Genomic DNA, 144179 nt, shown 5'->3' on the forward strand with positions numbered 1-144179 from the left:
CTCAAAATGGATTAAAAACTTGAACCTGAAACCGTAAACCTAGAACCTGAAACCATAAAGTTCCTAGAAGAAAACATAGGTGGTAAGCTCCTTGACACAGGTCTCGGTGACGATTGTTTTACTCCTACACTAAGGAAAAGCAAGAAAAGCAAAAATAAACAGTGGGACTACATCAAACTGAAAAGCTTTTGCACGTAGAGGAAACCATCAACAAAATGAAAAAGCAACCTTCTATAAGGGAGAAAATATTTACAAATCATATGTCTGATAAGGGGCTAACATCCATAATATGTAAAGAACTCACACAACTCGACAGCAAAAAAACCCAAACAATCTGATTAAAAAATGCAGAGAAGATCTGAATAGACGTTTTTCCAAACCAGACATACAGATGGCCAAAGGGTATATAAAAAGATCCTCAACATAGTTAATCATCAGGGGAATACAAATCAAAATCACAATGAGATATCACCTCACACCTCTTAGAATGGCTATTATCAAAAAGATAAGAAATAAGTTTTAGTAAGGATGTGGAGAAAAAGGAACCCTTTTACCCTGTTGGGAATGTAAATCGGTGCAGCCACTATGGAAAATAATACAAGGGTTCCTCAGAAAATTAAAAATAGAACTACCATGTGATGCAGCAATTCTACTTCTGAGTATTTATCTGAAGAAAATGAAAGCACTAACTTGTAAAGATATATGCACTCCCATGTTCATTGCAGCATTATTTACAATAGCCAAGACTTAGAAACATGCTAAGTGTCCACTGATGGATGAATGGATAAGGAAATTGTCATTTATATATATACAATGAAGTATTATTCAGTCATAAAGAAAAAGATCTTGCCATTTGACACATTGATGGACCTTGAAAACATTATGCTAAGTGAAATAAGTCAGACAGAGAAAAACAAATACTGCATAATCTCTTATATGTGGAATCTAAAAAAACATAAGCTCATAGATCCCAAGAACAGATTGGTAGTTGCCAGAGGCAGTGAGTGGGGAGTGGGAGAAATGGGTGAAGGGTGTCAACAGGTACAATAAATAAATAAAGTGAATACATGTTGCAAGATGTATACATATATAAAAAAAAAGTGAAACAATGACTTCTTTTGCCAGAACAATTTTCAGAGACAGTATGCTTGTCAAATGGTTTCTCTGTCTTCATAAAAATAATTCATTTTCACTGTACTCTTCAAGATAACTATCAAAGCCAGCAATAGTATTCAATGAAGTTAATAATTATGCTACGGAAATAAACACTGGGTAGTTTATTTTTCTTGTGAAAAAGTTTTTGTTTTTCCCAAAGAGACAGAGGTAGTGATGGAGGAGGAGATTTATACAAGAGTGAAATCGGGGAGCTCAGAGAGTTTCCAGCAGGACGGCCCTGTGGTGTTACTCACAAAGACCATGGGCTGAACAATGGAAGCTGAGGACCCAGTACTTTTAGTGATGAGTGGGGTTAAGTCCATTTTTTAATCCTCACCAAGAGATAGCTATATAGGCATAAAAGAAATAAACAAAAACGTTTCCAGGAAAACAAAAAAGACAATGATATGCTTTCTTCCTGATCTTCCTTAGAAGTTCGGGCATTGAATTCAGAGAGATACACACGTGTCATTATAGGCCTGTATAATAAGCTTTTGTTTTTTCCTTCGCTTCTGTGTAGCTTGCTCTGTACTTCCAGAGTCATTTGGCCAATACAGAAGACTCAGCTCTGCTCTGTAGTCCAGTCATGACTTTAATCAGAAAATATTTAAAACTCTATTCCCCAAATATTGGAGTAACTTATATCACTTAGTTTGAGACATATTCAGGCTTTATAACCCAATTATGTAACTTAAGCACTGCCACCTTTTAAAAAATCTGATCTCACTAGCAGTTATAAATTCCAAAGCGTTTCATTGTCAGATACAATACTCTTTTTCTGGGTTCAGAGTAAACAGAGATAACTCCAAATATTTTTGTAATATTTGGTGGTGCCCATAAGTGAAGGGAACGTCTAATAACTTAGTGAAGTTGAGTCCCTTCTAGAAAGAAAAATCTAGGAAAAAAGGAACTCAGCCTTTAAGGTATTGGCCTGCGTGACTCTCAATGAGTTTAAGGCAACTGGAAGATATGCCTACACAGAGGCTGGATGAAAAGTTTTCCTTGAGTGAGTGAAAATTGACTAAGATAGGCACTATGATTTTAAAAATAATTTTAGATATTTATCTTGAATATTTTGTACATCAGGAAAACGATACATGTTTTCTCCTTTATATAAGTAACAATAAAATAGAGTAATACCTCAGTCCTTTTGGAAAGATGAACTACAGGAAGAAAGTCTCCAAAGTTTTGAATTTCTTGACTTAGTAATCAGAAATAGAAAAATTACATTTGGAATAGATTCCATTTGTCCCAAAAAACTGAGATCAATGGGGATAACCATGGGAAAAATATTGACTTGCAAAGTCTGGTTTCTCTTAATCTCTCTGAGATAAGCCCTCTTCTCTTTGGGAAAGATCTTGTCCTTATTACTTTTTGACACTCCTCCAACTCCCTCCTTCTTCAAGACAGAAAAGATTCTGATAGCAGTCATTCAGAGCAGGAGTTTAATTGATTCAATGGTAGTTAGAATGATTTTCAGTCTGTATGCTGATTCATTAACACTTCATTTTAGACTAATAGTTGCCACTTTTGTTTCTGTATTAGAGGGTATCAGACACTGTAGGCAGGATGATAGAGGAATATGACAAAGGAAACTGAACAAGAATATAAGGCATTTGACAAATACTTAAAGATCATTGCTTAAAAGCTTAAAGAAAATGCTTAAAGACACTTTTTCTCATTTCTATTTGTTTCTTTATCACTCCAAACTTTGTTGATATATAGAGAATCAAAGAACGCAGTACTGGTTTGGCCCGGCATGGTCCAAGTTGAAAGACAGAAAGTCTCAAGCTATGGATCTCACAATTCTGGACCTACTGAATCAGAATTTTCACAGATATGTGTGTGGTGTGTACACACACCATAAGACCTTCAACTGCTATTCTCGCTGCAGAGTCACATCCAACACTGTTCAGCTCATGTTCAATTCATGGATGTGATCCTAGAAGTTGATCTGATTTTAGACGTTGAAACTGAGCACAGGTTCTAACAGAGGCCATGGTGTCAAGACATGTTGTAAACAACAAAAACCTTAGTCTGACCAAGAGAAGTGACTTGGTAGTTGGTGGGTGGTGGTGTAACTTTTTAAAGCATACCTACTCTTTATTACATTTTAATCTATAAAAGAAGAAAATTTTATTACAGAGTGAAAACTTATTACATAACCCGTTTTTTCCTACTCATTTATAATGCCTTATCTATTTTCTAAAACTTCTGCAAAGACCAGATTATGTGTATCTCTGAGAGAATTTTTATTGACCGTCAAAAAGTATGTTCTCACATCCAACTCATGTTCAGAACAAGGAATCTTAAAATAATACCAAAATATGAGCCAAAATTTTGTTCTTATTTCAAATACCACTCAAGTTGATGGATGACAGCCATAATAAAGCTCCTTACTGTTAACTGAATATCTCATATCTGATTCTGAGTTTCACAGAAATATTCCAAAATCTTTCAGAAATATTTATTTAATCCCTTATATTTAGAACAAATAATGCTGGGGGTCTTTCACATAATTTGTACAAAATTTAAAACTAAAATTTGTATTTAAAGGCATACATGTATTTAAGGAGTGAAGAGTTGCCTTTTTCCCCAAAATTAAAATAAGAATTGATGTTCCCCTACTGAGACAATAATATTCCCCTAATGAAGGTGTAGTCTCTATTTAGCACCTATATTTTACTTTAATTTGAATTTCAATGACTTAATGGAAATCAGTACAAAAACATTTTTGAAATTCATATAATATGTTAGAGTTACTATATTTCAAAAATGTTTACTTTTAGTCTTTGTTAAGAAGAGAGAAATTTGAAGCCTAAAAATAGAACTACTTCCTAACCTGTTTTATTTGCTCTGTACATATTCTGATTGATTTCATCTAGGATTTTTTCCGATTCTCTGGTCAGCCATGTTTACAATAATATTTCATCTTCATATGATAAGTAATAAAAGTTGAAAGAGGCTTGATTAGCTTGAACTCTGAATAGACAGAATTCACAGTATTATATAACTGGCTTAGTAATCATGTCTACAGAGTAAAAACAATTCTGGTACCATTCTAACATTTCAGACAACCAAGTTAGGTAACCTCAGCAAAATTATATTACCTTTGTGAGTTGACAGTGAATGTTGGCATAGATGACAAAATTTGTGGGAAGTTAATCAAAATCTTATTATAAATAAAGTTGGAAGTTAGAATTTTAATAAATGATAACAAAATACACTAAGCTTCTATGTAAGAGAAAATATATTTTGCAATTTGAGTCTTACATTGTTTTATTCATTTATTTTCAAAATGTTCTAAACATACTAAGTATCCACTATGTTCTAAGCATTCTTCTAGGTTCTAGAATTGTAATAGTGCATTAAGAGGAATGGCTCTGCTTTGAAGTTTGAGTTACGTAAGTGAGACAGGGAGTAAACAAGTGAGACAGGGAGTAAACAAATAAACAGAAATATAATATAATTGAAAATTGTGCTAAGTACTATGAAATAAGTTAAAGTTAACGCTCTGGGCACCAGCCAGGTGGTGCAGTGGTTAAGTGAGCACATTCCGCTTCAGCGGCCGGGGTTCACTGGTTCGGATCCCGGGTGCGGAGATAGCACTGCTTGGCAAGCTATGCTGTGGTAGGCGTCCCACATATAAAGTAGGGGAAGATGGGCACAGGTGTGAGCTCAGGGCCAGTCTTCCTCAGCAAGAAGAGGAGGATTGGCAGCAGATGTTAGCTCAGGGCTAATCTTCCTCAAAAAAAAAAGTTAATGCTCTGTTACTGAAATTTAACTTAGATCTGAGGGAAAAGGAGCAGTTATACAAGGAAATAAAAAAGTTATGAGCATTTCAGGCAGTGGGAATACACAAGGGTAAAATAAAAGAGTTTGGTGATATCAAAAGACAAATAATCTGGCATCACTGGCTGTGGAGAAAGAGGGCATGAGGTGAAATTAAGGTAGAGAGATACTCAGATGTCAGACAATATTAGAGTTCTGTAGGTCACTGTAATAATTTGCAATCTTGCCCTAAGTGCAATAGGTGGTTATTAAAGGTTTTCCTTTATTTATTTCTTTTTAAGAAGACAAATTACATGACTTGACTTCTATACTTCAAAGATCACTGTGACATTTGAAGGATTGAAGGGCTGATAGCTGGACCAGAAGAGGGAAAGCCAAGTAAGAAGCAGGATATTGCTATCGAGTATGGAAGACAGAGGGATGGTTGCATAGACTAGTGTGGTGAAATGAAGAGAGATAGTAGTAGACAGATTGTAATGTATTTTTCAGGTAAAACTGATGAAATTTTGTAATGCATTGCATTAGGGTAGAAAAATAGACGTTCAAAAGAATCTCTGAGACATATGAGTTGAGCAACTGGGTCCATGTCATCTACTAAAATATGAAAAATGGTGGTGGGGTGGTTATGAAGTAGTGGTTGGCCAGGTCATGTTAATTTTGTGATGCATATGAGAAATTCATGTAAGGATATGTATGAAATACTAGCCTGGAACTCAAGGGAGACATTGAGATTCCTCAATATAGAAATATTAATTAAAGCTATGTCACAGGAAAAAGGTAATCTAGATAAAGATTGTAGAGTGAGAAGAGAAAGGACCTTAGGGCTAAGCCTTAAAAAACTGTGATATGTGGAGGTCCCCATTGAGGAGAGAACCCGGTAATGTAGTCTGCAAGTAAGCACCAAGAGTGTTACAGGGAAACCAGGGAAGCATGAGAGTGAAAGCCAAGGAATATAATATTTTACAGAAGGACTTTTAGAAAATATGTTCAGTGCTACAAAGGGATCTAGGCACATAAGGCAGAAAGGTTTCCATTGTATTCAGACAATATGGAAGTCCCTGGGGTTCTTCACAAGATATTTCCTGAAAGGCAGTGTGATTGGAAGCTAGAAAGTTGTGAACAGTAAAATGCACCGAAGTTAAGAAGTGGATGCAGAGGAAATTTATCTTTGACAAGAACTTGAGTTAGGGAAAGAGCTGGAAGACAATTTGGTGTCAAGGAAGATTTTAGTCTTGTCTTGAAGATGATTTTAGATCCTGTTGAATACTTGCGGAAATGATCTCAGAGAGAGGAAAGTAAATATTTAAAAGAGTTTGATGAAAAGTATAGCAAAGACTTATCAAAAATACTGAAGGGCTGGGGCCGGCCCAGTGGCGCAATGGTTAAGTTCGTGTGCTCCGCTTTGGCAGCCCGGGGTTTGCCGATACGGATCCCAGGCACAGACGTATGTACTGCTTATCAAACCATGCTGTGGCAGGTGTTCCACATATAAAATAGAGGAAAATGGGCATGTATGTTAGCTCAGGGCCAATCTTCCTCAGCCAAAAAAAAAAAGAGGAAGATTGGCAGCTGATGCTACCTCAGAGCTAATTTTCCTAAAAAAAAAAAAATAGTGGTGAAGGACTGAGATTTTTATCTTATTTAAACCTAGTTAACATGGCAGCTTGCCATGGTTTATGGATGTTGGAGAAAACACAAGACTACCAGATCAGAAAGAAAATGATTTTATTACTAATTGAACAACAATCTTTAGCTTCAGACTTGTACCAATTCCTCTTGCCTCCCTAGTCCTGTGAGAGGGAGGAAAGCTGGCCCATCAGATGCTGAGTGCAATGGTCTGCTTCACACCTGAGGAGCCCCTGGCTTAGGGAACATGGACGTTTTAGCAGAGGGTGAGTAAACCTTCCCAATCTCTTCCCCAGTGGGAAACACTCTCTTTATTACACAGGACAGCAAATACTTCTACCCTCTGCCCCAGAGAGAAATGCTATTTTATTCCAAGGACGTTCACTACACACGTAACCTTGAAAAGATAGTAGAGAACAAATGCTGTCAGTCTCTCTATTTGCAGTGTGCTGAAACATGAGAAACCTGTGGAGAATTCTCTTCTAACAGGACTCTAAGATGGCAAGAAGACATATGAGGGATTAAGTTCTTCAAGGAGAAGGGACATTTCTTCCATTTCAAAAGGAAGGGAGAAAGAGAAGGTCTGTGTAGATGGAGGTAAGTTTAGGGATTGATTGTTGAATATGTGTCCTGTTTTCTCAATGCAGTATAGGTAAGTTTCAAGATTGAAGTGGAAGGCTTAAAGGGAATGGAAACATGAATTTACCATTTTAAAAGTAAATTTAGTAGAGAAAAGACATCCTGGAAGAGTTATTCCTTGGAGGATATGGATCATGAATTCATAGTGATACAAATCTACCTGGTCATATGATTTTCTTTAGAAATCAGTTGTACCCCAAAGAGGCTGATGTTTCTTAGGTTAGAGCAACAGAAGTAAAAGGGTCAGAGAAATTTAAAGTATGTATTAAAATAATTACATTGATAAATTATGGCATCTAACCTGGATAGGGAGAGAGGTGTTGAGAGGAGGGGACAAATTGATTAAAAAGAATGTGAAAAGGTCAATGGATGGAGACTTACTAATTTTTAAGAACACCTTTACTAGAATACTGAAGCAAACAAACTTTAGAGAGCTTTCAGCAGAGGGTGGAATGCTTGAATTAATAATTGTAGATGTCGTGGAGCTTCTGGTAATGATAAAGTGTGGTTGAGGAAGTAGGTGAATGAGAAGGAGTGAAGTAAGCCATCGTTGGAATAAGGAAGTCAAGTAACAGAGAGGAAAAGATGACAGATGGATTTTGTGATAGTTATTGGAATTACCTAGAAAGATGGCAGGAGTAGGTTCAGACAGGGAGAATGACCAATGAGTCAAAGCTTTCACTGCTCTAAGTGGGATGAACAAGAAGCTGGCAGATGAGATTCATGAGGAGAGGAGAAGACGATGTAGCATCATGGTGTGATTCAATGGAGCAAAGAGCTTTAAAAAAGGAACACAATGAGTTCTTTATTCCTTTTTGACTACCAGTTAGTAATATAATTTATTATAATTACAAGATCATAGATTAATATTTAAAACTATTTAATATATTTAAATATAATCTATACCTAATATCATTTTTATAGTAAAATATGTATAAGGGATCCTCATTTCTATTCATAATATTTTAATTACTTTTTAAGTGTTTTTACTTTAAATAGGGCTTTGTTTGTTCTGGGAATCTAGACAATGGAAACAAGTCAAAGTTACAGTAAAAACATCTTCAATGTACTTATTTCAAAGTGCAAAATGATGATAGTCATTCTATCAGTATTTAACTTGGCAATAAGACCACATCCTGACTACTGTGTTTAATTCTTATTGCTGTGTTTATAGGAAGGACACCACTAAGATTGAAAAGGTCAAGCAAAATGACAGTAAGTAATGCAGAAATGAGATGTCAAGAATTGAAATTATAAAGCAGGGATTAACCTATAAGCAATTCAAGTACATTTATATAGAGAGACACACACACACATAGGCAGACACAAAAGCTAGTTAAAACAGTATTTGAGAATAAATTGACAAGGTCAACAAAAGCAGCAAATTATGTGAGCTGAAGAGTTAACTTCTGTAAAAAAGGGAAAGTGGAAGTAAACTGTAAGACTAGAAAGTGCCTGTATATTTTAGAAATAAAACATTTATACTATATGCACTGCCACTTATTCATAGGAGAAATACATATACTTATATCATTGATACAAATTAAGAAACAGTCATACAGTTAATTTGTTAGTTTACTATTCTGTTCATAATTATTGTTTTGAATGCTAGACTATGTTGCAGTTTGGGCTCAAAAAAAGGATCTTTTCAAATTGAAAAGGCTTTTGTTAGAATATTGACAAATTTATTCCAATATCATTTGAATCTATGATTTAAGAAAGAGCTGAAAATAAAATAAAAGTAATATATTTTCAAGTGATTCATAAAATAATAATTTACTGAAATTATTATTTTCAATATGCCAAGCCTTGTGCTAGCAATTTAATTATCTTCTTTAATGCTTATCCTATCAGGTGAGAGCTATTATTATCCCCCTTCGATACATGAAAAGCCTGAGGTGTGCATAAATTAACTTTAAAGTTACATGTTACTAAATGTTGGATCTGATATTCTAACTCTTTCACTAAGTTTCATGCCATAAGTTGAATTTTCATGAGGCACTGAGAATGAATATAATTGAGCCTCCTACCTGAAACATGAGCCCACTAGGCTAGAAAGAGCTTCTAATAAAATATATTCAACTATTGTGCTCTTTCCTAACTATGACAAACATCACCAATCAAAACAACACAAATTTAAGTATTGGTAAAATTACTAGACTCAAATGTAGAATGCACCTCAACACAGAGCTTAGAAACCATCATCAACAGATGAAACATATTCATTTAACTGTGAGCTCCACAAGAATGACTCCAAGCTTTCTATCTCCAGAGTCAAACATAATTCTTAGTACACTTTTATTATTCATTGGTGTATCTAATGTTATTAAAATGTGTGGCCATTTGGTGACATGTAACTAATATTCATAGGAAATCAACCATGAATATTTATTTAAAGCATCAATGTGATAATACTTCTGTAGTAAGTAAGGCATTGCAAACACAAACTCAGGTGTGCAAGAATTATTGCATTTGTTTTTTCTTCAAATTAACCTAAATCTGGTTCTGAACAAGAATTTGGTTGTGTTGCAGGGAAATTTATTTAATCTTAAACATAATCAGCCACTAAGATCAGGAACAAGGCAAGCACGTCCCTATTCACCACTCCTTTTCAACATTGTACTGGAAGTCTTAGTCAATGCAGTAGGACAAGGAAATAAAAGTACACAGATTGGAAAGGAAGAAATAAAACTGTCTTTATTCACAGATGACATCATCATCTATAGAGAAAATCTGGAAGAACCAACAAAAAAATTCCTGGAACTAATAAGCGATTATAGCATGGTTGTAGGATACAAAAATCAATCACTCTCCTAAATACCAGCAATGAACAAGCGGATCTTGAAATTAAAAACACAACACCATTTACGTTAGCACCACAAAAATAAAATACCTAGGTATAAATGTAGCAAAATATTTATAAGATCTGTATGAGGAAAACTATAAAACTCTGATGAACTAAATCAAAAAAGAACTATAATAAATGGATAGATATTCCATGTCTATGGATAGGAGGACTCAATATTGTCAAGATGTCAGTTATTCCAAAATTGATCTATAGATTCAAGGCAATTCCATTCAAAATCTCAAGTTATTTTGTGGATTTTGACAAAGTGAATCTAAAGTTTATATGGTGAGGCAAAAGACTAAGTGTAGCCACCACAATACTGAAGGAGAAGAACAAAGTTGGAGGACTAATGCTACTCAATTTCATGCCTTACTATAAAGCTACAGTGATCAAGAGGGTGACAAAAACGTAGACAAACAGATCAATGGAACAGAATAGAGAGCCCAGAAATAGACCCTCATAAGTACAATCAAATGATCCTTGACGAAGGAGCAAAGGCAATACAATGGAGCAAAGACAGTCTTTTCAAGAAGTGATGCTGGACATATGGACATCCACATGCAAAAAACAAAAGGAATCTAGACACAGACCTTATACTCTTCATGAAAGTTAACACAAAATGGATCACAGTCCTAAATTTAAAATGCAAAATTATAAAGCACTTATAAAATAACAGGAGAAAATCTGGCAGACCTTGGGTTTGGTGGTGGCTTTTTAGATACAACTTCAAAGACATGATCCATGGATGAAAGAACTGATAAACTGGACTTCATTAATTAAAAACTTCTGCTCTGTAAGAGATACTATCAAGAGAATAAAGATACAAGCCACAGACTGGGGGAATATATATGCAAAAGACACCTCTCACAAAGGACTGTTAGCCACAGTACACGAAGAACTCTTAAAACTTAACAATAAGAAAACAAAACAACCCAATTAAAAAATGGGCTACTATATGAAAAATCTCTGTAGCTTCTGCTCAATATTACTGTGAACGTAAAACTTCTCTAAAACATGCAGTCTATTTTTTAAAATGATCAAAGGATTTTCCAAAGAAGATATACAACAAGCACATGAAAAGATGCTCAACATCTTTTCATCATTAATCAGCAGGGCAATGCAAACCAAAATCACAATGAGTTGCCACTTCACATCCACTAGGATATCTATAATCAAGAAGATAATAACAAGTCTTGATGAGTTGTAGAGAAATAGAACCATCATATATTGCTGGAGATAATGTAAAATAGTGCAGTCAATTCAGAAAACTTTTCGGCAGTTCCTCAAAAGGTTAAACCTAGAGTTACTGTATAATGCAAAAATTTCACTCCTAGGTAAATACCCAAGAGTAATGAAAACATATCTATGCAAAAACACATATGTGAATACTCACCATATCCCTATTCATAAAAGCCAAAGAAGGGAACAGCCCAAATGTCCATCAAATGATGAGTGAATAAATAAATGTGGTATACACATACACTGGAATATTATTTGGCAATAAAAAGGAATGAAGGACTGATACATGCTACCACATGGATGGAACTTGAAAACATTCTGCTAATTGAAAGAAACCAGTCACAGTGGACTAATATTGTATGATTCTACATATATGAAATGTCCAAAATAGGTAAACCAGAGTTGGGAATTGGGAATGACTACTAACAGGTGTAAGGTTTATTTTTGGAAATACTCTGAAATTAGATTGTGGTAACTTGTACAACTCTGAACATACTAAAAACTGCTTAACTTTAAATGGGTGATTTTATGGGATGTGAATTATATCTGAATAAGTTGTTAATTCTAAAAAAAATGGTCCAAAGACCTTAACAGACACCTCACCAAAGAAGATATACAGTTGACAAATAAGCATATAAAAAGATGCTCCACATCATATGTCATCAAGGAAATGCAAATTAAAACAATAATGAGATACCACTACACACCTATTAGAATAGCTAAAATCTAGCACACTGACAACACCAAATGCTGGTGAGGATGTGGAGCAACAGGACCTCCCATTTAATGTGGCTAGGAGTTCAAAATGATACAGCCACTTTGGAAGGCAGTTTGGCAATCTCTTATAAAACTAAACATTCTCTTACCATATGATGTAGCAATTACACTCCTTGGTATTTACTTAAAGGAACTGAAAACTGTGTCTACAAAAAAAACTACAAATTCATGCTTATGGCAGCTTTATTAATAATTTCCAAAACTTGGAAGTAACCAAGATGTTCTTCAGTAGGTGGATGGATAAATAAACTTCTGGTACATCCAGACAATAGAATATTATTCAGCACCGAAAGGAAATGAGCTATCAAGCCAGAAAAAGACATGGAGGAAGCTTAAATGCATAGTACTAAGTAAAAGAAGCCAGTCTGAAAAGACTCCATACTGTATGATTCCAACTATATGACATTCGGCGAAAGCAAAACTAAGGAGAGAGTAAAAAAATGACTGGTTGCCAGCGGCTGGGGGAGAGGGAGGGAATAACAGCTGGAACACAGATGGTTTTTAGGGCAGTGGAACTACTCCATATGATACCATAATGATGGATACATGTCATTATACATATGTCCAAATCCATAGGATGTACACCAACAGTGAACTACTTGGGTGATAATGCTGAACTTTGGGTGATAATGCTGTGTCAATGTAGGTGTCTCAATTGTAATAAAAGTGCACGCTGGTGGGGGATGTTGATAACCGGCATTGTGGGGCTATGCATTTGTAGAGGCAGAGAGTACATGGAAAAATTCTGTACCTTATGCTCAATTTTACTGTGAATCTAAAACTGCTCAAAAAAATAAAGTCTATTAAAACATTTAAAAAAATCAGAGCAACCTACGCAGTGTTGTGCACATGTCCCAACGTCTTGCCCAACGACAAGAATGAAGAGATCTCTCTAGCCTTGGGTTATAGGGATTACTGAGGAAATGTCTGGTAGCTGCGTGCTCCTGGTTCTCTGGCTCAGAACTTGTGGGCTATTGCTTGGGTCCTGAGAATCCTGGGTGAGACTGAGATACGCTGGTCTTAAAGTCCAGCTTCTCTAGGTCTGTTGTCTCCTTTCAGGTCTTTCCACTTCCCTGGGATTCCCTGACTGGACCTTTAACCTTGATCTTTTTCATTCCTTTTCTTGCACTCCCAGCACATTGCTGTTGCCCCTCCCAGGCTAGGTTGTCCAGCATGAAGTCTTTAGTTGGCTCAGATATTTCTAAAAGAGAACAAGTGCATTTGATTTCAAACAGCCTTTTCTTATTTCCTCTTCTAAATGTCCTAAGGAAAGAAGTGAAAAATGACAGCTTATCTGATTAATCTCTTTTTTCATGCGGTCTTTAATAAAATGACCACAGCAACATCAACACTGCTTGAAAGCTAGAGCTCAAGATACAGAATGAAGAGGTCATTTGGCTTGACAATTACTGAAAGCAGTGAAGAACGCTGAACTGCTTGAACTATTAGATTCAACTATCACTCTTAATTAAACTTAACTAAATTAAACCATATAATTTTCAAAGTCCCTTTGGGATAATCTCATATTAATTCTAAAAAAACCGTGGGTTGTAGTAAAGAGAGTGGTCATATTTTGCAGCTGGAAGGGATTGAAGAGATTCAGTTCCCTAAATTTGAATCTGAGTCTTGTACCTCCTCATAAAGTAGTTCTTTATACTAACTCTTACTGCCCTTGAATTACAAATAAAGCCCACACTTTAGAGAGAAAATCAAAATGTCATTCAAATGTTTCTTTGTTCTTCATCTAAAGTGTTTGTTAAGCAACCCAATCCCTCTTTTAGCATATCAAGACTTCAGGCTTAGAGCAGCTGATTCTAAATTCTCCTCAATCAGTCAATAAGCTTGCATTAGGAGTAGCCTTTCCTCTCATTTAGAATTTCAGATTCTGGGTGGCAAATATTTCCATTGTGATCTCTATTTTACAGCTATGAGAGAATCTCAGTTCCCACACCATCTTGTGTGGAAGATAACTGTACACTCCTTGTATTTTAAGCAACATCTGGAAATCATTGTGCAACTATTATTAGCGAGTCACTTGAAGATCTGTGGTGGGACGGAGGGAGAACGCTTTCCATTACCAAACTAAGCATACTGTCCAAACCTATGGGAGCAATGGAAGAAATTCTTAATAATGAGAAACAGGTTGTATTATTACTAAAGGGTTAAGTAAGTATTCAGTTTAACATACTTATAAATAAGGAAGCAGATCCTCTTTCTTGCACTTTTTTTCTCTCTGCTTTGCTTCTTTTTCAATGTCAACTTATTAGAAGTGAATGTAAATATTACTAGTAATTAAAGGTGCACAAAATTTGCATGCTACAATGTTTTTCAATACAATGTTACAGTATTTTTTTAATACAATGCTCAGCAAATATTGTTGTATTGGTGTTAAGATTGAATTCGTTTATCAGAATAGCAAGACTTAGAAATTCAATTGGTAATGGTAAACATAACGACAATAAGATATGTTTGATAGTTTTCAACTATGAGTTAGAGAGGAGAACTGCATGTGTTTATCCACACACTTTATTTTTTCTATTAAATCTCTTGATTTTATTCATGTTTACGGTTAATGAAACATTGCCAGAAATACATAATTGTTGAGGTTTTGTAGTTTTGCCAATGATTCAGAAATCATAACCATCAATCTTTTAATAATGAGTGCCTTCATTTTTTTCACATTGAATGTTGTGTTAAATTTTAAAACTTAATATTGGAGTTGCAACTACGTGGTCTAAGTAGGTCGAAGAAAAAGCAACAATCACAATACTTCCTGTGATGGTTTGTTTCACAAGGACAAGTATGTGAGCCATTCTATAAGTGAGGATTCCTAGATTCATTAGAATTCTTTCTACGTACATTTTAAGGAACACAAGTAAAGTAAGTAAATGTGGTAAGTGGGAAAATGACTTTGGCTTATTTATAAGTGGTTTATTTAGTAAAACAATGAACTCCTTTACTCCTAAGTCTTCTGACACTGTGAACATTTTGAACCATTGGCATCAGAACTGAAATCTACTTGATTTTACACATTTTAAACTAGAAATATTTCATCATCGTAGTTTATATCTGGGGAACAGTTTTTTTTTTTTCTTTTTACATGCTGAAAGTGGTGATACACATTTCTAATAATCCTAGAACTTATATGACCACTAGAAAATAGCAAATAAATCAAATTTAAAAATCAACCAAGTACTTATTAAACTATACTATAAATAATAGTGTTTATGATCTTCAAAAATTGTTTTAGGGCTAAATAAGTAGAATAAAAGTTAATTTAACATAATTATTATTTACTTTATGTTGCCAGAAATGCATTTAGTGTGAGGTGAATCAGAGTAATTGCCTTGAGAGACGTGTGTTTTTGCATGCATGTATGATTTAGGGACACAACTGAGGGAGAAGGGAATTCCTCTGCTTGCTGTTTTTATAACTGACTGAAGGCACGGATGCATGCAATACATACATCCACTCGTACATGTGTGTACATGAGCCTGTGTGTACACACACGTATACGCACAAACACATAACTCTCACTTTCACCTCTGCAGATCAACATGAAAAGTATTTGTCTTCCCCCATTGAATCATCAGGCTTTATGTTTTGTGATGCTCTGTACCCTTTAAATTTGTATTTGACATAATTTTGCCTTCTTCAAATATTGTCAGGATAAGTGAACAAATTTTAATACTCCCCAGGTTTTCTACCCTCTTAAGCACTGTCCTGAATGTAATAATCTCCTAGATGCGGGGGTGCTTTGCCTGGGCCAAAGTTTCTCCTTGCTCTCCAAATATGTTAAGGATAATTAAAATGGTAGAACTCTCCACTCTGTAAGTGTGCAGTTCCGTCATTATATAATTAGCTCACTGTCAGCCTGCCTCTGACATTTCTCTGAAAGCCAGTGATATGATCAGACCCAAGCATGGCTTCAACTGGCCATATGACCAAGTTGCTTCCAAATTTTTATCTCCAGATTCTCAATCTTGAGCTCCTGTCCTTTATTTCTAATAACCTTTAGAATTTGTTCAATTGGACGTTACAGGTGTCACTGACTAACCGCTCTGAGGAACTCAAGGGAGTTTCAGAAGCATTTAACTGTTTCTCCAAATTGTTTTTTAGTTATATTAAGAGATGCAATCGCAACCACCTCAGCCAGTCCAAACCCCATGGCAAGAGCACTGACGGCACAGACCAGCCAAAAGTGCCCACAAGATGACCTTCGCTGCATTTTAATGTTAGGGTCTCTACCCCAGGAGGAACTTAGGCCTTATTACCATAGTATGCAATGTATGTAGAAGCATGTGTTCCAAATGAGCCTGCGCAAGCAAATATCCACCTCTCCCTTTTGAATATCCATTCCCCATCAGAAATAAAAGGCCCCTGCTTTCCCTTCTTTGGGAAGCCATGGCTTTGGAAATAATTCCCCATGGGTTCCTTATTTGCTGCAAATAAATCTTACTTTGTGTAACAGTTACTTCTGGCGAAGGCTGTGATTTCAACGCACCAGGAAACAGCTTTGGTTTGGTAGTACATGCATCTGAAACTCAGATCTTCACAATCTACCTCTATTTAGGTTGCTGAAACCAATTCCAAAGCGTGTGGGTGGGATTTCCCCTAAAGCACCAAGCAGTTCTTGGACACCAGCTCAGTGTCTCAGCATTTAACTCAGTTTTCACACTCTCTACTTGGAGATAGCATCAGATTCCACAGGTTAAGGGTTCAGTCCTACGAGATTGCCTCCCCCACCCCCCAACTCCTTCACATGCCCGTCATGAGCCTAGGGTGTTGCCTGTACTTTTGACTGACTGGCTATGAATTAGAGGTTCCCTGATTTCTCCTCAGGTTTGATTAATTTACTAGAGCAGCTTATAGACCTCAGAGAAACATTTTACTTACCAGATCACCAGTTTATTATAAAAAGATATAACTCAGGAACAGCCAGATAAAAGAGATGCATAGGACAAGGGATAGGGAAAAGGCACGAGCTTCCACGCCCTCTCCTAGAATGTGACTTTTACTACATCTCCACGTGTTCGCTGATGCAAGCTCAGTGAGTCAAGGAATCAAAAGAAAGATTTCTTGGACTCTCAAGGTCGGGCAGTAGTGCTCTTTTATTCAAATACTAGCATGGGGACAGGACCCATGGGCAGTGAAGGGCTGCAGCCATGGAGACAGGACCCATGGGCAGTGAAGAGGTGCAGCACAGGGAGAGGACCCGTGGGCAGTAAGAGCTGCAATGTGTTGAGGGTTAGAGCTGAGTTTATAAGGCATAGCTATGTGAGCTATTTCTTTACAAGACAAAGGAAAAGATCATGAAAAAAGTCGTTAAAATGGTTTCAGTGCAGGTAGGGTCTGGTTATTGGGTGGACCTATAACTTTGGATAGGAATCAGATAGAATCAGGCCAGCATGTCCTATGCTTCCTGGAGGATGATATAGATCGGTATGTAGGGCAGGACACCTGGGCTTTTCTCCCTGGGGCAGCCTTGATTGTCATCATTCACCAACCCAGAAGCTCTCAGAACACTGTCTTTTGGGTTTTTAAAAAATTTTTTTAATTTGTTTTATTAATTTTTATTGAGTTAATGATAGGTTACAAACTTGTGAAATTTCAGTTGTACATTACTGTTTTTCAGTCCCGTTGCAGGTGCACCACTTCACCCTTTGTGCCCACCCCCCACCCCACCTTTCCCCTGGTAGCCACTAATCTGTTCTCTTTGTCTACATTTTTAAATTCCTCATATGAGTGGAGTCATACAGAGATCATCCTTCTCTATCAGGCTTATTTCACTTAACATAATTCCCTCAGGGTCCATCGATGTTGTTGCAAATGGGACAATTTTGTTCTTTTTTACAGCTGAGTAGTATTCCATTGTATATATATATATACCACATCTTCTTTATCCAATCATCTGTTGATGGGCACTTAGGTTGCTTCCATGTCTTGGCTATTGTAAATAATGCTGCAATGAACATTGGGGTGCATGGGACTTTTGGAATTGCTGACTTCAAGCTCTGTGGATAAATACCCCGTAGTGGGATAGCTGGGTCATATAGTACTTCTATTTTTAAGTTTTTTGAGGAATCTACATACTGTTTTCCACAGTGGCTGCACCAGTTTGCATTCCCACCAGCAGTGTATGAGGGTTCCTTTTTCTCCACAACCTCTCCAACATTTGTTACTATTAGTTTTAGTTATTTTTGTCATTCTAATGGGTGTAAGGTGATATCTTAGTGTAGTTTTGATTGGCATTTCCCTGATGATCAGCGATGATGAACATCTTTTCATGTGCCTATTGGCCATTCGTATGTCTTCTTTGGAGAAATGTCTGTTCATGTCTTCTGTCCATTTTTTGATCGGATTGTTTGATTTTTTGTTGTTGAGTTGTGTGAGTTCTTTATATATTATAGATATTAAGCCTTTGTCAGATGTACGACTTGCAAATATTTTTTCCCAGTTAGTGGGTTGTTTTTTAATTTCAATCCTGTTTTCATTTGCCTTGAAGAAGCTCTGTAGTCTGATGAAGTCCCATTTGTTTATTCTTTCTATTGTTTCCCTTGTCTGAGAAGACATGGTGTCTGAAAAGATCCTTTTAATACTGATGTCAAAGGGTGTACTACCTACATTTTCTTCTAGAAGCCTTATGGTTTCAGGTCTCACCTTTAGGTCTTTGATCCATTTTGAGTTTATTTTTGGTGAGTGGTAAGAAAGAATGGTCAATTTTCATTCTTTTACATCTGGCTTTCCAGTTTTCCCAGTACCATTTGTTGAAAAGACTTTCTTTTCTCCATTGTATGCCCTCAGCTCCTTTGTTGAAGATTAGCTCTCCATAGATGTGTGGTTTTATTTCTGGGTTTTCACTTCTGTTGCATTGATCTGTGCACCTGTTTTTGTACCAGTACCATGCTGTTGTGATTACTGTAGCTTTGTAATATGTTTTGAAGTCAGGGATTGTGATGCCTCCAGCTTTGTTCTTTTTTCTCAGGATTGCTTTAGCAATTCAGGGTCTTTTGTTGTCCCACATGAATTTTAGGATTCTTTGTTCTATTTCTGTAAAGAATGTCATTGGGATTCTGATTGGGATAGCGTTGAATCTGTAGATTGCTTTAGGTAGAATGGACATTTTAACTATGTTTATTCTTCCAATCCATGTACATGGAATGTCTTTCCATCTCCTTATGTCGTCATCCAATTCTCTCAGAAAGGCCTTGTAATTTTCATTGTAAAGGTCTTTCACTTCCTTAGTTAAATTCACCCCGAGGCATTTTATTCTTTTTGTTGAGATTGTGAATGGTATTGTGTTCTTGAGTTCTTTTTCTGTTAGTTAGTTATTAGAGTACAGATATGCTACTGATTTGTGTAAATTGATTTTATACCCTGCAACTTTGCTGTAGTTGCTGATTACCTCTAAAAGTTTTCCAATGGATTCTTTGGGGTTGTCTATATATAAGATCATGTCGTCTGCAAACAGTGACAGTTTCACTTCTTCCCTCCCTATTTGGATTCCTTTTATTCCTTTTTCTTGCCTAATTGCTCTGGCCAAAACCTCCAGTACTATGTTAAATAAGAGTGGTGATAGAGGGCATCCTTGTCTTGTTCCTGTTTTCAGGGGAATGGCACTGAGTTTTTGCCCATTGAGTATGATGTTGGCTGTGGGTTTGCCATATATGGCCTTTATTATGTTCAGGTGGTTCCCTTCTATCCCCATTTTGTTCAGAGTGTTTATCATAAATGGCTATTGTATCTTGTCTAATGCTTTCTCTTCATCTATTGAGATGATCATGTGGTTTTTATTCCTCAGTTTGTTGATGTGGTGTATCACGTTGATTGATTTGCGGATGTTGAACCATCCCTATGCCCATTTTATGAATCCCACTTGATCATGAAGTATGATCCTTTTGATGAATTGCTGAATTCAGGTTGCCAAAATTTTGTTGAGAATTTTTGCATCTATGTCCATCAATGATATTGGCCTGTAGTTCTCCTTTTTTTTGCAGTCCTTGTCAGGCTTTGGTATGAGCATGATGTTGGCCTCGTAGAATGTGTTAGGAAGTGTTCCATCCTGCCTAATTTTTTGGAATAGCTTGAAAAGGATAGGTATCAAAATCCTCTCTGATAGTTTGGTAGAATTCCCCAGGAAAGCCACCTGGTCCTGGGGTTTTATTCTTTGGGATGTTTTTGATTGCTGTTTCAATCTCTTTCCTTGTGATTGGTTGTTCAAATTGTCTGCTTGTTCTTGACTAAGTTTTGGGAAATTGTAGGAGTCCAAGAATTTATCCATTTCCTTTAGGTTATCCATTTTGTTGGCATATAGTTTTTTGTAGTATTCTCTTATTATCCGTTGTATTTCTTCAGAGTCTGTTGTTATTTCTCCTCTTTCATTTCTGATTTTGTTTATTTGAGCTTTCTCTCTTTTTTTCTTTGTAAGTCTGGCTAGGGGTTTGTCAATTTTATTTATCTTCTCAAAGAACCAACTCTTTGTTTCATTGATCCTTTCTACTGCCTTTTTCTTTCACTAGCATTTATTTCTGCTCTGATTTTTATTGTTTCTATCCTTCTGCTGACTTTGGGCTTTGTTTGTTCTTTTTTCTCTAGTTCAGTTAGGTGTAGTTTGAGACTGCTTATTTGGGAATTTTCTTGTTTGTTAAGATATGCCTATATTGTGATGAATTTTCCTCTTAATACAGCTTTTGCTGCATCCCATATGAGCGGGTAATGGCATGATATAGTTTTCATTTGTCTCCAGGGATTTTTTTTATTTCCTCTTTAATTTCTTCAATGATCCATTGCTTGTTCAATAGCATATTGTTTAGTCTCCACATCCTTGTGCGTTTCTCACCTATTTTCTGGTAATCAGTTTCTAGCTTTATAGCATTATGATCAGAGAACATGCTTGTTATTATTTCAATTTTTTTAAATTTGTAGAGGCTTGCCTTGTTTCCCAACATATGGTCTATCCTTGAGAATGTTCCATGCACACTTGAGCAGAATGTGTATTCTGCTCTTTTTGGATGGAGTGTTCTATATATGTCTATTAAGTCCAGGTGTTTTAGCTTTTCATTTAATTCCACTATTTCCTTGTTGATTTTCTGTCTGGATGATCTGTCCATTGATGTGAGGGGGTGTTGAGGTCCCATACTATTATTGTGTGATTTTTGATATCTTCTTTTAGGTTTGTTAATAGTTGCTTTATGAACTTTGGTGCTTCTGTGTTGGGTGCATAGATATTTATAAGCGTTATTTGTTCTCGATGAAGTGTCCCTTTGATCATTATATATTGGCCCTCTATGTCTCTCTTTACTTGCCTTATTTTGAAATCTGTTTTGTCTGATATAAGTATTGTAACACCTCCTTTCTTTTATTTGCTAATAGCTTGGAGTATTGTCTTCTACCCCTTCACTCTGAGCCTGTGTTTGTCCTTGAGGCTGAGGTGTGTTTCCTGGAGGCAACAAATTGTTGGATCTTGTTCTTTAATCCATTTTGCCACTCTGTGTCTTTTTATTGGAGAGTTCAATCCAGTTACATTGAGGGTGATTATTGATGCATGAGAGCTTAATGCTGTCATTGTGTCACTCTTTATCTGGTTTTCCTGCATTACCTTTGTTTCTCGTCCTGTGTATTTTAGCCTACCCATTGACTTCTGCAATTTCTTATGCTGGGTTTCTTAGATTTTTCCTTATTTATGTTTTGTGTCTCTGTTCTGTTTTTTAGTTCAGTGGCTACCCTGAAGTTTGTATTCAGAATGTCATGTATAACATAGTCCATTTTCTGGTGGTCTCTTACTTCCTTAGCCTAGACTGATTTCTTCCCCTCCTAAATTATTATTTTCTTCTCTTATTCCAAGTCATGTTATGAGTTTGTGGTTAGAGTGATAAGATTGTCTTTGCTTTGGTGGTTTCCTTCCCTTTATCCTAGTGGTATAGTTGAATATTTGCTATCCTATTCTGATTCTATTTGTCTCCCTACTCTGTGTTTTGTGACCCCTTTCTCCCTTTTTTTCTTTTTTCAGGTATGAGAGCCTTCTTGAGGATTTCTTGTAGTGGAGGTCTTTTGGCTACAAAGTCCCTTATATTTGTTTGTCTGGAAAAGATCTAATTTCTCCCTCATGTCTGAAAGATATTTTTGCTGGATAGAGTATTCTGGGCTGAAGATTTTTATCCTTTAAAGTTTTGAATATGTCATTCCATTCTCTCCTAGCTTGTAAGGTTTCTGTAGAGAAATCCACTGAAAGTCTGATAGGGGTTCCTTTGTAGGTTATTTTCTTCTGCCTTGCTGCCCTGAGTATTCTTTCTTTGTCTTTCATTTTTGCCACTTTTACTACTATAAGCCTTGCAGTAGGTCTTTTTACATTGACAAATCTAGGATATCTGAAAGCTTCCTGCACACATATTTCTCCCTCAATCCCTAGATTTAGGAAATTCTCTTCTATATTTTCGTTAAGCACACTTTCTGCTCCATTTTCCTCTTCCACACCCTCAGGGATTCCGATAATTCTTAAGTTGGATTTTCTCATTGAGTCTGCTATTTCTCAGATATTTTTTTCAGTTTTTTTGATTCTTAGTTCTCTTTCTTCCTCTGTCTGGAGCCATTCAGCCTGTCTATCTTCGATTATGTTAATTTGCTCCTCTATGGTGTCTACACAGGCATTCAGAGAGTCCGTATTCTGTTTTATCTATCCATTGTATTTTTCATATCTAGTATTTCCAATTGATTCTTCTTTATAATTTCAATCTCTGTTGTGAAGTAACTCCAGAACTCATTGACTTGTTTCTCTATATTTCCCTTTACCTCATTGAGTTTTTTGATGATAGCTACTCTGAATTCATTGTCACTTAGGTTACCTATTTCCAAGTCCTCAGGACATAATTCTTTGTTTTTATTGTTTTCCTTTTGGTCTGGAGCTTTTATAAATTGCTGGATGGTAAAGCAAGGGTTTTTGCGCAAAACGCTATTACTCGGTTGCAGTTACAGACTGTGGCCACTAGATGGGGGTTGAGAGCCACACTTTCTGAGCCCTCTGCCTTCAGCCACAATGGTGGCGTGCAGGTGGTTTGGGGGAGGAGGGACACTTTCTCTTGTGTGCAGACTTGGATTCTGATCATCTCTCCCTCTCTGGTTTCCTGGGGCTCTGGCTTGATGGCATCCCCCCACATGAAAGCCTTCCCCCATTAGAGGGTTTCCACTGCACGGGTGGTGGGAGTCCTGGATGATCCCGTGGATGTGTGGCCCCTCCCCCACTCCTTCCCTCGCCTGTGGCAGCAATCCCAGTCTCTAGGAGAGGGAGCGAAGATCTCCCTTACCCCATTCCGGCTCCTCCGAGGGCAGATCCAGCCTCTCCGCCCTCTGTCATTTGGCTGCTGTGGGTCTCTGTCGATCTCTTCATTACTAGGATTTTTGGGTTGGAATTCGGTTGTTCCTTTGGTTGTAGTTTGGAGGGGAGAGAGTCCTGGGTGAGCTCACTCTGCCATGTAGCTGATGTCACTCTGGCATTTGGGTTTTTATGTAGACTGCATTATACAGGCATGGCTGATTAAATCACTGGCCATTGGTGACTGAACTCCATCTCCAACCCCTCTCCCCTCCCTGGAGGTGGAGGTGGAGTTGGATCTGAAAGTTCTAACCCTCTAATCACAGGGTAGACTCTCCAGCAACCAGCCCCCACCCTTAGGTTACCTAAAGGCTTTCCAAAAGGCACTCATTAGCATAACAAAGACATCTTTGTTGCTTTCATCACTTAGGAAATTCCAAGAGTTTTGGGAGCTCCGTGCCAGAAATGAGGGCAAAGACTAAATATACCAAATACATATTTCTTATTATGCATCACAATATCACACTGCCCATGTCCTTTCTCTTCCAGATGTGTTCTTCCTTTTATTGTGTCTAAATCAGTAAACAGAATCACTTACTACCCCGTTGCCCAAGTAGGAAGGCTAAGTTTTATCATTTACTTCTTTCTATCCTTTGTTATTCATCAGGCATCAATTTTTCTATGTCTTTTAATTCTATATCAGAAAAGTGTTTTTAAAAAACCATCCATTCTTCTCCATTCCTATTATCACTGTCATCAGATGAATCATAGAAATAATCTTATATTTATCTCCTTGACAATGGTTTCTCTTTCTACATTGTGATCAGAATGATATTTTTAAAATATAAATCTGATTTTTAACCTTCCTAAAAATATTTCTTTCCTTTTCTTTGTATTCAGAATACATTCCAGATTTCTTAACATATGAAGTGGTTCTAAGTGTTCAGAATTTTGAAATAGATATTCAAATATGTGATTTATAAAATTCCTTAAAATAATTTTGTCTCTTACTATGAGCACTACTACTCCCTAACTTAGTTTACTGACTACTTACACCCAGGTAAATACAGCCACTTTAAAATTTAAACTTAGTCAACCAAATACTTAAACTCTGTGAATTTTGGGTATGCACTTCAGAAAATAATTTTTGCAACAAGAACAAAGTTACCTATGATATAAACTGGCTTTTCATTTGCAACAGAGGTACAAAGAAAATTTCTTTGAGCTCTTTAAATTCAGATTATGGCTTATATTTTTTTCTATGAGAAAGTTGAAAACTCTTCTGATAGATAGAATTATTATTTATGTATGGAGATGAGTACAGATATAGAATGTTTGTGAATCTACTTTTATGAAGTAAATTTGTAGCCAGTATATAAAGTACCCATCTTGTTCTTGAGAACAAATATTTGCTTTAATATTCACATAATAAGTATTTATCTGTGTCTGTTTTAATGGTAAACAAGTAGATTTCACATTTTATCAAGCTAAAGGAAGTTTGTATTTAGAGAAAGATGGGTTCCACTTGAGGGGATCAGTGAAAATTTCACTGAAAATGCAGTGTTTGAGCTGGTCTTTGGAATCCAAGTGGGAATTAGAAAAATTGGATGAGGAAAAGGCATTTTATATTTTTATGAACATGGAAAAAAGACAAACAAGCCATTAAAAGACCACAACGAGGGCCAGAGAGCTTGGGAAAGAATTAAAAGTAGCTGGTAGGAGAAAAGAAAGCTTTGATAAGTATATACTCTTTAACTTGCCGCTGAGAAAACTTGAAAACATGGCTGCCTCTTGTCTTCCACTCTTCTAGAAATTGCATGAACATACAAGAAACTTATTGCCTCTTAACCTTTGTCAATTTCATTTCTTTCACTGAAATGCTTCCTCTCTTCTTTGACCTTCGATACCAACTACACTACAAGCCATATATTCCTTCATCATTAAGTAAGCACTGATTTTTGAAACAGTTGCTGTGCTGAGCAAAGGCTTAATAAGTTAGGAAGAGTTAAATGCTGTGCCAGCTTCTTGGACTCTATTATGTGCTCAAAAACATATTATATGGATGATGATGAGAAAGTTCTGTTCTCTAGTAACTTGTCTGATATGGAAAGATATAAGCTAATGCATTAAATTTCTATGTAAGCTGACATGATTATTATCTCAAACCCTGCATCTTCTGTGACATCTTCTTGATGCCCACAAGCAGATGTGATGCTGTAGCATCCAGATCCTTTTATACCATAGATTCTGCCCGCTGTAGAATTGGTGAAGCCCTTGCCTTATGCCTCTCTGTCAGGTACGAGTGTGTTTATTTATATTTCTATTCCTTGTGAATTTAAGCAAAGGTTGTACAGATAAGAGATGTTCAGTAATACTTTGGTTAAAAAAAAAACAAAAACCGGAGGGATATGCTCAGCAGTGTCAAATAGTGTTGAAAGGTGATGGAGACTGACAATGTAGGCAAGACCATTAGAATTAGTGAGAATGGCCAGGGGTGACCTTAAAGATACCAGTTTCAATAAAATGGCGGCACTTAGATCAGATCAAAAAGAGATTAAGACGAAGTACAACCCACTCTGTCATAATCCAGCACGTGCATTCCTGAAAAATCACTGCATGGTACAAAACAGAGCAGTAAATCCTACAACACTTACAGAGAAAATGGAATTAGCATCCTAACACCCCAAAATTCTGTCAATTACATATTAAAACAAAAAAATTAAGTAGAAAACTTTAGGAAACAAATAAACACAGTAGCACAGTTGTAAACCTATTAAGTAGGCCAGAAATGTATAAAATATAACATAAAAATATATCACTAAATGTATATAAATAGTTAAGAAATATATAATATATAGCATAAACTACCATAAATGTGGCACTTAACCCTTAAAAAGATCTGAAATTTGTTTGTGGGCGTGGGCCTGGGAAGGGTTGTGGCAGCTTGAGAATTATTGTGAAGTGATGGAGGAAGGTTATCTGGAATCAGACGAAAGTCATAAGAGCACTGAGGCTGGGTGTGCTCGTAAGGCACACGATGTATCTGTGTGCTGAGGTGTGTGCATGTTGTGTATCACTCTGTGGCTTGTTTCAGCTGGTTCAGTTTTCTGCATTCACCTAGTGTTTCTTGTGGACAAAATCATGCATAAGCAAACACAAAATCTGTGTTTTGCTCAAAATGTTCTTTACTATATCAATCTTATTGGAAAACATTTCCATTTTCAAAATAAGTATTTTAGCAGAACTGAGTGTAGGTGGTGAGAAAGTATGATGACTTCGGCAGTGAAAGGAAGGAATGAGAAGGAGTGTTGCAAAAGTGTCAAGAGAATGACAAAGTTGGTGTTAAAACCAGAGACTAAATTAAGAAGTTTGTAATTGGTGAAGTCTTAAAATAACCTATCAAGGAGAATTTGAGTTCTTTCAAAAAATCAAAATTAAACTGTACAAAGAAAGTTCTAGTGATTTCTCCTAAAAGAGAGGAAAGAATGTGCCCAGAGACAATCTCAGGATTCTTCCAGGGGCCCAGCAATCCTGTTCTAACTTGGCACCCTGTGGCTCAGGCAAGTAAAATCATTCCTAGAATAGAAGATGCTTACATTAATACTTTTTTGAAAACTTTCTTTTAATTCTCTTTATGAGAATGTTTCTGTTTTTTCCTTTCTCATCCTGTGTCAAAGGTGCTAAATATTGACACATTTAAAGTATCTTATTTGGCAGGAAAAGCTATATTCGGTTTTTTCTGACTGCTTCCAGATCCACTTGGGCAGAAAAATAATGTGTTATCCTTCCCACATCTAGGGCTCTGCTGATTTGTATTTTAGCAAAGATAAAACATTTAATCAAAGTAGGTGAAATATAGATGGAATTCCAGACATGGGATTTGGGAAGAATTGAGAATCGTTGAGTCTTCTGGAATAGTTTCCTTCTTATCAAGGCCAACACAGGAACATTCATTTTTAGCTCCCATAGGACTTATTTATCTAGAAGTAAATGGCATAGAAAAGAGAAGCAGAGTGAGATTGACAAAGCTTATTTGACAAAGGTAACTGAGTCATTTCTCAAGAACGTGTTTTGAGTTAAAAAGAAGATAAAGGAAGATCAGATGTCTATATTAAGCTAATGCGGTCGTTTGTTTCCTTTGCTAAAATATCTCCTTTAACAAAAATTACTTAGATATAACTACAATACAGTATTCTGAGAGCAAAGCAATATTTTTATGTAGGAAAATTATGAAAGTGGAAGATTTAGTTAAAGTAAATGAAGAAAGACATACGGTCCTTCATTGATTCATTCATTTATTCATTCTTAGGGCCTTCTTCCTTTCATAGGAATGATCAGGCGTTTGTTCTCTGCTCTAATTTCTTTTTCACTTTAGTATTTTAAGTGGCAGAATTGGTTTAGAAATACATATATGTATATATGTATATACGTCAGAAGATATAGTGGCATATATCTGTATATTATGTATATTATATATAAAACATACATAAAAATTTTATAAACCCTATCCTTATAAAATATGAAAATGAGATCACAGAGCACAGTGACTATCATGCTTAGTCAGACAAAGGCAAACTTCTGCTCCTATAAAATCAAGCGAAGCTTTAGACAGGAACATTTATATATCTAAATCCCTTGGCAATACAATTCAATCACCACTATAGTTATTGGAAATGAACTAGGGCACATGCTTATCAGAATATGTTAAATTCTTTTATACTGACAGTCTGTTTCAGCAAAAGCTTAATTTCGGATTACTGTAAATTGCACATGGAATGTATTTGGTGGTGTGTTACAGTAATGACAGAATAAGAGAAATATGCAAAGAAACATTTCTCACAAGCTGTAAGATACCGTGGGCCATAGGTACTTTTCAATTGAAATGTATTTTTAGTAAGACCTTAAGTTTGTTTTCATTGTTTTGTTAAAACCTCATGCTATTTTATAAAGAAAAAAGTCAAATTTGCACTGCTGGAGAACTGCAGTAATTCAAATAATGACAAGATCATTTTCAAACAATTTTTTTTAATATAAAGCTGGGATTCGGGTTTATTATATACTAGGTGACAGAAAGGAACTCATCCTAGATATTAGAGCTATATCACAAAAAGGCTGTAAAAATTTTACCTATTTCAAATCTGAGAAATGGTGCATAACACCCCACTCTGAGTTCCATGTAATGAACGTCAGCAAATAAGATTATGAAAATGCCTGCTGATATACCCTCAAGATGGTTGCTTATTGTCTGTCAAATAGCTAAGCTGTACTCTTCACATAATAACCCTCGTTTAGAAATCTCATCTCTAATACTCCTATAGGAATAGGAAACATTAGGTCAGGTTATGTCATTATCTATATTATATTTATACTGGATTTCTGATGAATCCAGCTTTATTCTGTAGTATACTAAGCATTTTTATGAATTCCCAAGTAAGAATAAAAACAATTGGAGTTATTCGAGGCTGGAGAAATGTTTGAGTTGAGTGGAAGCTGAAACGTAATCTTCAAACCACGGTTCCTCTTCATTTTATGTCTCTTTCAAGGGAAATTTAGTTCAGATGTTCCTGATTAGTGTACACAGCTCATCAAACTTGCTGTGCACAAGTTACTTGATTTCCAGGAAGCCTTTTTCTTTGTGACATATTTCCCCCATACAAGGAAGTCCAGTGTTGCCTGCATTAGATGGTATGCAAAACTGGAAACATTTTTGGTGCTTTTTATGGTAAATGTATCTGAGTTCATACTTTCATTTGAGAAGAACTTTTAAAGCAACCACATCCCTTGTCTTCTTATAAAAGCAGTAAAAGAAAATACTGACGTACTAGAAGTGACTTAATCAAACTCTCCAAATTAGAAAAATAATTTGTGAATTTATAGTACACTGAGCCATACAATCTTTGACTGCAAAATGGCTAACATATGTTAGAAGCAGTAATGGAAAGAAATTGAACCAAAAGTCAAAGGATCTGGTTTCTAACCTCAGTTCTGCCACACGCCTTCTAGATGATTTTAGAAGAATCACATTATTTTTCTTTATCTTTATCAGCAAAATGAGGAGGTTGGATAAAATGATTTCCCCAGAAACACTTCTTAAATATTTGGCTAATTTCTGAATTCAGTATTCATTTTATCAACAGCAGAAAATATATACAAAATATAGCTGTGTCTCTAAATATTACCAAAAAAATAAGTTTACCTCAAGTAATGATCTCAAGTCACTCAATTAAATCTGAAGCAAAATACATCTTGGTCAAAATTCAACTAATTAAGTCTCACAAAAATGTTTTATTTGATTTTTTTCTACTATCTACTTTTATGAAAAAGAAGCAAGAGATATGAAACGGACAGAAGTATCAGTTATTAACATTTTTTCCAGATTAGATTATGATGTTTACATATAACCCTCTACAACTATTACACCAGTGATATTACATCTTTACATAAGACATACTATAACAATGCCAATCCTAAAACACTGCAAACTTTCAGATTACTTTGTCAATTGTGATCGTTTGTGTTCTGCTGTAGTAACTAAGAGCCCCATGTCTCAGTGGTTTAGAACAACTGCAGGTTATTTCTCGCTCACATTATGTGCTCTTGGTGGGTTGTCTAGGGACTGCATCCCATGTAATCACCCAGGGATCCAAGCTGATGGGTACTTCAACTCAAGGTTTATTTCACAATCCTGACATCAGTAGGAGGGACATGACAAATCACTAACTGATTCTCAAACTTTTACACAAGGTGACACATAACTTCTGCTCACACATCAATAACCAAAGCAAGTTATCTAGCTACACAGGAACTTAAAACGATGAGGAAGCACACGTTTAGCACGTGGCCAGGAAGCAAATGAGAAATGAATGGGAGACAGTATTATGACTTCCACACTCACACGCACACACAAATGTTAAGTGATGCTTGGTGTGGCAGGCTAATTAAGAAAAGACAGTTGACTGACTAATCTTATATTTTTGAAATCAACAAGTGAAAGATTTTTTCCAACTGAAATAATTTAAAAATCATGTAATTAGGTATGCCTAACCTTTACTTATTTGAAATGCTAATTTTAATTAGTACACTGAAGAATATAAAATTTTATTATACTTAATGCTAAAAATTACTTTTTTCATATTTTTATAAAATCCTTTTTTTCACTTAATAGTGACATCTACGAGTTTAGAAAAATTTACCCCAATTTTAAATAATAGTTAACATATCTATTTTATACATATCAAATGTACAATATATATGAAAATACATTACAATATATATAATAAACAAATCACTTTTATTTATACATATTATAGTACTCTGTGTCAACACTTAATAAAAATTATTCCTAATCTTTGTCCCCAAAAGGAACAGTAACATAATTTGTTTATATTGTCTTTATTCACACATCTTTAGCATAGTGATTTATTACCATTCTAGATGCATCAGTTTAAGACACTTGAGACGTGGCTGGAGAGAGTCTTCCTGTGGTAGACAGAGGACAGCCAACTGCAGTCATGCTCCACTCTCCCTCAGCCTTCCCATCATGGCTAGACCTCAATTTTCAGTCCCCTCTTCATAACTTTCTTTCTGTCTTTGTTGAGGTCCGATCGACAATAAAAATTGTACGTATTTAAATTGTACAGGGTGATGATTTGATATACATATAGATTGTGAAATGATTTCCACAATCAAGCTGGTTAACATATCCATCAACACAGAGTACTTTTTTTTTTTATAATGAGAGCACTTAAGATCTACTCTCTTAGCAATTTTCAAGTCTACAGTACAGTATTATTAACTATTATTAATTAGTCATTATTCTGTGCATTAGATCACCGGAACTTATTCATCTTACAACAGAAAATTTGTACACTTTAACCAACATCTCCCCATTTCCCCATCCCCTAGCCCTTGGCAACCACCTTTCTCCTCTTTGCTTCCGTGATTTGACTTTTTTTAGATTCTACATATAAGTGAGATCATGTCGTATTTGTCTTCTATGTCTGGTTTATTTCACTTAGCATAATGTCCTCCAGGTTCATCCATGTTGTTGCAAATGGCAGAATTTCCTTCCTTTTTATGGCTGAATAATATTTCATCGTGTATATATACCACATCTTTATCCATTCATCTTCATCCATCCATCCATGCTTAATGCCATATGGACGAAAGTATAAGAAAGAAATATTTGTTCAAAGGTATTCCTTGTGCATATAGTATTGCTTCCTCTTCTGTGCTACCATAGTGCATGTGTATTTATACATCATGTGTTGAGTTGAAATTAGAGCTTCTGTACTAGATTTCAAACTCCTTGAAGTCAGAGGGTATGTCTTATACATCTCAATAACTCAGGAATTTAACCCCAAATTGGGTAAAATTTAATCTTTATGGAGCATGAAGCATGTGCCAAGCCTTTCATAGAGTACTTTCATCTCGCTTTACCTCCTCAAATGCTCAGGAAAGATGACACTACCCTCATTTTACATGTAAGAATCTTAAAAGTCAGATGATGGAACTGAAAATACCTGGTGCTGCAAGAGGGACAGAGACAGGATTTAGACCTGGTGATTCTGACACCCAGTCTGATCATCTTTCCCCTATATCCTACTGTTTCACATATGAGGAATCTGGTACAGACTAAGTAGGCAACAAATATGTGTCAAATGCACTACCATAGTGATCCTATATTGTGGAATTTTTAGATGTGAAGAGTACAACAGGTAACAGGTATTTTAGGAAGTTACTGGGCAGGATCCATGGCACCAAAAACACAGAGCTCGGTTAATTCTTCTAGTCAACCACAGTAGGTTCTGGAATAAGGGATAGCTATCAGAAATGAGAATTGTAAAAAGGTCAAAGCAGTTGCATACTTTTGGACAACTTATTATGAAATAGAAGTCAAATTAAGGTAACAGAGGAATGACTCTGATAACCCCAAATTATTTAATGATAACTGACTCCTGTTAATGGTATTTTGCTCTGCTATTCTTTCCTTTTGTACAGCTACTTATCAAAATGATGATGTAATTCCTATCACCTTTCTATCCTAGCCATGAAAATAGGTATATATATTTTCAGTTAAAGATAGAGTGTGTCTCATAGAAATGAGAGATCACATCCATAAAAGAAATTTAATGCATCTTAATGAGAATTTCCTTTATGCTATTTCTAGTTTGTTTTACATGGAAGTCGGCTTTTTGGAGACAAACAATGGTTTCAGGCTAATGTTTACATTCCTTTAATTTAGTAAACTAAGAATTTAGCATAGAGATAAAAAGAAGCTAGTGAGGCACATAGAAAGATGGATGCAGCTCTAATCTATTTTGATCCTAACTATTTTAATCTATCCAATTTTACAGCTCTGAAGTATTTGGTCTTTATTTTCTTCTGGTTGAAATATTTTGATATTTCCTATAGTAGGCATAATTACAGTATCTCATTCCCCCATATATGTCTGTCTAATCCTCATCTCATCAAGTTCTAAAAAAGTCTGTTTTGTTTTTCTGTATAGCTAACATTTTCATACGTTTTGTTATGTTTTTCTATATAGCTCTTTGATGTATTCAACTCCCTAATTTTTCTTATGTATATTCTCCTATATTTAAAATATGTTTCTGCTCGCTTCAAGCTCCTTTTGAATTCTGGACTCATTTCCCAGGGGGAAAATAAGCACCTCCTCTCTGAAACATACTCTCTGTCTTCTGTCAACAGCAAACTTAATGAGCTTGCTTCTAAGAGATCACTTAGGACACTGATGGAAATGCTAAATAGCTTGTGCTGTTGATGCTGGAAGCATTATAGAATCAATTATGCAAGGTTATATTTCTGTCATCTTTGAGCTCAGCATTGTGAGTCTCAGATAATAATTGACCTTATTAGGTGCAGACAGGTACATCTGTCTATTACGTAACACACGTGTGATCTTGCCTTAGATCACTGTAACTTTTTCCAGAATGATGTCAAAGATACTAATATTCCTCAAGCCATTCATTTTAAGATTTCCAAAATATAACTAATAAAAGGCAAAATGATTACTTACACAAGTTTAATATTTTTCAATTGAACTTAAAATGTTTCACAGCCTTTAAAGGAATCAAAGAAACTTAGCTGATCCAAATCATAAGTAAGCTAAAGAGAGTCTATCTTCATATATTCAAAATAACTGTTCAGATTTCTCCAGTTGCTGTTATGGACCAAATGTTTGTGCCCCCCTAAAATGCATGTGTTGAAACCCTGCCCCCTGTCATGACGGTATGAGGAGATGGACAGTTTGGAATGTAATGAGTTTTAGATGACACCGTGAGAGTGGAGTCCCGTGATGCAGTTAGTGCCCTTAGAAGGAGAGGCACCTGAACTTCCTCTCTTCGCCACATGAAGATGCAGCAATCAGGTGTGGTCTGCAAGTCGGGACAAGAGCCCTCCCTGGAGAACTGAATTGGCCGGCACTTTGATCATGTACTTCTCAGCCTCCAGAACTGTGAGAAATACGTTCCTGTTGTTTAAGCCCCACAGTCTGTGATATGTTGTTATGACAGCCCAAGCAGACTAATGTGGCTGGAATAGTACTTTATGACTCAGTCAGAGGCTGAAAGAAATACTAAGAGAAATGAAGGCCTTAACGGATGAAACTGTTGCAAATACCTCCAACTTGAATGAAAACTCGAGTACTATGGTATTGGGAAAAGAGCCATGATCAGGGAGGGTCAGGGAGGTAGTGGACTTGATTCCTGATGTTTTTCTCTGTCACTAAGAAGTCAGGTGATCCAGCACCAAACACTTTACTTATCCATACCTCAATTTCCTTGTTTCTAAAATAAAGTAGAGCAGTTGACTGTGTGCCTCCACGTACACACACACACAGATGTACACACATCTACATACATTCAAACGTATGTGTTTGATAGGCGTGCAGTATAATGCGTGTCGTGCTTTCCCCTCTTTAAATAAAGGTATAAAAATCAACAGCAAGAGAAGATAGATATTTTATGTAACAAGGATATGAGATGCATTTCTTAATGGAGCAAAGAATCAAGAATTTATGTGATAAGCAAATGGCGTAAATCTAAGTAAAGAAATTAGACAAATCTTGATACAGACCAGAATGGACGTATTGAGGGTGGTAGGTTTTTGAAGAGATGGGCATGAAAAGGAGGGCACTGTACCACCATATCAAATTTTTCAAAATCGACTGCTTTTTATAATCACACTTTAGATTGAAGATCCTTTATTTTTCACCTGACTTAAAGATCTATTCTTATAAGATCTCACAGCTACCTTTTCCTTACGAAAATATATACATATGTTTCATAAGTTTGTGAACTGACGGATAACTTTTAATAAATATGTATCTGTTCCTCCCAGCTTTAGGTTGTGGCTGCAGCATTTGGAGGCACATTGCTTGCTAAAATGGCACACACATCACACAGCTGCTTCTCTCCTTTGACATCAATTGACGGCATGGCTAAAAGTGAATTTTCCTCACTCGTGTCAGTCTGCAGGGTAATCACTAGTTATTTTTTTTTATTGAGTTCATAATAGTTCACATCAATGTGTGATTTCAGTTGTACGTTATTTCTTGACTGTCACCACATAAGTGCCCATCCCTCACGTGCCTTCCCCTGCTAAACACTGAACTGTTTTCTTCGTCCATGTGTTTGATTATATTCCACATATGAGTGAAATCATTTGATGTTTGTCTTTCTCAGTCTGGCTTATTTAACTTAGCATAATTCCCTCCAAGTCCTTCCATGTTGTTGCAAATGGGATGAATTTGTCTTTTTTTCTGGCTGAGTGGTATTCCATTGTATATATATATATATATATACCAAATCTTCTTTATCCAATCATCAGTCAATGGACTCTTGGATTGTTTCCACATCCTGGCTATTGTGCATAGAGCTGCAATGAACGTAGGGGTACATATGTTACTTTGGGTTGTCGATTTCAAGATTTTTGGGTTGATGGGCACTTAGGTTGCTTCCATGTCTTGGCTATTGTAAATAATGCTGCAATAAACATTGGGGTGCTTGGGACTTTTGGAATTGCTGACTTCAAGCTCTTTGGATAGATACCCAGTAGTGAGATAGCTGGATCATATGGTAGTTCTATTTTTAATTTTTTGAGGAATCTCCATACTGTTTTCCATAGTGGCTGCACCAGTTTGCATTCCCACCAGCAGTGCGTGAGGGTTCCTTCTCTCCACACCCTTTCCAACATTTGTTAATTTTAGTCTTAAGTGATTACAGCTATTTTAACAGGCATAAGGTGATATCTTAGTGTAGTTTTGATTTGCATTTCCCTGATGATTAGTGATTTTGAACATCTTTTCATGTGTTTATTGGCCATCTGTATATCTTCTTCGGAAAAACGGCTGTTCATATCTTCTGCCCGTTTTTTGATCAGGCTGTTTGTTTTTTTGTTGTTCAGTTTCAATAGCATTTATTTTTGCTCCGATTTTTGTTTTTCCTCTCCTTCTGCTGACTTTGGGCTTTGTTTGTTCTACTTTTTCCAATTCAGTTAGGTATAATTCTACAGTTATTTTTTAATATATATTATTTACATTTTTAGCACTCTAGCCTCTTCATTCTCCCAAAATGTAAACTCATATCTTTGAATGGCAGAAAAAAATAGTTTTTAAAATTTTTTTAAATTTTCTTAAATCCACTTGACAGTTTTGAGATAGAGAAAGAGAAGAAAGAAAGAGAGGAAGGAAGAAAGGAAGAAACAAACTCAGGTACTATAATTAGACTAATGAATGAAGAAGAAGGATGAGTATGAGTGACAGGGATAGACTGGGACAAGATCGTTTTCAAATCATAGACACCATGATACCAATTTACTCAGCAAATTGGTTATAATTTTCAGTTTAGTGAAGAAAAATTATCTGAAAAATCATGCCATGTAAATATGGTTTTTATTTCAACTTTGGTCTATAACCATGCTTTTGTGTGTGAAATGTATTTCCCCACTGAGTGATTTTCCACATTTGCCACACATATCCCCTCACGCCCTGCCTTGGAGCCTGTGTGTATTTTTCTTTTATAAAACTTGACAGAAAAATTGGGGACTTTTTACCAATTAGATAATAAAAATAACTTCCCCTACTTCTCTCTATTACTCATGGAAATCTCAGTTGTGCTGTTTTCTTACTTCCTCAAGTTATAAATGATCCTAATATATGCTCATTAATTCAGACATACTGAACATTTATTTTATTTACAATTTTTGCTCCTTGGTATTCTCAGGAGATGCACATCTCAATTTTACGAGTGACTTGGGGATAAGTCGTTATGCAGTCATGCTCCAGCCTGCTTCGCTGTCACACATTCATACTGTTGAACACTCAATCTACAACCCACAGCAACCCATTACCGTCACAATTCCAATCACACAATGTCCTATTGCACTATTTCATGTCATACCTTTGAGACAGGCAATTCCTGATTAGCCCCTGGATTTCCCCTGCTTTTAATGTCTGGACCCATTTGGTCATTGACCTAGTATAAACGGGAATGGCGAGTATGTCTTTGGTCTCCTGTAGCTGCAGAGGGCTCAGAGCAGACATAAAACAGGCCTACAGTCCTACAACATCTGAACAGTGTTTCCTGTCTGTAGTTCTCATTTTTACACTTGGCATGAGCTGCAGTGACCTTTGCCCTGTTCTTTAAAGGAATGCCTTTTATGGAGGTTAAGAATGACTTGGCCCCCAAGCTAACAAAGTCTTAGTCTCCCACTGAACTCCAACTGTGCCATATGTGCATGGTGTTGTGAATGCTGATTTAGTGGTATGGGCAACCGTCCACCAGAACCGAGCACACTGAGATCACCACAGTCATGTGACTTGTACCCCACTGATCATTACCAGAGTTATGAAAGTTAGGCATGGGCTGTACTTATCTGCCGACTCAGCAGTGTTTTGACCGCATGAACTAATGATAGCACATTAAGTACCTTCTACAGCTACTTGTAACTATCCTTATTAAAGTCAAACATGAGACTTGCCCTGAAAATTGTGTCTCGACCACTCGCCTCTGGATAGAGCCAGACACATTTGCTGTATCCTGCTTTACACATAGTTTTGACTCCACGTGGATCATTTGACCTAAAAATTAATAAGTTAAATGTATGTTTCTGCACTTTATTCCTTAGAAAATCCATCCTTAAAAGATGGTGAGAAAAACAAACTTTTTCCTTTGCTTATGGTGATTCCCTTGGCATTGGTGATATAGTTTGGGTGTTCCTGAAAACTTTTATAGCCCAAATCCCTGGGAAACAGGTGTAATGTTTCTTAAGTGAAGAATTCTCACTTTTGCAAACTTGCAGTATGATGTTTTACTATACAAAATCTTTATTGAGGTTGTAAGGGTATTTTTTTATTAAAAGCTTTGATTCTCCTTCTGGTATAAGTCAATGGAATACATATAAAACTATTTATTCACCTTACAAATTTATCTTGAGTTTTGGTTATTTTGAAGATGCTATTTTAATCACATCATCTCATAAAAGAATAGAGACCTCATCACGTACATGATAACTGTAACTCTATTTTAGATCATTTAGAAAGATATTATTTTTGCCTACCTTATTCTTCTCCCATCTTTCAAACAAAGTCCTTGAAATGATAATAGAAGTAACTCTTGAACTGATTAGTCCACTAGGGGCACATGCGTCTACCTGTAGTAAATGAGTGAGCACAGCACAACACTATGTCTCTTCTGTTTATCCTTCACACTGACACGTTTTTGGCTCATTTAATTAGTGACTGAATCCAATCAAGAAGACCAGAAGCAATAGAGTTGAGGATGAAGCTTCATTGTTGCCTGATATACTATCTCAAAAACAAAATCTCAACACCCAAATATCATTGAGGCCATGAAATAAAGAAGTGGCCAGTAGTTTTTATTCCTGAATTTAGATATCTGTAATTTACTTAAGCAAACATTTGAGATAACAAATAAGTACAAAATCCAGAGATTGCTCTCCTTGATATTTACCCAAAGGATTTGAAATACTATGTCCACACAAAAACCTGCACACTCACATCTCTAGCAGTTTTATCCATAATTGCCAAAACTTGGAAGCAACCAAGATGTCCGTCAGCAGGCAAATAAACTGAATTTATAACAGATCAATTTATAATAAATGGATAAATAAACTGTGGTACATCTAGACAATGGAATATTATTTAGTGCTAAAAAGAAATGTTAGCAAGCCATAAAAAGCCATGAAGGAAACTTAAATGCATGTTACTAAATGAAAGGAGGCCACACTCCGTGAGATTCCAACTCTATGACGTTCTGGAAAAGGCAAAACTATGGAGACAGTAAAAAGGTGAGTGGCTCCCAGGGGTTGAGGCGGGTGAGGAGTTGAGAGATCTATAGGTGGAGCACAGAAGACTTTAAGGCAGTGAAAATACTCTGTATGATGCTATAATGATGGATACACGGCATCATACATTTGTCCAGATCCGTAAGATGTGCAACACCAAGAGAGAACCCTAATCTAAGCTATGGACTTTGAGTGATAATGATGTGTCAATGTAGGTTCATCAGTTGTAACAAATGTACCATTCTGCGGGGGATGCTGACAATGGGGGAGACTGTGCGTGTATGGGGGCAAGGAGGTATATGGGCAATCTCTGTACCTGCCTCTCAATTTTGCTATGAATCTAAAAATGCTCTTAAAAATTAAGTATTTAATAAATAAACAAACTACAAAAGGGTAAAATTAGTAACTTGATGTCAAGAGCTATTCCCACAGTATTCAATTTGTCTTCACCCTAGACTGTGAGCAAGTAGAGCGAAGGCCTGTGTTTCATTTGTTCCTCTATTTCCGGTACCCACCTAATAAAGTATCTGAGACAAAAAAGTTATTCAATACATATTTCCTGAATTGAATAGAATAAGAATATTAGTTGCTGTTAACTCCTTAAAATGAAGATCAAAACAAACTGTGTATTCTTTCTGGGTAAGCCTTGTCTTGAAAATCTTTCTCAAATAATTTTTTTCTTTCCTTTTCCATTTACACTTTCCTCTTACAGTTTTTCTTCCCTTAGAGATTTACTTCATATAAATTGGTCCCTATATTCTTCTTTACAGTACTTGCCCAGAACAGATTATCAATAGCAAAAGTTAAATGAAATTTCTAAGTCCATGTATATTTTCAGGAAGAAAATCAAAACCTGATTTTTATTTTAAGATCTGATTTAATATATCATTCTTGCTCTTTCTTAAACAATATATATTCTCTACATAGAAAAGGTAACAACATGCGTATGTGTTACCTATGAAGTATAATGACCTAAAAAGAGGATTTAGTTAGCACCTTATCACATTTTGTTGGTAAAATGAAATATTTTATAGTATAATACAAAAGGATAAAAAATATTCTCCCTACCTTTGATTTGCTTGAAATCAAATGGTGGACAAATCCAAATTGAAAATGGCTAAGAATGCATATGCAGCAATATTTTTAAAGGCTTATACTAATTGCATAAATACAGAAAAGCATCAAGCAGACTCTGGCAATGTAAACCCAAAATTGAATTTCTTTGCATTATTGGAAAAAACCAACTCTCCCTTCAACTCTCAACTTCAGCATTTGAAGTTTCAATGTATAGATTCTGTAGCCCCTTTGCTACCCGCCGAAAACCCAGAGAAGAAGATGGAAAACAGTTCAGTCAATATGCTCAATAACTAACCGAGGGGAAGGCAAAAATAACTTAGAGCATTTCATCTCATCGACAGCAGGTCTTGGCTACACAGCCTGCCTGCCGCCTTTAAGGAGAGCACCTTCTCCTGTCTCCCCTGGATGCTCTTTTCAGAGGCCGTATAAATAAATAGGCTTCAATCCTGATCCTTAACCCCGACTGAGCTGTGAGAATAAATGGGAAAACGTGCTTTGCTTTCTGAAGTCTTTTAGAGAACAGTGATGTACAAATTCACGGTTTTGTAATTAGAAGTCCGAAGCATTGCTTCTGGTCTATGGCATAGCTCTTTCACGTTGTATCATGTTACACATTCTAGATGAGCGCGTCTCCTTAGAAAGGCAGGAGCAAGGAAAGGGCTTCCTGTGACACCTGTTCCACTGAGATTATGACTGTTTGATGAGCAGATTTTTAAAAAATATCTTTCATAGCTTATTATAGGAAAAAATGTTGTGTGTTGTTGAATCTCTTTGGATCAGGTGCTGCCCTCTCAGTTATTCACTGTCATGAGACATGAAAAGGGTACTCATCCTATTTTTTTTCACAGATATAAAATAATGAGATGTAGACAGCCTTACTTATAAACCATTAATAACTCTGCAGTAAATCCCCAATGCTTGCTTCATTCTGACTTCATTTGACCATTAGAAAGCTACCTCCAGTGTATTTAATATTTCTGTATTTATATTTATATTCTGTATTTATATTCTGCAACCCCACCTGAATTAACACTAATTCATGTCATTGTCCTCAAAACTAAAAAGTAGTGCAATTCCTAGAATGTGTCCCAAAGTGGTTCAGTGGGGAAGTCTGGGCAACAAGGCTTGTTTGTCTTCTCTCTTATTCCTCAATGCTCGCGTGGCCTTTAGCAAATAAGCCATCCCTGGGCAATGAAATCTCGCCGAACAGTTAGAGAATGTTATTTGAAGGCTGCTTTACACTTTTACCTTCCATTTTCCCTTGTTACTCCACGTTTAACAAACAAATCAGCCTCTTCAATTAGTAACAGAAAAACATTTCAGGACTGTCCACTAAATACAACCAAGGTTCAAGGGCTGCTTTGCTTCTATAAAATCTTAGTCCAGGCTTCATCTGAGTTTGTCTTTGATAATAATCATGCAGCTCAACCAAGCCCATGGATTTGAAGGTGGTGAGAGACAGGGGACCCTGTGCTGTTGTGACACTGTGATGCTGGCAGATGGGAAGGGGCTTCATACTTGGACCCCACAATGCCAATACCTGGAGGCATTCTTCTTATAGTCTTTTTGACATTTGGTTTCAGTTGTACCTCAAGTAATATTCACCAGAATTGCAAAGCATAAGTGGTCACTGTTTTCTCCTTCGCCACCAAATCTGCTGAAACAGTCTTACCTTCTCTTATGAATCAAAAGATATTTTATAACTGACATGTCTGGGGTCTGAGAAAGGGGACAATAGTAATATAGTCATACCAGCAACAGAAAACTGTACATTAAAGAGTGAAGTTAACTTAGATGTTCCTCAGGTAATTACTTAGGCATTGTCTTAACTGTTTTCTGGGTTCCAGCTGGTCTGCCAGCAAAGAGTTCTGGAAATGTGACTTAATTCCACCACATCAAGGGTTTTGGTTTTTCTCTTGTGATAAGAAGTGGTAGCTCCTCCATGAAAAGAGCACCCACGAGGCGTGTTTGCAGGGCAGATGGCAGCTCGTGCACAAGATCACTTTTGTCGTCCTTAGGAAGCCACAAGCACCACCTTGACTAAGGGCCTGCACACAGACAACGTGGCAAATAACTCCATTGATCATTGACATGGGACAGCCATACTTGACATCTTTCATTTACAAATATTAAGAAGTATTGCTGCTTATTTAATAAAGTATTGAATAAAGAGTTCTGCATATATGAACTTCTTGCTTCTTTGGATTGTACACAATCAAGAATCATCTGATTCATGTAAACAGACAATTAACAAAACAAGAAAGACAATGGCAATGCACACATTGCAAATTCTTATAAATAATTAATAAATGCCAATGCAAGCAAAGATATAATTGCATATCTCTATAATTGATATAGATTATTTCTTAAAGGAGAATACTTGGTATTTGCAAAGTATATGGAAAAGATTACTTGTGTACTGTGTTAATAAATTCATATACTTTTTGTTCTTTTTTTTTTTTTTGAGGAAGATTAGCCCTGAGCTAACATCCACTGCCAATCCTCCTCTTTTTGCTGAGGAAGACTGGCCCTGAGCTAACATTTGTGCCCATCTTCCTGTACTTTATATGTGGGACTCCTACCACAGCATGGCTTGACAAGCCATGCATAGATCCGCACCCGGGATCCAAACCAGCGAACCTCCAGGCCGCCAAAGCAGAACGTGCAAACTTAAGTGCCGTGCCACCAGGAGGGACCCAGTCAATTCATATAGATATTGTTGACAGCAATTTGGACTAGTTATAAGAATCTGAAACATAATCTCACCATTAACTCAGGATTCACCTTTAGAAATTTATTCAGAGGAAATGAATTTGATTTGCTATAAAAGCAATCTATATAGCAAAAGCATAGAAACAAATCAAACAACTAACAATAGAATGGTTGATTGAATTTTGTAACATTCATATGATGCAGTATTATTCAGCACTAAAAATTCATGTTTACAAAAGTGTGAAGATGAGACAATGTTCCTACTTAATTAAGTTAAAATATTAGAATACAAAACTACTTTCGAAGTCTGTCTCACAGTCTATAAAATGTTATCTATATAAATATCATCCAGATAACAGCGGAGGTGACCCTGTTACTTAATATATAAATTAAATTGTTTGAGTCCCTTAAACACAGTGTCCAATTCCCTCCAAGCTTTTCTGGCTTCCCAGAGATTTAAGTCTTAATATTTTTCTAGCTTTTTCGCCTCTTAAGGTACGGTCATAAAGACATTAATAATATTCCTCTATTTCTCTTTAATGTAACTATATTTATTTTTATTTCTGATATTAGTCCTTTGTATTTTCTCTTTTTTTTTCCTGATTATATCTGTTTGGAATTTATCAAGCCTATAAATCTTTTCAATGAACCAATATTTGTCCATTTTCTATTGAATTGATCTATGCTCCTATTTTATTATTTTCCTTCTATTTACTCTTTTTTGTTTTTTTCTCTTCTTTTTAAAAGTTTCCTACTTATGAATTTAAATTAATGATGTTAAGCCTTTCTTCTTTTTGAATATAAACAATAAGTATACATTTCTCACTATGTACTGCTTTAGCTGCATCCACAAATTTGCTCTTTTTTCATTACCGTTCAATTTGGTGTATTTTCTAACTTCCATTGCATGTCTTTCTTCGACCCATTGATGATTTAGAAGTGTTTTATTTAATTTCCAAATACTTGATATTTTATGGATGTATTTTTGTTCTTAATTTACAATGTAATTTAATTATAGTCATAGAACATATTTTGTAATGTTTTAGTCTTTTGAAATTTATTGAGACATTTTATTATTCACTATATAGTCTATCTTGTAATTGTTGAAATGATTGGGTATAAATCTATGATTCTGCTACTTGTTTTATAGTTTTTATGGGCGATTGAAAAGAAAATGCTTTTCTGCTAGTGATAGGTTGTCATTCTGTAATTATGATGTCAAGTGTGTTGGTGGTGTTTGTAGCAGACATGGAAATGGGCTGTCCAGGACCCCTTTCAAGGAAGAACGTGCCGGGAGTGAAATCAACAGAGAATGCTTAGATGTCAGCTCCTTCAGGTCCTGCCTCGACTGTAATCGTCATCTCATCGGAGGTCACGTTTTTCCTGGGGAAGCTCATGTGCTGTAAGTAAGGAGATGTGGAGAGAGAGGCACTGCTGCTGCAGGCTGACGTGAGCAACTCTGACAGGAAGCGCAGTCATGCTCCACGTAACCACATTTCGGTAAACAATGCATTGCATAGAAGACAGCAGTCCCGGAAGACAGTACTGTCTAGCCTAGGTGTGTAGTGGCTATACCATTTGGCTTTGTGTAACTGCACTCTATGATGTTGACTCAAAGACGAAATCCCCTGAGAATGAATCCCTCTCCTTAAGCGATGCTCGAGAGTATTTTCTCCAGAGCTCCTGGTGGGGTAAGGCTGAGGATTTGTCAGACCTAGTCACAGTTGGACTTCTATTCTTACCCAGTTCTGTTCACTCTTCTTTCCCTTCACAGGTGTTGATCCCTGATGTTATCTGGCACCCCACAGTCCTGCTCACGGTTTGCTTTGGGAGATCCAACCTGACATCTTCTCTTGTTTACCTTCTTGTTGATTTTTTGCCATTTTTTATCGGCTTTTGAGAGGGGACTGTTAAAAATCTTCAGCTATGGTTGTAGATTTCTCCATTTCTCACTTTTATTCTGTTGGCATTTCTTTGGGAATTTTGAAATTCTGTTATAAAGTCATACATATTTAAGATTATTGTGTCTTCCTGATGAGTTACCCCTTTAATCATTATTAAATGCCCCTCTTTCTCTCCTGTCACATTCTTTGGCTGGAGACTAACTTATCTGACATTAATATGGACCCAGCTTCTTTCTTGTGGGCACTGTTTGTATTATAGATCTGTTTCCATACCTTTAATTTCAACTTCTTTTGTTTACGTTTAATATCTGTTTCTTTTAGAAACAATAGAGTTAGGTCTTACTTTTTTTTACCCACTCAATATATTCTTTTCCTTTGAATGGAGTGCTGTGTTCCTCGACATTTAGTGTAATTATTGATATGGTTAGGCTTAAATCTATCATTCTGCTCTTTATTTTATATTTTTCCTCCTATTTGACTTTCTTCTTGCTCTTTTTTTGAACTCTCTTTGGACAATGAGATATTTTTTTTAGCATTCCATTTAATTAACCCTATTATATTCTTACTTATAATCTAAAAATTATTTTCTTAATGGTTGCTTTAGGATTTACAATATGCATTCATGACTTTTCACTGAAAATAAAAATCAGCTCAGAAGTTGAGGGGTCTCAGGAAGGAATACAGAGGGAGACAAAATGATCTATCTGTGCTATAAATGTATGACATAGCTCCAGTGGGAAGGTTTGGGAGATGGGGGGAAATACTGACCTAAGTACTGTTGGAAGTGAGTGGAAATTCTAAGACTATACACAAAAGAAACTGTACACAAGCACTACACTCTGTTAAAATTGTTTCTCACTGGGATATAGGTTAACAATTCTGAACCCCCTCTACATTGCACTAGGTTGGAGAAAGTAAGTGAATGGATGGCCAACGGTAGGAGCCAGGTTTCTCATCATTGGAGAGGAAGGTAACAGAGAAGCAAAGGGGAGAAGCTGGAGTAAACTATGCAGTACTGTAGGAGAGTCAGAGACATCAAGGGGATCCTGTGTTTAGTTTAATACAGATGCAGGTGGGTAGACAGAGAAAGAATTATAGATAAATGTGTATATATGTGTTAGTATATATACATATATTTCCCAGCTGTCTAACGAAAGGATCTAGAACAATCATACCACAGTAGCAATGAGGGCGCCCAGAGCCCAGATATCAGTTTCTAAATCCAGTTCCCAGTAAAAGGAATCAGGGCTCCTTGGAGAAATAACTGATACTAGGAATAAGGCAGGAAATATACAAGGTAAGCCTGGAACATCTTGTAGTGCCAGAAAGTAAGAAAGTTCTAAATAAAAAAATAAATGAGGATATGTCAAGGGATCATAGGAGCCAGGTGAAACAGCTCCAAAAGAGTAACAAAATAATGTAGTATTGTGTTATAACCTCAAATATGAAATGAATATGCATGAGTCCATACTGACATAAATAAATTATTAAATAAATAAATAAAGTGAAGAAACACATCACCCATAGAGAAGATATTCACCCCTCAAAAAGGTAGAAGTGAATTCACCAGCATCTTTAAGTTTGAGAGCACAGAGTGAATTCCTTCCGAAGAGTACAGGATGAAAAGTAGGGGGTAAACAACTTTACAGTAGAGAAACTCGGCCAACGTGGCTTCAGCCGGGTGAGGGTTAGAATCATCAGTGATAGTCATGTTAACAGCATGTCCCTGTAATGTGATGTGATGAAAATGGCACCTCCCCTTTTCATTCTTCCTCCTCAAACTCTATAACATCAGTCTAATCATGAGAAAAACATCAAATAAATACCAATTGAGGAATATTCTAAAGAATCCCTTATCAGTACTTCTCAAAACTATCAAGGTCATCTCAAACAAGCAAAGTCTAAGAAATTATCACAGTCCAGAGGAAGCTAAGGAGACATAATGAATAAATATACACCTAATGTGGTATCTTGGATAAGATCCTGGAACAGAGAAAAGAAATTGGTGAAGAAAAAAAACCCTAAAAAGTCCAATAAAGCAAAAGCATTTAGTTCATAAAAATCTACTAATGCTGGAGCATTATTTGTGACAAATGTATCATAAGAATGTAAAATGTTAATAATAGGGGAAACTTAACATGGGTTATGCAGGATCTCTCTGTGCTATCTTTACTCTAAAATAAAAAGGTTACCACTTTGTGGTTAACACATCGCCACTGACACTTCACATGACCCATGACCCACTCTTAATAAGCGCATGTATAATATCGCGTATGTAATATTGCATATTATAATATACTCATAGCAGTATAATTCCATTTCTCAATCCCATCACATATGCCAGCATAGTTTGTATTGTTTGTTATATGTGTTATGAACCCCATTTTCTAATATTAATTTGCGTTTAAACACAGAGCTGTCTGTTAAGGTAATTACAGATAAAAAATTATAATATTTTATGTTACCATCCCAGTGCTCTTCAATGCTTCCTTTATATTTGAGGTATATCTTATGCCATTTCCTTTCAGTCTAAAGACCAATTTTTAACATTTCTTATACTACACGTCAGCTGGTAACAAATTTTCACAGTTTTTGTTTATCTGAAAACATATTTCTTTCATCCCCCTTCTTTTGAAGGATATTTTCATGTATAGAAAATCCTGAGTGGTTAGATCTCTTTTATTTTTTCCATAATTTAAAAATGGCATTCCATTTTCTTCTGCCCTCATCGATTCTAAGGGAAGTCAGTCATAACTTACGTTAATCCTCCATACATAAAACGTCGGCTTTTTAGTGCTCTTTTTGTGCTTGGATTTCACCAGGTGGCTAAGAGGGGTCTAAGCGTGGTTTTCTTTATGCTTATCATGCTTGGAATTTGCTGGGATTCTTTGATCTAAGAGGTGGTGTTTTTCATTATATTTTGTAAATTGTCAGATAATATTTTGTCTGACATTTCTTTCTAGCCCAGTTTTTTATTCCAAGTCTCCAATTACATGCACGTTAAACAATTAACATTACCCCTTAGGTTTGTTCTTTTTTTTCCTATTGTTTTTTCTGTTCCTCGAACTGGATAATTCCTAATAATCTTTCTTTAATTCCTCAGACTTCTTCTGCCATCTCTAATATGCTATTAAACATATCTATTGAGTTTTTAATCTCAATTACTTTCAACTTTGGAACTTTCATTTGATTCTTTTTTGTAGTTTCTAATTTTCTGCTGAGATCCTGACCTGTTCGCTTGTTAAGACAAAAAATTGCATTAATTTGTTGACTATATTTTCTGTAATTTTTGGAGCATATTTATATTATCGTCTCTAAACTTTTTGTCTTCTAAATCCAACATCTAAACCATCCCAGGGTTAGTTTCTCTTGAATATTACTTTTCCTGAACATGGGTCACATTTCTCATTGTGGACTAGCTATTGTGGGTGATATAAAGACTCCAGATTCTGTTATTTTCTCTATGAAGAATGCTGATTTTTCCAATAACACAATTACTGGATGATCATCTTGAAATTGTGTAGGCTTTTCTCATGCTTTGCGAAGGTCAGTCCATAGAAATCTCTGTGTTCCTCAAACTCTTCAAATTTGGTAGATCTCAAACTCCAAAGTGGAATCTTCAGAACTTTTTTTTCCATTGGTTTATAACATTATATGAATTTCAGGTGTGCATCACTATATTTCGATTTCTGTGTAGACTACATCATGTTCACCACCCAAAGACTAATTACCATCCATTCCCATAAATACGTACCCCTTTGCTCCTTTCACCCTCCTCCTTTCCTCCTTCTCCTTTTCCTCTGGTAACCACCAATTTAATCTGTGTCTGTATGTATCTGTTTGTTGTTTTCTTCTTCCGCTTATGAGTGAAATCATATGGTATTTGACTTTCTCCGTCTGGCTTGTTTTGCTTAACATAAAACCATCATGGTCCATCCATGTTGTTGCAATGGCAAGATTTAGTATTTTTTATGGCTAAGTAGTATTCCATTGTGTATATATATCACATATTCTTTATCCATTTATCCACTGATGGGCACTTAGGTTGTGTCCAAGTCTTGGCTATTGTGAATAATGCTGAGATGAACAGAGGGGTGCAAATATCTTTTCACATTCATATTTTCATGCTCTTTGGATGAATATTCAGCCATGGAATAGTTGGATCATATGGTAGCTCTATTCCTAATTTTTGAGAAATCTCCATACTGTTTTCCATAGTGGCTGCACCAGTTTGCATTCCTACCAACAGTATATGAGGGTTCCCTTTTCTCCACATCCTTTCCAAGATTTGTTATTTTTTGTCTTTTTAATTAGACCATTTTGACAGGTGTGAGGTGATTTTAGACTTTTCTTAAGGTAGACTTAGAGAAGGCTTTACTCTATGATGTGGTCCATATTTATAAGGTGGTATCTTTTGGGGTCTCTGTTCAGTGCCTGAGGTCTAATTGAAGTGTTAATGATGTTTCTCCACTTGGTTGGGCCAGATCCCCAACATCTGCCAGTTGTTTTTAAACTCTTGGAGCTTAATTCCATTCTCAATCCTGAAAAAAATTGTTTCTTGTTAAGTCAACCCTACATATGTGCAGCTCAACTCTCAGCCAAGGATGCATGAAGGACTCTCATCCTGCCTCCTACACAGTGTTCTTCTCCAGCCACGTCAGATGACCCAAACTCCAATCTCTTCTCAGCTGGACTTACCTGCCCTTCTTGGAGTCCAGGTTCATGTGCTGCACATAGGAAATCAGCCAGGGGACATATGGGGCTTTCTTTTGAGCTCCATTCTGTCCAAGATCAGAGATTTGTGCCACTGTTGTCAGCATTTGCACAGTGACTAGCACAAAGTGCTCAAAAATTTACTTTGAGTAAATAAAGCAAGCATTTGTCTCATATGTTTTGTCTTGTTCTATGATTTTTTGCTGTAAGATAGTTGGTCCAGTACCAATAACTCCATAATGTCCAGGATTTGCAATCCTCTCGATAAACTCTTCAACTTAAATGTCTCTCATGCCCCATGACCGTTCTCTTTTCTCTCCTCTGCACTCTGTAAATGAAACTTAGACACTTTTACTTGGGTTCTCCAAAGATAAGACAAGATATTTGCATTTGTTATAGAATTTACTGAATTTGGGGGGAGGGGAATTTACACTATGCTAATGCAAATTATTTTAAGTTGCTTATTACGCATTCCTGTGATTTAGCACATTTTTGGTCATTCTGCCACTGCAAAATTCTGCCTGTTCATCTTTCTGTCTAGCCTTCAGTCTCCTCACTCATGGCCTACCTCTCTCTCCAGCCCATGCCCTCTCCTTTCTCCACTCTCTCACTTCCAAATGTCTCATCTTCATTTTTTGATGCATAGAAGTTTATCTATTAGTTTTATTTTGCTATTTATTTTCACAGTCCTGCCTCAGGGTCTCATTTTCCACATCAAAAGAGATTAATTTCCTAAAGAACTTTCCCTCCTAAGAAGAACTTTGGTGCCAGTTGATAAAATAATTATATCTCTAAATGCATATTTGCGGAGATTAAAAAATATGAATATTCAAGTATATTATGCAAGTAACAACATAAGTCATTCATTCATTTAACAGGCATTTACTGAAGGCTTTCTACATTTCATGTGCTGCGGCTAAAAAGACTAAAAATGTATAGTCCATCCTCTCCGTGAACTTCCCACTCAAATCTGGAAGTTAAATAAACAGAAAACAATTTATCAAGTTCTATGACTGATGTATACAACATTGTTTGCCATGGGAACATGGAAAGGATAGTAACTCAGACAGTAAAAAGAATGTGATCGACTTTGTGGAGTGCAAAATGACCTGAGCTCAAATGTCTCTCTCTTTGAAGCTCCCTGAAGCTGTCCTTGATCCTCAGACTATAAAACTATGGTATTTCCTTTCCGTTTTTTTCCTTATAATTTTCATCACATTAATGCCCATGCCTCTACACTAGATAATAAGCTCTGGGATGTTGGACCTGTGTTCTCAGCACTGGCATAGTAACTGATCAAAAACTATGCTTTGAGTGATTAAATCAAGGAGTGGAAAGGCTTGCGATGTGTGTGTCTTTTGATGCTAAAATGTAGATTTATTGGGCTGTTTATTTTTGGTAAATGATTAATATCATCAAAATTCAGTCTTCCATTAATTTTTTATGTGCTCATGATTGATTCTTCCAAGAATCAAACATATTTTCTTTGCTGTTCTTAACATTTGTACGGATAAAGTTATAGTCTTAATTTTTAAGTATTCTTTTGTAAAGAGATACGCATGCTTTTGTTTTCAATTTTTTATGTGTATGATTTTAATAAAATGTTTTATTCTTTGTGCTGTTGTTTATTCTTCTTCATACAGGCAGTGTTGTTAGATCTTTGAGGATACTGTTCATTGATATATTCAGAAGACAGACTTAATTGATTGACTTAATGCCTGTGATTGCAGCAGTAGGAGAAAAAAAGTATTTTTAGGTGTGTTAGAAAGAAGTGTCAAAGCACCTCAGGCTGAGCAGACAGGCCAAGCTAACACTCCTGCCTGATGTTAAAGACAATCTGTTCTGCCTTCTCCCCACTCTGGTTAGAGCGCGACTTGGAAACTTGAACACTGAGGGATCCATATTTGGATAAGTAAATAAGGTGATGGGAATACTTTTAATTTTGAAAGTTGTGTTAGTGAGGGTGCACTGTCTGCTTCTGTAACAAAGTAACGTTTAATTGTTCAAAATCTGTTTAGGGAATTGGATATCTGGAAAGATTTATAATGATATAGAATTGTCAGCAGGAAGAAACACCATGACTCATTAGTTAGTTCCTCAACTTCTAGGCAAGACTGGATCCAAGCCTACCCCAACATATGGATAGCCTCAGGAAAGAAGACTTCTCAGATCCTCCCATACCTAGACTAGTGCCTTGAAATGTTGTATTGTCAAAGCATGCCCTGTAGGAAGTCACAAGATCTGACTTCTATTTTTGATAGAGTTATTTGCTTCATGACATTATACTTAGAAGATCTACCTGTATTTGTTTTTGATCTAAGATAACTGTGGTGGGATACAAGTGTGTCAAAAACTCCCTTGAAAAGGAAGTGAGTTTGGAAGAATGGTATTACTTTAAATCTTTGTGGAAAATAACTCTGGAAATTATAAAAAGCAAATAACAGATCCTTTTAATGCTAGAATATAACGCTAATTCACTGATTTAATTTTCATAATCCTCAGTGTTGGTATTCAAAGGTTTTCTTAATTTTGTAAAATTATGACTTCTAAGATTGAAAAGTAATTCTAAAGTGTAAATAATATTCTCATTCCTTCTATGAGGGGATTCATTATACATCTGGTTATCTAGAAGGAGGAGAAATGCCTTGAAACTTTTGGAAGAAAGAAAATAAGCAAATACAAATTATTATTGGTATCTAACCCGGGAATAGATGGAAAGATTTTTTCAAGGAAAGAAAATTCACCCTTTTAATTATTAAGGTAATACTTAGTACACCGGAACCTTCAGTGCTGACCTTGGGTTTTGAGAATTCAGGACGGCCACTCTATACCCTTGCTCTGTGGAGCTGTGTTTCTCGTTCATAGAATAGTGTGGGGTGCTTGCTTCAGATCATATTACTCACTACCATCCCGGTCTTTCTGAGTTAAAAACTTCTGAAAGATTTGGGAAGCTGAATTCGTCACAAACATCTCAGGTAGTAGATTGCAGTTGATCCAGGGACCATGTTTGGAAAATACTATATGTGTCTGCATAGTATGAATAAGAAAGAGATGGTCCTTTGCAGCTATAGTAGAAAGCATACAAAGTACAATGAATGCATTCAAGGAAGCCAGTCACCCTGTGATCCCTTACACTTCTTTGCCCTTTTATGATACCTCATTTCTGCATTTCTATTCACTGTTTCTTGACATTTATATTTCAGTTATATGTATCAAGATACCACTTCTGCTCATTTTTCTCCTCTTGAAAACATGGAGGCTTAGAAAAGGAGGCACCTTCAGAAGAACATAAGTCTTTAGGAATTATCTTAGTAGTATTATGCAAAAAAGACCACAAATTTTCCCCTCTCCTGCCTCCATGCCCATTGTATGGCCCTTTCATTCCAAGTCCGGACTGGGCTATGGGACTTCCTTCAGCCAATGGAACAGTAGCAACTGTAACACAAGCAGAGACTTGAAAAGTGCTTATGTCCTTGCTGCTGTTGGAATTCTATGACTACCCTGTGGAATGCCTGAGACAGTCAACTACAGAAAGCAAGACAAGTGACCTGTGACCCCTGTTACTCCTTACCGATAGCTTCCAAATACTATACATGTGAATGAGGTCATGTTAGGTCACTCAGCTGCTAGGAGATCCTTGAGCAAAGTTGCTTTGTATATTTAGGGTGAAATTGCAATACTGTGGCAGTAGAGTCATTCATTCATTCATTCATTTAAATAATTAAGATGTTAAAATAATGAAAATTGCATGAGACAAGTCATTATGGTATTTTCAAAAAAGAGAAATGTTGCTTTCTTTTGGTTTCTGATTGTGGAGCATTTTGACACCCTGCTGTGATTGTATTTATAATTGAATAATTTATATATTTAAATTAAATAATTGATCATCCTAAATCTCCAACTAGGGAATACAAATGCCTGTGAAACAAATGATATGCATGACAATGACGCCTACTTGTGCATTTTTCCTTAAATACCTACATAATAAGTTTATGCGTATTCTATATGAGATGAATGCTTTGGAAAATAAGAACAAATATGGTTAATAAGTCTTCTTAAATATGTTAAAGGATATAATTACTAGAACAATTCAAGATAAGATATCTTCTCTACCATTGGAATGTTATTATATATATAAAATATATCAAAACTCTTAAAATTGACTTTACAGTAAATACCACATCATTGCCAACATCTATATTTAATATTAAAAATAATATAACCCCACTGAGTGCACTTCTCAATGCCTAATTTACTGTGCAGTTGTAAATAAGACACTTGGGCATTTAGTTTGCTGAAACAGGTGTCAATGCAGGTACCTAAGATGCCTGATGTTCAAACAGAGAATTCTTAGGTGCTTGGGGAAATCAGCTAATTAGGAGAAAATGTCCTTTTGCATAAATGTTTGTGCTTGTGTGCATTAATATATGAGATATTATGCATAATAAATGGTTTGGAATATTTATCTCATTTACTTATTATGCAGGAGCAGGAGAAAAATAGTACTTTTAGGTATGTTAGAAAGAAGTGGCAAAGCGCTCCTGGCTAAGAATAGCTGAGTTTGCGCATCTAGTTCAGTGTACGGATCTTGTACGTAGAACCACGAATATGTGATATGGCCTCTCTTTAGTACTTACTAAAAAACTTACCATCTAGAAACATTTCTTACATTGACCAGAATTTGTCTAGCTCCCAAGACACATGTCAAATCCATATCCTTTTATGTAACACTACTATACTAAACCCTGTGAAAATAGTAGCCTAGTATGGATAATAATATATATATGGGACAAATGATAGAACAACTATTACTTCTATATAACAAAGAAAAGTATTATAATAACCTCTCTCTTTTAAATAAATCAACTCTTTCTCTGGCTTCATAGAATTTTAATTCACACTGGGACATGTGGACACCTGTTTATTTACAGAGCCTTCCGTCATGGAGACAAAGATTTAGAGAGTTGAGACAAGAAGAAAATAAACTGGATGGCCTCCTTTAAAACCCAACTGTGACTTTCATCTTTGTCACAAAATAAGCACAACATTTGGCAAGATTGGAAGCTTCACCTCCAGGCAGGTCCAAGTTGGCATCAAATCACCTTCACAGGCTTCCAAATCAGCGAGAACTCAGCTCAGAAAAGCTCCTTTGGCTAAATTTAACTTTGCCTGTGTAAAACGAATGAGGTGCTCCTGAGGAGAAGAAATAGCTTTGAGCTCGAGGAGATGGGGTGTCAGGCTCCGTCAGCTCAGCCAGGTGTGTAAGACACTGACACCGAGCTAGGGAAAACCAGCCCACACAAGAGAAAGACAGAGTGTACACAGATTGGGCTGTGATCGCAAATTTGGAAAGATAAACGGATTATTCTGCTTTGTTTTTCCTGTAGAGCTGCTTCATTTCCATTTTCTTTGGAGGCAGTTGGGTCCAACAGTATGAGTAGGAGAGATGGCTGATTATGTCGTGTGGCAGTGATAGCACGTCTGGGTCTGACGGCTGTTTTCAATGTTAGGTTTGAGGATTGGAAAGGACTCCAACTTTCTTCTCCTTAAATTAAACATCTTCCTAAAACAGAACCCAAAGAAATACATGTACTAAAAAAGTTGCAGTGTTGGCAAGCTGTGACAGTACCGGGCTGATTCATGCACCACAGCATGAACTTTGAAGTCAAAGAATGTTTTTGCCTGTATTTCAGTTCAGGATTTGCACAGAGGGCTGAATTCTTTCCCATGCTGCACAAAACGTGTTGGCAAAACCTTGATGAGATTCTATAGCACGAGTGGGCTTATTTTAGGAATCGTTTGGGCTCATGTCACCGTGGAGTCAACCAGCTGTCAAGCAGCATAAGAAAGTTACTTAAACTAAAGAGTGTCTTAGTAAATTAGATATTGATGAAAAAGAGTCCTTAATTTCCCTCTGCCTCTGGATAGGAATTTACTTACTTTCAGCTTTATTTACTTAATTCTTCAGTCGCCTTTTCTTTATTAAACAGTAGAAACAGGGAAGTTTATTATCCTGCCAGAGACAGAATTCTGTGCTGCATGATGTAACCTCTTCCCTTTTTCTGGACAGGTATGGTTCATTATATGCTCATAGCCTTAATATCTTTAATCAGTCCTTATGGATGGAACTTTTCCCAGGCTTCATTCCTGGAGCAACGCCGCATAGAGCGCTGTTTCCCTGAGTTGAAAATGCTGTGGCGTTCTACAGCCAAAGTTCTACGTGCTTTACTAGCTGGCGTTTTCCTCTTGTTCCTTTCACTTTTCAGAAAGCAATCATCAGAGAACCTTCGGAAGCATCTGTTCTAAGCTGTTCATTTTGCAAGTGAAGGAATTAAACCTCCAAAGTTCAGAGAAATTTAGTCATACTCACATAGCTAATTAGAAAATCAAATCAGAAATCAGGGCTACTGGCTCCTGGGGCTTTTCTCTCTGACAAACATGCTCCCCAGAAGCCCCCAGGGCTTTTTTGATTCTCTTTCTATTCCTCACATCACAAAATGGAAGCTTGTCCTATTCATCATCCCCTCATACATGAAACTCTGCTAAAAAGATTAAGTGTTAAAGAATGATAAATACCCAACGTTGCTAGCTCTAAGTCTATAGCCTTTCAGAAGGTGATTTAGACTACTGAATGTTTAGATTTCTACGTTTCTTTGAATTTTTATATTTTTCATTTGAGAAGCCCACTCCAAAAGAAGAAAAATAGAGAAAAAAGGAAGCATGCAAGTTCGATGTTTTTAAAAAAACTTTTATATTTATTTTAAAAATTTAAATTATTTTGCAAAAATTATTTTGCAAAAATTATTTTTGAAAAAGTCAATTAATTTTAAAATCGAGGGGGGAAAAAAACCAAAATCTGTTAAAATATATAATATAAAATATATTCCATCAGAAGTTTCCATTCTGTGAAGGCACAGCTCTCTCAAAGGATTGGACGTTCCCTTGAGACTACAAAAATAGTCTAACAATCATGTCTGCTATCTCTAGGTTTGTTTTCCTATGGAGAAGAAAGTCTAAAATCCAATTTTTTTCCTGCGCTATTAAATTATTAACTTTGTTAGTCTCTGTGTCATAAAATCAATAGATAGTAAAAGCCTGTGTATTTTGAATTTTGCAGCCCCCAAATATTTGAAAGCACAATGAGGTACGGGGTCCTGGGAGCATCATTTCCACCTTACACATGCTAATCAGTACAGATCTTGAAAGGAACCTGGACGTTTGTCAAGGATGGGCATGGGTGGTACTTACACCATGGGCCAGACAGAATTAAGCAAACTGTAGGATCCGGTCCAGAACTTTGATATTTCATGGATTTTAAATCACATAAATAATTTGTAAGTAGAGTATTGCAAGGTATGGAGAAATTTCCTTTGTACCTCAAAAACCACATTATATGTATTGTAGAAATCATAGACTTGAGAAGCAATAAGCTTGACTTTCAACTCTTAATTTTGATATTTATTAAGAGTGAGGTTTTGCGAAGGTTATCTCACCAAGTTTGAACTTCCTTCTCTGCCGAAAAAGGCATAATAATAAGTTAGTTTCCAAAGTGGTGTGAGCAGTGAGGCAGCACATGCAAGCTGCTTGTCCTGACACCTGTTTCCTAAAGTGCAGTTGAAGAAATCAGGTGGCTGTTACTCTGCTTCTGAGAAGAGCCGCTCTCTGGATCTGGGCTGCGTGCTGACCACAGTTCTTTTGGCTCAACTACATGGATTTCAACTTCCAGGCCCTGATCCCTCCTCATGTGTGTATGTTTTGGGCATCTACTGCTTATATGCCTTCTTCCACCTTTTCCTCCATGTGCTTCTGTCTTCATAACTGATCCTTAGTTCGCCTGGAAGACACCTTGTGCTTCAGTCTTGCCCTTATATCAGGCAGTTGCTTGGACTGTAATCAGGAATTTTCAAAAGGCTTGGCCATCATGCTTGCTCTTAAGATCAACTTCGCAACATTTTCCCTGGACCAACTCAATAGACAAGGCTAGATGTCCCTCTCTGACCTACAAACAGTGTACCCAGTGGTGAGGAGCGAGCTATGCTAGAGGAGAAAGCACCAATGCGTGTCACAGAGAGGATCAGGTCTGCTGGAGGGGTCATACCTGCCTTCTAGGCCAGCGCTGTCTGGTGAGTAGCTGAGGGAAACTTTCTTCCGTGCTGTCAATATGAGAGCTTTGACTGTTAAGCTCTTGGCTGTAACACGTGACTATTATGCACTGCAAATGTAGCTAGTGCAACTAAAAACTAAATTCTAAATTTTATTTCATTTTAAATTGCTAATGGTTAAATTTAGATAGCCATGTGTGGCTAGTATCTACTGTATTGGACATTATAACTATAGACTTTCTATTTTTACAATAGCAACATTGTTTTTTAAAGCTTTAAAAAACTTGTTATTTAAGGTGTTATGCTCCACATTCCAAAGATAAGAATGAAAACAGAATTCCATATAAGATCTAAAGGTAAAATTATAAATATAATGTTTTTATAATTTTTGTGTCTTTTCCTTTCTTTCTTTCTCTGAACTATTTTTTCTTCTGAAAATAAAATTGTCTATTCTTTCTTGCTTTTTTTCTTCTCCTCTGCTTCCTGTCCAGGATGCTACTTTCTATAATAGAGAAGGAAGTGAGAGAGTCTAATTCAGGCATTTTGAGTAGCATCTATAAGAATAAAAGTACATAATAACTGGGGCCACATGAATTACGTACTCCATAAGCCAAATTAAGCTGGGAAAATTGTCAAAGTGTGTAGGGTCAGAGCTAATAAACGGAACATAATCTCCTGTATTCTATCCCTAAAGAAAATTAAATTTTAATGACCCAGAGAGCTCACTGATCAGGAATGTCACTCCAACTAATCATGTAAATGACAGCTAAACTCCGGAATTGAGTTAAAAGTTAAACATCCTCTGCAATGGCTGCTTAAGCCTGGAGTGTGCTAGCTGCTCCAGGCGAGCTCTTAGGGATATCAGAATATTGACAGGTTACACCAAGACGCCAAAGGAAGCCTTGAGTTGTTCAAAGTTAGTCACTGCTGAATGCCTTACTGACTCATATTTGTGCAGAAATACACTAAAAAGTATATTAGATACTTTCAGAATTTATATTGTCAGTCTCTAGTTGTATAAGTTTCAGGCGACATTCTTCTCACTGCAGAAACTGTATCAAAGACTTAGGACCTTGGCTCAGAGAGACTTACGAGCTCTCATCTTCTCTGTGGATATCTGAGAGTATCTGAGCCAGAGAGAGAGAGAGGAAGAGAGAGAGAGGCCTCGTCAGATTCTCTCGGGGACGGAGCCCCCAGAGCTCCCCAGCTGGCCCCGGCTGGACACTGCTGTGCGGCCTGTTCTTTCTACACCACAGCACATTAGAGAGCTCAGGTCGAGGTGGAGGGTGAGAGAAAGGGAATAAAACCATGTTCCAGGGATTGATTATGGCTGTTTTTCAACAAATCCTTTGACTAACTTGGATAGTGTTTTTTTACTGCTGTGGGTTTATGTGTTTAAGCAAAGGAGAACAGACCTGAGATGGTATACTGTCACTGAGCTTTATAAGGAGAGTTAATCGAAAAGAAGGAAAGTAATTAGTGAGTGATTGGTGAGTAATTGAAGAAAAGAACGTTGTTTATGATGGCAGAATACATAAAAGAGAGAGACTGACATGGCAACAAATCCAATAAAATTGTTTCATAAATGATGAAAATTACATGAATTCAGGTTCATATACCTATCTAAATGTAAAGTTTCTTAAGGTTATAAATCAAAATAAATAAGGAAGACAAAGGAGAGAAAGCAGTTGAAAGTGTGATTAATGAGACAGACACTCCGCTCTGCCTTGGAGTCGGTGACTGTCTCAGAATTGAGGCTAACAAGGAAAAACGTTTTTGAAATATAAAAATATGAGCACTACCCACATGCATTGACGTGTGATTAGCAGACGACTCGAGGCACGGGGCATGGAAGAAGGGAAACTCTGTGGGGCGGGAGGAGGGAAGGCTCGTTGGAGGGCTCAGTGACAATGTCGCGGCGGCAGCAGCATGCAGCCTTGATCAGCACACGGTCCTTGCATTTCCTGTCCTTCCAGGTTGCCTGTTATCAAACAAAAATCTTGAGGAAAAAAAAACTAAACGGGAAAGTAACAAATAGGAGTGTTTCAAATAATTAGGACATCTTTGAAAAATTGTGAAATGACTATAAGAATGAAATAGATGAAATAGTAGCATCATGGGCTCTTCAACTAAATGCATATGTCATTTGACTGAGACTATAGTTCCACAGCAAAACTCACATCTGGCGAAAAAGAATTGTTAAAGAGTTAACTACAGTTATCTGGGAGAAGCTTTTTGTATTTCTAAGGCAGTCATTTTTTTTCCGAATTTTACCTTTCCTTTCAATTGAATTTATAGGAGCCATTTTGCCCTCTGCGTCAAGAACTCTATAATTTTTAATCAAAATGTATTTTATAGAAATTATTTTACATATTCATTCAGACGAAGTGAAAGGAAATTTTCTGTTTCTTAGCTTCAAATTGAGAAAAGCCACTAGACAGAGGAGATTCTCCGTATAATTTTATGTGAATCTTTTTTATAAGTAAGAACATAGCTATATTCTTTCCAGTAATTTCTACATGGGTTTGGCGGTTAGGATAGGAACAGGCAAATAATATTGGCATTTTGATTTAAGCGAACAAAAGTTCCCTTTCAAAGCATAATGCTTTGAAACCTGAGCTCCGTGTTGGGTTCCACACAAACTGTGTTGTGTTCGAACTCTGGTTCTTTCTGGTGGTCTCCAGGGTATTGTAATCAAGCAGGCTGTTTAACCTTTCTGTGACACAGATATCTCACATTCAGTTGGGGATCACCATAGCACCTAACTCCTAAAACTGCAACGAGCACTACAGGAGTTAATAGCTCTAAGGCCCTTAGCTCAGGTCCTGGCACACAGTGTCTACTATGTAATTATTTATTTTTTTAACCTACTTTATTCTTTTTTCTTCTATTCTATTCTTTCTTTTCGTTTCTAACCAGATATTTACCTAGCTAAAATATCTGGCAAGGAAAACACACATGAACTTCATTTTTATAGCACATAGTTCCCCAAACGTACCCCAAAAAGTCACCCCAGAACAATAATCTAAATTGATGAACCAAAGTGGACAATTAGGTGCTCTACGCACTTGCAAGCCTGGTGTCTCCTTCAAGGCTGAGCCCATTGACGCAGGTTGTCCCGTACCTGACTGTTTAGAACACTTAGCTGTTTCCTTTTTCTCTGTAAAGCCACTGATGTTGGTATCATTGAGAATCACTACTGATCAACAGCCTAAACGTGGTAAATGCCTATAACAATACTTCCTGCTAATAATGTACCTCTTTATCCAGGTCCCAAGTTTTCCCACTGTTTTATTCTAGTAGCTTCCTGAAATAGGTAGATATCAATTGGATTGAAAAAATAATTGGAACTGGAATATTTTATCCAGAGTCAGAATTTGATTTAATATAATGCTTTTCCAAACATCACTAAGCAGTGTTTATGATTGCAATTTGCTTCTTCACCTTGATTTCTTGCAATGAGGCCGTGTTTTCACTTTGTAGTTTTTCAAATCCATAGTAAAGGAAATATTATATTTGCTCATGTAGTTTTCTTCTTCTGAACACTCATAAGCAATTATAATAACTAAGATCTAAAGTCATTTAACTGACAAAGCGTGGCACACAGTGGAGGCACAGTTCAAAGTATCATTCTTCTTTCTGAGATTCGCTATCTTTAGAGCAACTTTTTTTTCTTTTCTATAGTAGTACTTAGATATCCAAATCATTTAAGAGTTTTGTTTCAGACTGAAGAAGCAGCGTTGTCTACCACATGAACGGGGAAGCTTTGCGGTTACGGCCAAATCAATGCCTCGTCTAAGTTCCTCCAGTTTGCAGGAAGTTTATTGCCCAGCCATAGTCCCTCTTGTTAAGAGTAACAGATCTCACAATGCTTGTCTGTGAAAGACAGTCTTTAGTTTTACAACCTTGCCCAAGCCGTTAATCATTGTAATCTATCAGTATCTCTTTTTCAAAAGATTTCAGAAAACGAATTTTCTGATCTCCCTCTTCTTCAGCTTGGTTTTCTCCGGGATCTTCCGCTTGTGCAATGTAGTGTGCGAACACGTGAAAATGAAAGAGATAAATCCTTGAGAAAGAGTGGATAACGTGAAAGAATGGTGTACTAATTTGATGACAGAAAAACTTACTGAAAAGAAACCACAACCAAAAGAGTAGATGGCAGATTTTTAATTGATAGCATGAAAAAGGCCAGGAGGTAATAGTTTATGAATGGCGGATCCAGGGGCGCAGACACTGTGCCCGGCACTCACTTTTCATCTCCCAGCTGTATATTTCTCTGTGATACTTTGCTTCCTAGGCAAGCTGAATGACCTGTTGCGCCAGATGATCCTTCCAGCCTTGATACAGTCATCCCTCCCTTGGTCATGGCAGCTGAGGCCCTTTCTAGGAGTTGTGCTCAGCTGAGGAGATCCGTCTTCCCAAGGACATTACTTCTCCCTGGGGGCAGCCTGCACCCAATGACGGCCCAAAGGGGAGTAAAAAGCCCTTTCTTCTTGCCTCAAATGGCCATTTAGGACAGGCCACCAAGCTCTAGAGCTCTGGAGGATCAGCACAGGCCTTGGTGACTCCTCCCTGCTCAATCCTCTGTCTGCCTGGTTTTACCCTTTGTGGCCTCCTCTGCTCTCAGTGTTTATGTCCTCCTCATCCTCATGTGTTGAAATCCTTACTCCCAATGTGATGGCACTAGAAGGCGGGGCTTTGGGAGGAGGTTAGGTCATGAGAGTGGAGACCTCAGGAATGGCATTCGTGTCCTTATGAAAGAGGCCAGAGGAAGCTCTCCTGCCCCCTTTCACCACATGAGAACATAGCAAAAAGGAACCATCTATGAAGAAGGAAGTGGATTCTCACCAGACAATGAGGCTGCCTGTACCTCGAGTTTGGACTTCTCAGCCTCCAGAACTGTGAGAAATAAATTTCTGTTGTTTGTAAGCAACCCAGTTTATGACCATTTTGTTATAGCAGCCTGAACAGACTAAGACACTCCCTTTCCTTTATTAATCCTGAGAGTACTCCCCAATAAACTTCCTGAACACGTACTTCTGCTCAAAGTCTGTGTCCCAGGGAATGCAAGCTGAGACAAAGTTCTTGACTTTTTTCTTCCTGGCTTCAACTTCAGCAAGAAGAAGCCTTCCTTTTCAAAGACTTCAAATAAAGACTGGGAAGTGATGCTTATTATCCTGGCTTGGGCCGCATGCCCATTATGAAGCTAATCATTTTGGACAACAGGATAATGGTTTAGACCAAGCAAACCATGTATTCTCCTCTAGAGAAGTGAGGGATGGGGGACAACTAGACAACTCCATCCAGGAGCGTGAGCTGAGAGTGAGGGAAGATGGTTCCCCATGGGAATACTGAGGTCGGTTACTGGAAGAAGATGAATGGATGGTGCAGAAGAAAAATAGCACATATACACCGCTAAAGAGGGGTATGTATATTTTTAATAATTCTAATTTAAATACCTTTTCTTATTTTAATCCTACATTGAAATGATGAGGTAAAAGTAAATATAATAATTGCTATCATGGGGCCAGCCCAGTGGCATAGGGTTAAGTCTGGCACGCTCCACTTTGGCGTGCTGGGTTTGTGGGTTTGGATCCCAGGTGTGGACATACACCACTGTCAAGCCACAGCGTCTATGGCAGCAACCCACATATAAAGTAGGGGAAGATTAGCCCTGATGTTAGCTCAGGGCTAATCTTCCTCAAGCAAAAAAAGAGGAAGATTGGCAACAGATGTTAGCTCAGAGCGAATCTTCCTCACCCCCCCCAAAAATTGCTATCATTTATTGAGTCTTATCTAAGGTCTAGCTACTGTACTATATGCTTTAATTTTATTAACACACTTTATTTTAACAATAATTTTATGAGCCAGAGACTAAAATTCCCATATTATAGACAAATAAACTGAGGCTAAGTGAGGTTAAATAAATTGCCAGGATTACGTAATTAGTATTTAATATTCCTTCACTACTCATTCATTGTCTCCATCAGAGTCCCACAACTAAATTAAATTTCTTCATAAACACACATAGTCTCTGTAGTGGATCGTATTACCTTGTCCTGAATATTCAAGTCCCCTTGTCTGATACACTTCTTGTAGAAGCTTTATATATTTGCTTCCCATCAAACTCAGGAGTGTACATGTACTTTAGCCAAGGAGATCTGAGTGTCACTTCTAGGAAGGAGCTTTGAGATGTAGCACATGGCTTACTAAGTAATTTTTACCTATTTGCCACAATCTGCCAATGTCCCAGAAGGAGACTGTTCCGTCAGTCTGTGTTCCAGAATGAAGACGACATGTAGCAGAGCCAGAAATGGACCTTTGGTATTACGAGACACAAGCATTTATTCACAGGGTGCGGAGTGAGAGACACAGCAGGAAACACAGTGCGTGTTCTGGAGAGACTCCACTGTGCAACCTCCTTGCGAACTTCTGGCAACAAACAGTAATTGGCCAGATATTGGGATATATGACCCAAAACAGGCAAATGTCACAATTCTTCAAAAGGTAAATTCACATAACTGTATGATAATAAATTTGACGTTGATAAAAATGTTTCGTTAACACTTAGCAAAGTAAGATATGAGTATTATGGATCAGAATAGACTCTTTGAGAACACGAGATTCTGAAATAAATTTATTTCCTTTCTGTTCATATTACTGGACTGATTGATCAAGGTAATACAATGTACATAATGTATTTGAATTTTGTATCAACATTCTACAAATACATGGACTTCCTTTCTATTAGTGCAAATAATTCTAATACCTATTTTCATCCTATAAAACAGATATTATTGCTTGCTGTTACAGATGAGTAAATTGAAGTTCAGAGGTATCAGATAAATTTCCCACTTCACAAAGTGGATGAATTTGGTTTAAAACCAAGATAGATAAGATGAAAAACTAAATGCTTGCTTAATGTAGTATAGTTGCACAAATTCATACATGACAGAAAACTTCACCTCCAAATTACTCATTAAGCTGAACTCAGATTTACTCAGTCTGAGAAATGGTCTCTTTAACAAAGTAAAGGATTATCCCAAATTCCTTTCCAATATATATTGTCTGTGATATTTACAACTTAGAAATAGAAATTGTAGATTCTCTCCATGTATTACTATATTTTTATTTTATGGCAAATATGACTCATCCTTCCCCCAAATACATAGAATATCCTTTTTTAAAGTTTTATATTTCGGAATTAAATCAACTGGGTATTTTCATGCTAATTAATCAGGCCACATAGATCCTTTGTTGTCACCAACAGAGATGAGAATTTCTTCTTCTCTTTGAAATTACTCCCTGTTAGGTAACTGGAAATAGTATGCTTTTTGCATCGGCTTCTTTCATGAATTCCCTGTGTCTGTTAGAGTCTGTTACTCTGCTGATATTTCAGAAGTGGAAGTTGTCTGCATTCTCTTTCTTCTTCATTTCTCTTCATCCTATCAGATGAAATGTTCTATACTGTGTCAGTGCTCCTTTGACAACAACTCTTAAATTTGCCCACTCCTCTATACACGTACTGCAGAGCCCCCACTGATCCCTGCCTAAGCAAACTGGCTGGAGACAACAAGGTCAACATCTCTGTGGTTTAACAAAGTAAAAGCAATTTATTTCTTGCTCATGTCAGGGTCTGACGAAGATGGCATGGCTCTTCTGGGAAGTTCTCCTTTAAGGGTGTATATGAGGAATGAGGCTCATATCATTTTATGCTTCTTTTATTAAAAGTCCTTCAGCAACTGCTACACTGATGAGAGAGAGAAAAAGTGGATGACCAAGTGAAACATTTTATGATCAAGGCTGAAAAACATGGCTTCACTAAACAAATATTCCACTGCCCAGAAATCTGCTACAGAGGCCAAGAATAATTTGTGTTTGGCCTGGGAAATTGTATTTGATTTTTTTTTCCAAGTGGACACAGAAATAGAAAACAAGTTTGCTGAGCATATGACATTACCTTGGCCACCCTACCCCTAGAAATATTTACTACTTCCTGGATTACTATGGTGTTATTGTTGTTGATTTTATTCTTTTAATTGACTACATATTTTGGCAGACACATTCCATAATAATTTATTTCTCCATTCAAACATTTTTTCTCGCCATCTATTATCTATTTATAGAGTACATGCAATAAAACATATTATATTGACTTACTTTAACTGTTATACCCAATTACCAGACAACTGAAAGGAATGCATAAACATATGATTTAACTACTATTATAATTATAATTATGGCAATATATAGGGAACATAGTTGAAAATATATATAATTTGTTAAAAGAGGTAGTAAAATACTAATAGTTTTAGGAATAAATGTGCCCATACTTAAATTAGTATTCAGAGAGAGATCAATATTAATACTATCCAAAGTATCATAAATGCTTGTTTTGAATTTTCTGAATGTTTTCATGCCAAGGGAAGACTCTAGACAAATAGGTAAAGCAGGATGTTGCCTATGTCACTTGATTTAAGATGTAAATAACTCCTCTATCTACTAAAATATCCTTCCTTCTAAAACGACTCCTAATTCTTACTGCTAGAATCTTCATATTGAAATGAGATTTTGTTTCCTAAAATATGCTTTTTTTCTTTGGAAAAATTAGTGAATTAATTTATTAACATTCATGTTTGAATTAGCGTGATGCACAAGAGTATTGTGCAGAGGTGTGAGGTAAGGGATGTGAGAAGCACAGGGAACTGCTGAGAAATACCTAGAGCATGTGACCATGCTGTGAGGCTCTCGACGTCCAGGCCTGAGGGTGGCATCTCTGGTCCACCTGTGGGCCAGCTGTGGGCTTCCTCTCCTGTGGCGCAACCTCCCCCACGTGCAGCCAACACCTGGCCGTCCTTGAATTGCCCTGTGGGAATATGGGCATGAGGAGCTGATGCCAGGTATTTCTCTGGCTGCTGCTTTTTGCTGTGAGTATGAAGTGAAGATGTGAATGCAAAGAGACATTTTATTTAATTCAAGCTTTTTGAAATGACTGAGATTGGTAATGTGTGTGTTAAATTAATGACTGCATTAATATTGACCTTTATTTTGCTTTACATATTTTCACTATTTCATATTTCCTATAAAAAGATGTATATACAACATGCACACAGCAAAAACTTCAGTATGTTGGTATGTTAGCATGGATACTTGAGAAAACAGAGCCCAAGGCAAACATCACATATTACTGCTTTACTAGGGGCCAGGCAAAGGAGAGAACAAAAAGAACAGACAATAGAAGTGAGACAAGGAAGGAGGAAAATCCAAACACAAGATGTGGCATTACTGAGAAACACAGTTGGCTATTCCATTACTAAGAATGTCTCCTGAGAGGCCATGGGGAACCACTGCCTCCGGAAAGAGCCCATCCACGAAGTGGACAGGTCAAAAAGGGATCTGCTGTTTCTCTTTTAAGTCTCTCATTGACTCAAAGTTGGCCGCATTTCTGAGCGGTGTTATTGTGAAGGTGACCCGAGCCTGTATCTGTCCAGCATCTCAGCCATAGACACTGCGGCTGCCATCCACCCACCTTGGCAGGTGCAAAGGAGGGAGTGCCATTCTCTATCTAGGGAAGACAAACACAAAGGCTCAGTTGAAAGAACAAGGGGACTGTGGTGGCAGTCATGACTTTCCAACCAGAAGAAGAGCGAGGTTGGGATCAGAGGCCACTCTGGCCAAAGAACTGTTGGGTGACAATTCTTCATGGATTTCTGTAATTTCTGTCTGGTTTGGGCCTTTGGAGCAAAGGTATGTTTGAATAATAAGCATGTCTTGGACGCTAGTGTCTCCTTAAAGATAGAGAGCCCAGGACCTCCTAGGATGTAAGTTGCCTTCCCCACTCTGGAAACATTTGGTCACATTCTAAGGTAAGGAGTAGTCTACTTCTCTGGAGAGGAGGCTGAGCAGATGTGCTGACAGCCATGAATGAGCTCCCCATCTTCCAGCTGTGGGCTTCCTCTCCTGTGGCACAACCTCCCCCACGTGCAGCCAACACCTGGCTGTCCTTGAATTGCCCTGTGGGAATATGGGCATGAGGAGCTGATGCCAGGTATTTCTCTGGCTGCTGCTTTTTGCTGTGAGTAAGAAATTATCTGTGTCTCTGACCCAGGCATTTGCGTTCCTTTGTCAGTACGTGTGTATGAATCTGTAGCAGGCTTGCTTATTAGTGTGAAAATGGTGAAATCTCAGACCCTTAACAGTTCCAACTCTTCAGGAACAAGGGAAGCACGCAGGGCCTTGGGAAATCAGGGTTGCTGTAGACATCTAGACCAGTACGTCAACTGCAGATCATGCTGTGGTGATAAATAGCACACTATCATTAAAATTAAAATTCTTGCATGTATACACTAATCTTATAATTTTTATAATCACTTTGTAGTCGCATGGGTCTTTTTCATGATTCTATCTTCTGTTATGCTGTTATGAGTCTCACTTATTCAACACATTTATGAAATGTTTACTTTAAAGACTCATGCTATACATTATATTCTTTAAAAAACTGGAAAACAAAAGAAATTATTATGTATTAGTGCGTATGATGTGTAGGGCATTATTCTTTGTCCTATATGAGAAACATTTGATCCTTAAGACTCCCATAGCAGAATTATTATTATCCTCATTTTAAGGAAGAAGAAACAGAGAATCAGGAATTAAGCAAATTGCCCAAGATCACATAGCCAGTAAAAGATAGTGTCTTAATTTGAACCCAAGACTGCTTAGATTTAAAGCTTGTACTTTTTATTATTTTAATTCTGTCATATGATCTGAAAACTTAAGAGGAAGCAATGAAATATCTCTACAAATATATACGGTACATTTGAATGTGCAAAAGGTTGTTTTGGGAGATTCTGAAGTCTCAGAATTGGCACCTCTTCTCACTCCTAACTCTCCACAGGTGTCTCCTCAACAATACGGCTTATCTGTCATCTGTCAGCCACCGACTTTGTAATGTGCACGTTCAGTCCAAAAGTCTCTTCCAAACCTGTGTATTTGGTGTGTTTAAAATTCTATGAATAGCTAATAGAGTAAACATCAAAACTTTAAAAGGGAATGTAGTATCATAAAAGGTCTTGTACTTGCCTACCTGTTCTGGACTCTTCTCACAATTTTCTCACCCTTGCTTTTCAAAATCCTGTGGGTTTCTAAACTGTGTTCTGTTGCTATCTAATACAGGTTACTAATCCTCTCTCCTTGACCACTATTGCCACACACACACACACACAAACGCACACAAACACTAATACACATACAAACACCTTCAAATGGTTAACTCTTATCCTCAGACCTCAATTCCAACATCACATTGTCACAGGATTTCCCCAAATCCACCCAAGACTAGACCAGATCCCCTTGTTATGCAGCATAATGGCATCAGTAATTTTTTTCAGAGTGCTAGCTAGTTTGTAATCAAGCATAATTACTTCATGATTTTTATAATGGAATGTAAGCACATAACAGTTGAAACTTAATCTTTTTTTGCTTATTACTGTATCCATTACACCTATCACAGGATTGACATACACAATGGTATTTGAATGAATGAATAGACAAATGACTAAAGTAAGGAAAGAGTGATACAATACGTGACAAGATTTCAAATGTGAGAGATTCTCTCACTCCTGACTTCATTGGTTAGAAAAATTTTATGGAAAAGGTGACAATTGAATGCATCTTTAATAATTATCGAGAATTTTGACAGAAGGTATAGAAGAATGCATTTCAGTTTGATCAAAGTCTGGTTTAGCAAAAACTAAAAGTCCTGCAACAAAGCAGTGAAAGAGAAGTTGAGGAATTATCAGATGCATGTCATATCTTCCATTGTCTTTAAAGTAATTCTGAAAAGCTAACCTCAGGAAGAGAAGAAAGCATAAGTTTGTTGTCTAGCAATTGAATGGAAGATGACACTCATTAGCTTAAGACAATGAAACTGCTATTAATTTAGACATCGGTCTTAACCTTCTTAATGTTTAATTGCTAAACAATCATGAACAAGAAAAAAGAATATATGAGTTGAAATAAACTCAGAGATTATCCAGTGGTACTCTTTAATTGGACAGATGAGGACAAAGTCTAGCTTGACGAAGAGATTGCAAAACGAATGAGTGATAAAGTTGGCACTAGAACTCAGGTCTCCTCATTGTCAGTTAAGTGTCACTGGGGAAAAAATACTCAGCAAGAAAAACACTTGCCCGTGGTAAGATCATATCATATTTAGCAATACTTATTACTAAAAGAACTTCCCACTGCTACACACAAGTCATGAATGAATCTCAAAACATCTTGTTGAACAATGGAACCCAGATACAAAAGTATATATACTGTATGATTCCCTTTATAGGAAGTTCTAAAACAGCAAACACAAATCTATAATGATGGAAATGAAAACAGTTTTGTGTAAAGTTAATATTTATTGGATAGGGGAAGCAGAAAAATATCTAGGGTAACGAAGCACTGAATAGCTGATTGAGGTAGCAGTTTGGGTTTACACAGTCATCAAAACTTGTGGAACTGGAGTATTAAAATCTACGTTTTTTCAGGTATGTAAATTATACCTCAGTAAAAAACACCTTAATTCCATATTCATGTAATACACTACTTTTATTTAAACAAAAGCTAAAAGGAAAATGAACTGATTGCCTGAATGTGACGGGTGTAGCCAAATATTATTCAGACAGATAGATAGATAGACAGACAGACAGACAGACAGATAGATAGATAGATAGATAGATAGACAGACAGATATAGAATATAGATATATGGATATACTTAATATATTTATAATGATTATTTCTGTACTTCTAGTTGATATTGTACCCTTGTTACAAGTAATGACCCATTTTGCTAGGTAGATTATTAACTACTTAAATTATAAAAAGGAGAAAGAAACCTAAGAATTATTTTGTATTCCTGTTTGGACCTACCTTTTTTCTTTAAGAGTTCTTCTCTTGTGTGATAAGAGACAGGCCAAATAAAACAGAATCTTTGTATTCCCATACCTAATAATATTTTTGATTTTTTAATAAATTGAAAATGATCTCATCAAAACACTTTTGTAGATTTCTAGAATACTCTGAAAATCTCCTTCCACTTCAAGTGTAGTGTTGTGCATCCTTCTCCCCTCGCTCTATCAACTCTGCTCACCAGTCCCCACATGCATAATCAAGATAGAGGAGACATGACAGGAGAGGACACAGGCTCCCCTTCACCATTGGTGAGCCTAATGAACCCTTCCATTTGATTTTATTGTTGTTGTACCACTCTGGCACTGATATTTATGGTTGCCCCCTGTTACGCCAACATCAATTTCCGGGCACATTGATGCATTAACTCAGTTGGCAAATCTCTACATTCCTCACCTTCTGTTTATTGTAATGTCTGTGAGATTTTCATTTCATAGCTTCCTCTCTCCAGAGGTAAGCAAATTCATGTTAAAAATAAGAGAGACTATTAAGCAGGCTATTTTGTGTGGTTTTTAATTCTCTGAGGTATATCAATCTTTCTCTCACTGCCTCTGTTTTATTTCCATGGCTTTTTTTGTAAAATTCATGCCTGTTTAAACAGATTATATAAGAGATAAATATCTTCTGTTTGTTCTTTTAAAGCTCATTCTTATATTTAGAAATATATCCTACTGGTCAAGCACAGTTCTTTCTTTTATTGGGCTCAGTACTAGCAATTATATTTACCAGTTACTAAATTACAGATGTTTGGTATATGCATTTAACTACAAAAATGAGTACAGAGATCTTAGTTATTCAGATCAATAACTGAATTTTCAAGTAGTCCATAGGCATATTATTACTTTCCAAATGGCAAAAACAATGTACATCATTTTTAAATTCAGGTGAATTTAATCAATACTTTCTTACTCTAACTTCAGGTTATTCATCTAAAAGTGAAGAGGAGAATTCCAAAGTTCAATAAGAATATTGTTCTTTGACACTAGTAAAATAACTTCTAAATAACTTTTTCTTCCCAGTGTGGGCTTACATACACAGTACTTACCTATTTAGGTTCACCTAGGAGGAAATTACCTAAAATTTGATAAGTAAGTATGTTTCTAAGTTGATACACAATTAGGATCTATCCTTATCTTTTTCAGCAAAAAGCACTGAACAATCAATTTGGGGTTAAATATGCAATATTTTCATTGCTCATTTTAATCCACCTCAGGGACTAAGTGGGAAAATAGACCCTATTAACGTACCAGTCAGTGGTAATTGTTGAATGTATTCCAAGAGTTTAAAATTATCCTGTTATGTACATTTCTATTTTCTAATTTCCATTTGAGCCCATGAAAGGTAAAATCTTAAGTAGAGTGAACTAATTATCCCAAGAGAACATTTATAAAGATGTTTCTCTGCACTTAGTCAAGTGTCCGGCATGTGATGCACTAACAGATGCCACTGATGGCTTTGATTATGATCATCATGTTGAATGGCAAAGTATTTCTAAAATGTTTCTGGAAAAGATTGGCTTCAAGAAAGATATGGGTAAAAATAAGTTATGATTCAAAAGGTTACTCTGCTAGTAAATTATCATGTGATAGCTATTTACTCAAAGGTGCAAATTGTTTCTTTTTTTTATAAACCTTCAGCGACTCCTGTCAGGATAAAATATATTTGCCAGTTCTTTGCCTTTTCTAGTTAACATTTTCTGTTTCTCTCATATTATAATATTTTAACATTCAATACAGATTGAAATAAGAAGTTTTTCACTGATACACCTTTGCAATGTTTTTTTTTACTTTTGCTTTTTAAAATAAGCATGCTCACAAACATGAAAAGGGCCACAAATCCAGGGATATCAGCAATAAAACAATTAACTTTCTCATTAACAAGCTTCACTAGGCATTTGAGGTAAAAAAACAACACTAATAACAAATCCTTATTTCTGAAATGTTAAATCAAACTGTGTTACCCATCATTTCAAGTTATAACCTGTCCCAAATTCACAGAATCTCAGGCATACCCCGCAAATTGAAAATAAAAATGGCCTTCAGAAAGCAAATTAGATTTCAGATGTAAGAAATCAGCATAAAACCTAAAATACAGAAATAATAGCTTCTGTTATTTAGAAATTTCCCTTGATCAGGTTACATTAGAATCTACATTTAAGAAGAAAGGTATAGAAATAAAGTCGTCTCTAACCTTTACCTTAAATGAATTGTAGTGCAGTCATCAAATTTAAAAATGAGTGTGAAGTAGGAAGAAGATAAGTGTGAGCAGCTGAGTGCTCAGCACATGGACAGAATGAGGGTAGGGGTAGCTGGAAGCAAAATCCTGAACCCAACATGAATCTGACTAGCAATTGATGAGATAATAGCAGGAAAAATCTAGAGAGAGTAGCTAGGCAGCAAAAGAAATGCAAGTCATCACATGTGGTTACAAGTTGAAAGGTAAGAACCAGGTAAGCAGAGTAGCTAGAAAAAAACTCAAGTTCCTTCTTAAATGAAGTTACTTGAAGTTAAAAGAACAGCCAATGTTCAAACTGAAATGTTTATTGATTTTTTTCTATGTAACAATGCTGAGAATAAGAATGAATAAATTAGAATTTGTACGCTAAAAATATTTTGCAATCTAGCAAATAACTAACATCTGTATACCTCCTTAAAATTCAGCAAAGGTGGGGCTGGCCCCGTGGCTGAGTGGTTAAGTTTGCACGCTCCACTTCAGCGACCCAGGGTTTCGCTGGTTTGGATCCTGGGCGCAGACATGGCACTGCTCGTCAGGCCACGTTGAGGCAGCATCCCACGTGGCACAATTAGAAGGACCCACAACTAGAATATACAACTTTGTACTCGGGGGATTTGGAGAGAAAAAGCAGAAAGAAGAAAAAGAAAACAGATTGGCAACAGTTGTTAGCTCAGGTGCCATCTAAAAAACGAAATCAGCAAAGCTGTTTAGTTCTACTGCTTCTTATCATGGCTGATCAGATTAGTTATAAACACTCACCTTACTGAAGACAATGAGAAAACTTGACATTTTTAAAAAAATTGTACTTGGGGACCTAAAAAGGCCGGAGAAAGTAACAGAGTCAAGATCTAAGGGAACACAGAAAACTAGAGATGTGAACCCAGCATTGGTGGCTAATTTTCCCTTAAAATGCCTTTGAATTCCAGAAAACATGTTTGGGAGGTTGGTGAGTTCAGAGTTCAGAAAGTAGAGAGTAATAAACTCTCCTGCTTTGAGATGGGACTGGAAATAGCTATATTCTAAAAGTGAACTGAGAAAGAAAGATCCTTGCAGGAATATATCTAAGCTTCAAGTCATGATTTTAGAGCTCAAATTCCTTCTCCATTCAAAAATGACCAAGAGACATACTAAATATAAAACAGCTATAGAAATGGAGTTATAAGACACAGTCTTTAGCCAGTCCTGACAAATTCAGGGAGGTAAATGATAAGATTAAAAATTTTAGCAGAGAATTGGAAATTATAAAAATGAAACATGGAAATCATAGAACTGAAAAATATGATAAATCAAAACCTTAACGAATGGACTTAGTAGATTAAACAAAGCTGAAGAGAAAATTAGTAAACTGAAATATGCAAAGGAAGAAAATGTCCAGAATGAAACAAAGAGAAATAAAAGGGGAAATTCAAAACAGAGAGTAAGAGCCATACAGAATAGAATTAAAAATAATCTATACAAAAATAGAATTTCAAAAAGAAAAGGGAGAAGGGAATACAGACATTATTCAAAGAAACAATGGCTAAGAGACTTCCAAGCCAATGAAAGACATCAAGCCTCAGATTCAAAAAGTGGGACAAACCCCAAGCAGACAAACAAAAAGGAAGTCACATCCAGGCAAATCATAATAAAATTGCTGAGAACCCCAGTTCGGTTTGCTAAGAAAAAAATACTTTTATAAAACTAATACCATGAACTCAAATTATATGAGTAAAAATTCACAGGACTAACAATAGAAATAAATTTACAGTTATAGGCAGATTTTAACATACCTTTCTCAATTACTGATGGAACAAAATGGTTAAAGAAGAGCTGTTCTAATTTGCTCAGATGACTAGCACCCATGCCAGCAGTTATTCAGTGGAGGGACCAGACTAGACGAATGCGTGATAGCCACCAGAGATTGATTAAAATTCGGACAGAAATCATTAAGAAGTGTGTGTGTTTCACTTTTATTTTATTATTCCATCAATTTCTAGCATTTATCTCTCTATCTACATGGTGCTATTCATACTTCCATTTTTATTGATTTTCTTTGCAATATGCTGCTACCCTCCTCCATAGTATCTGTCATCTACAAACCTCTCTCATTCTCCATAACCTGCATCTTCAAAGAATTGTTGTCAAGGACTACTATTTTTCATCATCAACTTACTTGTTAACTCTTTGGTTTCTGGTATATATCCTTCCCACTCTATTAGGAGGCCTTCCTTCAGAACTTCCACTGACCTAAAACACACTAAATCCTTTCCTACAGTTGCCTCCTCATGAGTACACCCACGTTATTTCACTTTGTAGATCATTCCAATGATAGAATTACATCAATCTCCTAGAGATTTGTTGGCTTTTCTGACATTTAACTATCCCAATTATCTTGCAATCTTAATGTCTCTTCTCTAACTCATACAGATTCATCTTTTTTTCCCATCTTTCTGTAATACTAATTTCCAAAATCCTGCCCACAGCCATTTTTTATGTGCACTTTCTCCCTTGGAAATTTTAGTTACCTTCACAGTATCAGCTACCATCTCCAAATCAGTGACTTCCAAATCTTTCCCAGGAAACTACTCAAATCTTTCCCAAATCTTTCTAATTGTATGTTTATTATTTCCACCCTGAATTCTGTAAGCCTAAAATTAAATAATCTATCACTATCTTTTACACATTTCTCATGAGTTTTATATTTTTCTTAATGCACTTATATTTTCCGCCACTCTAACTAAAAATCTCTGAATTACACTTGTTTTTTTTCTCTCCATTATCTCTACTCATATATCAATCATTTTATATATATATATATAAATTTTTTCTGCATGAAATACTTCTTCCTAGCCCTTTTTCACCATTCTAGTGAAAATAATCATTGCCATTTGAGGCCATCATTAGTATTTTTAAAATATTTTCTGTCCCACCCACTTCCAGACTCATGGTAGGAATGCTCTTCTCTGCCTCTCCTGAAGTTAGGCCATGTCATGTGACTTCCTTTGGTCAATGACATGTGAAAAGAAGTGTTGTGAGCAAATTCTGGATGGAAACTTTACAAACCAAGCACATTTCCTTGTCTCCCATGTCCATCCTTCACGGGCAGCACGGACATCCATCATCCTGGATACGGGCAGCAGCAGTGAGCAGAGCCAGCTAGATACATTGTGTAGGTGAGGAACAAACTTTAAAGACCCTAAGATCCAGGGGATGATTGTTTTGCAAATAAACATTTTGAACAAAAAACTTTTCATTTAAACTTTTTTATATATGAAATTTTTCTCATTATGAAAAAATGCTTCTAGTACAATATTAAACAATAAAATTATAGAGAAAAAAACACGTATTGTCACTAATGATAATCACATGGTACTATTTGGATCTTTATATAAATCTTTGTGCATATGAAAATATTTTTTATTGTTTTACTCTCCCTCATTCAAATAAATTATTTGAGTTTTCTCCAAGAATATACGAATGCAAAAATGATTTAAATAGGGGCTGGCCCAGTGGTGCGGTGCTTAAGTTCGCAAGTTCTGCTTCAGCGACCGGGGAGGTCGCCCCTTCGATCCCTGGTGTGGACATGGCACCGCTTGGCAAGCTGTGCTGTGGTGGGCATCCCACATATAAAATGGAGGAAGATGGGCATGGATGTTAGCTCAGAGCCAGCATTCCTCAGCAAAAAGAGGAGGATTGGCAGCAGTTAGCTCAGGGAAAATCTTCCTCAAAAAAAAAGAAGATTTAAATATAGAATTTAATCAAATTAAGGATAAAAGAAGTGGGAACATGAAGTGTAGCTAGAAAGAAAACTAAAATATTTAGAAAACTTATTAGGCAGTATGTTAGCTGATAACACTGGAAGTAAGCTTTTTTTTATTTTTAAGATTGGCACCTGCGCTAACAACTGTTGCCAATCTTTTTTTTTTTCTGCTTTTTCTCCCCAAAGCCCCCCAGCACATAGTTCTATATTGTAGTTGTGAGTGCCTCTGCTTGTGCTATGTGGGATGCTGCCTCAGCATGGCCTGATGAGCCGTGCCATGTTCACACTCAGGATCCGAACTGGTGAAACCCTGGGCCGCCTAAGCAGAGCGCATAAACTTAACCACTTGGCCATGGGGCCGGCCCCTGGAAATAAGATTTTAATAGCTAATATGTAAAGAGCAAATCAATAAATTAAATAATTTATGTTTCCTATAAGACAGAACCTGTCCAACTGCTCAAAATTTACCGTTGAGTACATAGAACAGATTAACTAAGTCTTTCCCCCCTGTTCAAAGTGATGCTTCTGTTAATGAGGTATCTGGAACTCTGGAGGAATTTAGTGATCTACTGGCAGCAGATATTCCAGCCCACAGGCCCCTATTGGGGAACATGAGGATGAGGGGTATAATGTCTACGGCTAAGTGTTATGTGGGTTCCTTTATTAACTTCTCATTTTGGATGGGGCAATCTCCCTGCTGAAAGATGGTGGAACACAGCAGCCGTGCGGGGGCAGGGGGCCGGGTGGGCACACTTCGATTTCATCATCGGATGGTGACCTGGAGGCTGCACTGACTATGCTGTTTTCTCTGTCCCAGGACGCATCGTCGCTCAGCTGTCCTCATTCGTGATGTGGGTCCATATTCCCATTTCATGATTACACTGTTGTTCTTTACCCTTTACGTCGTGTGCCTCCAGGAGTCTCTCTCAGCTATAGTGTTGGTTTGTAAACGGCTAACAGTGGTGCATGGACGGGCTTTATCCTTCAGCTCTCCCTCACCGCCTTCCAGTGGCAGCACGTGGTTCTCCAAACGCTCGCCTCTAGCTTTCCTTTGGCTTACCACTTAGCTAGACCCCCTGCTCCTATCCCATATGTAACAGCAAACTTCACTAAACTTTCTTTTCCACTCAAGGTTTGAGCCAATAGGCATCAACTTTCAATGTGCTCTGTCATTCTGGATCATGAGAAACACTTTGTGGTTTATTATTTGAGATTGTAGCTGATTCCTTATGGAGTGGGCACAACTTTTACAAGTAAAATTCAGACGTACAATAAAGACAGCTTTATTTCTCTCTAACAATTTATATTTCAAGCACAAATTTGGTTCTAAAAGTTATTCTAGTAGTTACTCTTAGGTGTGTTCATCATTTCAGGCTTCAACCAGTGTTTTTCACTGACGACCCTCTTCTCCCCAGAGTGACATTTAAATTCCTCCTGGCATGTCTTCACCCTGAATCTGGGAAAGGCAAAGCCATATGATTTAGCATTGGTTCATTCTGGTATCCGTTGAAGTGAGCAATCCCATAAGTGCCTTGAACGTACTATCCAAAGTGTCTAATTGTTTGCCCTGCTCATAGCACCACATTGATATCTGCTAAAACCTGATGACCAAGCCAATTTTGGAACAGCTTCTGCCCTTTATGATCCCTGGGAGTTTCTCTTCAAACATTTTTGCCTTTCTGAAGGCAAGTTACAATGTGACTGCCTCCTCATAAAACTCTGATGGCATGCAACTCTTGCAGGGGATGCCTCCCCTCCAGGGCTCTAGAGGCTTCTATAAGTATGATTTTTCCTATTACCAGATTCTGCTGACAGAGGGGAACATCTAAAAGTCTGATGCCGACAGGGCTGTCATGGAAATGGCCTCTTGGTCTCCTCCACTCCCAGATGTACCCCAGGGTGTCTGGGGAGTCCTTCACCACATCCTCGCGCTGGAACTAGGTCCTTCTCAGAACCCGCGTCTCTGAGCCTTTCTCTTCTCCTGCTCATAGGACCTTCATCCAGCTCATGGTGGGAAAACCGGCACCTACAGCAGTACGCATCATTCCCAAGTCTACATTTATTCTGAAGATATTCTGCCCTACCCGCTTCAAAATATTTTGCAACTCAAAAAAATTATCTTTGGCAAATCAAATGCTTTCAAATTATTATCTCTGCTACGAGCTTTAGAAAACGCTTTTCAAGCTCTAAAGTCAAGAACCTGACACTTTTTCTCTGTTGTTCTACTGTTCAACTCTGCTGTTTGGGTCAATATTCCCGGACTCACATAACTGTTTTCTGAAACGGGGAGACAGGATGGGAGCAAAAGAAAATCACAGTCATGAAAAACACATTGATGAATATCAAAATACCACTCTGAGGTATCTGTTTCATTAAAGATAGAACTGTTCTCTCCTTGCCTTTCTTTTTTGATTTTGTTCTTGTCTTTTGTGGGTGTGAAAATGGGGAATAAAATAAAAATGCTTTTATTTCAGTTTCTTTAGCCAAAGTCCCCCCACTGGCTTGGAAGGACACTGACGCCGCTGCCACTTGAGAATGCTTCTCATCACACTGACACCACCTCCCAGCCACTGCCCTCAATCCTTTCTCTCAGTGCCAGACTTCTCCAAGGAATCTTCAACACTGTGTTCATGTCTTCACTGGCCTTACCTTTTGAAACAAAATATTTACAATAAGAGCAATGTTAAATAACTAAAATATTCTACCACTGCAACATTAAAAACGCCAAAATGACCTTTTCAGTCCTGTGTGGTCTGGTTATTATCTATCTCTCTAGTTACATTTCCTATCATATTTCCTCTTGTGTTGAAGTTCTAGCCTCCCTGGCCTTTTCACATCCAATTTCCCCTGCCCAAAATGCTCCTCCTCTCCCTGATTCCCTAACTTAGACACTAGCTGAATTGAAACATGCGCATTGAAGCATTTTCTGACATCTGATCTCTTAAGATCACATGCCTGTCTTTAATATCACTATCATAGTGTCGATTTTACATGCATTTGTAATTATACGATTAAGGTCTAGCACTTTCACTAGCCTGAGAAACATATCTGTTAGGTTTCCTATTTTATTCCTGGAAATCCGTGTGGGTATTGGGTCATAATGGACACTCAATAAATGTGTTGAAGGAAAGAATGAATCTTTCTTTTTTAAAAAAGTCCTTTGAGGAGTATTCCCATGACATAGTAAAGAGACAGTTCAGTGGATCACAGACACTATTGCTCTTTCACACTACAGGCTGCATTTTTATTTCAACTAGATACTAAGTATCTAAAGAATGCAATACTACAGCCATTTCTATTTATTTTATTATTCTTTGTAATAATTCTGAGTAGATCTTCTTAGTGATTGTCATGGATATAATTCATAGGGCAGTTGATAGAACAGTAATCATTTGACTCTATATATTTATATGTGCTTCCCTCCTTAAAATACTGTAAATCTAAGGCATAGAAAGAGGAATTGCTTAAGTAATAAGCCTAATGGGAAGTATCAATTCTCTTCAATTTAGCCCACCTTGACATACCACTGTTGAACAATAGAAAATGGTATCACAGCCCTCTATGGTAAATAACTTAATAACATTAATTTTATGTTAAAATGAAGAGGTATATTATACAACAATTGTCAAAGATTTTATAATAAAATAATAGTTTTCAAGGACCACACGAACTTCCACTTTTTATTGTCTCATCATTTATCTGCCCTCTCCTAGTGTTGAGTACTTAGACTATTTCCCAGTTTTTATTAATATTAATGATGGTTTGAGTAAACAGAGATGTATATCTAACAGGTATGTTGAATAACCAGTACTCATGGAGTGTAATAAAAAGCAGCTGTATTTTGTTTTCTCCCACTCGCCTTCTAAAACCACTTGCTGGTGAAAGTTCATGACTTTTACAATCACTTTTAAGTAAGAGAAAGTTCTATCATTACTTTAAATTGCCAAATGCATTCTCAAATTAGTAATTCAATGCATTTGTCCTCAGGTGATAATAGAAACTCTGAATTTCATTTGAAGATAAATACTTTATCCAGCTCTTTCAGATCTTGTCCCATGTAGACGTGACACCTGACTTCAGGAGTGGGCGTCATTGGCTGTTTTCTCTTTTCTGAATGTCCTCCTTCTCTTAGCAGCTAAGTGTTTTTCATTCATTTGTTTGTTGGTTTTATTTTGCTTTGTTTGTTTCTCCTCTGAGTTTGGAGCAGAAACACAAAGAAGAGGTAAAGAAAACAACACATTTTCACTTGCTTGGCATTTTCATAAGCTATCTTTGTACTCTCAAGACCTGGCAGATGTTTAAAGGCTACCCTTTGTGAATAGTTTTTTTTCTAAATTTACCAGAAGCCACTACTGAGAAATTTCTATTGCATTTTGTGTAATGAGTCTCTCAGTTGTCTCTTATTTCTTACGTACCCCTATGAATATGGCCAACTTCCAAAAGGTGAAGTCTCATTACCCACCTAAGAGGCACAACTGCATAGGATCCAGTGTGGCCGTCAACGGCTTCCTTCTTTCTGCTGGTGCATTTGTGAGTCACAGCAAAAACTCAAGCATTTCTTACTTGAACAAATTCTAATACTGTAGGCTTATTCTAAGACAGTATCACCTCTCTTTCTCTACTTCACCAAAATAGCCACTCCACCCCTCATTCTCTAGGTTATCTGGCAGTAGTCATTCACAGGATTTTACTAATGACAGGGAACAATATTAAGGTCTCCCTGTGGTGCTGTTGGTGTTCTCTTGTAGTGGAAGTAAAGGGTAGAGCCAACCCTCCAACCACTCCCATGAGTCCAAGGTGGGAACACAGGGGAGTTCTCGCCAAAGAAATCTTATCTGTCTTTCTCTGTGTCACCAACAAATTCCCTCCTTTGTGGTCCCAACATGTGTGAATATCTAACTGATTCTTAGAACCCACTTCGACATTTGTACTGCTGGTCTGTCTCATAATCCACTTTGGAATTTAACATCAATTGTGCTCTTGCTTTAGCCAAAAAGAACCCAGAAAGGGTAACATTTTTGAGTAAAAATATTTTCAGCACCAAGATGTCCTCAGTTATTGGCCGAAGACTGTGACTATTTTAATGCTCTTGGTACAGACCTGCCAAGTGTTCCCTAAGGTTGTAGCTGTCAATTTACACTGTACCACTCATCTAAAAGTGCCCTAAAACATTGAACATTACTTTAAAAATATCTGTCAATTAATTATTTTATTGTTTTAATTTTCTTTATTTGATTACTATTGATTTTGAATATATATATTTAAACATTTGTTTTTGACCAGCAATCCTTTTTTAGAGAATTTTTATCACATTCTTCCTCAGTTTTTTATTGGAATAATATTATTTTCCTATTAAATTTCAGTGCCTCTAAAATCTTAAGAATATTCCTTCTACACCTATCACATACATTGCAAATATTTATCTTAAGAATATTCATTGCACACCTATCACATACATTGAAAATATTTATCTTAAGAATATTCATTCCACACCTATCACATACATTGCAAATGTTTGTCTTAGGAATATTCATTCCACACCTATCACATACCTTGCAAATATCTGTGGCTTGTCCTGTAGTCCACCTGAACATTTATGCTGTCTCTCCCACCAAGAGTCCCCCTCTATCCAGTCTCTCCGCAGCAGACCTCATGGCACTTGGCGCTGATGCATCCAGTTCCGACAGTGCAGCTGTACCCGCCCCCGGTCAGCGCTGCATTGCCAAGCAAAGGGGACAAAACTCAAGCCATTATCCAAAGCCCTCAAAATGACAGCATCATTAACAGCAAGGACAATCGCTATCACAATTTTTGTTGAATACTATGCTAAGTGTTTTATATTCTTTTTCTCATTTGAGCCCCAGAACAATTACATGAGATAGCACAATTGTTATCCCTGTTTTACAAATGAGAAAAAAGTTAAGCTATGAGAATTAGATAATATTCCCAGGAAAGTTGAATAATGGTCCCCCTAAGACATCCATGTCCTCATTCCCAAGAAATTTAAATATACTACCTTACATGGCAAAAGGAGCTTTGAGGAAGTGATTAAGTTAAGGATTTTGATAGGGGAGATGATTGTGAATTACCTTCTGATACCAGTGTAATCACAATGGTCTTTATAGAAAGAAGACTAAAGGGTCAGAGTCAGAGAGGTGATGACAGAAGAAGTCAGATAGGAGAGAGATTTGAAAATTCTGTGCTGTTGGCTTTGAAGATGGAGGAAGAGACCACAAGCCATGGAATGTAGGTGGTCTCTAGGAGCCAGAAATGGCAGAGAAGTAGATTTTTCCCTGGCACCTCTAGAAGGAATACAACTGTGCTGATCTATTTTGGACTTCTGACCTCCAGAACTGTCCGAGAATAGATCTGTGTTGATTTAAGCCACTAATTGTGATAATTTGTTACAGCAGCTGTAGGAAACATACACACGGTCACAGGGCAGGTAAGTAGTGAAGCAATGACTTTAACTCTTCTCTGTTTGATTTCCAAATTTCTGATCTTCCTTCTTATATGGCCAGCCTCCCTTTCCAACCACAATTGAGTCAATGGCAATAACACGAAAGTCTTAATTTCAAATATTTTAAACTGCTTTTAAGCCACGTGTCAAATAATTTACTCTGAAATTTTCTTCTAAAAATGTATCTCTTACAATCCAGCCAGATTGAAAGTATTCTGAATTTACTCATTTTTATCTGTAATCCTGCCCCCAACTCTCCTACCTCCCCACACACTCATGGGTCATGCACCATTTCATCAGCACCCAGCTGATCTTTTCAGTATCTATGACTCCCAGTTGTACTGTGTACCTATTTTATCATACTACACCACGTGTTGCAGTTATTTATATCCAGCTTCTTTCTCCAGTAGATTGAGAGCTGCCTGAGTCTGTGAATGATATTTGCCTCTTTTTTATAAGCATGAGTTCCTAGCTTAGGATATGGCTCCAGGTAGGTTATCACTTAAAGTATGTCAAATTGAACTATGAGTGCTTAGAACTGTGTCTTCATAAGCCAGCTCTCACCCATTTAATAACTTCTAGCTCTGCCACAAGGCTTTAATAAATATGGTGCAAGCCCCAAAAATGCACTTTTGGGTCAAATATATTGAGTTCAATCCTCTTCTCCACAAATATTGCTGAAATGAGCCTGGATTCCATCCCAGTTTCTGTCAAAGAGAAGTTTATAGGCAACTCCTGGGTTTGGCTGAGGCCTTATCCCAGGGACTCAAAGACCATTACAGCTGCAAATGCTTCAAATCATAACAGAAAAGGAGGTTATATTACCAAATTATGTGAACTTTTTCAAACTCAACACATCAATCATTCTCCTTAAAACTGTAAATTCTTTGTAAAGTACAACACATTTCTGAAGCAAAGAAAAAGGATTTTATACTTGCTGGTCAGCATTAGAAAGCTTATAACTATTTTTACAATTTTCTATCTAGTATTCTTACCCCGTTAGAGCTCGAGTGGAAATGGCTGGTTAGCAGACAGCATTGTCCTTAGCTGTTGTGGGTCTCCTGTGCCTCCTCTCGGTGTGGACATCTACAGCAGGCTTGTGCAGACGTTTATTTGAATTCTTCTAACAAGGAATCTCACCAACTCTGGATCCATCTCAGTGCCTGTTTTATTTGTCTTACACTTTAACTCATAGTTCCCTGATAGTACTTTAGTGGTTGCTGAAAAAGTCTTAAATGTGTATGCTCCTTGTGGGATGTTTGGAAGTTTGCATCTAGAATCAGTAGATAAAACTTTCTATATGTACCTATCCGATCAATGTCCGTGTCAACTAAACAATTCCAAAAGTGTAGCTAGACCAGCGTGGCAATTTTGTCATTGTAGAAGGATTCTGTCTCTTAAAATTTTATATTTTAGTATCTCAGGTATTTTTAAAACACTTAACATTAGTCATTTTTTTATGCTTCAAATATCCTATATCACTGCTTGCCATCCTGGTTGCTGATAGACTCATTCCTAAAGTCTGTGCTGAGTGTCTGCGGTAGACCATTTATGAAATGGCGTTTTAATAAAGTAGATCTTCAGAGCTCACTTTTCCCTAAAAGGTCACTTTAGGGAAGATTTCTACTTCTTTACAACCACAGGTGAAAGCGGTGGGCGCTGCCTTGGACATTACAGTATTCAGCAACTGGGGAACATTGCTGAATTGACCATCTTCAGCACGTAGATGAAGGTACCCATCTCCTCAGGGGGAGAGGGGTGGTGGGCAGAGGAGGTCCGACATATTTTAGGGCCTTAAGAAGTTTGTTGTTGATTTTGCTGTTGGCCGGTTTATTTTCAAGTGCCTGTGCTCACATATTAAAAATATGCTCCTATTACTGCTATTTGTAAAACCATCATAGTGTAGTGGAAAAAGTGAGGAAGCTAGAGTCAGAGAAACTTGATTTAAGTTCTTGTCTGTGTTCTTAGTGGAGTATGTCAGCTTCCTCTTCTCATCTGTTAAAATAGGAAACAACTTACGTCCTCCCGTGTTGTTGTGAGAATCACAAGTGATGTTTTACCTGAAGGTCCTGATGTGTAATGAGCATTTCACAAATACAGTGATTATTATTCCCTGCTGAGATTTATAAAAAGAAAAATTAGGCTGACTGTTTTTATTATCATTTGGGAATTACACATGTGAATGGAGGCTCCCCACATCGTGCTTGACTGACAGAAGGAAGGCTGGGTTTTAATTAAGGGCAAAGTTTGAATATTGTCAAATACTCTTTCACTAATTTTTAAATTATGATGTTGGATATATTGCAGGATTATGGAGAGGGCGTGTGGGTGTAGGCTGACAGTGGAAACACTGAGGGGAGAAGGACAAAGGGCAAGATGTGGTAGCTGAGGACATTAGCGAAGAGAGAAAATTTACAAGGGAGTTTGAAAAACATGTGCAGTATATCCACAGTCTCTGTCTCCCCTCCTCAAAATACAACTGCAGGAAAGTCTCTATCATTTTTCAACATTTTGAATTGAATTTGTATGTGCCTGTGTGTGTATGCCCATGTGCAATTGTGTCTGTTTTCTCCTCTTCAATGAAGTACTGAGGTAGCATCTATTGCAGCTTGAAGACACCCAGTTCACTTCAGGTTACACTTCTTGGGCCCCATCTATGATTATTTATTATAGGTTTATACTTAATAATTATTGTCAATGCATAGTGTTTTTGTTAGAAAGCATAAAGACAGGTAGAGAGAGAGAGAGGCAAACAACTAATTCAATGATCCACCACTTATGAAATTTAACTAAATCATTTATGTTAACCAAACTCATGAAAAAAAACTATCCTCTGAAGTTGAAGCGTCACCTGAGGTAGAAGCCTTCAGTACACCAGCCCAGGCAGAGTCAAGGCTCTCCGCCATCTGCACTGAAACCGTCAGGACATCAACAAGCATCGGGAAGCGGGCTGCACATGTGCCTTCCTCTCTGGCCTCTCCTACTGTGAATTACCTCAGTGTAGAGACTGTGCCTTCCTCATCTTTACGTGCTCAACTCAATGAATAAATGCTGAATTATTTGCTTTAACAAAAGTATCGTTTATGAAATAGGATACCAATTTTTCACATGGAATACAATCTTTTAACATTCTTTTCTAGTTCCTGGAATAATTATATTTGCAAACTGTGGCATCTTTTTCTCACCATGCAAATGTATGCTAAGCATGCAGTCCAAGCAGAGGGATCTGTGTGGTCTTCAGAGTTATTTTGTTCAGGCTGTGGTAGAGCTCGGAAAATTATCTTTGCTTTTCTGATGGCTCAAGTGCTGATGCCTCTCAAATAATGTCTTATTCTCATTTCAACAATACTAGAAAAATACTGATTTTTTTCACTTTACTTATTTTCCCCAAATCCCATACAGAATGCCATGCTCCTGAGAGGGTATATTTCTTTAAATAAATTAAAATTAAGCAAATCACAAACGACTTGATTTACAGCAAAGTTACAAACTACTTGAGTTACTTCTATAAATTATTAATCTCTTCACCATGAATTTATTCCCATGCTAAGAGAGTGACACTTTATGACCTGGTCCTCGGATTCCTGGAGCACATGTTTCCAGAAGCCTGCAGATGCTTTACTAATCATGAAGATAGCAACAGAGGAAAGCAAAGTTTTAGCACTTTCGCTGTTTTGTAGATTTGAAAAAGAAATTGTTAAGAAATCAATTTCTTTCTTCTCTTTCTCTCTCTTTCTCTGTGTGTGTCTTTTTTTCTTAAAATCAGGCAACGAAACAATTATTTTCATGCTTTAAAAAAACTAAATTGAATGTATTTATGTTATTTTAATTTCATGTAAGTCTAACATGAAGGGTAAGGGGAAATAAAACTTGAGATACCTACTGAGTTAATTTCTATATTCCTGTTAGATCTTGGTCTTATGCCTTCCAGAATTTTAAAAACATCTGTAACTAGTGAATTGGGACAAAATAGTGAAATGCAGCATCCAAATGGAACTATGGAGGTTTGGATTTCCTAGTGGAAAACTGGAAAATATGTTTTTTCATATTAGTGAACTCTTTTTCAATTGGCAGAATATTACACTTTAGGCCATAAATGAAAGAAATTAAATACTGCATTAGCAAATGGTGACAGAAAAAAAATACAGATATAAACAATTCTTACAAGGAAGCTTTTGGGTGGCCTGAGAAAAAATACCTCAATTAAAACCAAATGTTTAATGTGTATCCAAACTATAAAAGTTACCTGTCAAAATTAACCCCATGCTCAGCCGTTCAAAAAATCCAATTCTGACAAACAAGAAAACGATTAATCCCAATTTCAAACCACGTAGTAGTAGATTATTAAGCTGTTCTATCTTTATTTTTTACCCTCTTAGTGATTCTGTAATATCTCTGAATAGCAGCAATATTTATGTCTTTAGTTTATTACACCCACCATTATTTGCATTTCTATTGTTTGCCACTACTGTGAGAAGCACAAGGGGACGAAGATGCTTGAGTCTCAGTTCTTCCTTTAAGGGGCTCACAGTCTAGCAGGCCAGGAGGGGGTGGGGTTACAATGTACTTTTGAAATCGACGGCATTGATAGTAGTTTCTAATAGCAGTGTGGTTTTCTCTTTTTCTTATACTTACTGTTTTTTAATAAGATGTGGAAGAGATTATTTAATGAATAAATTACTTGAAAACGAAATCACCTTCACAGTTAGTGTTAGATCGTGCTTACATGCACGAGAGAACAGAGTGGATTTGTCACCTGAGCCAAGCCCTGTTTCCCTCCTCTCCAGAAGCACTATTAGCAGGAATACACTACGTACATCCTAGCGACTGATCTCATCGTGGATTCAGATTTCCAGGCTCTGTCTTTAACTCACACAAACACTATGACTGTCCTCAAATTACAGCTACAATCAAACTGCCTGAAGGAAGTCTGCGTCTGATGTGAGCGCGTGGATATTTTGTACTCAAAATCTCTATCACTGAGAGAGGCATTATATTCTTTTTCTTTTTTTAACCACCTTAGCAGCAGCTACATTCCAATTGATTTGGTGAGATGAATGTCATTTTCACTTAAGTTTGCACCTTTTTGAAAATGCTCATAAGGGAATAAATCTACACTTTCCAGAATGATTGTGCATAAGGAAGTCTGGGGCTGCTAAGAAGAGGTGTTAGACATGCATGGGAATGTATTAGTTACAATCACACCTAAATACCAATGATTTCCAGAGTGATAGAACTAAAGTATACGGGAGAGCTGAGAGAGTTGGCAAGGATTAATTATGCTTGACTTTTGTCTTATTAATTATAATGGCTAAAACTTCATAACCTCTATTGGTGGTGCATTTGGTTGTAAAGCTTTGTGGAGACAAATACAAGTGATATCATGCAATTATTTATTAAGCACATTTAGGTTGCTTCTTTGTGCAAAGAAACACATGGGTTACTGTGTCTTGGCATTAAAATACGAATACTATTTTATAAGTAAGCAGGTTATCTGGATTTATTCAGAACTTTGTAAGATTCTTCAACCTTTGTAATAATCCCCTGGTTGTGCCATTTTCCTTCCTATAGTGATTTGCAGTAAAGTCTTCAAAAAACAATAAGGGAGTATTGAAATTGAAAGACTGTGTGCTACTCAAAGCCAGGAATGTAGGGGATGAAACATAAGTGACTGAATGGCTGCAACTCAGATCATCCATTAGTAAAAGTAGTCCTTAAAAAAAAAGGGAAAGCTCATCACCTGATGTCATCAGTAGGGAAAGAGAGGCATGCCCTGGAGCCAGCCTGGCCATGAACCAGGAAGGCAAAGTGCATACTGGAAAATTCTGGCTTTGAATATATAGATTTGGATTCAAATCCTAGCCCTACCATTTATTATTTGTGTAATCTTAAAGCATCTTCAGATTCATCACTTCTAAACTAGTGAAAATAATACCTGCTCTATTAGGTTATCATAAAGAACTAAAATAATGAAACTCAGGTACAGGAGGAACCAATGGAAGAGACTGAGAAGTGATGGAAAGGGATATAGGGAAGCAACCAGGATGGAGTTGTTACAGAAAAGAAGAGAGTGTCTTATAACAGAACCAACAGGAGAGAGTCTTATGATGGAGTGAAATGCTGCTGAATGTTACAGAAACTGAAAAATATCTGTGGGATTTGGTGTAAGATGAGTGAAAAATACTACAATGTAAATGTTTTTGTGGAAATAAGGGCTAAGAGAGGAGGAGCAATTGATCCAGTCTGCGATGGGGAGGACAGAGAAATGGGGATGAGAGGGAGAAATGCTGATCTGAGGAGCGGCGAAGGGCTATAGAAAGATAGGATAGTATGATCAACAAGAGTGTTATGTGACCCCAAAATTTATTAAACTATATCACTCTGTTCTGAAAGTTCCGTTAAGATATATCAGCTTTTCATGAAACATAAACCCTCCTAAATAATCTCACAACACGTCAGTAGTTATCACAGGAAATACTTATGGATTTCCCTTGAATGAGCATCAGAGCTATGAAATCCACATCTACAAAATACATTTGGACAATGATAAGTTTAGCACTGTATATTAATTCCTTTTGTCATGTTCATTTTAGTATTCATCATAGAAGTTAAAATTATGTTTGAACCTTACAGCAAGCAATTTTTCCAGTAAATAAATGGAGTTAGTGATAGGCAATTATGCAATTCATTTGAAGTAATGTTGATTTAAAAATTTAATATTCTATTTTTACTTGTGAATAACACTAATAAACTAAGAAGGTATATAATGCCAAATAAAATAGCTTAATTGTGATTAATATAACATTTATATATAGGATGATTGGGCAATTAATTTCTCTAGGTGTCTATAAGAAAAATATATAAAATGGAGGTTCAAAAAGAGTCATCTTGAAATAGGATTGATCATGATAGCAAAGAGTACACCAAGGAAAATTACAATGAAATTCAGAATTCTTGTGGCAGGAAGTGATTTTGAACACAGTCTTGCTAGAAAAAGTGCATAAGATTATCTTGAATAGAAATCGGAAATATCTGTCCTAAACCCTTTCTTATGAAGACGTGATGACATTCCACCTGGGCAGCTTCCTTTCAATTCAGGAGAGGTTCCAGATGGGAGAATTATGGGTTGGTGTAAAGGAAGGAACTCAGCCCTCCATGAGTCAACCCCAAGCATTGCTCTAAAAGCACATTCTGAAAAGAACTCCCAAAGCACCTACTCTGTGCTTTAGGGGTAAGAGAATAGAGACTGCCAAGTTTTAAAACTGGTTTCTCAGGGGTTTCTGGCTTTGCAGCACACTTAAAGTTTAACAAATGAGTCATCTTCATTTAGTGGGGGAAAAAAATGAAGAAATCTCTCACAAGGATTTTGGATAACTTCTACAAAACTATATTTTGGTGATCTAATTTTAAATGGATTAGAAACATGCAGATTAAATTTCTTTAGAAAGAAGCTACTTAAGAATAGAGAGTAAGTTGCTGGGCCAAGGATAACTTGGCACTGGACAGCCTAGAGTCTTTGAAAATAACCCTCAACTATTTGATGAATCCAAATAGCAGCCAAGTTCCCAGAAAGTACTGAGTGGATAATGGTTACACATATGTAAGCACAATCTCTTAGTGAATTTACAATCACTGGGACATTAGCTATGGGTGTAAGGGAGGAAGACATTTCCTCTACCCACTCTGGGTTTTTCTGGCTAGAGAATGAATTAAATTCACATGAGACAGAATAACAGGAGAAAATTAAACAAAGCTTTATAACATGTATACATGGGAGAAGCTCAGGCAACCTGAGCAACTTGCCAAAATGGCCAAAGTCACCACTTTAAATATCATCTTCAGCTAAAGACAAAGGAGAATGTTGGAGGTGGGGGGAGTCAGTTACAGGAGGTTACCAGACAAGTACTGTAAACAGGAGTAAGATTATTACGCAGATCTAAGCCCTGCCTTCCACATTGATTAAGAGTTTCTAGAGATAAGGTCATGCCTCCTTCTTCCTGGCACAGAGAGGGAGACACCTTTGCAGATGGAGATTTCCCTTACAAATGTAAATGTCTGTTAACAAAGGGTAAGTAAATTCTACTTTTCAATTTCTTTCCTGTCTGCAGTTTTTAGAAGTAACCAGCCCAAAATAATCCTCATGCCAAAGAGACATATCTTGGGGTGGCCAATTCCAGTCCCCCACAGGGACATGTATGATAAGTAAGTGATCAGAAGGAAGGCAAGCAGGGCTAAACATTTCTTTTCTGCATACTCAATTCCTAATTGATTCTGTCCCCCATGTAATAGAATATGTGTGTGTGTCTGTGTCTGCGTGTGTGTTTAAACATTACTTTGAGTCTGGCATGGTGGATGCTTATTTCGTCTTTCACAGGATAGTACGCTATATGCATTTGTTGACTCTCATTATTTTTGTTGTTTTCAACATAATCTTTAAGGGAGTAAAAAGTGATTTATAGTCCTCCAAAGACCCATAACACTTTTAATCTATTTTGTTCATTTGTTTGCAGTGGAAATGTGTGAAGAAGAGCAGAAATCACATGCAAAATGGAGAGGTGACCATATAAGAGGTAAAATACCAAAATTCCTTTGAATTTCCTCAAGGATCTACCATCTCCACCTACCTCCACTTATATTTCCTCATCTTTTAACAAGCTTCACAGCCTATAATATCTTCAAACATATTATAACTTGTCTTCAGGGTAATTTTTCAAAAACTTAGTTTATGCCCCCTACAAAACATCATTCAACTGAGCACATTGCTCATCTCTCAGCCAGCTCTTCATGCCTGTGCTATGTCTTTTTGGAGTTTCTTGGCCTCAGTACCTCTGCAAATCATAGACCCTTTTTAAAATATGATATTTTTCCTTTTGTTCTTCTTAACTCTGCCCATTCATTAGGCACCTGTGGTGTTCACATCCTCTCTAAGGAATTCCTTGGTCTCCCCAGGCATAATGGGGAACCTCATCTCTTGGTTTCCAGGTTGTGCCCTTGCTATTCCCTTGATAAATGATAACAGGTCTTACACTTATCTCTGTATGCCTGTATGGAAGATGTGGCTAAACATACAATAAAAATTGTTCTGCCTTTTATATAGAACAGAGTGGTGGGTTTTTTTAACTTTTTATTTTTCCTCCTTCTCCCCAAAGCCCCCCAGTTACATAGTTGTATATTTTAGTTTGGGTCCTTCTAGTTGTGACATGTGGGACGCCGAACTGGCAAAACCCCAGGCCACTGAATCAGAGCTCATGAACTTAACCACTCAGCCACGGGTCCAGCCCCAAGAGTTGTTTTTTATAGGCAGCTACCTAAGCAATGGTTTTATTTCCCAAATCTTCGTGTATCTGAATAGACTCTTGCCCAGTAGAAGTGGTATTCGTCACTTCCAGAACAAAGCACTTAATAAGCAATTTTACCTTGTCTGCTCCATCTTGTGGTGAGAAACACAGCACTTCGAGGTCCTGAGTGAAAGTGGAGCCACAAGATGGAAGGGACCTGGGCCCCTGACCACCGTGTAGAGGAGAGCTGCTCACCAACCAGCAGCATCCACACTGGACTCTTACACGAACAGAAATTAAACTTGTACTTGTTAAGCCACTGGGATTTGAACTTTCTTTGTCACAGTAGCTAGAATTACCCCAGCGAGCACGCGGAGGAACAGCAGGTAACAGTAATCGGTGAAAGAACACTGAGTAACTGAACAGGTTAGTGAGGGAAAGCGCCAGATCTCATGAGCGCTCTTCCACTAAGTGCAAGAAATGTCAGCCTGAGAGCTTATTTATTTATCTTGCGTTTTTGATCTCAATAAAAACACAAGTGACACTGAAGAAGAAGGTACATTTGTTAACAAATGCTGTCAATTAAAAGATTTGATTATGCTTCTTAAGACTAATCAGAGTTTCCCATTTTCTTCATATTCCAATATCTGACATGCTACTGGGACATCCTACTACTACCACTGCTCCTGGCCAGTAATATTTATTATTTCCAACGTACCAGGCACAGTTGTAAGTATTTTATATGTATTTACTCATTTAATCTCACAACACTCCTGTGAAGAATAGATAGTGAAATCAAGGCACTGAAAGTTTAAGTATAACCAGCAATCTGGCTCCAGAGATGATAGTGCTTCATAAGCCTCAGTTAAATTGAATCTGCACCACAATGTAATAGGGGTTGGGGCTGGAGAAAGGCATGGCTCTAAAAGGCTAGCGGCAAGGAAGACACATGCAGAGTGTGACACAGCCTGCCCAGGGCGTCAATTGAGCCAGAGTGTTAAAGATAAACGTTCACTTAATAATATCCTAGATGTTTACCAGTGAACAACAGAAATGATTTTAAAATACATTAACTCTGTTTGCAAGCAGTATACAGTGTATTATTCCGGCTGGTGGGGCCCAATGGACTCCATCTGTTGGAAGCATTTCTGAGGAGGTGTGTGTGTCACTGTGCCCTCCAGAATGCCTGAAATTGAAACACACTGTGGCTCCATGTGCCTCTGCAGAGGTTCCTTTTAAATGTTAGCAATTAAGGCAATAAATATAAAAGAACAATAGGAATGGTAGGAACAAAACTGTTTCTGCTTCCTTAGTATTCAATGTTTTTATCCCTTTCTTTCAAATTAAGCAAGAACCATTAGTTAGGGGGTTAGTTCTCAAGAGCTCTAACCATATACAAATGCAACTAGGCGGTTTCCTCTCCAGGGCTGCAAAATCAAGTAAGGGAGAGAGGAGCGGGCCAGCAGGTCTTGTGGTTTCCACTGTTTCGTTTGGCTGCGGTTGAAGCCTTTGGCTTGTTCCATACACTTATGGAAAGGCAAACCTCAAAGGTTTGGCTAGAACTTTATAAGTTGTTTGTGAAATTCCCAAAGACAGAAAAATAAACTACAGGGCTTTGGGTGAAAAATGTAACACTGTGTTTTTAATGGAAATTCTCATAATAACTATCCTCCTTCAAGTGTACAATTTCCACCCTCAAGACTCGTTGCTTCACAGCATGCATTTTCATATATATTCTTATTTTTTCTCCAAAGGAGGCCCTCAACAAGACTAGAATAAAAAGTGAAACATGAAGGCAAAGATGGAACAGTAGCAAGAGTCACTGAAACAGTTTGCAGGTCTAGAGATCAGGGTTCGAGTCCTAACTTGCCACTAAGAATATATTTAAACGTTCATAGCTCACATATTAGGTCGCTTTGAGAGGTCACTTACTTTCATGTATATAGCTTTTTATTTGTTATTTAAGATGATTGGAGTTAATACTCTTTCCTTACAGTAACTTCTCCTCAAGTTCCATCTTGTGTATTGTTTTATAGTTTCCTCTTGTACTCAGATTCTCTGACACGCTTTTATCTCCCACAAAGAAAGTCACTATAATTTGTATGGACTATGTCTTGGGTATACTGTATAGATCAATGGCTATTCAAGAAAACAGAAGCCACTCTAGTCTATCAAACAGAAGGAGTTCATATGAGGGAACAGAGAAGAGGGGAATTTCATAGAAGGCCTATGAGACCTGTGGAGTCATCACCTAAGTGTTCATTGTCTTCATTTCCCAATCTCTGACATCCTGCCTCTTACTAAGGCATCTAGGCGCTTGCCTCTTGCTGCTTACCAGGAACAAACTGAATATCATCAATATGATTGACCTGTGTGATGTTCTGTGGGATATGCTGATAAAGTATCTGAATACCATATTGTGACAGAGAGCAGGAAAGATAACATAGCCCTGAGCTTCTCTTTTTCTTTCTGTAAACCCTTAATCACAGTTAGAAATAGCTTCAGTCCTTGTAGCCATCACTCTTACCACAGTGGTTGCATGCAGCCATTATTTGATGCTCCAAATACTTGCTTTCAACCAGTGTTACACCTCAAGCAACTGTACTCTTAATGCTTCTGCCCATCATAGATTCCATCTACATGGAGGTTCTCGCCCAGTTAAAGGTTAAGCAGATGACTCTCCCAATCTCAGTATCCTGTTTTAGAGTCTCCTGGGATCACTCTCAATATCAAATTCCAATCAGAAAATGAAAACCATTCCAGTATTTCAAGTAAGAAATTCAGCATACTGAATTAAGCAGGAGCTAGAAAAGTTGAGGAGACAGGCACGCTGGTGAAGCAAATAGAGATTAGCTGGAGGAGAACACTATCAAAGGAGATAGCAGGGACCACTACACCCCTTGGGACTGGAGTGAGACGAGGAAAAGGGGTGGTCTTCACCAGAATCCAGACATTGGGGAAATCTGGAGGGTTCCAGAACCAGATCGGGAACTGCTCCGAAGGAGTTAGGGCCACTGAAAATAGATTCTGTTTAGTGAAGAGTGAGAACCATGGAAAAGATACGGCTACTGCCAAGAAATGCTCACACAAAAGAGAGAGAGAGAAAGAGAGAGGGAGGAAAATAAAACCCTGACCCCTCCCTCTCCCTTTTCAACTCCAACCAGAGCTTCCATTGGCCAAACCCAACCAGATGCAGTCAGCAAAGCCCCTGTGGAAATGTGCCTGCAGGTGAAGCAAGGGGAGTGTATCTGAGACCAAACAGCAAACACAATGCCCTCTGTGTGAATCCTTGTAAAATATAGAATGCTGTGTAGTGTGTGTCAGAAAGTTTTAATTCACATACATGTCATTGTGGTATAGATTTTATTCTCTTAACCACTTTTCTTGGTATCTATTTTACTGATGGTCCCTGGTGCTATATGTACCCTGCTGTAGTATATAGCCTAGTATATGGACCCACACGATTTACGTATTCATTTTCTTAGTGATGACTGCCTAAGTTGTCTTCACATACCTGCTACCTCCATCAGTGCTGCAAAAGAATTTCCTGAAAGAGCTCCATTTATGGACTTTCTGACAGTTATTTTATGAAGAGTGGATTTTTTAAGGGTTGGGCTATATGAATATTAATCTCATGAAGTATTGCACATTTCTCCAGAATGACCACTCCAGTTTATATTGAACCAAAATTGAATAATTTTGCCACATTCTCACCAATAATTAGCACTGATCAACTAGAAGATTTTGCTCACCTGAGCTACAGAGCACATACGCCTCACTGTTTTCATTGTGCGACTCACTTACTCACAAGAATTTCTCCAAATGTCTGTTAACCATCCAGTTTCCTTCTGTATATTATTAGTCACACCTCTATTTTTCTAACGTGTTTCCTGTCTTTTGGATTTATTAATTGTTTATTTTACAAACTCCTTTAGTATTCTATATATTAATAGCTAGTTGGTTCAATTAATGCAAAACTCTATCGTGGCATTTATTTAAAGTAAATGTTTGGGGATATTTATTATAAAAACTCTTTCTGATTTAACAAAATCCAGTGTTTTTTTTTAAGGTTTGTGTTTTTTGGTCTTATCAAAGAAAACATTTTTTAACGCAATTACACAAAAATATTCTCTTGTGTGCCCTTCTTTTAATTTTATAACTTTATTTTCACTTAATCCACCAGTTTACCTTAGTTTTGTTTAAAAAAATGAACTTCCTTTTGCTCCAATTAGTGTGTCACTGTTGCCCCACACCATATGCCAAATCCTCCATCTATTCCCAAATGAGCGATATGTGCACCTCAAGTTTCTCTGCTTCCACAGCACTGATCCTCACCTCTGTCTTTTGTTCTATATGTGTATTTATCTATAACTGGGACAGTACTACATTGTTGTAAAGTGATAGACATATAGTGAGTTTTATAAACATCTGGCAAGATGCATAATCACTCTTTTGCCTTTTACTATCTCTTATTTTTGGAAATTGATTCAGCTAATTATGAATCTTTGTTCTTATGCTTAAATTTTATAATATATTTTTTAAAATTCTTTTAAAATCAACTTGTAATATTTATAAATACTATGTTCTTCTATCATTTCTTTTTTTTTTTTTTGAGGAAGATTAGCCCTGAGCTAACATCTGCCAATCCTCCTCTGTTTTGCTGAGGAAGACTGGCCCTGAGCTAACATCCATGCCCATCTTCCTCTACTTTATATGTGAGACGCCTACCACAGCATGGCTTGCAAAGTGGTGCCACGTCCACAGCCGGGATCTGAACTGGCGAACCCCCGGCCGCCAAAGAGGAATGTGCGCACTTAACCACTGTGCCACTGGACCGGCCCTTCTTCTATCATTTCTGTTTTTTCTTATTGTTTTTGGTGAGGAAAATTCTCCCTGAGCTAACATCTGTGCCAGTCTTCTTCTATTTTGTATGTGGGTCACCTCCACAGCGTGGCTGCTGATGAGCGGTGTAGGTCCACACCTGGGATCCAAACCTGGGCCACCCAAGTGGAGCGAACTTAACCACCAGGCCAAGGGCCAGCCCTTCTTCTACTATTTCTTCTTTAGTCCAAGTGTTGGTTACTAGTATGGTTGTTTTGGGTTCCAGACATTTGATTTTATATATATATATAGATATAGATATAGATATATACACACACACATTTTATTTTAAATATATATATAAATATACACACACATTCCTTTTGTAAATGATTTCTAAGTTTAGCATTACAGTCAGAAAACATAACCTTTATTGTGTTGATCTTTTAAGAATCTATTATAGGGGCCAGCCTGGTGGCATAGTGGTTAAGTTAATGTGATTCTCTTTGGTGGCCCATGGGTTCACGGGTTTTGATCCTGGGCTCGGACCTACACACTGCTCATCACACCATGCTGTGGTGGCATCCCACATACAAAACAGAGGAAGATTGGCAAAGATGTTAGCTCAGGGACAATCTTCCTCATCAAAAAAAAAAATAAAAATTCTATTATAGTTTTTATTAATATTCTATGCACCTTCTGCCCTGTTCCTGGGCAGAGGAGCACATGATCCCAGCTCTGTCCATTCTCTCTGTCTGGAGAAGTGCAGTGGGGGGTCATCACTGGCTGGTTTTTGCCCACCCGATGCTTTGTTCAGCCCGGCCAACTGAGTCAGCAAATGCTGGAGCCATGGGACTGGACAACCAGGGACTACACTCAGAAATCAGAGGGAAGGGGGATGCCTTGGTTCATCAAGTCCACACACAGTGGGCGCTGAGCATGGCCAGTCTTCAGCATCAGTGGAGCATTGAATATGTGCCAAGACTGTGCTCATGGCTTGATATCTAATGGTTCATTAAGCCCCACACCACCATATGCAAACCACTCCCTCTATTCCCAAATGAGTGGTATTTGTGAGAGGGTTGCTATCATCAATCCCATTTTATAGATGAGGTTACTGAGAAACAGGGAAGTGAAGTCAACTGAATTTTTAAAATTAAGCCTGGAATGTGGAATGTTATGTGAAAGCTCCCATTTTGTAAATGTTGGCAACTATTCAAATATTTTAACACACCACCAACAACAAAAATTAATATCCTCATCTTACAGATGCTAAGTGGACATCAAATTGAAGCAGATTTAGAATTCAGTGCTTTTTCTAATGGATGTTTTCCTATGGGTGTTATTCTGTGGAATAGTTCTTAAAGTACAAAATGTATGTTTATAACACAGCAACTTGTGGTGTAAGCATTGTAGAAGCACTTTTTATATGATCTAATCGTAGAAACTGGAAGGGATCAACCGCATATTAAGATAATCAGTAGATTGGAAGAGAAGCTTATAAGCTTAAGAGATAAAAGGAGGGCTTATTTTATTATCTCCATTCTTAAAAACACACAACTTCACAATTTTAGAAGTGTTTCAATGTCAAACAGAAACAAAATCAATAAAGCATGCTCTCATACTAGAATAACTTGAAGGGGTTCAGTGGAGAGGCTGGAAGATGTTGAATACATTACCGAAACTTTGAGTAGTAAAGAGGTAAATGAAATAATAAACTGAGGAACTCTGCCTTTGTGTCAGTGGTCCTCAAAATAACGATGACAATGTACCATGGATGTACCTGCATGTGGGTGCATATGTAAGATTGCCAACACTTTTACTATTTTGTCTTAAGGTAGTCTTTTTTTTAGATTGTATCTTTCCTAAATTTTGTTTTCCAAAAAGTCCTTATTTTTCTATGACAAATTATGGTTGTAAATATTTTTAGTGGTTATTTTTTCTTTTCTTAAAAAAAAGACTTTTCTGGGCCGGCCCAGTGGCGCAGCGATTAAGTTTTCATGTTCCGCTTCTCGGCGGCCGGGGATTCACCAGTTTGGATCCCGGGTGCGGACATGGCACTGCGTGGCAAAAGCCAAGCTGTGGTAGGTGTCCCAGGTATAAAGTAGAGGAAGATGGGCATGGATGTTCGCTCAGGGCCAGTCTTCCTCAGCAAAAAGAGGACTGGCAGTAGTTAGCTCAGGGCTAAACTTCCTCAAAAAAAAAAGGAAAAGACTTTTCTTCTTTGGCAAAATAAAAATTTGTTGGTCTCAAAATTCTTTAGATTTTTATTGGTCCAGGAAATACAAAGTTCCGAAAGCTGTCGCTATTGGGTTTCACTGCTGTGTCTCTGTGTGTCAGACCACCTGCTTCCGGATTGGTACATGAAACCTTCAGCAATGCTAACCTGAGGCTGGGGGGGGCAGGGTGTAGTCATGTCTATGGTGACTGGCCTAATTTGATCAATCCCAATGATCACTTTCCTTAATTATCTATTAGGAAAGGCAAACTTTTGACCTGTGTCTGAGCTGCTTTTCTTCTCTCTGGCTTCTGGCTCCCTCAATTCCTTTTTATTAAATTGTTTTCTAGATTTATATTTAGTTCAGATTCTCTCAAAAGAAAATAAATAATATAATTTTTAAATTGTTGAATTCTTAGATGGAATTTTGAGAACAATCTATTAATTTTACACATTTCTTAACTGGAGCAAATGGATCCGACAAACCTATCACCTAATCTCTTTCAAGGCAATGAGTTTCTCATTGATCTGCTAGCTGCTGGCCCTGAAAAGAAGGAAGGATAAGTAATCAGCTAGCTCGAAAATGAATCCACAGCACTGTATTCTGGAAACTCACAATGAAAAATAACAAAGGAAGAGATGAGTATCAATTACTATAGATTTCTATCTTTGAAAAGAGTTTACAAGACAGTAAATAAAATGGTGAAGTCATTTAATATGAGTAAATAAATATATATTAATATTTATGTGAACAATAAAAGCGTTAGCAATATTTTTTGGATTACTAGGCAGAGAACACTGCAAATGGGATTAAAATACACTCTTATTTTCACAAAATCAAGCTTACATCATTTCATCCATTTTGTATAGATTTTAGCATGTACAAATGCATTGCATATCTTATCTTCACCAAGTGTTGAATATCTTAATAAAATAAAATTAGGTCATTTTATTATGTATTCTCTTCTGTACTTGTTCTGTTTTATTTAATGTTGAGTTAAATCACTCTAGGTACATCATAATAAAAAACTACAGTAAAAATTCATGAAAAATTTAATATTTTGGAAGGTACCTGGCATGCAGATGAAATGTATTTTCTTGGTATATATCCATGCATGTTATACTTTCTGCATATTTATTTCTTTTCTGTCATCACTCAAAACGTATCTCATATATTATGAAAATGTCACTGATCTGATAAATATGGATCAAAGAACATTCTAAAATATGACCTTTGAATAAAACAAGAGAAGGAAGGGGAAGAATCAACATTCCTCTCCATTGCTGTGCGCCAAGTGCCCGCCACGGGATACGTATGTATATCTACACACACATATGTTCAAATCATCCTAACGATCTCATAAACCATCATTATTATCCTTATTCAAGGAGAGAGAACCCATACTGAGTATTTTTAAATACCTAAGTAAACACATTTATTACTGTAGACAAGAAATTCAAACCCAGAGTCACCTTCCTGTCTTCTGCTTCCATCTACGATTAACTTGTATCATATTCTTCTGCCAAGAAACCACTAAAGCTGGCAAAAATTAAAACCAACAAGCAAACAGCAGTCGGAAAGGATCTTGGAGCAGACAGGAAAGCCATGGTTTGAGGGGCCACGACTCTGAAAAGCAGGGAAGTGCAGTGAAAAAAAATCTTTACATCTACCTCTGTTTTTCATTTTGGACATTTGCAAATTCCCAGGAGGAGACATAGAGACTGGACAGAAAATGACACCCTAGATTATGTGGCCCACTCACTGAGCTAGGAAGGAAAACGTAGCAGAGATCATGGTCACCATGGAAGCAGGAATTTGAGAAACAGGCATCACAGAGAAGTGAAGTGACATTTGGCGTACATTTCCCCTCAAGTCTGCCCATTCCTAATCTTCGCAAGAAGGTGTAGAAAGTCAAGAAATTAGGAGGAAAATAGTTGATAAGGCTGAAACACTACAAAACTCTTTAACAATCTGACAGTGCTAGGCTGTCCAGCAAAAAGGAGGAGCCCTGAAGGCCCCAGACTTTCAGTTGGGACCACTGGGAAATATAGCCTGCAGTAGTAAGATGCAAGGAGAAGTAGACCAGCCCTGCCATGGCTTGAAACTGGCTGAGGAAGATCTCAGACTGAAATTGAACCAATGTATTCCACCCACATGCTATCTGCCCAACAGGAAAATAGAAGGTCTTGGAAGAAAGATAACATCATTCAGAGCCTCCATATTTTTTACACAAAAAATAGTTGACATTTAGTTAAAAATTACCAGCCATGACAAGAGACAGAAATAAATTTTCAAAAACAGAGAAAAGAGTAGACAGTGAAATAAACCACTAATGATCAAGATTTTGGAGTTATCAAAAACAAGCTTTACTCAAATTTGACTAAAATGTTCAAAATCATGACAACAATAGATGAAATGATGAAGGATTTTACTAGAGATAAAACATCTAGAAATGAAGCGGATGAATACTTTGGTACTAAAGAGTACAATTTCAGAAATTAAAAACTTAATAGATAGGTTTAACAGCAGAAGCAAGGAATAGTGACTAAAATATTGCTCAGCAGAATGGAGAACAACACTTATTTCTCTTAAAGACATTACATTTGGTATGACTTCTCTTGTGAAAGAACTTGTTGAGTTTCTTGACCGACTCCCCACGTTGGGTCTCAACATAAAGACCGCTTTTCAGAGAGGCTTTCTAGAGCCGCCCTAGTCAGCAGGCCTCTTCCCACACTGCTACTGGTCCACCACACTTTCTTTTTTGTTTCCTGCAAAACACTTGCCAGGGCAAAAGACTATAGCTAACAAAAAATAATTGGCAGAAGGACCTTTTCTTTTTTCCTGCATAACCTTAGGAAAGTTACTTACCTTCTGTGAGTCAGTTTTTTCTTCAGATCATAATGATACTAATGCACAAGTTAAATATTGTTAAAGAACAAATGAGTTAATGCATGTAGAGCTCCTGGCTCAGTGCGATGACAGAGTTCTTATTTTTATCACAGAGTAAAACAACCACGTGTTGAAGATCTGAGGCTATTTGGGAAATTAACTAAAAACCCGTGCACTAGTTAATCTGAAAATATCTGCATCACAGTGGAAACCATAATGGATCTGATGTCAGATGCCTTGGTCCTAGCTCTCATTCAGCAACTTATGTGTGCAGTGCCATTGGTCTGTCAATTGTCAGGATTATAAATTGGAGATGAGTGCATATCATAATCCTGAGAGTCAAGGGGTAAAAGGGTTCAATGTAAACCTAGTCTTCTCATTAAATCTGCCCACAACATAAACTCTTAATTCAATGACTATTCCCCGATATGTCAAACATTCCAGTTTTCATTGTTCAAAAATTAAGCATCATTTCTCTTTTGAGGTTTGGTAATGTGTATTTTGATAGTATCTCTGTTTTATTGCATCTTGATCAAGTGGAGAAAGATATAAAAATGAGGTTCTTGTCTGGGAGTTTGCCAAAAATCACATTGATTTTATAATTAAATGCTCTTTCCTACATGAAGCATTTAATTCTCCAGTGCTCAGGTATTGAAAATGATGTTGTCAAGTTAAAAAGAAAGTAAATCATCATTTGCTTCCTTAAATAAAATATTATTGAGGTTGGCTTGAGATCAGTTAAGAGATCATTTATGGAGAGCACACTATTTTTCATTCTCTGTCCTAAGCAGATACATGCAAAGCTGATTTTAGATTTTCTAAATCAGAGGTCAGCAAGCTTTTCTTAAAGTAAATATTTTAGGCTTGTAGGCCATAATGTCTTTAGTGGAACTACTCAGCACTGCCATTGTAGTTTGAAAGCAGCCATAGACAGTATATAAACAAATGAGAGTGGCTATGATCCAATAAGACTTTATTTACAAAAGCAGGCAGCCAACCTGTGGGGTGTGATTGGCTGACCTCTGTTTTAAGTGATTAAGAAACTGCTATGTGGGCCGGCCCTGTGGCTGAGTGGTTAAGTTTGCACGCTTTGCTTGAGCAACCCAGGGTTCCAACAGTTCGGATCCTGGGTGTGAACCTAGCACCACTCATCAGGCCATGCTGAGGCAGCATCCCACACAGCAGAACTAGAAGGACCTACAACTAGAATACGCAACTATGTACTGAGGTACTTTGAGCAGAAGAAGAAGAAGAAAAAAAAGAAGATTGGCAACAGATGTTAGCTCAGGTGCCAATCTTTAAAAAAAAAGAAAAAAAGAAAGAAATTGCTATGATGAAAAATGAATGTTTAGACAAGTTAATACTTTGCCTTTTAAGAAAACTAGTTTAGGGGCCGGCTCCATGGCCGAGTGGTTAAGTTCGCACGCTCCGCTGCAGTGGCCCAGGGTTCGGATCCTGGGCGCTGACATGGCACCGCTCGTCAGGCAATGTTGAGGCAGTGTCCCACATCCCACAACTAGAAGGACCTGCAACTAAGATATACAACTATGTACAGGGGCGGTTTGGGGAGATAAAGCAGAAAAAAAAAAAAGATTGGCAACAGTTATTAGCCCAGGTGCCAATCTTTAAAAAAAAACTAGTTTATTAAAAATCTATGACTTGGGAAGTTTTTCAGATAATCCAAACTCTAATAAAGAAAAATAAAGATTGAGTCTTACCTGCAGCAGAGACTTACTAACTACACACACAATCCAGTCTTTCTTTCCCTGGACACATAGATTCCCTGGCAGTGACTGTGGCCTGCATTTTGGCCAACAGAAATGAGTGAAGGTTTTCAAATATGTGTCATTTCTAGTCTTGGGTCATAAAACTCTGTCATGTATCATCCTCACCTCCTCCTCATCTGTCGGCCAGGTGCAGAGGATCCCATGAAAGACTGAGGCTCCAGGAGATGTAGGAGCCTGAGGCACTAAGTGACCACATGAAACAAAATCCCTAGCCCCTTCCTGCTGTCATCTGAACTCCACATGCTGGACAATTAACTTTTTACTTATTCACTGAAATATCAGAGCTGACATTTTACCAAGTAGCATTAACTACCATAAAACATAAATTGGTACAAGAAAACCTAAATGTGTAGAATTGACTTGATGGGTTGGCAGCAGGTGGCGAGGACACAGATATAGTAGGCCTTATGACTGGAGACACCTGCTCTGCCGTGATAAGCACTTGTAAACTAGAGGCCTGAGATACCTTAGAAGTAAGACCATATGACCACTAGACCTGCGATTTTAGAAGAGGCTGGAAAGACACAGGATGTGTGTTGGCTACTCTTAGCTCTATCTAACAAGGTATTACAAGAGACAGATGACCTAAGACAATGATTGGCTGGCTTTCATGGTGAGTTCAGGGCTTTATCATTTGGAAAAGATGATTGTTGGAAGTCAAGATAAAGCTGAAAAAAGTAATTTGAGTACCTAAGGCCCAGTAAGATCGCTCAGTTAATCCAAGTACTGAATCTCGCAGCAAAGATCAGATGGCCAGATGAAGGGTGCTGCCTTCCCACCAAGAATACTATTCTCGAATGGCCTTAAATAGTCTGCTATTAAAAAAGAGAGGGAAAAACAGAAGAAGGGAAGAGGGAGGAGGAAAGAAAGAGAGAAATGGGGATGAGAACAAAAGAAAGAAATCACACTTGAGAATTACATCTAGAAAAACTTGGATGTGGTTACTGGCACATGAAACTAGATGGCAGGAAATAACTTCAAAGTCTCCTAGTTTTGAGGCAGTTTTATTTCCAATGAAACCACAAACCTGGACTAAAAAATTGTTCTAGCATCCAAGCCTTAAAACTACCTTCTGACCCAAAGGCAGGAAGGAGACTGCAAAAGCTCTACAGTCCCCAGAGGTGATGGTGATGGATGAAAGAGAACATTGCAGAAGGGAGAGCTAGAAGCCTTGGAGAACACCTCCCAGAAAGCAGAAAAGCAGAATCTGGCTTTGGACTTGTCCCCCATTCCTCTCTTTCCCAAATAAGAATCCACCACAAATCTATGAAATGAAATAGAAATGCTTCAAATGGATCTAATTGAAACAAAGAAGGAAAACCATTTCAATCATTGCTCCATACAACAATGGTACAACTCAGAAAATTGCATATCTGTGTAGGTGGGCATGCACAGATATGTGTATTCCTGCATATATACACACTATTACATAAGCATAAGTGTATAGCTTTTTCTTTGCTTTTGTTTTGATTTGAGGAAGATTAGCCCTGAGCTAAAATCCATGCCCGTCTTCCTCTATTTTATATGCGGGACGCCTGCCACAGCATGGCTTGACGAGTAGGGCATAGGTCAGTGCCTGGGATCCCAAACAGACGAACCCCAGGCTGCTGAAGTGGAGTGTGTACACTTAACCACTGTGCCACTGGGCCTGCTGCAAGCTTTCTGTTTTTAGGATGAGCATTTGCATACACTTTCTGTAGCTCATGGTCCATGATTCTAACCTCAGTTGGTGCAACAGATGCACTGGGTGCATGTCCCTGCCTTTGGCACATCCCAGGGGAGATCCTCCACTCACGCCCCTTCTCTAGCAGTCCCCCCACAGGACCTCGTGCAGATCTTTCGAGGGACCGCAGAGCCATTTCAGTCACAGGCTGCAATACTTAAAATCTAGTCTTCATAAAAATAAAGTATTTCAATTTAATACATTTGTGAATAGAAGCAAAACGCTAATTTCAGTATTTTCTTTCATTGCATATAGGGGGAAAAAAAGCCCTTCCCGGGTGTGTAGAAGAGAACGTGTCTCATCTCCCCCACGGAGCATTAGTGCGGAAGAGCTCTCCTGATGCTACCGGTCACCCGGGGACACGGCATCTTCTGGATTCCTTCATGGTGACTGAACATCTTGGATAATTAAAAGTTAATGATCTGAAAAAATAACAGAAGCTTAAGTGTAATATTTATTTTTATCCCTGTTTGGAGTATAGAATCAAAATGATATAAATTTTATTATCATGTATTATAAGAAAGTGATTTTCACTTCAGAATTCTCGTGTTCAAATCCCAAAATACTGGAAAGCCAAGTATGCCGTACCGTATATTATATTTCACAGTGGTGCGGATACGGAAAATAATTTCAAAAAGCTGATATATTTCTACAAAATTTTAGTATAAAATATATTTACACCTTTCATTATATTGGCACATATAATGCAAATAAACCCTCCTTACATCTGATACTGAAAAAGAAAAGCATGACTGATTCTGAGGTTTTTATCCTTGCATATAGTACTGTGTTCTATTTAGATGTTTCACAAACAAGCCCATCCAAATGATTATTAAGCAGTGTTGGAACAAGAGCTAAGATTTAATCCACTAAAGCAAATACTTAATATTAACCAGTCTCACTGAGTCAGATTACTTCCCGGATCACAGGAGTGTTCAACATCGTCTCTGAGAGCTTCGGGCAGAAAGCACTCTGCATCTGGTCCAGAGTCCACTCTTTCTCTCAGTTTTATTCTTCACTTTGGTTGTGGTTTGACATGCTTGAAAGGCAAAAGATGGCTAAGTGGTAGTGAAAATAAAGTAGACTTATTTTCTAGTTTCAAATTTTTAGGTGGCTTTAGAAAGTCACCATGTTTGAAAAAGCATATGAGAAAAAAATAGAAACATCACATGAACTTAGAGCTCATCTCACACAAGAGATGACAAAGGCTGACGAAGGAAAGGAAAGCTGTATAAATAGAGTCAGTGGGAAAAGGCAGGGACAGATGCATCCTTACCTTAGATGCCACATGACAGAGCACCGAGATCTTTGAGAGGTGATAAAGACACAAGTTGGGTCAATCAACAATTATGTTTGGCGCCTACGAAGGAGGTAGTGGAGCAGAAAAATCTGTCCAAGATCTAATCTGCAGCCGCACAGCACAGGGCTTCATCGTTTCCAGGCTGGCGTTCGAAGCACAGCCAGGTAGGTGGGGAGTTCCCTAAACATCAGATCATCAAAATAAATTTAACAATTGAGCAAAGAACACATATTAACAAATAGATGTTTACATACATGTAAACGCAGATATAGATATTTTTGTATGTTTTATTTTTACCTTTAATAGCCTCAAAAATAAAATCGAATTTACTGTAAAATATCTTCAAGAAATCTTATTGCATGCAACCGAAAATAATTTCATGGTTTTCAGCAGTACAGCTCTTGCTCCAACAGGATTCACTGCCACTACGAGCTCCTGCATGGCCAGTTCAGGTGTTTGGTGAAGCCCTGCTTGAAGCACAGGCATGAATGCCAAGCCCTGTCTGCCAGTCACTCTCGCTATGCTATTTAGATGTTGTCTCCATTTTCCAGTCTGTACAGAAGCAAAGACTCACATACACGTATGGATCTCGTGTCCATTGCACTGCCCCCATACATTAAAATCTGCCATCATTTCAGGAGGAATAATCAAATTACTTCCTGTGGACAATAACCCTTGGCCCAGTTTTAACCAAGCGGTTGATGCTTCAGCTTGATATCTAATAAAACTTCGAAAGACAATGGGAAGAATGAGAAGTACTTTTAGTAAGAATTTCTAAAATCATGAATATACAGTAAACTGATTTTCTTAAGTCAGTGAAAAGGACATGGCCCAGGTATGATGTTTTTGTTTTATAATTTAATCATGCTTCACTAAAAGTAATTTCCTTTTGCAAAAACTAATTGAGTGTTATATCCCTTCTGTTTTTTCTTTTCCTTCTAGTGAATCATTATTGTTTTAGGTGACCTGACAATATCCATCTGTCGGGATAAAATCCAGTAACTAATTCATACAAAAGCATGCCAATGCATGAATTTAAATGCACTGACAAATCCTGGGAGCTCTGGTGCACTTGATTTTTCTTAAAATCATGTAAAAAAGTCAATGGCTTAACAACTGATAGTCAAGAGATTAAAGATATCTCTTCTTCATCTATAATTTTTTAATTTAGCACATTTCTATTGTACTTTCAAATTCACTTTTTTGTTCTTTTTCTCAACAAATCATCATTTTAGAATTCTTTAGAGATATAAAAAAGCTAACATCTCAAACAATGTCTCCTGAAATAGTATCTAATTCCTTGGACTTGCACTTTAGCATTTGTGTAGGATAAAATCTCAGATTTCCTCATATGTGAGTCTTACTCAAATGAACTGAAACTGCTCAAGGGTAATCAAGTGCACAACTGGAGTTAATAATTTTCATTGAGCTATAATATCATTGCTTTTTGAATGCTGGCTTCTTGCCTTGTGCATTATGTATTTTTGTTATACTTAGCTTGCTTAAAATCATAAATTTGAATTATATGTAACTGAATATTACAACTAGAAAATATTCACTCATCACTCTCATCTTGAACCCAATCTCTGACTTCTTATATTCAGGCTTCATTTAAGTAAGTAGGACCTATTTTCCAAGAAAATAGGAGCTTCCAAGTAACTATTTTATTTTAAATAAAACTCACAACCATCCTAAAATGCCTCATCTCTGAATTGATCATTCTTCACCAATTCCTTAGGAAGAACCACTGGCTTCTTTTTCCCCAATAGCCTGCTGCTGAGCATTGTTGAAGCAAGCTGTAATCTAGGCCAATTGGCCCTTCCAGACATTCATGCTGTGTAACTAGTGCCATTTGACAATCTTGAAGGTCTATACTGGAGAGTTCAAGGTTGACCTGTTTGATCTCTTCACTGTTGTAGCCCCGCAGCCTGGAACAGAAATTACGCCTTGGTAGGTGCTCAATAAATGTTTGGTAAATGAATACACTGCAGCTGTTCACATCATCCTGATTTCTTCTCTCTCTATTACCCTTTACTCTCAAGATCATTCAATATGTGCTCCCATTTCTTCCTCTCTTTTCCTTAAACAACAAACATTGTGGTTGGACAAGTTAGGATTACTCTTGTTGATTAGCTTCAATTTCTCTGTGTTTTCAACACAGCCTCACTACTTGGACATATCTTTACCCTTCCCTTCAACTTCTCTCGTCTCTTAAGAAAGGTCCAAATCTGCGACTGTGTTTTGCTATCCCCTTCCACGTTGTCTTCACTTTCATTTTTTTACACCTCACTCTTAGTGCCATTGAAGCAGACATAAGAAATAGTATGTAATTTACAGGTCGTCTGGTCCATCTTTCTCGTTTAATCAATGATGTAACCAAGATAGAGGGGATGAAGTGACATTTTGAAGATCACAGTGAAATAGTTGAAAAACCAGGATTATAAGGAACATTCCAGACACCTGTCCTAGGTTTTTTCACTATGCCACCATGATTGTCCCTTTTTGCTCTCCCAGTCTCTTTTTTTGAAGGAGCACCAATGAAGTCTACAACGGGCCCAAGAAGGTTCTCCCAGAGAGGCACCATTTGAGCAGAGCCTCAGAGAGTAGAGAAGCGTTTGTCTAGTGGTGAAGGCACAAACTAGGAAGATTGGCTGGTGGAGGAGATAGTGGGAAATGAAACAGCTGAATTTTAAAGTCCTTTAATGTCATGCTAAACAATTGACCATTTTGTTGAAGACATTAGAAACCCACTGAAGTATTTACAGCAAGGTAGTAAGAAGATCACATTTTTGTTTAGACAGATGCCCCTGAGAGCTCTATGAAGGAAGAATTGGTAAAAATGATGCGACTGACGTATGTGTGCAAGTTACTCGGCAACACTTCCACAAACAGGTCATCACAATTTTAGTTATCTTCAAAAAAGTTTAAAAAACTTAAGACACTGTTTTCTCTGTCAAAAACATTTCAACCTTTTTAAGTATTTCTTTTCTTAATTATAAAACTTTAATTATCTATAAATAATGATGCTGAAATAATTGGAACAAGAGCGTGTGAAAAATTTTAATGTTTTGCTTCTTTGGTTACTTAGAAAACAATCTGATTTTATACACGGATAATAATATGTAAATTTATTTTTGGACAATTCAAGTAAACAGACCCATCTGTTTCTTACAGGTTATAGAGTAAAAGTTTGCTAATATTTCTGTCTTCTTAGGAGATCACTTTGCTTGTAAGGAGCTTTTATGTGACTTCATCTTTAAGGTATGTTTCTGACCACCAATCCTAAATTATTCTCTTATGCCCTCCGTCCAATTCTTAGTCTCTTAGAAGAAGTAAATTGTGAAGGTCTTTAGATGTTTTTCTTTCTTTCTTTTTTGGTGAGGAAGATTTGCCCTGAGCTAACATCCAATGACAATCTTCCTCTTTTTATTTTGAGGAAGATAGCCCTGAGCTAACATCTGTGCCAATCTTCCTCCACTTTGTATGTGGGATGCCTCCATGGTTGATGAATGGAGTAGGTCTGCACCTGGCATTGGAACCCGAGAACCCTGGGCCACTGAAACAGAGTACACAGAACTTTAACCCTTCAGCCACGGGGCTGGCCCCTGAAGTTTTTATTTTTAAAATGACTGATCTCAGCTGAATTCTGCTCCCCAATAAAGAATCATAAGATAATCTCATCTCAGATGCCAATTTAAAGTAATATGAGAAATCAGGCCTTCTCTAAACCGTGAGCCCTCAAATTCACAAGTGGAATAACTTACCCCTAGTTGTGACTGCACGTCAAAATCATTTGTAGAGCTTTTTGAACATGCCGATTGCTAGGCCCAAGGAAAGACTTAGTAAGCCAGAAGCTCCATGAGTGGAGCATGGGAATCTGCGTGTTCAACAACGCAGGAGGCCACACAGTAAGTGGGTATCAACCCTCCTCAGTGGGCAGGCTGGGCCCAGCTCCACCCAGGGTTAGCAGTATCACGGCAGGTGACTCTCCCATTCCCAAAATAGGTATCAAAGGGTCCTGGGTCAGAGGCTGCAATTTCTTGGAGGTTGCCCAACCTCTGTACATTGGAGCAACCGGCCCTGGCGGGAAACTGACTCTCTGCTGTGTGAACACATGCTCATGGTTTCAGAAGTCAGAGGCCACGGACATGTGTGAGAGTCTGCACTCGCAGGAGAGCATCCAGTGCAGAAGGGAGAACATTAAATAGCAAATAAAAAACACCATGACAAGACAAAAGAGAGAGACTGTGGCAAAAAGGCAAAAGTTCTGTGCTTTATCCTTATCCAAGGGGGATACATTGCAAGACTCCCAGTCTTGAAACCACAGATAGTACCAAATCCCATACATATTTTATGTTTTTTCCTATACATACATATTTGAAGTGCCTCAGCAAAATCAGCACGGATTTCTTTTTCCTTCTTCACAATTTCATCACTGGGAGATTCATTCTTACCATAGATCTGAGCAACCTCAGCATAGCATTTTTTTTCCTTATTAAATAAATTACTTTCCCCTATTCTCTTACAGGAAGGAGTTTATGCCTTTGGCATATCCGAATTGTCACCATCACTCTTCTTGCACTCTGGCACCGTTATTAAGTAAAATAAGGGTTACTTGAACATGCACGAGCACTGTGATACCATGACAGTCAATCTCATAACCAAGATGGCTACCAAGTGACTAACAGGTGACATATACCAGGTGGACCAAAGGGACAAAGGGACGATTCCAGGGTGGGAGGGAAGGGCTGGTGTGAGATTTCATCATGCTACTCAGTGCGGTGTGCAATTTAAAACTTAGGAATTGTTTATTTCTGAAATTTCCAGTTAATATTTTCAGACCACGGTTGTCCACCAGTAAGTGAAGGCATGGAAAGCAAAAACGTCGATAAGGGGAGAGTAGTGCACTTTTATGACACTTTTTTCCTACTTTTTGAACATTGAGTTTTCATTTTTCATTGGACCTTGCAATTTACATAGCCAGCCCTGCCTGGCACTGATGGTGGTTGATTTCCAACTGGGTCTCCCATTGCTAGAACTTCCTGAGATATCGCTACAGGTTTGGGGGAGAATTTTCACAGAGTTATTCTAGTATTACAGAAAGAATAACTTTCTACTGGTCAATTCGCTCAACTCAAGGATCTGTGGAAAGAGGGGGGACCTACATTGGTTTTCTTTAGTGACAATTTACATAAATAAATTCTTCAAAGCTCTGGAACTTGTAAGTCATCTTTTCTCAGTGTGAGTTCCACAAAATCGTATCGCCTTAAGAAGTGGACACACACAAGATTCTCTAGTTTTTCTTATTCAGAACAATCAGTCGTTAACATGCTAATGTGCTTTGTGATTCTCAAAATAGAGACAGTCTCAGTATATCCTCATTTCTAAGATATACCTTTTATACTGCATGCATTGACATTTTGAAATTAAGATCTATCTCAAAATTACATGTACACTTACTGTACTATTTCCATTTTTTAAAACAAAAAATTTGTTCTTAAGTCTATGATATATCATGACTAATTTATTTTCATTTACTTGGAGTATAATTTTCAAACAGTAAAATTCACCCTTTTTAGTGTACAATTCTGCAAGTTTTGACAAACATACGCAGTTGTGAAACCAACAATACAATCAAGATACAAAACGAATTAAGTCATATCCCTTGGGAGTCAACTCTCCCCCACTCCAGGTCCTGACAACCACTGATTTATTCTTTTTTCTCATAGTTTTGCCTTTTCCAGAGCATGATATAAATGGAATCATATGGTATCTAGCCTTTTAAGTCTAGGTTCTTTCACTTAGTATTAAGCATTTGAGATCCATCCACGTTCTTGTGTAAGACAGTAAACACTGAAGTCAGTAACTTTATGCCTGGAAATGGGTGTGCATGCTCTTCTGCAGGCCCTTAGTGTGGGGTTTGTGTTAATCTAGGCGAGAACTCAACTGAGTTTAGATTGTATTATTATTATGTTTACCCTCAGTGCACCACAGGTTTCAAATTTCTCTGGCTTAACTTGTATTTTGGATGGAACTGTGTTACCGGAGGATTTTTGTCAATGTCTGCTCCACACTCAGTGTCAGATTCTCTCTTGGCACTGTGCCCCCTCCCGCACTCCCCGAACTAGACTGTGGTTACTTATTATTCAGTGCTTGTTGACCTCACGGCAGGGCAGTGGAGAGGAAATTCTCTATTGTTCTGACTTAGCCTCAGTCTTAAGCAGGTACTGTGTCTAAGTTTCAGGGGTGAAGAATTCTCAGGATTTTTCCTTTCCAACCCTTAACTGTCTGGGCCCAGGATATTCATACACCCTCCCCCCGGAGAGGACGTTTTTCTGTCTCTTTCCCCAATGGCAGTAGTGTTCCACTGGTGTGTGCCGTGTGGGTGACAGTGTAGACCAGCACGGTAGGGCTTCTGTTGCCCAGGGGAGAAAAGTAGTGGGTTCAGGTGGGGCTTTGGGCCTCACCAGCAGCAGCTTCTGCACCTATCCCCAGCCCCGCACCATGAGGGATGCTTTCTCAGGACTCTTATTTTGCCCAAATGTTTCTCTTGAGCATGTGGTGAGGTCAGGGAGAAGAGCCCTCGAGTGGTAGTTAATTCAACTTGTGTTTTTAGTTCCCGGGGGGTTCTAAATTCTCATGCTATTGCATATTCACCCTTTAGTAATTTGTTAAAATTTTAGCTGAAAAACAAATGGGACTTCATCAGACTAAAGAGCTTCTTCAAGGCAAGGGAAAACAGGATTGAAACAAAAAAACAACCCACTAATTTGGAAAAAATATTTACAAGTTATTTATGTGACAAAGGGCTAATGTCCATCATATATAAAGAACATATACAGCTCAACAACAAAAAATCAAACAACCCTATCAAAAAAAGGGCAGGGGGCATGAACAGACGTTTCTCCAAAGAAGATATATGGATGGCCAATAGACACATGAGAAGATGTTCATCATCACTAATCATCAGGGAAATGTAAATGAAAACTGCACTAAGATATCACCTTACATCTGTTAGAATGGCAAAAATATCCAAAACAAAACGTGACAAATGTTGGAGAGGTTGTGGAGTAAAAGGAGCCCTCATATACTGTTGGTAGGAATGCAAACTGGTGCAGCCACTATGGAAAACAGTATGGAGATTTCTCAAAAAATTAAAAATAGAAATACCTTATGACCCAGCCATCCCACTACTGGGTATCTATCCAAAGAAATTGAAATCAGCAATTTCAAAAGTCCCACGCACCCCTATGCTCATGGCAGCATTATTTACAATAGCCAAGACATGGAAGCAACCTAAGTGCCCATCAACTGATGATTGGATAAAGAAGACATGGTATATATATATATATATATATATATATATATACACAATGGAATACTACTCAGCCATAACAAAGGATAAAATCGTCCCATTCACAACAACATGGATGGACCTTGAGGGTATTATGTTAAGTGAAATAAGCCACATAGAGAAAGATGAACTCTGTATGACTCCACTCATAGGTGGAAGTTAACATTTAGACAAAGAGAACTGATTGATTGATGGTTACCAGGGGAAAGCGGGGGAAGGGTGGGGGGAGGGCACAAAGGGTGAAGTGGTGCACCTACAACATGACTGACAATAACGTACAACTGAAATTTTACAAGGTTGTAAACTATCATAATCTCAATAAAAAAAATTTTAGCTGAATTCTTCTTACCAGCTTGTATGGTGCCCGGCAGGGTCTGGCAGGCTAAGCAGACACTATTTTCCTTTACTCCAAAGAGGGCCTGTGTTTCCACTGATTGGGGCTTCTGTGGCTGCCTGCATCCTCAGCCCTCTGCTGTTGTAAGGATGAGAACAATGTCCTATTTAGCTTTCTAACTCCTCTGAAGAAGCCAGAAGTTTGATTGAGTTTTATAACTGAGACATACAGCAATATTTTGCATTTTCTTAATACTTCTACTATTGAAATAATTTTGGGAGACTACTCTGCTAAGGAATATATTTTAGAATTTGTTTTACTATCTATAGCATCTTTCTGTTAAAGAAAAATATTTTAGTGGCAGCTTATCCTAATAATGATTCATGTAAATCATTACTTTAAGTAATGAGTAAAGGTAAAAAGTAAAGTTTTTTAAAAAAAGTCTATATAAACTATTTCATTATTTCCAAAGGGAGGCAGGGTACAAGTTTGTAGGAGAGAGTGAGCTGAGAAAAGTCTAGTGTTTAGGAAGGAGGTAGCATCCTCCTTGCTCTGACCTCGTGAGAATCTATGGCCAGGCCAGCCGCACTGAGCCCTGCAGGAGACAGGTTTCAACATGAGCCGTGGAAGGAGGCTGCAGGGAGCAACAATTTCCCTTTGTTGTCATAAGGCAAACTTTGGTTAGGGATTCCTCAGTCCTGAGGGATTCCTCACAGCAAGCACCGTGCTGAGCCATCAGAGTTAGTGACACTTCCCCAGGACGAACGGGGAAGCACGAGGGGTTCTGCTCACTGTCTTCGTGACTTCTGTGTGTCCTCTGCACAGCTTGTTGTGGGTCTGATGGTAAACTAAGGTGACAGCCACCTTAACCAAACCAAGTCATCACTTCCGCTCGTCCTCACCATCAAACCAGCCCAGCTCACGTGCATATATATTTTGAAATATTTTTGACATAATTTTAGTAGACTTCTGGGTATATTATGAGCAAAAAAAAAAAAAAAAGAACAGAATACTGAGAGCTGCTTAATAAAATATTTTTAAATTCTAAATATATTTCCTCTAATTTCCTTGCCATGGTTGGGTGTAAACATTTGACTATAACAGCAATTTGATTCCCATTTTATTTCTTTTATACATTTCTCAATATCTGAGCATAAATAAAATGCTTTTAAACTGCCTGCTTTCTATTATACCTGACAGGAACTGAAAAGAAGAAAAAAGAACTGAAAAAAATAAAAATATATGTAAATATAAACATATAAAAATATAGGAGAATACATTAATGTTTATAGATAATTTATATGCTTGGTGTAATAAAAATATTAATATTTTAATATATCTATTAAATATATTGACTTACTATGTAATTAAAATATTTTAAATATTTGATACAATAAATATAATCAAATATAAATATATAAAATATAAATGTATCAAAAGTGAAAAAATATATAAACATACACATTGTCATATGCTCTGTGTAATTCCCGCATGTTTGTTTCTTGAATAAACAGGCTACTTGCACTGGAAACACTCCCAGTCACTCTAATCCATGGCAGGGAAACAGACGGCAATCGTTGCCCAGCAAGGGCCCTACAGCAGAAGTCTTTGGTGGGCTGACGAGTTCCTGGTGCAGCTGTGCTCAGTGCCAGTCTCTAGAGCAATATTTGGGTACAAATAAAGCAGAGAAATGGCTACTTTCAAGATAAGTTCACCTACTCTACTCTACTAAATTATTTATCATTTTTTTCTATTTTTAAACATTTTTAATTAATTATTTTTTTCAGAAAGATTAGCCCTGAGCTAACAACCGTGCCCATCTTCCTCTACTTTATATGTGGGACACCTGCCACAGCATGGCTTGACAAGCAGTGTGTAGGTCCGCAGCCAGGATCTGAACCTGCGAGCCCCAGGCCACCAAAGCAGAACGTGTGAACTTAACTGCTGCATCGCCAGGCCAGCCCTAAATTATTTCTCATTTTGAGATAGTTTCCAAATATCACTTATTTTTGCACATTTATCTTTTCTCTTTGAGTGTTCCAGTTTTTAAGGAACGATTAATCTGCACTCATTGTGGCCTTTTTCTTGCAGAGCACAGGTGTAAAAACTAAATCCCAAGGTGGCATTCTAGTTTTTAATGGGGAAATTGAGTCACAGACACAGTAAACTCCAAGTTCCATATAAATAACAGTAGCGTCTGTCGGAATTTGGTGAGTAGAAGCATTTTTACCCTGAGAATTCGGTCTGTTTAAGCATCCAATAGTGTACAGCAGTTTTGTTTGACTTTGCAAATTAATACAGTGACTTCTGAGCATGGAGATCTTGAGGCATTTTCTTCTCATTGTAATAAAGCCACAAATGGCTTTCCTGGGCTGAACTCAAGGAAGTTGTTTCTGTTAATCATGCAGCACAAGACTGAAGAGTGATCACTCATTCACAAAAAAAGTCACTCAAGTACATATAGGTCACAACAATGAATGCTAGGAAGACAGCTGTGAAAGAGAACATTAGAAACAGGGCACTGTCTATCTAGTGAGTAGAGCTCTTCATATCTAGCTACTGAGCCGAAGACCTGTGCTAGGCACTGACCTAGATGCAGCAATGTCCATTATGTCCTTTTGTCTTCACAGAATTCCTTTGAGTACCCATGGTTTCTATTTTATGGCTGAGCCATGTGAAGTCTGGAAAGAGAAAATTGTTTGCTTCAGTACACACAACTATTGGTTGACATTGCTGAAAGTTTATTCAGCTTCTCTAAATCTGAGCCACAATCTTACTTGTGATCATTTGAAGAAAGCTAGCACACCAGACAGAAAAAAGATGTGTCATAAAGTCAAATTAGGCATGAGGTGCTGCTTCTCTAGCTTTACTTTCCCATAACCAAGGTCTCTATGGTGCTATCTGCCCCCTCCAGATAGCTATATAGAACAATACAGATAGCATTCTTTAACTATGAGTGCAACAAAAACTTTGTGAAACCCCCCAGGACCCAAGTTCTTAATGAGAATCTAAAGGGCATATTATATTTATTTGTATAACGTGAATCATAAAAGATAATAGATTTTGTCATCTGTCTTTGGAACACAAAGCTGTGATGATAATCCTTACTCAGTGCAAATCAGAAACGAATGCATTTCCAGGGGTAACTTCTTCCCACTGGTCTGTGCAGAGATGTCCTGCTTTTGCTTCAAGGCCTACGGAACTCGTCACCAGTAGTTCTCACTCTTTGCTTATTAATCCTCGCTTCGATTCCCTGAATTTGTAAGTGGAACATGCTGGGTACGTTATCCTTCTGGGGCAGTATTTCTTGCCCTCCTTGACTTCTGGATCTGAAACTCATTCAGAGACTCTCCATGGGCTGCTCTGTAGAGGAGAGAGGTTTTTCTTCTTTGGGAAAATGTGTCTCTGTCTTCCTGAAAGTGAACTTCCAATTGCTGAGCACCTTGTCACGCCGCAAGTAACCCTACGTACACCCTGGAAATAGTTGCTGAGGAAGTTGTCACTCGAGCCCTAGACTATGTGGATTGAAAATTTTATATAGCTTTATCTTCTGATAAGATCAACATCAAGGGAACAATCTCAATCCCAATAATAATATTTTCATGTTGAACTATTGGTTTTCTCTATGATCTTAATACGATGAAAAGACCACAGTTTCAATTACAGAAAACGTACAATATTTCTGCTAACATATCTTGCAAGATTATAAGATTGTGTCTTTTCACAGGTAGTTCTGGCAGATTTGAGTCTTTTATTTGTTTTTCGTATATTCTGAATTTTTGCTAATGTCTAAAAGTTAACTGAGAAATCCTTGGGGCTAGAACTTGGGCTTTTATATTGCATGCCTAAAATGTGAAGTGCATTTTTTGGAGTTCTATAAATAAAGTAAATAGATTTAACAAACAAACAAACAAAGACTGACATTATTACTCGTTGAAGCTGTGCCGTGAAAGATTTTCCTGATGGCAAAGATGACGGTGCTACCAAGGGAGATCCCGACGGCTCTGCCTTTACAAGCAGGTGAGGCCTCTGCCTGGTCTTTGCTTGTAAGCAAGCAATGACTTGATTATATAATTGCTTTAGGTCCTTATTAGTACATACTTTATGATTTGGTTTACATCACAGCCTCTGTGATTTTAAGCTTTTTAAAAATGTTCTACGAAATCTGCTTCTTTCCATTTGCCTTAATTTTTATATTGGGTTTACAGAAGTACCAAGAGTCTAATCTTCCATAATGCGCAGAGATACATGAGTAATGAATTATGTCAAATTAACACAAAAAGCCTTACACTATTCATTCCTCCCCATAGTTCATTTTAATTAAAAATGTATTCCTAAATACTTCCTTGATTAGGGACTAATGCTCTATTAATTTGAAACACATCTACTGAGACCAGAGTAAATGCAGAGAGAGGAACTGATGTTACATGAAATATAACTTATCACCCTGAAGAATACATTATGCCACTGTTCACAACACAAGCAGGCTTTCCATTATGCATTAAAATGCACAATGCAAGCAGAATGACAGATTTGGGGAAAAGCCTGCAGCAAAGGAAACTCATGAGGGATCCTGTGCAGGTATGTGTGCTAATGGTAAGAAAACATTTACGGTTTGCAATACCAAGAGAAAAATAAGCATGATGGACGAATAGATGTCCCACAGAAGTGTTTTCTAATATGTAGTCATTGATTTCTTAGTGACTGAAAGCTTACATCAATTTATGAGGAATTCTCTTAAGATTTATTGCACACCAATTGTGTATTAAATACTTAGAACATCAGAAAAAGTGAAAAACTAGAAAACTCAATTTCATCCATCAGGGAGTTTACAATCAACTCCAAGAGACAAGCAGCAACATTCAATAACCTTAAAATTTTTACAAATAAGCATTTTCAAAACAGGAAATAAAAAATTTATTTACTAAGAACTTAGTAAAGAGGAGGTTTTAAGCTAGCCCGTGAAATTCAGTGAGAGCTTTCTACTGAGACGAGGAACAAAGCTATTCCACTTACAGCATGAAGTCCAAATCAGATTAAGAATGCAACAGATTTGTGAGTGAGTGAGTAAAGGAGTGAAAAGACATGTCATGGAGAATATGCTTTGTAAAATGGAAAACAGTGTGTGAATACCAGCAGAAATAGGCTAGACGATGAAGGGAATGAGTAACTGAGGAATCAGAGTGATAACAGGTGATATTTGGACTTTAACATCAGACTAAATATCATAACAATCGTGCTAAAGCTGATATCCTACTATCACACTGAGGAATTCGTATAAGAGAGAAGTACTGCTCTTGTGAATGCCACTCATGAGTAATTTTAGAACCACTAGCTAAGGAATCTTTGAGGAACAGCCTGAAATTTGTAACGGTGCAGCAGTAACATCATTTTCCATAGGTTCCTTTATACAGAGAGAGAGAAGAAAAGAGGTACGGTGGGGAAACCTCAGCTGGAGTCCACTCAGTGCACAAACACGTCACTATGCTCAGGGCTGCACTGTGCTGTGCTAAGGAGTTACAGCCTCACTGAAAGCCTCTACTGACCAGGAAACAAAGAGCATGGTGGGATAGGATGGAGGGGGTAAGTTGTTTTCCAACCTTAATTTGGAGATTCAAGTATTTTATATTTATTATGCAAGTATCCTCAACTTTACTTGAAGTTATTTTTGCTTTGTTTTGCTTTGTTTTGGTTTTAATTGTAAATTGAAGTATATAAACATATTTTATAATAGTGATTAAAATAATTTAATTATTGTTATTTTAATAAAAACAAAAACTTCTAATTCCTTCTTTCTCCACATGCATACACAACACTCATGTAGTAGTAGATATTAGCACCTCCAATTCAGAACTCAGAAAAACGAAGTGTGAAAGATTTAAGCAATCTTCAAAGTAAAATAACCAGAGTGTAGAAATTAGGCATCAGTCCCACGTTTTTCTAATTCCAAATCATGGTTTGAAATAATTACAGAACTTAACTTTTGTATTAAAAAAAGACTGGGGGAAGGAAAGAAGAAAGACAGGAAAAGGAAGGAGGGAGGAAGGAAGGAAGACAGGAAGAAAGAAGGAAGGAAGAGAGAGAAAAATAAATAAATTATAGTTCTTAATTGTTGGTTGGAACCTATTTTATCTGGCATATCTGGTAAGTAATTTTATCAATAAGTTATAGTATAGAACAAACCCAGTGTGTCTCATTAGTACACTGTCTTGACTATTGCAGCTTTATAGGAATTCTTGAATAAAAGTACTGTGAATCTTCTTTTTTTTTAATTTTGACTATTCTAATCCCTTTGTGTTCCTAGAAAATTTTAGAATCATCTTACCAACTCTACAAGTTTTGTGCATATATATACATACACACACACACATACAGTCACGTGTCACTTAATAATGGGGATACGTTCTGAGAAATGCACAGGCATTTTTGTTGTGCAAACATCATAGGTGTACTTACATAAACCAGACTTTGGAAAACTCTACAACTCAAATAGCCTGGGTTCTTCAACAAATTAATCATAAGGAAAAGAAATAGAGGAAGTTTTGTAGAATAACGGAGACTCAACAAAAGTAAATAATAAAAACGGATGCCTAAAGGGTAGTGTCTAGGGATGTATATTTGAGTCATGAAACTATGAAGAAACATGAAAAGTGATTACTATGAAATTCAGAAGATTGAATAATTTGGAGGGGAAAAAGGTAGTTGTGATTAGGAAGGTGCACATGAAAGTCATTTTAGGATCTATACTAAGCAAATAACCACACTACAGACACACTTCTACTAAAATGTTGGAAAGGGTCTAACAGAAGACGTTCCAGTATACTACAAATAACTCAAGTCTGGAGCAATTTTATAACATGGTACTTTTGGGATTGGACTGAGGGGCGGACTGCTGCCTGGGTTCAAATCCCATCTGTATCTGGCAGCAGAACTTTGGACAAATTTCTTCATCTGTAAAATGCAGAGAGCTTCCCTCATAGGTTTGTCATGAGGATTAAAAGAAATACTGTGGAAAAATTTAGTTTCACATTTTGTAAATGAGATATTCATTGAATTTTTGAGGTATTATTCAGAAGTGAACGTGTACATTTTTTATTGTCTTCCCAGCAAGAGTCTCAATATTTCATCTAAGTAAAGCTCCAAAAGTAAGATTTAAGACTTAGGAGTTGATATATGAAATGTAAAATGTAAACTTCATCTGAAGTGTGAACACTCATTGATTAAACTAAATTCCTAAAGCAGAATGTGTCTTCCAGGTGAAGCAGCAAGTATTTCTCAAATACTATTGAGTTCTTTAGACCCTATCAGTTCTTGTTACTAATTTTTGTTCAAGATCTTATTGCCAGGCCCCTTCCTCTCTCTCTCTCTCTCTCTCTCTCACTCCCTCTCTCTCTCTCTCCATCTGTCACTTGAAAAGATTTTGAGACACTTTTTAGGAAAGGTAAGCTTTTGTGCTGACTGCTATGATTAGTTGGGTCAAGTAAGTATGCAATATTTTGAAATTTCATGGAACATGAATTATGAAGCCCATGTTGAATAAACAAAGAGCCAAGCTTGATTAAACTGATTCTCTTACAGATAAAATTAAACTTTGCATAGCTCTTTTCAGATTAAATTTGGTGATCATTTTTATATCAGTTTGTATTGTTTTCCAATAGTAGTTCCAAAATAGGTTTCATATTTATGGTAATTATTCTTTGAGATCCAGATGTTAATAAAATTAATATGTTTTGTCTTACTATCTTTGGAAATATTAATTACATCCTGGGGTCTCCTAAAAGATAAGGGTTTAACTACTATTTTCATATTTTTTAATTATTTTTTGAAGATAAGTTTTCTATGTCAAAAACTCTAGGGATCTTTGTGTTTTGGCCTAATTTCTTCATTCTGTCACAAATGGATAAAATATGCATCATCATAAAGAACTACTGCTTCAAAATTTATCCTCTTTAAAATATTTTTTCTGATTACAAAAGTCAAAGTTATTAAAATTCATATATTGCAGAAATCTATAATGTTCAGAGTCACAACCTGCTATAAACCCAGTCCCCAGAGATAATCACCATCGACACATGGCTCAAACACGTCTCTTGTGAACCGGGTCACACGGATGTGTGTGGACACAGCTGAAGTGCAATCGTACCATTCATAATCCGTCTACTATTATAGACCAAGGAAAGATCATCTCATGTAGAAGCTTTGTATATATAGATAAATTTATATACAAAATACATCTTTTAACACTTGTTAGCAAAGTTTGAAGCAAAAGTTCAGGAGAACTTTGGAGAGAAGTCAGCAGCTGTAGAGGCTCATCCACGCTGGCCGAGAGCATATTTACAGAACCATCCAATGCTATGTCTAATAGTTCATGTTTTTAAAACATTACCAATTGGAGCTTTTAATCAGATCCAGTCCCTAAATGACTCTGCAGAGAAGAGCAAGCCCTACCACCCCAGCACACTCGTATCTATATTGATGGGTGAAAGAGAAAGAAACGCTTATCTTACTAAATCACTGCTTTCAGATCTCTTCTTCATACAAGCTTAGCGTGTAGTTTAACTAATACTAGAACCACTAGATGCTAAAAGCTGCTCTATAAATGCATTGAGACATTTTTATGCCATTTATTTATAGACAGAGTTTTGAAAAGGGAGATATTGGAATATGCTTATTCATTCAAAGATTTCATTTACTCAATAAATATATATCTAACAACTGCATGCGCTGAGCACTATGCTAGGCACAAGAGACACAGCACTGAGCAAAGACACTGCGTTCTGCTCTCAGATGCATTATTTTTGAGAGAAACAGACATTTATCAAAAATCACAAATAAAACTCTAAAAATTTCTGATGTGACCATCGTTTCAATATTAGGTACCTGGTAATAAGGAGAAAATAAAAAGATTAGCCTCAATCACAAATATTTATTACCTAATCGCTGCATAAAAGGAATAGTGATGATGCAAAGACACCTGCCCTCTGTTCCCGCAGGGCCCATGAGGCAAAAGAAAGAGTTAACTGTAATCATCCTACACTAGGCAGTGTGTTGGTACCACGCAACACCAGGAGATGAACGGGCATGTCAAAGGCGTGACTGAACCTGCCAAATGGTTTTCTAATGTAGTGACAGATGTAATGCGAAACAATACTATACACTGCTTTACAACGTGTGTACCTCCTAATATAAAACATCTACACTGAAAATACATTGAAGTTGTATCAAGCTACATAGCCATTTTTTTGCACAAGCATTGATTACAAATCTTCCTGACTGGTGGTTTCAATCATGATTTGAAATGATTTGATTTAAATTATATCTTTCCTAGAGGAGATTTGTCCAAACACATAGAACAAATCTTCCCCTAAAGTCTTCCAGGTTTTAAATCAATCAGTAAATGGAATTTTAACAGAGGTAACCACATAACTTACATTTCCAAGTTCCAGCTTATTATTGTGAAGAAATTGCTGAATACTCAGGATGAGTTCAACCAAAGCTTGTTTGAGTTCACTCCTAGGTTTGTTAACTTTTGGAGGACTATCATACTGTGAGTATAGAATGCACTGGAAACAAAGATTTGTCCACTCCTCGCTAGGGGTGACGGTACAGATAGCTACCCTGACTTTTGATCCAATGGTTAGCATTGGAACACTGGGATATAGTAAATTTGTGTTAGTGTCATTTAAAAATTCTGGCCCTGACCTCCAGAGAGATGGAGAGCTGGAACACAACAAAATTCTGGAAAGTAAATGTTATATATAAGTTTTATATGTATAGATACAAATAATTAGTGGTTTCAAGAGTGGTTTTACAGACGCTTAGTGTTGAAAGGTTGGTTAAAGTAAGACCTCAGTTTTCAAGGCTCATATTAAATCATGATGCTATATGCTGAACATGTCCCCCCAAATTCATATGTTAAAACCTCATCCCCGGTGTGATGGTGTTTGGAGATGGAGCCTTTGGAGGTGACTAGATCTTGAGGGTGGAACCTTCACGAATGGGATTAGTGCCTTTACAAAAAGAGACCCCAGAATGCTCCCTCACCCCTTCTGCCATGTGAAGACAGAGGGAGAAGGCACCGTCTATGAACCAGGAATCCAGCTCTCACCAGAAACAGAATCTGCCATCTCCTTGATCTTGGACTTCCCTGCCTGCAGAACTGTGAGGCATAAATGTTTGTTGTTGAAGGCGTCCAGTCCATTGTATATTTGTTACAGCAGCCCAAACATATGAAGATGCATGAAAAGAGGGAGAATGACTATTCTTCTCCCAGTCAGCCTCTGAATCTCAAAGTAGTCTGTGGCACACCTATTTATGCAAATTTTCATTCATTCACATAAGGTCTCATTGAAGAGTGTACATTTTCCAAACACTCTTGGAAACTTCTGAAATATAGCAGGCATACTTACCACAACAATTGCACTGATAAGTTTAATTTAAAAAAGAAAATATTACATATCACATATGCCAAGATTGTGCCTAAATTATAGATACTGTCAAATCTTAGGCAGCTTCAGGTTGAATTTTACTCCCTTTCCTAGCTGGCCTGTGAGATCCTGGCGTGCATATCCAGCAGCCATATTTCCTGCAAATGCTGACTGTTGGAAATGGCCAAGAACTCCCCACCAGGTCCGACTGGTCAAATGACCACATCTTACTGTCACCAGGGCTGACCCTCCTGCTCTTTAACACACGTTACCAAGCCCTCACTTTTACACCAAGAAAAATGCCCTCCTTGCACCGGTGGTTGCTGCGCTGTCTCTTTCCTGGCTTCCTCACTCTCAGTCTTTGGAGAGAAACTCCCTTGGGGCCCCATAGCCACTCCCCCAGGCCCTAGAGGAAACCCCTTTTGTGCTGTCTTGCTGTACATTATTGGCTCACCTAATTCTACTAGTGGATTTGTTCATTTTGTTGGCTTAAACTTAATTCCTCATTCATTTACTTATCTTTAGAAATGCTAACTCTCTCTATGATTAAAAAGAAAGAAAAAAAAGGGTTAGCTAATTTGGAACAGATAAACAGTTCTTCCGGACTGTTGTATGAAATAAAACAAAACAGTACCACAGAAAAGTCTCTATATGTTGTGGTTTATTCCAAAAAGACATGGGAACCAATGCTATTCCTAGTCAATTAAAATTTAGTGCTTGAAGATGCCACAATTTGTTCTCTAACCTTGATGGATTAACCTGAGAGATGTCAAAAGAAGCTGCCAAGTTTAGGGAGGAAAACAAGATAAGATTTATCCACACCAATAGATCCCTCAATGTGTCTGTGTTTTATCACTTGCATTGCCAAACAACTGTATATTCTAGAATGATCTCAGTGAATAAAGGAATGAAAAGATGCACTCTCTTTTTGCCAACACTGTTATATATCGCATTATCTGAGCTTTAAAATTATGACAGGACATGAATAATGACAAGCATAACTACAATGTCAGAAGCCTGGATTATACAGTCCAGGTGGGTTACATAGGACTGTAGAATTTTAGTGCTTCAAAGAACTTTAGACACAATGTAACTGTTCACCTTTCAACATTTTGCTCCAATTTATTTTAGCTCACCAATCAATTGCATTACATCTCCTGTATAGACAATGTTAAGCGTAAAACATTTCTTATGTGTCATTTCTTTTAGGTGAAAATTGCTAGCTATCACTTCAGGAGGATGGCCGAAATGCCTCAAGTAGACTGTGTGTCTACAGACATAAATGCCAAATCCCTCAGATTTGCCTGCTCCCAAAATATCCTAATGTTCCTGTTAGAGTATGTGACTTTTAGGAAACAGGACCCTTCTATCACAACAGAATTTCAAAATTCATATTAGTGTAAAACATTCTAATTATATTGGATATTCAAACAAAAATCTCTCAGCGTAGGTTTAAATATGAGGCTAAAATATCAACATTTCATCCACCAAACAAGTTGCGTTCTAACACACTCTTCTGGTCCTGAGTGACGATAGGATAATAGTTACTCAGCTGCTCCTCCTTAAACTTTTTTGATTCAGTAGATTTCCACTCCACGAATACCACCATATTTTTACTTCTTTGTTGTCTCCCATTTTATCAATTAGCATGCATATTGGAAAGAACATTGATATCTGATTAATAGACATTTCGAGCATAATTAATTAGCATGCACAAATTAACAATTTAAATATTGTCTGGCTCCACACAATTTTAATGACAATTATTTTGTGAGGTATTCTTCATTAACTTCATAAGCAACTTTCATGGAACCACACAGCCTTTGCTTTAGCAAACCATTTTACCTGATTAAATTCCTTAGTCTAGCTGCCTTCACTGCGAAGTGTCACAGGCACAGCTGTGTTTAAAAAGGGGGCAGTTTCACAACTCCAACCTTGGCAGAAGGAAATGTGTATTTTTTTCATGGAGGCTGACACTTCCACTCTAAATGACCAGTAGAAATTTAAATTCAAAATGTATCTAAAATCTGAAAAATCTTTCAAATATATTACATTGATGGTATACTTTCAAGAAAACAGAAATTAGTGCAAATCTAAAGTGCCTCTATAATCTCTTTTAGTAAAATATATTTTAGCTTTAAAACTGACAAATTTTGTCTAATTATAAATTTAATGATTGAAAATTTTTGCTGTTTTAGGAAATACTGTTTTATAATACATAAAATTTTAAAATTTCAGCAGAAATTTGATGTATTATTATGGCATATCGTGAATGACAACAACTGTAACTGCCTCGCCAGGAAACTTGGCTTCTGTACCTCACTTATTTGACAGAAGCTCGATTTGAGAAATCACAAACTAAAGCAAGACGATAAGCTTCCATATTCGCTTCCGACTCTAAAGATTCCCATGATTTAGTATCAAATGATTCTTTAAAATTATAGTACTCAAATTGAAAGAACTAGTGTTCTGTTCTGGTGAAATGTATAAACAAATACATTGTGAGCACATACCACCAACCCTCTTTCCAGACCATTATACGCTCCCCACCTCTTCCCTTAAAAGGAGAGAAGAAAAGGTAAAAAATACCAGTAAGAACTAAGTAAACTGAATCAAATGTGACTCCTTTTTTTTTATGTAACAAGCATACTACTACCAAGAAGAGCTAAAGTTTATTAAGTAGCGAAAACTCCAGTCCATTCTGACTTTCAGACCTGTTTCCCAAGTCTGGCTCCCAGCCCTAGTCTCCCTATATAACAAAAAATGTACCTCTTACTTTAACCAGGTTGTGATCACAAGTTGCTTTTCAGCAACACATCCTCCCTTGATTTATGCCTCCTCTCGGCCCTCAGATAACCCCTTTCTGCCCGAACCAATACGGAGGCTGTGGTTTAGTCGGGCCCCTTCCCAAGTGCGTGTCTCAGGCCCCATAAAAATCAATCGCTTCAACTAATCACTTGCAGGAAGGGGTGTTACCAGTTTCCACACTACTGATAGTAGGTCTTGCCTCCCTAAGACCCCTGCTATAGCTATACGCACTTTTAATATCCAAATACATATATTTGAAAATAAGTGAAATATACACAACTACAAACATGAAAATAAATATGAACACATTTGTAAATTTATAAAATAATTTCTTGGAATTTCATTTTCATCAAATTAAATATTAAAAGAACATTAACTATTAGGCCTCAGATTTATCTAGCACCCTTTCCCTGCTGCTCATGACTGAATTTTCTAGAAGAAAGTAAATATCTGGATACATCAAATAGTCACTGTTCTTTTAAGAGCTAATGTTTATACCATCTTTTTGTCCCCTCATCCCTTTCATGAAGTAACTTTTAGGTGAAACTGCACTTGAAGAATGTTTTAGTATTTTTCTCTGTACATTCTTGGAAAGAAAGTCAAAGAAAATTAAGCTCACACTGTTTCTCCCATTGCTGCTAACAGAAGTTTTGGGAGTTTCAAGTATTCCACTCACTGAACAAAAGTTAGGAAAAAAAAAAAAAACCTTTCATGGATTTCAAACATTTCTTTGTCTCTGGATATATTTGTTTATGTGAAAACCAAAACTTTTGGCAATCTGGACATATTTAGGATTTTTTTTCTTTTCCTGTAAGTTTAAAAACACATGATAAACATTTGTCATAAATTATAAGCTTACCTTTCGTTCTTGATTTTGATCCAGCAAGTGTTCTTCATCACAAACTCTTCATCTGGCATATTTAACTGATGACTCTGCAGATAAAGCTGAAAGTGGATGATTTAATAATTCCCTTCATGTTCGAATCTCAGGTTAAGTTGCCCTTACTTTACATTTATTTCAACTCGTTTTCTTTTCTACAGAAGAACCTCTGTTTTCCTTTTTTTGGATGCAAGAAAATCCTTTTAAAAAGAATTGTTTCCTTTTTACTTTTATTTTCCAGTGTACTCTTCAATCTCTTCAAGAACCTCTGCTTTAAAAAGAAAAAAGAATTTAAATGGGCTCCAATTAGCACCTATTTATGAAACAAACTCTATTAAATGCTTGGTATGTGCTAAGCACTAAGCATAAAAATATGATTGAAACCGATCCTTATGTGAAGAACTGATGAGATATCAGCAACGAAATGCAAAGCAATAATTCCCCGAAAGGAAGACCATGCAGTGGAGGCGGGAGAAGCTGGTTTGCAATCTCTCAGGCCTGGCTAACGAGCCAGGCTCACTTGTTTCCGCGTGTGACATTGGTCAGACTTCTTGCTCTCTCTGAGTCGCTGCAGTATGATCTTTGCACAGCTCCCTGTAGAGAAAAGAGAGAAGAGTCCTCAGCTCCAGGTAGTGTTCCGTCCACTCTCTGTAATTCTCAGGAGCATATTCAGAGACATTGCTACACAAAAGGAAAAATGGTTTAGAAATCTGCATTTCTACAGGAAACTGTGAGAGGAATGGAAAATACCTGCAATGTGATGAATGTAGCAAAAAGGAACAATGTGTACTTCTACTTTCACCCAAAACAGAGTAGTCCCATTTCTCCAAGCTTATGCCTGTACAACTACAAAAACCCTAACATAACACAACGAGCAGGTGTAAGACTCTTAAGGATGGAAATAAGAATGTGGACCACCTAGGTAGCCCGGACTCGAGAAATGACATAGTGGTGAGTCGCCTGGATTTCCTTATTGTCTCCCACGTACCTTGGGCAGGGTGTTGCAGAAAGTTCCAACCCAGAACCTCCAACAGGCGAAGAGAAAAATATATATACCAAAAAAAAAAAAAAAATCCCCCCAAAAACCCTCCAGGCAAAGCCTGTTCCCTGAAGGGACCTAACAGAACAGGAAACCATTTTGGAAATATCTACCTACTGTAGACAAACACCAGCACCACCCCTCACACAAGGTCTCAGTGAGACCGCGCAGGGAGCTGATCTTCCACCCCAACCCTTTTCCACCACCATGGGGTATCGCTTGATTGCTCAGGACGGGCTTGTGAGCCCGCTCACAGGGAGCTAATGGTCCCCCCATGTGGTGGGAGGAGGGGCGGCTGCACCTCTCCTGCCAGCTGGTGTCGGTAGGCCAAGTAGGAGGCTGATCTTCCTTTCCTCGTTCATTCATTTTTTTTCCCTATAAAACTAAAATAATAGACCAGAGGCTGAATATTTTTTTCATATACTACCTTTGCAGTGCCTGCCACGAGTTTATTTAACTTTTTTAAAATCCATTTCTTCTAGTTTCCTCACTTGATACTCAAGTTTTTACACTGTGTCCTGACATTAGCAACACTCTCGCTATGTTTTCTAAAATGATACTTTATTTCCTTCTGCCGGACATCTTAATTCTTCCTACTCCTCCCGCCCCCACAAATCTTTCCTAAGTGAAAGCGAAGTGCTGTGATAATTTCTACTTAGGCACCCTTCCAAAATACTGATTATGAATTATTTGCATATTTATAAGATTTTTCCTTCAAGTTTACTGCACTTTAGAAATGGATGTATGTTTATATTTGCTTTTATGTCTATAAATGTTATTAATATCAGAATTAAGTTTACAAGCATAAATAATATATCAGAGCAACATTGGGAATTTTGAAGTTAATGCTTGATGCTATCAAGAATGAACAAGTATACCTAGCTTTCTTTTTTGAGGAACCTCCATGATGTTTTCCATTAGCAGCCACACCATTTTACTGTCCCACCATCAGTGTGCAAGCGTTGCCTTTTCTCCACATCCTCACCAGCACTTGTTATTTTTTCTTTTTTTGACAATAGGCATCCTCACAGGTCTGAGGCTGTTTTGTATGATGGTTTTGATTTGTGTTTCCCTGATAATCAGCAATGTTGAGCACCTTTTCATATATCTGGGGCCCAATTGTATATCTTCTTTGGAGAAATGTTTATTCAAGTCCTTTGCCCACTTGTTAAATTAGGTTATTTGTGTTTTTTCTATTAGGTTGTAGGAGTCCCTTATATATTTTGGGTATTAACCCCTTACCAGATATATGGTTTACAAATATTTTTCCCTTCCGTAGGTTGCCTTTTCACTCTGTTGACTGTTTCCTTTGCTAAGCAGAAGCTTTTTAGTTTGAGATGGTTCCCGTCCTTCTATCTTTCCTCTTGTTGCTTGTGTTTTTAGTGTCATATCTGAGAAATCTATGCCAAGACCAATGTCATGAAGCTGTTGGCCTATGTTTACTTCTAGGAGTCCTATAATTTCAGGTCTTACATTTAAGTCTTTAATCCATTTTGAGTTGGTCTTTGAGCATCGTATAAGTGCCCCAATTCATTCTTTTGCTTATGTGTATCCAGTTTTCCCAGCAGCATGCATTGAAGAGGCTATCTTTTTACCCAAGATGTATTCTTGAAAGCCTTGTCAAAGATCAATTGACTATACACATGTGTGGGTTTATTTCTGGGCCCTTCATTCTGTTCTCTTTGACTATATGTCTGTTTTTATGCCGGTACTCTACTGTTTTAATAATTAAAAATAGAATTACCATATGATGCAGCAATCTCACTTCTGCGTATATAGCCAAAAGATTGGAAATCAGGATCTCGAAGACATATCTGCATTCCCATGTTCGTTGCAGCATTATTCATAGTAGCCAAGATATAGAAACAACCTAAATGCCCATTAATGAATGGATGGATTTAAATAATGTGGTGCAGACATACAATGGAATATTAGTCAGCCTTAAAAAAAAGGAAATCCTGTCACATGCAACAATATGGGTGAACCTGGAAGACATTATGCCATGTGAAACCGGCCAGTCACGGAAGGAAACATCCCGCACGATCCACTCACGCGAAGTATCTGAAACACGCAGATGCACACAAATAGTAGAATGGTGGGAGCCAGGGGCGAGGGGAGGGGAAAGAAGGAGCTGCTGTTTGACAGGTACAAAGTTTCAGTTCTGCAAGATGCATAAGCTCCAGACACTGCTCTCGGACAGTGTGCCTGTAGTTAGCAATACTGCACTGTGTGCACAGAAACTGATTGACAGACTAGAGCTCATGCTAAGTCTTCTGACCACAATAACAAATAAAGAACTAAAAATATTTTTAAAAAAGAATGAACAAGTAGAATAGCATTAAAAAGATTGCCCTAAATTGTGATTCCAGAGTAATGGCTGTGCCATTTTGGCAATATCATTTTACCATAAATTCAGAAATTCTCGACAAAGATGTTGCTAATAACATTTGGTTTTGTACACTTTTTAGCTCAGTTTTTCAGTTTCATAGTGTTAATAAATACTGAGAAATTAGTAGATATTGAACATTTCATCTTCTTCATAAAGATTTATTTGTTTTTTAAAAATCTTTATTATTTAAAAAGAAGAGTTTGTTTTTTGTGTTTTAAAAGACCCAAATGATTTTTGCACAAAGGGTGTTTCGTTTGTACGTTCTGAAATTTTACTGAAGATTGAAAAAGATTCTGGTAAGCTTATAAGAATTTTTCATGTAAATAAATTGTGGAAATCTAAGCATGTAAATAATTTATAATGTGATTAGTTGTTTGCAAGTACCCCAAACTGGACTTCCTTGGCTCCCCTCAGTTGACTTTACTGTGTCTCATAGCAAGGCACATGGCTTTTTATCTCACCCCTATTTCACAGGGTCAAGGATTGGTATTAACCCTTTTCCAAATGAACAACTACAATGAAAAAATCATATTGCAAAAATATGTCCACAGGATATAAAGAAAGGTAGAAGAGTAAAATGATAGAAGGATGGCTTTTTGAAAAATAACCAAGTGAAAAAAAATGGTATTTTTAGATTCCTAGGTATCTTTAAAGAGAAAGAAAACATAAAAGAACAAATGATAGGCTCTTGCTGGAACTGACACTTGTATCAAAAAGAAAATGCAACGAAGAAAATGAAAACTGCTCAGTGACCTTTCCCTTAATGAACCGAAGACAAGGTTTGGCTGTTCTTCCTTGTAATGTGGCTGGTAAAATAAGAATTCTTATACTTTACACTCTTCAGTTTCCCCTATAGTGCAGAGAATCGCCCTTAGTGTTTCAAAGGTAGAATAAAAAAAATTCCTGAGGCATTCATGGTTAACTACTTAAATTCCATTCACTTACAAATCTTATGACATACAAGCTGTTTTCATACTAAAGTGACCTAAAGGACTTGGAGATACATATATATGATGAGAGCGCCCTGGGGAAAATAACATGGATCAATGTCAGAGTCCCCAGAGCTCCAAGGATAATGCAGAATGTGGCAAAGAAGAGGATTCAGAAGGAATGAAGAGAGAAAACATTCCTAAATTACACATGATGCAAGATTTCACCAGTGCTCCAGGGAAGAGAGAATAAATATGCTGTAATAATACTAATAATACAAATAATAATAACTAATGATAACTATCTTACAACAACTGCTAACAAATATTAAGCACTTACTTCCCGCTAGACACTGTGTCCTAAACAATTTACTTATAGCGTTTAATTTAATTCTTTCAATAACTTTAGTTCTAGGATTTTAAAAGATGAAATTAAAGCACAGAAAGGTTAAAAAACATATCTAAGATCATACAATCATCAGGCGGCAATAGGCTCCAGACTAAGGCAATCAGTTCTTTTAATCTGTTTTTTACCACCATGTTATATTGTATCTACTTAGATCTAAACATTAAAATGTTTCATGACATTTTAATAGGGTGGGTACATTCTTTTAATTTGTTTCAAATATTTATCTATAAATTACAAGTAAAATAATCCTTCAGTTCGTGGAGGAAGATTTATCTAGAGTTGGATCTTTAAAGTCAACTGCAGTTAAGCTTTTCTGGTCCCCAGGTAGAACACCAGGTTGATTAAATGGTCCTGAACAGAATGCCCCAGTGGGATACCCTCCTTCGGGACGATGCCACACGCACGGATTTGCTCTCCCTGGAAATTGTAATTGACCCCAGGAAAACTGCTGAATTACAGAGGGAATTTTTAGGAAATGTTCCATTTTCATATCATCAGTCTCCAACTATTTGCAACAGGATTATCAGTAGTAGATTATGTAAACGTGTTAACATCTACCATTTTTGTACTCAGAGAAACGTGTTTCTCCACACTATAGTTTAAAACATAAGTCAATAATGCATTTCTCAGGCCTTCTGATATATATTCCCTATAGTGTTTTATTAATGCTTCTTTCATTCATCATATGCAAAATAAAAGTGATTCCTTATTACACAAAGTTATTCTTTGTTGCTTATACTCGATAAGCTTGAAAGCTTACTCATGCTGTACAAACGAATAAAAAATACTTATTGTCATAAATATCACATTAAAATAATGGGTTTTTTCTCAGAGGAAAAAAATTAATTATCTAAAATATTTAGATTTTACTTCCTTCATATTCATTGTCCCCTCTCCAGTCAAAGGCTTACTGTCCAGGACTCTGGGATTCTGCAAGCTCTTGTGTTTCCTGTACATTACTGTATTGATCATTTCCAACACACAGTCACATTATGGCATGTTTTTTCACTGACAGCTGTTCAACCTGATAGATTAAAAGTATAAATACCACCACATTCCATATATTTTCTACACTTAAAAGGCCTAATAATAGTAACATAAATTTGTATGATGTTTTATACTTGGTGCAGCATTTTTCCAGCCTATTCACAGCACTTCCAGACAGATCACGTCTGATTTTCAGTCTCCCACCATTTCATCCTCATTTACTTTCACCAGCTGGCCATCCTCCTTTCCTACTCCAAGTAAATTGACCTATGGGATATTCTTCTTATAAGGCTACAAACTTGCCTTTCCATATGCTCTTCCCTGCACCTACCGTCTTTACCTTCACATAACCCAATCTCTCCTGCCACTTAAGCCCCAGTTCAGATACCAGCTCCTCTGTGAGGGACGTATTTCCGGCATCTGAGAGTGACGCATTTCCCTCTTCCGTATTCCTAGGGCACGTTATTATCCTTTTGGAAGTGTCCCTTCTCTCTTACTTATAGTTAATTAGTCCTGGATGTTCCCTTTCCCTTTCTGTGGCAGGCTCCTGGAGGGCAGCATTCTGTTCTTTTTCTCCTCTGGCAGCATCTAGTGTAGCACTGTGCATCTTGTAAGAATTCCGTATACTTTATGTAGAGAGAATGAATACTATTCTTCAGAAAGGAATCCATGGACAACTTAAGCGGCCTGTGTCAGGACTCAACCTAGGAATTCTGACTCTTAAGCTATTAAATAGACAGAAGATAATATTGGATGATCCCTAAAAGCCACTCAAATATTACCATATTCTCAAATCAAGCCACTCTACCCTCAAGCACAGTTCATTCATGTTATCTGGAACTTGTCTGTATCTCATGATTTATAACTGTGAATTCAAGTTTGATTTTCCTCTTTAGTCATGCTCTCATCATTCATCAAATACTTTCTTAGATCTTTCTGGGAAAAGATATTTTTCAACATTGTTTCACCTTAAATTTTGCATGTTAATCTAAAACTCTATTTGTATAGCTGAATTGAAAACGAGCAAACGAACAAAAAACAAAAACAGAAAACTATTTCTGAAACTCAGTAAGTCACTGGAGTTTTGTTTTGTTTTGTTTTATTTCTGAGGAAGATTAGCCCTGAGCTAACATCTGCCAATCCTCCTCTTTTTGCTGAGGAATACTGGCCCTGAGCTAACATCCGTGCCCATCTTCCTCTACTTTATATGTGGGACACCTGCCACAGCATGGCATGTCCGCACCTGGGATCTGAACCGGCGAACCCCAGGCCGCCACAGCGGAAAGTGCGAACTTAACTGCTATACCGCCTGGGCGGCCCCTCACTGGAGATATTTTTAATAGGAAATAGAGGAATGAATGTAATTACCCGGACTTTAATATTGGTTTTCAACTTATTACTTATGAATATAGCGAGTATTTCTTTTAAAGTCGTACAGAAATTTAAAACACCATAATATCTTTAGGCACTGACAAAACTGTACAGAAATGATATTATGATTAGAACAAAAAATATTTGAACTAGGAATCTACTGGCCTTCATGCTTGGAAGTTCACATTTTCTGTTTTCTATAATTATTGGGAGCATGCAGTAGCTTTTTCCTTTTACTGGCCTGCCTTATTTCTGGGTACCACTGGCACTTTTAAATCATTCTTTTCAAAAAATTCATGCAATTGCTATACTTTGTATGCAACAACTGTAATTCCAAAATGTGTCAAAATCTGTCACAGATATGTTTCATTATTTAAACTTGAAAAAAAAAGATATTTTATCTCTATCCAAAGGCATTTTTATAGAAGAAATTACATACAAACACACAACACAAAAGAAACTGAATGAGAAAAGAAAACTGACATTTTGATTTGTGGACTCTCCAGTAGGTCTATCATTCATCCAGAAAAATATCACTATTGTCACTCTTCTCAGACAGGGAGACTAATTGGTGCAGCTGTGGCAGAGCGCGTTCTTTCTGCGGGGAAAGCCGCCTTGCACAGAAATGGAACATGCTAAAGGACTTGCAGGTGTCACAAATTGAGTCTACAAGATGAGACTGTGCCTGATTAGAAAGAGCTAAAGATGTATAGATGTGCCTTTCTAAACACTGAGTTACTAATGTGCTTTTTTGTGTGGATGACAGTTCATTCATTGAGCAAATATTTTTGAATTTGTGTTCTGTACAAAGCAGTGTGCTAGTCATTTAGCTTAAGAAACAAACAAAATTTGACATGATGGAAAAGACGGCAAAGAGTCAACATAGAAGTCAACTCGGTCTCGGAGGTCATGCAGTGCCTTGTTTAGGCTTTCTTTTTCAGAAGGTGACTCCTGTCCAAGCCCTTCTAGAGACCATAAAGGTAATCATGACAGCTAACTTTTCCCAAGGTGCAGAGAGGTGAAGCCATTTGCCCAAGGTCATATCCAGATTTCTCGATTCCCAGTTTAGTGAAACATTGATTTTACCCTGATCTTCTGTGAACAGTCAGATAAGACTTCATGACCATAGCATCCACTTACATCACATTAGTGCATTAACAAGTATTCTTATTTATGATTTCGGAATATTAGGATCTTGCTCACCGGCCTGGAGACTGGGTGAGAGAAGGAGGGAAAAGATCAGCCCTTTGCTGCAATGCGAAGAGAAGCTAGGAACTTTCCTGGAAGCAAGAAAAAGCCTCAGACCCCACACCTCCCACCTCACAAGACCACGTTAGCCACCATTCCTGCTGGTGTTTGAGGGGAAACTCAGGATGTGGCGCGAGAAGTCTTACTATTCAAGAATCTCGGCCAGGTCTTTCAACTTCTGTAGGTTTCAGTTTTCTCAGCATCCTCAGCCTACCTTTGTCAAAGCGTTTACTCCACTATATTTTCTTTCTTAGCTGGGTGTTCTTGAGGACAGGAATTGTATTTTATTTATCTGTGTAAGCCTAAAGCCTAGACTAGGACATATCAGACACTGTACGATAAATAACTGTTAAATCAAAGAATAACCTGGAGATAAAATACTCTCCTTATCTACCTCATGGACGTGCTATAAATATGATGTGGAAATATTGTGAAAACAATGTAAAACTTTAAAAAGCTGTGTAATATAAATGAGCATAACACTTGTGCTTATAATATTATTCTAAGTGTTATTTATTTGTGCTGGTTCATTCTTGTAGAAAACTGATAAGGGAGGTATTATTGCTTTCTCCTTTTACAGATGTGAAAACTGAGCTACAGAGAGATGAACAAAATGCCCATGGGAGCTCACCCAGGACTTCTTGGAGACAGGATGTGAGCCCACAAGTCCAAAGCCACAATCTGTGCTCAAAACCAGTAACTATTATTGCAATAAGGTTGATTTATATGCTGCTTATCAAGTTGTTTCTATGTTTCTCATCAAATAACTGAAAAAGAGTGCATTACCACTGGAGTGTATTTGACGACGGTGATGTAGAGATATAGAAGGCCATTGAGACGTGAGCCAGCCTCCGTGATCCTCGTTCTACTGCTCTCTCTCTGTGTAATCTTAAACTTCTCACTGAATGTACCAGAGACTTAGTTTCCTCATCTGTGAAATGGATGTAATATTCACCTATAGGATTACTATAAGTGCTTTATTACATGGAACCTAGTAGGACTTCAGTAATATATAGCTGCTATTATTGCTGTTGTTATTATTATTTTTCTTCCTTTCTTTCTTTCTCCCTTTCATTCTTTATGTATTAATTCCCTCAACACATATGGATTGAGCACCTGTTGTGTGTTGGGTACGGCTTTAAGCGCTGGGGATGCATAAGGGAGTAAAACAGACAGACATAGCTGTGCTCATACAGCTTACCTTCTAGTTGAAAGAAAGAGGTCATACACAGATTAACTATGTAAAGGAAATTATATATTAAAAGATGATAAAAGCTATGGAGAAAAAATAAAGCAGATAAGTAGCATTAAGTGTCCCAGAGGAGAGGTAGAGTTTATAATTTTAATAAGGTGGTAAGAAAAGACCACACTAAAAAGGCAACATTTCAAAGAACACTTGGAAGAGGTAAGAGGGGGAAACCGTGTGACTATCCTGAGGAACAGCATTTTGGGAAGAGGGTGCAGCTAATCTAAGAGGCTAGGATGGGATGGTGCTTGCCTGCTTTGAGGAAGAGCAAGAGAGCCACTGTGGAGGGAGAGGACTGAGGGAAGGGCGAGAAGCAAGACTGTAATCAGAGAAGTATGGCTAAAGCATGGAGTCTTCAAAGGAAGGGCACTTTCTTGAGTCCGTGGTAAGCATTTTGAGTTTTATTTTGAGTGACGTAGGACATCACTGAAGTTTTTTGAGAAGAACAGAGCCAAGAGCTGACAGCTTGGGCTGGTATGTTAATCAGAGATGGTAGAAAGGGCAGGATGGTAACAACAAGTGAGTCTGGAAGCTTTTGCAATAACTCTGATGAGAGATAATGATGTCTTGGGCCAGAGTATGTGGCAATGGTGAAGTTGAGGACACCATTTGGGCCATGCTGACATTTGACCCCATTTATTGGCTCAAGAGCAATGAGAAAAGGTAGAGGCAGATTTTGAAGAGGGCAGCATGCATCTTGCATCACCACAGAGGCGGTCTCTGCACAGTCTGCAGGCAAGAAGGAGGGGGCCCACTCTGGCTAAAAGGAGTGGGTCACTCTTGCTGCTCAGAGAAATTTGGAGGTCATAGGTTCTCAAGCACATCAAACTAGATGTTCCCAAGTTGGATCTCAGTGCAGGGGCCTGAATTTAGTATAGAAGACTTGCCAAGATTATAAATTCTGTCCACTTCAAAACTCTGTTACCCTCATGATAGTCCTTTACATACTGCCTGGAGGCCTTCTGGCTTTCCCACTGTGCCCTGAGGTGATGGTTGATTTTGTCCTATTGTTTCCTTTCTTCAGTATGTCAAAGGCACCTAAAAACAACAGATCGCTTCCATACTCCCCAATAATGACCACTTCTCTCACAAAAGCAGCTTATTTAGGAGCAATAATAATTACAAGGACCAGGGTGATAGCAGGATACTGTAGATGGAAAGTGAGGAAGTGAAGCAGAGAGAGTTGTTATCAAGCAAATTATCACTTACAGGTAACCAGAGCTTAATGCCACTGAGGACCTCTGGAAGCTAAGGTAGAACTCACCCCTCAGAGTCAACCCAGCAGAAGAACAAGCTGAGGTAGTTATTCATGCGCTCCCAATAGTCACTGGTTCAGGGCTGCTCCCTGACAGCATTAATTCTCTGGCACTGGCTTCTTGATATGCCTGTGGTAGAGTGAAATCCAACTGCTAGAGAAAGGCCTCAGGCAATGAGTTAGAGATGCTAGCAGCTGGTGTGTATGACAATTGGAAGGTTCAAGGAATATGGCCGGGGCACTGAGGGTGTCTAGCATAGCATTCCATCACTGATGAACATCTGTGTAGCTTCTAGGTCTTGGCTTTTAATGTAGTGCTCCTAGGAACATTCTTGTACATGCCTTCTGGTGAACACATGTGTGTGTTTATATTAGGTATATATCTAGAATAGGAATTGCTGGTCATGGAGCACACGTGTTCAGCATATTAGATACTGTTAAACAATTCTCTAAAAGTGTTACACAATTCACACTCTCAGGACAGTTTAGAAGTGCAGTTGTGCCATGTTGTTGGTAACAATTAATATTTTCTGTCTTTTCTGATTTTAGACATCTGTGGAATGTGGCATTGGAATATATACGTTTCTAATTTGCCTTTCCCTGATTGTTAATGAAATTGTGTATCATTTCATTTGAAAATTATGCATCCTCTATTGTAAAGCACCAATTAAAATACGTATCTTTTTTATTTAATTAAATAACATTGTGCCATAAATTTGATTTTGCTTCTTCTTTTTTCATTCACCATAATTCTGATATTTTGAATATCTATCAGTATTTTACATATAGGCTGAATTCATTCATTTTATCCATTCAGTATTATGTTTATACAAAACAGTATTTATTCATTCCCCTAGAGAAGGGCACTAGTTACTTTCCAATTTTTTTTTTCTCCCATGAAAATGCTGTGAAAACCATCCTCATTTAGGGTTTCTTCTGACCAGTGTGAGGGTTCCTTTGGGTTGTACGCCAAGAATAGGAACACCTGCCTTGTGGGCTATATACCAACTAAAGTTCAAAGCATATTGCAAGATTGAGAGTAACAGTCTGCACTCCCCATGAGGTACCTGAGTGCTCATATTTTCTCATATCCTGTCCAGGTCTTGTTATTTTCCAGTTTTCTCACTGTTGCCTCAATTTTTCGTTATTTGCTTTCAATTTTATCATTGTTGCCTTTTTTTGGATTACTGGTAAACATGAGCATCTCTCCCTATATTTATTAAAAGATTAGCCTCATAGCAGGGATAATGTGCATACACACAAGTATGCAGCAGGTTTATTGAGGAAACTCTGAGGTAGAATCTCCTGAGTCCTCATTATCCCACTAGCCAGCGCAGTGGGCCTAATAGATCTGGGCACATTGTAGTTTGCACTCCAGAAAGGTACCCCACTAACTTCTTCTTTACATGTTTACTGGGAAATTGGGAGGAGACAGGGAGCATCTAATTAACTATGTAATGCTGGGAACCAGAAGATCTTGACCTTCCTGCTCTTGGAGGTGTCCTAGCTGATAAGAGAAACAAACTGACTTCCTCAGTTGTCTACAGGAATTTGATTCCCAGAGTAGGTATCAGGTGGAGACCTCACAGACCCTCAGACTGAACCAGTGCATTATTAGTCTACCTGAATGGGGAGCTGCCTGAGTCACCCATCCATCCATCCACCCATCCATCCACCCATTTAACAAAGGGCTCTGCATCTTCTCAGTCACCTACTGGTCCCCAGGAGAAGAACTGATTAAACATAAATTTTCCCATCAGGAAATTAATTGCACCTTCAGTGAAGATTCTAGCTTCTCTTGAAAATGGTTGAGAAGATATTTCATAATTATGGAGCTGAAAAATTAGTAAAATTCTTATTAAAAGAATTTGTGGAGGTCATCTAAACCACTTGGCTATGAAGCCCAATCTGAGAAAACAAGAAAAAACTCCTGGGATCAAACTGAAGGATGGCTCAGTGTCATTTTTTAAAAATTTCATTGAGTGAAAGCCCATTTATCCTTTCTTAGCCTAGTAATGCTGCTGACAGTGCAAGAAACCTGTGTGGATAGTGTGATCTGTCCCTTCCTCACCCCTGGTTCTTGGGTCCCCCTGAAGGATCATATAGCTCCCTCCATAGTACGAATAATATTAGGTCTAAGTGGAAGGCAAGGCACAGTCTGCCTGCTTCAGAGAAACCAAGTACTGGGGACCAAAGTGTTGTCCTAACAGTTTATTTTGAGATGAAATGATCCAACTAGTATTCATTATCTCCTGCTGACAGAATAATTTTTTTGGCTCACTTTCAAATGTGCTTTGTTAATAGAATAGCTCCTCATTAATTTAGATTTTAGCATTGTGAGCTCTGTATCCCACACTCAGATTTAAAAGAAAAAGAAAGGTTTTCGTGGCATGGGTCAATGCTATTGCAGGATTTCACTGGGATGCAGAACATTTTACTTTTTCTTATTTCTGCTCATGAATAGTCAAGCAATATTTATTATCGCCCCACACATTAGCTTACAACTGCTTTGTAACACTTACAGAGAGTTGACTGAGAAATTTAGTAATCCAGGATTCTCTTGGGACTCTATTTCCATGTTCAATGATATATTACCCATGCAATAACTTAAATAAAAGTTTTAACGGGAAAAGCCTATTTGGCCTCTTGAGAAAAAGTAGTTGCCTCTAATTGCACACTGTTTTGAACTAACGGATATTAGTTTTATATGGCCTTGCTATGAACAGTCATTTAGTGGTCCAATAGAGATAAAATACTTTCAAATGTGCCTTATAACGTGAGGAAGTGGCAGGTCACTGCAATGCTTTTATCAGAGAAATCCTTATTAAAGGTTGACATGCCTTGGTTGAGATTGGAGAAATCTAAGTATGGGAAATACTCAAGGAAATGACATTTAAAATTTAGGTTTTGCAAAATGTTTGGCGATATTTTTGTCATTTTAAGAAACCAAACTTTCTTTCAAAGTCTGGAGTCAACACGAAAGTCTTACAACACTGGAAAAACATTTATGTGGAAGTTACACGATCATATAATGTGATCATAATTATGTGACCTGCCACTGGTGGCTTTTCACATAATGAAAAGTAATCTGAATTATTTTAAGGTTGCAGAACATGGACTTGAATATTAACATCAGCTGTGCCATTATTCAGCTGGTGATCTGCTTTATTCCGACAGTAGCCTTGTTCTAACACTCACTACCTGCAAAGTGCCATACAAGTAAGGAGAGAGAAAATAATCACAAATAAAACACGGTCCACGAATTAATGGGGTTTGCAGGACAGAGGGGCAGGAATCAAAACCAAGAGCTAGGATAAAATGTGTTAAGTTTGTTTATCACATTAATTTGGCAAAAACCTATGAGATTACAGAGCAAGAAATACCCAATGTAATCAAAAAAGAGGGTAAAGAGTCAGGGAAATAATACCTCTCAGGGATGACAGCATTCGAATCCAGTCTTGAGAGAGGAATAAGAGTTCAGGAAGCAGAAAAGAGTGGGAAGAAGTTTTATTTTATTCATTTTGCTTTTAAAATAACTTTTATTTCTTAAAGAAAAATAATACGCTTATGGTAGAAACCTTAAGAAATATTTTGGAAAATAAATAAAAAGTAAAAATAATGTAGACATTTTATTTTGTTTACTTCTAGTCATAGAGTTAGATACTAACTGCATAAAGTTGCGATTCAACGTAGGAACATTGATAAGGCCTTCTGCCATTTGCCAAGCCTCGTTCTGCACATAAAATACCAAGAGATCATAACATAGCCTAGAGAATTTGGACAATATTTTTTACCTCTATATAACTCTAGAAAATCTTTCTACTATAGAGAGAACAAAAAGGCCTTTCATGTGTCTGGTTTTTGACAAGGGTTTTTCTATCACTTCTATGCCCCATTCAAAAGTTGTAGAATATTGATTACAGGGCTCCTATGTGATCCTTAGGATTGCTTTATTCCATTGAAAAACCATCTTTGGGTTTATATAGTTATTACAGCACTGCAGGAGTCGTCATGGATGCAATTATCCATGCATTGTTATAAAGCAAACGCCACAAGAGGGAAAATAACTACATGAAACAACTGAACCAGACGGATATTTGAAAATGAAACACAAGATACACGTAGTTTTTTGTGGCTAACAACTATTCACCAAGAAAAAAATAAAACACAACATAAATAAACCTTTGCAATTCTTACAGCCTAAGGTGGTTTTGGTGGTGGTGAGGGTGTTTTTAATTCTCGTTTGCATTTCCTTAGGTACTTTCAAAGAAAGGAGCCGACAAATATTTTCCCGTTGCCTAAGTGGTTAAGGGGAAAAATAGTTTATCATTTCCTGGGGCAATGCGAGATGAAGGGATAGAGTCAATCTCCAGGAGTCTATGGGAAAATTACCAGTTACAGGGAAAAAGTGAATACGACATTTGAGACACTGTGACCTGCGAGGTATAAAATTAGAGCTTAAATTGGGCATGGCCTTACAGAATATATAACTATCTTTGGAATGACAAGAAGAAAAAGAAAAGCTGACTCCAGGTGGAGAGAGCAAGAGTAAGGCTTCATTCCCTAAAAGCCAGGAGAAAGTTCAGCTACAGGACTCCAAAGGGCCAAGCAACATTTAGGTGACATCAAGATTGCCCCAAGAGGAACGACATCTTCCACTCCTATCCTTTCCTCCCACACTCAGTGTCTCACCACATATGACCTCAGTGATCACAAATGGAAATGAGTGGACAGTGCTTTGTACAATGATGCCTTTGTGGATGCTATTTCTAATAGTGGCATCATAGTGTTGTGTTATCGTGTTATTATTATTGGAAAAGACTGATATAAGCGCAAATGTTGAGGTGTGTGAGATTTGCAGTCAATTTGCCAACATT

This window comes from Equus asinus, chromosome 18 (genome assembly GCF_041296235.1).
Source record: "Equus asinus isolate D_3611 breed Donkey chromosome 18, EquAss-T2T_v2, whole genome shotgun sequence".
Taxonomy (NCBI): domain Eukaryota; kingdom Metazoa; phylum Chordata; class Mammalia; order Perissodactyla; family Equidae; genus Equus; species Equus asinus.